Raw genomic sequence first — 144,179 nt, forward strand, 5'->3', positions numbered from 1 at the left:
ACAGAGGCGGCGAAGCAGCGGTCAACAAAGTGACTTGCGTCGGCGAGCGTCGCAGAATCGAATGCCCCGGCGTCCACACTGCAGGCTTTTTATCTTTCGGCGCGCGTGGTTCTTGAAACGTCGATTCACATGGAGAACATAGTAGATCCAAGAAGAGTATTCTGGACTGCTCACGTTAGATGGGAATGCTCTCCCTATCACAACAGATAACACATGCGGCACAGAAAGAAAGAATAGAACACGCGCTTCCCTTGGCGCAGAGATAACACAGACCGGCGCAGCCGGGCGGTAAAAGCAAAACACAAATAAACAAACCCAATGTATGGTTCGCGGCAATATTACGGAGCAAAAGTTTGGAACACTTTACCTATAGAAATAAAATCAGCTAATTACTTTGTATTTAAACTAAAAAGGCGCTACCTACCCAACATCGCATGAACCCCGGTTTCTTTTGTTATGTTCAATTTTTTGTTATTATTTGGTTTTCGTGCAGTGTTTTGAAGTCAGTATCTTTTCACTCACCTGTTTAATGTTTGGTGCTGTATTGTGTATTTATGTAATGAGCCTAAACTAGCTTCGGCGATTGGCCCAACAGTTTGTGTTATGTATTTTGTAAAACTTGTTGGTGAATAAAAAAAAGTGCGACGAGTCATCCTCGTCACTATCAACTGTCTTCAGCTGCCTGACTATGCTTCTTAATTTTAGCTGTAAACAAACGAAGATTGGTTTCAAATGAAAATATTTGGCAACCCACGGTGCGGAGGTTGAATATCTAAGAAGAAATTGTATAAGAATTGTTTGGGATAGGCATTTTGGTCGAACAGTGAACAGAAATTTTGGTAAAACCAGCACAAACACAGTTTGAAAAGGCTGCACTTAGTTACATCGTTTAAAGGAAGGAAAGGTTAAGATTTTGTATCCGCGTTTAATTCTTCACATCATGTGATTGAGTTTAACTGTCTATATCATGTGACTGACTGTGACCGCTTGACATCGTCAATAGAATTGCAGGTACACAGTAATTTATTTTGAGAACTGTGGAGTAAGAAAATTTTGTTATTCTCAGCAAGTACTGTGTATTTGTAAAATATTAGGATGTGTAATGATGTTGATAATTTTTACAAGGATCGATATGAATTTAAGTTGGCGCTTGCAGTGTAATAGTTTCTGATGTATTTAAACTTACGTATTCTGTCTTCTTAATGCATATTTTTTTGTTACTTTTTTGCTGTTGTGATGCCGAATTTGTTGAGCATATGAGCATATGCATAATTTGCTTTAGAAACCCGCATAGGACAATAATACGTAACTGATCTTGATTGATTGATTGTGGGGTTTAACGCGCCGACGCAACGCAGGTGATGAGGCGCGCCGTAGTGGAGGGCTCCGGATTAATTTTGACCAGCTGGGGATCTTTAACGTGCGCCGAAATCTCGTACACACGGGCGTTTTTGCTTTTCGCCTCCATCAGAAAAGCGGCCACCGCGGCCGGGAATGGAAGCGTAACGGATCTATTGTGTTGCATTCTGATTATTGTAAAGACTGTTCATGCGTACCGCTACAGCTTTCATCCACAGCGAAATAGCTGGGTCTTCATTTTGACGAGCACATGTCCTGGGTGCTTCACGTTGAATACATTATCAAACGCCTCAGAACCGTGTCCGCCCAGTTATATAAACTAAACTTTAGTTCCGCTCTTAACCTGCGGCGGCTGGTTTTTAAGGTCCTAGGGCAGTCTATTCTGCGATATGCAATTTCAGTCTATGGTTCCTGCACACAAACCAGAATACACAGAATCGAAAAGTTATTGGATCGAATATCTAGTAACATATTATATGGTACTGACCTCGAAACATTGAACAAAGGGGTAAAAACGTACATTGCCGGCGTGGATTCTTTTGTGGATCTGTATAATCAAGTAGTACTTCTGCGAAACTTCTTTTGTACTCTATATAAAAAAGTAGTAAAAAAGCCCAAGGTGCTACGCAAAACAGACCGTTACGAATTGCCTAGAATATATACCAACTATGGAAAACGGTGCAGAGAATACTACGTTCCTTTTTATTTCAATCAGTTGCCCGAGGACATAGAAAGGCTATGCTCAATTAATAAGGCGAAATCTCAAATTAAACATTGGTTAAATTATGTAAAGTAATAGAGTGTAGCTGACAGTGTGTTAGCCGCTAGAAGCAGTGTGATCTATTTCGAACAGCTCCTTCTGTCCATTCAGTAGTCTTATTTGTTTCATTAGTTTTTACTGCCTCATTCATTTATATTCTGTAAATCTTATCAACATGTGCGTGAATTTCAAAAATTGGAGATTTTGTGAACTTTCATGAGTGCGAATGTGGATAATGTTATAGTTATGTGTATACGGTGTTTTCGTTTTTTTGTCTTTGGAAAAAGAGTTACCTGTTGCATTGTTACCCATGAGCGAGCATCCTGTGTCTGCCGTGACCCGCCCAGAAGCGATTTGCGCTTCTGCGGGCACGAAATGTACAGTGAAATTTATCGTGAAATAAAGTTCTATGTATGTATGTATGTATGTATGTATGTATGTATGTATGTATGTATGTATGTATGTATGTATGTATGTATGTATGTATGTATGTATGTATGCATGTATGTATGCATGTATGTATGCATGTATGTATGTATGTATGTATGTATGTATGTACGTATGTATGTATGTATGTATGTATGTATGTATGCATGTATGTATGTATGTATGTATGAAAATAAAAATGTTTGAATGAAGCAATGCGTGAATGAATAAATGATGAATGGCAGCATCAAAGGCTCTTGTGACCAGGTTGCAACGATAAGAGCGTTCGGCAGTCTTTAGCTTCTGAGATATCTACCTGAATGCGCCGTTCGAAGGTGCGTGCCCAGTAATTACAAAAGAAACTGTCAAAAAACCCGATCAATCTGGCATGTTCGGGGTTATCATTACCGATAGGTCAAGTAGTTGCAAAAGCTGTTGTGCTCCGAAAATCCGGAAATTGTTGCCGGCCTTGAGTTACGCTGACAATACGAATTCCTTGTTTTGTTTTTGCTGCCAGAAATGTTTTTCAGCGTTCGTAAAAAAAACCACATATCTGGGAATGCTTGACACAATGGTCTCGGAAACTTGTATGGTGAACCAAGAGGACACGAAAGGTGGAAGAAAGGTGCCCTGCCATGACGACGGTACTTACGATAATAATTATCTGCAGCCTGTGGAATGTCCAAAAGCAAGACCACGTCTGCATTTCCTGGAGATTCTGCCATGGTTACTATACTATCTCAGCCTGTGTAAAATCAGGGCTATACCACACATATATTCCTAGAAGAAGGCGCGAATGTAACCGTTCACCTTAAGCAGAAAATACCTATAGCACTGAACGCCAATAAAGTATGGCTATTAAAATATATCGAAAAAGCTTATCCAGTAACGTCATATTAAAGGAAATTTTCTATGTCTCACTGGTTGCGACGTTGGCCCAAACACACTGAAGAAAACCCAACTTTCTCTTACGATGATGACGATCATGGGCGAAGTGAAAAATGGTCAAAACGCGAAGATTTCTTTGGTCGAAACCCAATGCCTTCAACGTCCAAAGTTCAAAATCTGAACTATTACGCTCAAAACGCGCTTCAGGAAAGCCAACTTACACCATAGGTTTGAACAAGGACACATCATGCGCCGCGCCTAAAGTAATAGATCCCATGGTCGTGATCGAACATGGGTCCCTTGCGTTATGAAGCCATCATGTTTACAATTCCGTGTTTCCGACACGGGTGAAGGAGTTAGGATTTTTTACATTTACGTTTACTGAGACTGCATGGGAGAAAGCTCCGCGTTTTATCCATCTTTCTCTTAAGTAAGTAGCTTTGATTTTTTTAATTCCTAGTGAACGAAGATATCGCATTCCTTCCCCCTTCCTCAAAAAAGCTGATGCAGCTGCGCCGTCGTAAGGTTTGCAGCGTCATCCAGGAGTCCTTGAATACATATCATTCTGCTGTTCGCTGACGAAAAATGTAGCGGAGGGCTGGTTTAACTTTGGCGTCACCTACCTGCACCCTCTAAGGGATTTATCGTAATAGGAAACATTAACACAGCGACAAAGGTAAACACAAGACGAAACACACGCGAGAACTTCGACTCAGTCTATGCAGCATAAACACGGAAAACGTCTATATGTACCATGGTAAGGGTACAAATAACAGCGAAAACAAACAAAATATTATAGCACACGTCACACCTGCTCCCATCAGAAAACCACATCACAGTGGCAGCCAAAATCACATGGCGAAAATGAACTTAGACGTGTATGCGGGTATCACCGCTTGTGCATGCACAACCTGCGACCCTCTAAAAAAACCGATTTCTTTTACGGACAGCGCAGAGGACTGTGAACTGACGCACCTTTCCTCTTCTCTGTCTATCATAAAGGCCTCAAACATTTCTCGTTCCGTTTGCAAGGAAGACCTGTACAAGATGCGCGTCTGCGAGAAGTCTGGAGTGCAACCCTTCCACCGGCAGCAATGATCAGCCAGGTGGGCATACCCCATTCGCGCGTTCACAGCCGCAGATGGGGGTTGTGAAAGTAGCAGGCGTATTGCAAGATCCCTTGTTGGCGGGCAGTCTTTATGGCCATGGAGGGTCCAAAAAATTACACTACCTTCCCGTAGGGAAACCCTGAGTAGTATGCAAAGCAGCCATGGGGTCCATTCAAGTGCCCATTAGTTTTCAGTTCGTCGTTTCCGTTATGTTGAGATACGTAGCTACAGTTATATATACAGTTTGGTTTCCATGATACCTACCACATTTTTTACTTACCAGAACTACGAAATGGGAAATTGCGTTGAGCCCATGGCTGTTTCGCATACTAATCAGGATTCCCTTACGGGGAGATGGTTTAATTTTATTAGATGCGACGGGGCTATGTCCCTCCCTTGTCATTGTTGCGCCGTCCAAGCCCCCACTGTGCATGCTCGGCTTGCGGAACGCCCGGTGGTGTCTTACCCTTTAAAGGGACACTGAAGTGATATGTAAACATTGCGGGGTTACTAGCGCAAATTGTAGTCCGGAGTCCCCAGGCCATGTTTTGACCACTCTGGGCGCGTTTACGCGATTTTTTTAGTACAAAATTAATTCGAAAATGCTGTCCTCCTCTCTTTACGCTCGCCCATTTTCTGTGGCGTATTCGTGTGACGTCGGGAGGAGCCGAGCTCGCAATTGGCTGCGCTACTGCACGGCTCCCCGGCCTTCAGACAGAGTCAGTCGGCCCAGCGTTTCGTCCGCCGGCCGCCCACGGGTCGTCGCAATTCGTTCGGGCAGTTGAAACGAAGCCAGGACACGTTTGTGAATGGAAGAATGTGCCTTTCTTTACTTGGTTAGTTTGTCTCCAAGTCAAGGTCGCTTCACACAAGCGCTGCACAAGCGCACATGCGACGCTTCGCTGACTGGTACGCCAGTAGGAAAATATAAGGCCTCTTGAAGGCGGGAGAAGAGTCAGCGAAGTCAATATAGGTACTAAGGAAATAAAATCAACTGATATTTTTACCGTACAGCGTAAAACTAGGGTTCGGGAAGCACTTTTTTGCGCTGGGCGAACAAGCACAGCGGCCAGCAGCACGACTACGCATCTGCGAACGCTTTTCCGTCTAAGAAATGCAATTGCTAGACGTGAGATATTATGGAAACTTGGGGGATGCTTACTGCACGAGCGCAAAACAACAAATAGTCACCTAAGCTGCTTGGAATGCTAAAACTAAATGACAGTGTAAACTGGTTATACATTATATACCTTACATTTCCAAGGTCGGCCGCGCTCGCCTGTGGCCGAGTGGTTTGGAGCGGTGTTTTTTTTGGGATGTTCTCCAACGAACCTTCCACAAAGATCTGCCACTAACACTAGATGGAATACGTTACCTTGACATAAAAGACGATGTCATACCATACGATGTTTTTTTCCTGCTCGGCCTTCACGCCATTTGGAGGAGCAGAATGGCAGTACGTAACAATGACGTGGACGCTATGCCTGTGGTAAATTATTTCATTGAAAATGTGTGTAAGCTTAGAGAAGTGCACGCAGCACAGGGGTGTGATGATGATGTAGCGAGAATCATGAACGATTTATGTGTGATGAAAGTGCACAAATGTTAACTGCCTGCTTAAAGTGTGGCAGGGTGTTATTACATCAACCTGTTGGTTGAGCATGTAACTTTTGTGTTATGCCAAGTGAGGCAATAAAGAAAAAAAAAGAGTGGTTTGGAGCGCTGGGTATGTCAGAGCAAGTGTTTTGCAAGTCACAAGTTCGAATCCCCGCGGGAACATGCTTCTTTTTTTTATAAGTTAACTTTTTCGTTTTCCGCCGATGTTTTCTATACTGAGTTCACCTTTTTTTTGGGGCCGCAACGTTCATTTCTCCACGTACTAGTTCACAAAACGCGCGCACGCTGGCACTGGCGCGCTAGCGAGTTCTCGTTAGCGTGCTGTTGCTATAAGCACCAACTGCTTGCGGGCAGTGGGCACAGGCCAGAATCAACAGACACTTGGCCTGGTGCGAACACGCTTTTTACGATACAGGCATGGGTGAGGCAAGCTCCAAATATAGGGGGAAAACGCATGGCATTTGAGCGTCTGCGGGGACGCGGAGGGCGTTCATGCACTGCGTAGGCCTCGGCTAGTGAATGCTACGATTCCAAGCCGTCCTGGGAGGCTTATCTTATGCATTTTACAGCCGGCAACATGGCAGAAGCGCGGTACGGTGATTACTGAGATATTGAGAATGCCCATCCAACAACGCCTTTGGTTGTGTTTTACAGAACCGAAACCGAAACCGAAACTTGTTTGATTGCTAACCTTTGGCATCGTCCAATCACGGTGCCCCCTCCTCCCAACGTCACAGCCTTAGTTGGTGCGGCCGCCGCAAACGGCGCATGGTAGTTTTTCGTTTTTCGCGCTTTGTAAAATAATTACCGATTTGTCAAGCGGATAAACGATGAAAAGTGTGCTAATTTGAGCCAGTCTACGCAGTGCAAGCAAAAACGGGAGCTTGACAAATTCACTTCAGTGTCCCTTTAATGGCTCCTGGAACGACTGTGTTACCGGTGTCTTCTTGGGCGGGCCCGAAATGACCCGAGCATGTGCAGTGGGGGTGTGGACGGCGCCACAACAAGGGAGGGACATAGCCCCGACCATGAGATGCTGGAGCGAAAGTGTTGCCGGTGTCTTCCTGGGCCGGCACGAGACGAGCGCGCTTCCCCTTAAAGGGCTCCCGGAGCGGCATTGTTGCCGGTGTCTCCCTGGGCCGGTGGATGGACGGACGACGGATGACGGAGCCTAGATCAAGAGATGCTTTACATAAAAAAGGGCCCATAACCGTCGAGGCCTGTTTCCAATTGCGGATGTACTTCATACACTCGCTATGCAGCTTTGCTTGAGCCACGTCCCTTGTCCCGCTTTGCCCCAAAACGAAAAAATAGGGCTAGGCAACAATACGATATACCAGTCCCCCAATACTGCAGGTGAAGAAAATTGTAGCGGTAACTTGCTATTTAAAATGGTAGATTGTTCCACAAAAATATTTAGAAAACAGTGCAACGTCTGATGCTGGTGCGCAATGCGGACAATCATGGAAAGCTGGAGCCCACAGTGCCAATCTACGCTTGGAAACGTGTGTGTGTTTACGTGCGAGCGTCGAAGCAGCACGACCGGCGCATCTCGTGGATCCCGCGCGCTAGGAAAGCTTCGCGGGATTGCCCTTGTGCGGAAGTATGCGCGGAGGCCTACCCAATTTTTTTTAACTGGCATGTGCACCAGCCCGGCGGGTTCTTTTTGCTTGCAGAGACAGCGGCTGACTACTACGCCGGACACCACCGCCCGCAAAGAGCGAGCCACGGATGGGAAACTGCTATGCTTGGGCTCTCTGCAAGGAACCCTATTCTTATGAGGCAATCTGCGGCACTGGTCTACCACCACACGTTCTGAGCCGTGGGAGCCACTGTGGACGGCGCCCGCTTTCACGCACGGGTCATGACGAGAGCACCGGTGACTCCAACTGAGGGCACCCAGTGCCGGCCTTGATTGCGCCGCCGCCGATACTTCAGAAAGGACGACCCGGTCTTCGACGAAGACCGTCCCAACACCGACCTGCACCCGTCAGGCATCAAGGGTTTTGAGCGGCAAATAAACCGCTTTGTTGTTGAACCACTGCTTCAGCGTATGCTCCTAGGTGGTAGCAGCAAAGCCGGACTGCTACAAACTACATCACATTTACCTAATACCATGTCTTAGTTTTTTACAGGTTCTCAGCTTGCTAAGTCCGAAGAATATATACTATAATACCTTGAACACTTCCAGAGACACCAGTTATGCCGACATTTCCTGAATTCGTCAACCTGTTTACCACACGTGGGCCAATATTTCCATTTGCTGGTACGGGAAAGATTTCTGTACGGGAAAGATTTCTGTACCGGATTTCTGTACGGGAAAGAGCAAGTATAAGAAGGCACCGATGTGTGGGTGCCAGAAATCATCATGATCACCGTCATCCTGGTTGTGTCCAATGCAGGACAATCACCTCTACCAAAGATCTCCAGCCTAGTCTCTCGAGTGCTAGCCGAGTTCATGCCTTCCAAAAAGATTTCCAAGCTCATCTCCCCATCCGGTGTTCTCCCGATCCCTATTGCCGCTATTGCCTACCGGCCGCCACTGTGTTAAACGTATAAAACACCCGTCGTCACTCACATGCATGACGTGACCTTTTGAAGCCCATTTCGTTCGCTTAGTTTGAGCCAGAATGTCTTCCAGCATAGTATGTTCCTTAATCCACGCGGTGGATCTATCTCCCAGCATGCCCCCCTTTACAAACCACGTTAGGCCGATCTACGTTTCCTTTCAAGTCGTTCGGTGAGACCCAAAGTTACTGCTCCGTACCTTAGTACTGGAAGAACCCATTAGAAAAAGATACCGAAAGAAAGTAAATAATAGGCTAGAAGTAAAAAAAAAGAACTGATGAGTTTTTTCCGGGAATAACACGCCACGAGCGCCAGGGCCAGCAAGGACTGCGAAGCAGTGGGATCCACGAAGAGTATGTCGTAGGGCGAGGTGACGGGTGGCGGAGCGAAGGAAGAGCAAGGAAGACGCAGAGGAGGCGGACGGAGTGGTTGGGTCGAAGCGGCAGGAGGCGTTGGAGTAGCATGCCGAGTTGCCGCCAAACGAACCGGCACTTGGGTTGGGCAGCCAGCCGGCATCGGATCGTCGGCACCTGCTGCAGCGTCAGCTGGTGCGGCACAACTGTATGATCCTGGTGAGCCTTCTGGAGAGACGGGGCCGTCAGAACCCTGGTTCAGGGAGCAGGGAACGCCCGAGTGGCCGCCGTGGCCGGGATCGGGAGGCAGACCAAGATAACCGCATCCGAAGCATGACGTGGAACCAGGGGGCAGCGGTCCGTCAGCGGTAGTAGTAGCGCAGTGTGCTGCAACAACCGCGTCCTGTCATGCCAAAGCTTTTCCCTCCAAAATCACCAAATCAACTTAGGAAAACAAATGGTTGATACACTTAGTGGTATTGTTGCCATGTGTTTCTATGAAACAAGAGGCGCATTTATTGAGACCATTTTAGAAGAGAAGCTTGAACAACAGTTTAGTTATCAATTCTTAGGACTGTGGGAGCAAATTGTGCTTTTGTTGGGCTATTATCTATTCTTTAGTTTTGCTAATATTTATTTTTTTGTCGGGATTGTCTACACAGTATTTTATGCCGTATGCGTTTAATCCTTTTGGTAATATAAAATGTTTATGTGCGAACGAGCCTTTTCTGATTCATTCTAAGTGCGGCGATACATGATACTGGGCTTACCATAATCCATTCTAACTTTTGGTGTGTCGTGTGGTATGCCTGAGTGGGTGGCGGGAAGAATAACTGGTAACCTTAAGGTGTAATTTTTGTTTATACATGTCGTGCAGAACCTTCACGTAGTAGATGTGGTCTGCTCCAGGCACTGAAAATTTACTAAATATTGGGCGTGTCTTCAAATTAAGGTAGCCGCCATGATAATCTAGATATATACGCAAACTTCTTTATTGCAAACCAAGAGCCTGTTTTAATTTGTTCTTGTTGTGGTTACCAACACGAAATTCGCGTGGAATAGTTTCGAATACAAACAGGCATTATATAGGTCTCGCTTTAATAACAGTGGAATAAAATGTCGCCTTCCGTGAATGTCAATGCTTTAAGAGAGTTCGGTGGACCGGCGAGCATTATGTGCATTCCATACAAGTTGTTCCTGAAACCAAACGCACAAAACATTTGTGCTGTCCCTTGATTTAACGTGGTACATTGAATACAACGGGTTCGTGTGTCGCTACTTTTATTGTGCATTTTAAATATTATGTAACTATTTTTTGTAGCACAAAATTTTATTTTGTTAACAAAAGCCAGTTCTCGTCACTACTGCGAATACACATTTACCACTGATTGAAGCTTATTTCTATGATCATACGAAGAATACATCTTTAATCAGTGTAGAGTACAAATTCTTGCGGGCACTTTATATTTAGGGTTCCACTTTAAAGGGATCCAACTGTAAGCATTGTGGAACGTATTCTAAACGATCTAATATGGGACTTATAATCAAGTTTATGTCATCTGGTTTTTCTTAGTAAGCGCCTCTGAAAATGGTTAGTTACTTGCCACACCCCGTATTTCATGTTTCTACAATTTGGCTTTTGTTTGGCTTTTACGTTATGTATCATTACACGTTACCCTAACAGTCCGTCAAGCACGTTTTTACACCACGTACACGTGCCGTCACCAGTAATTAAAACACGGTCTTGTAAATGAACTAGAATTTGTTCTTCTGTGAACCGCCTCGCTGCTTTGGGGATCTTTTAAAGAAGCTCTCCTTAGTAGAAAAAGCTTCCTGTTGCAGTTTATGAAGGCACCTGTACGTCCTGCTTCGTCTTTCCGTTGACGACGTTAGACAGCAAACGTTACGTTGCTGTCTAACGTCTTTACGTTGCTGTCAAAGAAGAATAATTTTTGATTTACAGTGTTCTGGATCAAATTCGATGGTTCGAAAAACAATCACGCCGAAAGATAAACGCTCGAAGAGCGGATGCCGCGGTATTCGATTTACCCACACCAGTCTGAGCTCGTCATTTCGTTCACTTCTGTTTCACCGCCTGTGTATTCTTTGAGTTCTTCAGGGAGCACAAGTTCACGCCGATAAAATTGTTTTTCCTTCAAGACAGCTGCGTCGTCTTTGGCTTCGTGACAATATGTTTGAAGTCGCCGTATGTCTTGCAAGAGACTTTTTGTGAGACATGTCTCGTAAAAGGCCTGCAGACACACGTGAGAACCATTCGTTTATTTTGTATCAGGTGGGTACATGCAAAATGACGAATACGTGGATTTGAATGCTGCGTACAACTTGCGTATTGATGTGCTTCATAATCTGAACGGAATCAAGGACGCCTTCTCGGAGTCAGCTCGATTTCAAGACCCTGCATAGGCTTTAAAATGATGTCGGTGGTAAGCACAAGCTCGTCCATTGGAATTTTAGAGGTGACTTCGAAGCGGCGTAAAACGTAGGTCATGAATATCTTGGCTTGTAATATTGAAAACTTTTGACCTGAAAGAATATAAAAAAACAATGAAAAACAGCCCTTTCTTGGTCGACCGGACGCATTGTCACAATGTCTTTCTTGGTCGACCGGACGCATTGTCTTGGTCAACCGGACGCATTGTCACATATAGCTTACGAGAGTAATCGCCGTTTGCTTAAGATCTTCTGCAGTGCAGGCTCCCTCTTTTTTCGTGTCATATAACTTACAATAATTTCGCATAGTAGTCACCGTATTTATGGCCTCCCGATGTTTCATTTAGACCTAGTTTTAATGAAACACTGAGCAGCCTAAATTTTAAGGATTAACACTTTTCTCATATGCAATGAACAATTCCTCAACAAACTGGTAATATTATATACACGCTATCAGAACTGCACACTCAAGTGCCAGGAAAGCAATTTACATTTCCGTTTCCGGGAGACATTGGCCGAGTAGCGTGGCTCAAATCTGCGGTACGCATTTAGGCCACAGCAGCGCTTCTCAGTAAGACCGGATAATTCAGTCAGCTGTGCTTTTGTTCTTTGTTTAGTATTGGTTCCCAACCAATGCTGTCTTCATATCTGCGTGTTACGGTAGCCAAGCTAACGACACCGCTTACCGAGACAGTTTCTTGGGCCGCAAGAGAAGGCGGCAAAAGCGTAGTTGGGGGTACTTTTCGTCTCCAGAAATCTCTCTGGTTTGAAAGCATCAGGGTTTTCGAAGAACCTCGGGTTTCTCTGGAGAAAGTAGATAGCCACGAAGCCCACGGTGCCACGGGGAATGGTGTACTTCCCTACGAAAAATGGAAGATATTTCGTAAGTCTTTAGTGAAGTATCGTTCATTGCATCCTTACCATCAATCCATTCATCAACTTTCTGCTTCTTAAATTGCACTAAATAATGCTCTGAATTCCACAAAAAAAATAGGTTCTTAAACTCCTCCGACTCCCTCCGTGTGAACCACTTTCGCGTCGTCATTTTCTAAATTAGGGCTCCTATGTTCCCTGCGGAATTCAGAAATTCGGGTTGACGGGGCCAAGATTTTCCCGTTAAGGTACAAATACGTTACGCCAGGTATTTTCGAAGCAAAACTTTAGGTGTATCAACTCGAAGCTATTGTGGTATTTAAAAAAAACAGTATGTTAGAAGCGTAATCGTTCTTCAACAAATCGTGCATAAGGTTTCTATAAATGTTGAGTATCCTTCATTGGAACCGGCGAGAACTAGACACCTTCGAGGCAAAGGCCTCCGCCCTTGAAGGTCGAGTCCCCCGATCTTCATTTATTCAAAAAGGGTCCCCACCACCGCTTCCTCGCGCTCTTCCGTGGAGCGAAAAGCCAACATATAACTGTAATATACGTTTTATGCCATGAGGCATACAATCGCATTTAGAAAAAGAGCAGACTATCGTTATGGATGATTCTAGAGGCAAGGCATCCACAACCTTCAAGTACCCCACGTACGGCACCAAATGTGCAGCCCTCCATTTCTAAAGAAATATAAAATGGTGGAGTTAATATAATTGATCGCTACAAAGCGTGGATAAAGTCGAACGTAATTTAGAAAAACGAAACAAGAATACCGAAAGGAGCAAAATAGGAAATATGAAAGTGATATTAACAAATTCATAAACAAAAATTCTGTACATATAAATCCTCCAAAAAACAAAAATTTCGCCCATGTTCCCGCGATGGAACCCTGGTGTGATGCGACGCATCGGGGGTTCAGTTGGTGTTTCCGTTGGGTTGATTCTCTAAATCGCGTGAAACGTGTTGTGAACGCGTATGATGCATTTCCATCACATGCGGGTGTTCCTAAACGCGGGACGATGGGCGTAATTGTTGTGTCACACCACTCGCTGAAGGGACCGTCGCTTCCATCACGTCTTCATCGGAAGAATCAAGTCAAGCACGAAGTAGTCAAGCAAGGTCACGTCAAGTGCGACAGCGAGCGCTTGACTGAACCGCCGCAGCGCGATACCCGCTTTATATTCACAGCGCTTGAAGGAGAGGAGACAATGGAGGAGAGTCGCGCATGCGCGCACTTGCGCGCGCCGGAGCAGTTGTTAATGCAGCGTGACGCAGCGAAGCGCGCCAGCTGTGGTATGCTAATGAGACGGAGTGAGAGTGTTGCACAGAGCTGTGGGAGAGAAGAACGGAGGAGGGATACGGACGGACGGCGCGACGACGATGCAGGAGGGACATGGCTCAGAGCAAGAGATGCGTCGCATCTAATAAAAATAAAGGAGCAGCGAAAGTAGTGACAAGAAAAATTATACCATCTCCCCGAAGAGAACTATGTGGTGATGCAAAGCAGAATTGTTGGCGTCCATTCAGCTCATTGGACGGTGCAGCGTGTCTTAACCGAAGCAGCAACTGAGGAAGCGGCGCGCGGACCGGGTTTATTATGTAGAGCACATGGAGTGGAGAGGAGGAGATGAGAGACGAGACGCGCATGCGCACTTATCACGCAGCTGGCGTGTTGCCGTTATGTTCAGTGATCTGGTGTTTAGTAGCGCCAGAGGGACTCCCACGCCCGGGTCTTCATCGGTGGCGAAGGCACGCAAGTACTGTTGTGTTACGGTGAGTAGGCGGTGGTGCTCGAGGCGCCGAAACTCGTCCATCATGTTTTTGTCGGTGTTGTCGTCTCTGTGGAAGAATCGGTAGTCTTCGGCAGCGTTGGTGAGGTAAAGGTTGTTGGTGCACCGGCTGAGAGCAACGTACACGCCTTCGTCTTCGCAGCTTTGTCTTCTCCTTCTTCTTCTTCAGCGGTTCCCCTACCGGAAGATGACGACAGTGGTTGAACGCGAAGCTATCTCGTGATGGATTCTTTGGTTGGCCAGTCTCTAGGGGCATCCTGCCAGAATCATCATCAGATGCGCTGCGGACGGAGCACGGACGCGGGACATCCCCCCGAGCAAGAGACGCTAACATCCTCCTTTAAAGGTTTCAGTTCGTCGTTTCCGTTGACGTTCAGCTTCGCGTGCCTTCGTTGTATCAGTAGCTTCTTGACGTAGTTTGAATGAGTCGAGGACATAAGGCGCGTTCGTAGCACTTGCTCCTGTCTCGGTTTTCTAGCGCAGTGGGAAGAGCGCCGCGTACCTCCCTTTGCGGGCAGAGAGTCGTGGGATCGAAACCGGGTGCCGCTAACTATTTCTTTTTTTATAGTGTAGGGGGAGAGGTGCGGACAACCGACGGACGCCGGACATAGCACCGACCAAGAGATGCTTTGCATCTAAAACGTGAATAAAAAAATCTCGTGAACAGACTAACCTTGTAACGCCCAGTATTTGCACAGAAATGAATAATTGCGCGAATATAGATAATTGACTAAACTGAATCTTAAAAAGAAAAAAATACAAAACCTAGAACGAAATTATAACAGTGAACTTACGAATTCAAAAATATGAGTTCTATACATTTCCCGCGCAAAGCGAAGAAAATAATAAAAAGCGATGTCCAAAATTAGCGACGGAAGCAAGAATAAAAAAAATCATGAAAACTGAACAAAGTATAATGCCATGCCTTTACGCAAAATATGTATAATTGGCGGAGTTAAAAAGTGTAATTAATCGTTATATTAGTGTGAACGGAGACGATTGGTCGTACGGAATCTTTAAAGAGCCAAACGCAGGAAATATTTATTTATAAAAGCTAGCTTACAAAATAAAACAAAATCCGCATTCATACGCCTCCTCCAAAAAAGGAAGACAAAAAGAAAAAAAGCACTGGAAAGAACTACAGAAACACGTACAAAAATATCGTGAGAACAACCAACCGTGTAAATCCTTGCCTTTGCATAGAAGTGCATATTTTGCGTGATAAGATGTTTCATATATTCAATATAACGTAAATGGAGCTAATTAATTGAATGAAGTTGATAGTAGAAGAGACAACAAAAAAAATTACCAATTTTTTAACTGATCTTACAAAATAAAAAAAATAGCGGAGTTAGAACATGTAATTGTTGAGTTTATATGGAACCACCAATGTAGCTGCGCCATCTGCCTGCGAAAGTATACAGGGAAAAATCATTCTCAATTGCAAACAGATAAAAATAATAAGTAGCACCTTCCACGATAATTATATGCTACGATACATCGTGTAGTTTTTACAGACTATGATTTGCTATTCTTAACTGCCGCGCAAATGCACTATTTAGTTCACAAAGCGCTTAATAAAACCTCGCAAATACTAAATGGCACTGCATTGAAATGGACGACGGTGTCTGAATGCGTCACCGTTGGTTTGTGTCGGACTTGCATGCTTACCATTTTCTAAGCCTGCCTTAAAAAGCCGCGGCAGCAAATCTATCGTAACATGCATACAAATCAGAAACAATCCTAATATTGCATTTTTGCGACAGATACTTATGCGAGTCGCCACTCTTGTAAATAATGTTCGGTGAGGAAGACAGGGGTTTTTCAAGGGCGCCGCGTGTAAATACACATCGACAAATCTAAAAGAATCAATATAAGGACGCGAAACCGCACTAAAGAGCGCCAGAACCAAGTGCGCTTCGCTCGTATGATTCCTGCTTAACCTGTGTACTTGCGCGCCTCTTATTATTAAGTTAACCATAACAAATTTGTCGGTTATTGTTTTGTACCTGTCATTTTAAACCTGGTTGCTCGACCCAATTTGACTGCACGGAGCGAAAACGCGCGTTTCCTCGCTTGCGCCAAGCTGCCCCCGACTAGTTGATACATAGGTGGCGAGCGCCGCGGTGCGGTGGAAGACGCGGCCACATTCCCTTTTCAACTTACGCTCTCTCCGGCCGATTGGCACGGCCGGAGCAAAACGCGTGCGGGATGATCGCGGAGGCCATGCCTGGAGACGAGTGGCCTCACGCAGCGGCTGTAGCCCGGACAGCAATGACTGAGTGATGTGCATGGACTGACAGCCCTATCTCTTATTTTTATCCTGTCTTTATGACTTTCTCTATGTCTCTTTCTATCATCTCTCTGCCCTTATACTTCCCTTCCCCCGCACTGGGTTGTATGCAGGTGAGCTCAATGCCGAGCTCAAAATATCCCCAGTTCACTTCCTTTACTTTTCCTTTCACACACACCACAACCGACTTCTTCATCAACTTGGAAAGGACCTTCTTGCGTCTACTCTGCTCACTCATCCGCCTAAAAACTGTACCAGCTATCTGCTTTTCTGGAGGGGGAAAAGTGGTGTGGCAACCGACAATCGCGGTAGCCCTTGCAACACCGACGACGTGGATGTAGGTACTTACCCTACCGGGCACCGCACAAAGGCAGCGGTAATGTTGGCAAGACCCGTGGGACACTAGCTGAGCGTGACGGGAATTGAGACAATGGCAAGGGATAGGCAGTCTACTTGCTGGGACTCTGACGAACCGACACTAGGAAATGTTCCTCAGGCGACTGGAGGCCGTCCTTGTAACCACGGTTTGCGGTGAAAACCCCTAACCACAGTATATGTATTGTAACCGAGAAATTGAAGTCTAAGGTGGCATGAATTCTGTTAGCGATTACCTGCAGACGCCTGACAGTAAAGTGTAGGCCTTTAAATTTTAACGCTCCTCATTTCACCTTTCTCATGGATTGCAATGATGTGCGCGTTCTTCTAAGATTCCGGTACACTCGAGGTCATTAGGCATTGCGTATACAGGTTTGCCCGTTTTCCAGTACAATTCAAGAGGTCTGCTGTTATCGGATCCTCCCCAGGTGCTTTGACCCTTGCATTCGTTTCAAAGCCTTCTTTACTTCTGTCGTTACTGGTGGGATGTCTACGTCCTCTGAACTACTTCCTCGTTCGGTATTATCCTGGATGTCGAGGCTACTGTGCAGATCTCTATAGAACTCTTCGGCTACTGCTGACATTGCCTGGATGTCTTTAAGTGCATCCATGTGATTTCTCCCCATGCTTAGACGACTCTTCCCTGCTTTCAGGCGGCCTCCGTTCTTTGCAGCATCTCAACCACCTCCCTATTATAGTTCCGTATGTCCGCTGCCTCACGCTTATTAACTTCAGAAGCTCTGCTAGTTCTATTTTGTCAGCTGGAGTGAAGACTCATTATTTGCTGTTTCCTAATTAAATTGTTCGTCTCCTGGGAAAGTTTACCAGTATCCTGTCTTGCAATCGTACCTCCGACTTCTACTGGACACCCGGTGATAATGCGAGTAAGATTGTCGGCCGCTTCCTATTACGTAAACTGTGCCTCATCGGTTACAGTTGAATATCGGTTCTCCAGGGCGTTCCTGAATTCTTCAACTTCCCGTGTTACTGTGAGCTCAATTATCGGGTTCTGTCGTACTAGCTTGTTACAGTTCCTCTTCAAATCTAGCCTAAGTATTGATTTACGTGCCCACAATTTTATCATTTTACTTTTGAACGCGTAAACGTAGCCCTCCTTATCCAATAGGTGTGCAAACAGAGAATCGAAATGCGCGAAATACTTCATGAACGCTACATGAAAAACGTAATCTTGAACATTGGCGTGCTATGTAGATGAATTTTAGGTCTGCGTCTTGTTTTTTGCGTCCTTTTAGTGAAAGACATGTGTAGAAATTGGCACAGGCAGCAAATGAACAACTAAAAGGCCGTACCGATTGCAATGTCTGTCGTTAGCTTACGGCTTATAATTGGCACCGGGGGATACAGTCGGAGAGTTTCCTGCGAAAGAGAGAGAAAAGGGTGCAGAATGGTAAGTAAGCACTTTTAAATTAGGAAAGGATGCGTTTTAAGGGCTTGTTGGTACATCATATCGTTCAAAAACAGAACGGAAGATGGGACTAAGGAAGGAACAGACTACACAAGCGCTGACTTTCAACTACAGTAATTCGGCCAGTTGGGTAGCGATTCGCAGACCACGATGAAACCGCTGATATCCCCTTAAAGGTGGGGCTTCACCGAAATAGGCAGCATGGAGGCAGTCCATGAAGAAAGTTATTTGGTTCCACGCGTCAGAACGCAAAACATTTGATACCGCCTGAATGCTTCTCCCTCGTCGGCACCCTAGCCCCTTCCAAAGGGCACGGAATGCGGTTGTGCCGTATCTTACGTCCTGAGGCGTGGAACAAACTTAAGTGCTTGGTTTTAAATGAGTGGGGATGTGTTGCGTTTTTCGATTCCAATGAACGGAAAAGAATGACTGCGACAAATGAAAATTCTCCGTAATTGAATTTGCATTGAATGACGGCAACTATGGCGCAACACTATAGGTTGCAATTTCTGGGCCTGCTGTCAGATCATTCACAAGGGCTGCATTTATATATCGCACACCCTTTCGAAGTGCGGCTCCTGGAAATGATCCTATCTTCTTGCGGTGATATTACGGATAACACGCAAAAAGTGCGCGAGGTTAACGTGCACGCTTTCCCGCTACATGTTACTCCCGAGGATGGTGAAAAGCAAGGTCAGCGCTATGGCGGTACAGTAAGTCACCTTTAGTACACACTCCATGTACGTGAGTTCCTTCAGCTCGTCGTTCGTAACGGGCTTGTACCAGTCCTCTCCGCAGACCAAGTCGATTTCTTCGTGCACCTTAGCCTGAATTTCTGGATGGAGGCCGAGCAGGTGGAGAGCGTGCGCGATGTTGTTTGCAGTCGGGTCGAATCCCTGCGAATGGCGCATGATGAACATCAAGGCCGTCTTATCATGGGGCATTTTAGACAGGCTCGTCGGAAAAGCTCAGACTGAGCATGAAGCGGAATGGCAAAGTTCCGGCTTCCGGCATCACGGGGATCCCCAAATTACGTGATTCCTCGCGCTTTGCGGCGGAGGCGATAGCGGTATTTTCTCTGCCGTGCAGCGCCCTGCGCTCCTGCCGTGGAGCAGGCGCTTCACAGGAATGGTCACGGCGCCTCCTCAAACGTAACTGTTTGACCTGAGTGCCGACAGGCTGGCACGGCTGCGCGGGTGAATGGAGCCCTTCTTTTGTATTGAGCCGGCCACAACAACAAAAATGAGTACGTTGGTTTAGAGCATTGCACGGTCACGGGCTTACCCGAAATCCAGGGTAAGCCCACACCCCGACTTTTGTGTGAGTCGTGTGAACACAATTCCACACGATTCGCATCGAGTGTTCCGCACGGCAGCTCCCTACTCTGCCGCCCAACCAAGTCTAAAATCACAACAGGAATACCACAAAAACCTAGCAATAATTCCTGTTGTAGGACAAAAAACATTGTTGTGACAACAGAAGTCCTGTTGTTACGACACACATTTCTGTCGTAACAAAAAAGTCACTGTCAACGACAAACATTCCTGTAATCACAACAGAACTGACAATTACGCTACTCTTCCCAATGGAAAATACCAATCAAATCATGTGCAACTACAGGTGGAACATCAGGATCACGACAAGACATAAATTCGGCACGACTGAGCATCAAAATCGGGACACGAATACGACACGCGGCAGTACACCAGAAGCGCGAAACAAGAATACGACAAGACAACAGGACGACACGGGAAAATACAACAAACTACAGAAATTATTCTTGCCGCCTTTTTTTACTCCAAAAGCACACTTTTAGATGCGCTTCTTCCGCTCGGTCCGCGGGGCTAAACAATATACAAGCGGCAGTACACGGCAGTGCCCGGATGGGCCACTCTAATAATTACACGAATGGGTAAAACGTTGCTACCGTTAACTCGCCATAATTAGGTAGTTCACCATGAATTTGTTCACCATTAGGAAATCCCACCTGCTTTTAAGTCATGGGCTTTTCCCGGAGGCGTGACATTATGGAAAATGGCTGCAAGCGGTGCTGTATTGGAATTATTCCGAACAAATTGTAACAAGATGACGTGCGGAAAGGACTGATTACTCTGGGAAATATTGTGAGACAGTTCGAAAGAGTAACCATCTGTCGCACTTTCACATAAACTAGCTGGAGTACACGGTGACGTCGTGGGGGGCCACTATAATATTGATGCTAATGGGTATAATACGTGTTCAGTTATTTCTTACGTTTCATAAGTAGGTAGTTCACCGTGAAGTGCTACACAATTCAGAAGTCCCACCTGCTGTCAATGAATCGGCTCCTACCAGAGACGTGTGGTAATTTAAAAGCCTGTAGCTCCCGTTTTACTGGAACCCTCCCGAAAGAAATTGCACCAAGATGGCGAAGATGTATGGATATGAGTATAAGTATGAATATGAACCAACTCGCCGAACAACACTCTTTGATGTAGCGTTGAAACGACTACTTACCATGAGCTACAGAAAAGAAACCAGGGCAACACGAAGAGGGACTACAAACAGCGCTTGCTTGTAGTACCTCCTCTTGTTGTCCCTGCTCTGTTTTCGCGCTGTGAAGCCCATTAATTACCAACTAGCCGGAACCCTCACGCTTTTAAACTACTCACCAATCACAGTATGTATTAACGATATTTATCTGCAGCTATAAACCTAAGTTCCATACTGACTGACTTCCTCAGTGAAGCATCAAGGTCCAGCCATAGCTGCTAGACTTGAAATTTGACTAGCTAGACTTGAGACTTGAAATTTTGTGGTTATATTGTGAGACCCAGTGACTACACTCCCAGTACTTTGGGTTATGTTACCAGCGCTTCTTCGTAATCACCCACTATCATCAGTGCTAGCCCCGATGGGCTCGGCATCATGACCTGTAAAATATCATCATCACCGCTTGGTCTTTTTTCCTTGGCCCGAGTGTTGCAATACACGGCCACGCCAACCGTCGTCTCTCAAGTTTTGGCACGTGCGTCTTGACCCCTCGTCCTTCATCTCTGAGACGTACACTCCGAGAAACGTACCCTCGTCCTCCATCTCTGAGACGTGAGACGTGTGAGACCCCTCGTCCTCCATCCTTGTGAGACGTACACGTCGTACATTGAAGATGTTGTGGCCCTGTGCCGAAAGGCCAACAAAAACATGACGGAGGCTGAACGCGTGCGCCACATCTTGAAAAGGATCGGCCAGTTCTCCTTTAATGCCCTGGCCCTTCAGAAGCCGACTACCGTTTCGGATGTGAGGACAACGTGCCAACGCCTGGACGACCTTCAGTCGATCCGGTACCCTGGCCCGGAACAGCGGCGATTAGGACCTCCGAGCTCTAATACGCGAACTGATTCGGGAAGAACTTGACGGCCGCACCTCTGTGCACGTTTCTTCTACCAGCCCCTACTCGGCTACACGTAATCTGCGAGAGATCATTAGAAAGGAGCTTGCCGCGTCAACTCACGAAAACATTCCCGCCGATCTTACCCCTCCCCCATTCACGCCATCCTATTCCGATGTGGCTGGGAGGCCGCCTCTGTCCGTGGCACGCGTCCCCGCCCAATCAGTTCCTGGCTATGTGGCAGCGGTCAACCCTGGTCCCTGCGCCACAGCCTTACTATCCAGCGTGGTGACCGCAGCGCCCTCAGCGCTCTTTCAACCGGCCGGTGTGTTTCTACTGCGGAATTCGGGTGCACATTTCGCGGTTCTGTAGGAGGCGTTTGATCGATGAGCGACGTGGCTACGACACGTACGAACATGACCGACCAAACCTTCGTTACGGCTACCGCCAGAGGGTTTACCCATCTCCGCTACGGCGGTCTTCTCCTCCTGCCACTTCCGAGTCCCCAACAAATTCTCGTGCATCGGGACGTCGTTCCCCATCACCATTTCCACGATCTGTATCTCCGCTTCGCCCTGTCATGCATGACACCACCCACCTCTCAGAAAACTAAGTCATGTAGTTTTTGGAGGGGAAACTGCATCTATCGGGACGTTAACAACTCCCCCATAACACCCATGGAACTTGTTAGTATCAGTTGAAGGTAACGATATAGGAGCTTTGGTGGACACTGGACCAAGTATTTCTATTTTTCGAGATGACCTTTGTGAGAGACTACGAAAGGTAAGAACCCCATACAGTGGCCATTTATTACGTGGTGCGAACGACACGTCCATCCTAACTTCTGCCTTCTGCACGGTACGCGTTTCTATCGATGGGCTGTGTCATCACATTTGGTGTGTGGTGATCTCGGAGTGCCCCTATAAGCTTATTCTTGGTTGGGACTTTCTTTCGTCGACTTCCGCTATTATTCGTTGCCGCACTCCTGCTATTAGCATCACAGACACTCATCACTCAGTTGTCCCAGAAACAAGTACATGTCTGGTGCTACATACCGATCACGGTGTGCCCGCCCGCCGAGAGCACATTCTTTCAGTTTCCGCAGACAAAATCGTTGACGGCGATGTGCTGGCCATCCCATGCGGCGGCCTCCTTTCACGAGGTCTTGCTGTAGACGCTTGTCTGGTACTATTTTCCCGAAGGCGCGCCTTTATCCCTGTACGTAATACGACTTCTGAAGCGGTTCTGCTCCCACAGGACTGCGCGATTGCTTCTGTTTCTGCCGATGATGTGTCCATCCTTCCGTCTGGTACTCCTTCCCCTGCCAGTGGGCCTTCCACGACCGCTTCCTCGAAGTCGTCTTTTGCGGTCACCATCGGTCCGGACCTTACCCCATCAAAGCAATTCTCAGTACTGGAACTTTAACACAAGCATCGTGCCTCGTTCGACACGCATTCAACGTTTCTTCCACGCACCCCTGCAGCTACGCCTCGCTTAAAAACTGATAGATCAACTATTTTTCACCGCCGCCCGTACCGAGTCTCCCCTTCAGAACGGCAACTAATTGAGGAGAACGTGAACGACATGCTGAGCGCAACGTTATTCGGCCCTCGTCCAGTCCTTTGTCTTCCCCAGTCGCCCTGGTGGAGAAAACAACTCCCGCCTACCCTCGCGGGAACCCCTGTGTAGATGCGACGCATAGAGGGTTCACGTTGCAGCGTTGGACAGCGGAGGAACGGCGCTGGAACGATGAAGCGGAGCGGGGCAGGCACCGCGTTTTATAGCGCGCATAACGGTAAGGGGACGCGCCGGCGCCCATGCGTCGGCTATGACGCAACACAATCCAACACAATCCACTTGAATCCACTCCAATCCAAATCCAATCCAATGCAATCCAAGCCAATCCAAGCCAAGCCAAGCCAATCCATTCGAATCCAATCCAATGCCCCTCGCGAGAGAGGGGCATCGGAGAGGGGAGGGGGTGAGCGGCGGAGAGCGGCGGAGAGCGCAGCTCGCGCGGCGAGGAGAACGGGGGAGGGGCGGACGACAACAACGCCGAGGACGCTGCATGGACAAGGCGAGTGAATGAGATGCAGTAGCATCTAAAAGATGGTTCCGTGCGTTTTTGTGTAGATTATCGGGCCCTCACAAAATAACCCGAAAGGATGTGTATTTTATGCCCGGTATCGACGACGCCCTTGACTGCCTTCAAGGAGCCGAATACTTTTCCAGCCTTGACTTGCGTTCTGGCTACTGGCAGATACCGACGTACGAGTCCGACAAGGCAAAGACAGCGTTTGCTACTCCCGACGGCCTACATGAATTTAATGTCATGCCGTTCGGCTTGTGCAATGCCCCGGCAACTTTTGAGCGGATGATGGACTCAGGGCTCAGAGGACTGAGAAGACCTGTTTCTGCTGTCTTGACGATGTCGTTGTATTTTCCTCGATATTTCCTGAGCATCTCCAACGCTGGGACGAAGTGCTTACGTGCATCCCCAATGCTGGACTTCAGCTCAACTAAAAAAATGTCGTTTTGCGACCAAAACTATCAAGGTACTCAGCCATGTCGTTAGCAAGGACGGGATAGGACCCGACCCCGACGAAATCGCTGCCGTTGTCAGATTTCCGCGTCCATGCCAACAAAAACATCTACGTAGTTTTCTCGGGTTGGCCTCGTATTTCCGCCGCTTTGTCCGGAACTTTGCCACCATTGCGGGCTCCCTCAACCAGCTCCTACTGTCCGGCACAGCTTACGTTTGGTCGAATGAGTCCTAACAAGCCTTTGAGGCATTGAAAGCCGCCCTAACGTATAGCCCGGTACTCTGCCACTTTGATGAAAGCAAGCCCGCTATCCTCCACACAGACGCAAGTGGCCACGGAATCGTCGCTGTTCTTCAACGTGATGCTCAGCTCCGGGAGAGGGTCGTTTCCTATGCTAGTCGTTCGTTGACACCGGCCGAGAAGAATTACTTCATTACAGAACAGGAGTGCCTTGCAATCCTTTGGGCTGCTCAAATATTCCGTCCTTACCTCCATGGCCGTCACTTTACAGTGGTCACAGATCACCACGCACTATGCTGGCTATCCTCCATAAAAAACGTCTGGGCGCCTTGGTCGTTGGGTTCTCCGCCTCCAACAATACGATTTTTCCGTGACATATAAGTCCGGACAGAAGCATACGGACGCAGACGCTCTGTCTCGTTGCCCATTGTCTTCTCCGTCGACTGCTCTCCGGGAAAGCCTCGACCACGATGTTCCTTCGGCACCCATCACATAGCACTGCTGGACACGGTGACTTGCCCTCGCTACAGCGGGCAGACGCATACTGCCGCCCCATCATGGACTACCTCGACGGTCGTGTGCCACCTCCGACTAGCCGTGCACGTCGTCAACTTGCCAAGTTTCAACTCCTCGATGGTGTCTTTACCGCCAAAATTACCATCCTAATGGCAACAAATGGGTCCCTGTAGTACCTGGTCCACTTCGACGTCGTATCCTCGAAGAATATCACGATGCGGCAACCGATGGGCACCTTGGTTTTGCAAAAACATACGAGCAATTCGTAGCCGCTACTTTTGGCCTGGCCTCTCTACAGCTGTGGCCAAGTACGTCCGCTCGTGCACCCCTTTCCAGCACCGCAAACGTTCGACTACTCCTCCGACCGGACTACTGCGGCCTCTTCCTTGTCCTTCGGCTCCCTTTGAGAGCGTGGGCATCAACTTGTTTGGACCGCTACCTGCGACCCAATGTGGATATCGATGGAAAGTTACCGCTGTAGATCATTTGACTAGATACGCCGAAACTGCGCCCATTCGCTCTGGCACCACCGCGGAAGTGTCAGCCTTCATCCAGCACAACATTATGTTGCGCCATGGAGCTTCACAGGTTCTTCTGAGCACCGTGGCAGGGTTTTTCTCTAAACCGTTGTTGAAGAGCTTCTGCGTGCTTCGAGCACGGTGCACAAAACAACGTCCAGCTATCATCCCCCGATGAACGGTCTGACCGAGCGATTTCATCGAACACTGTCGGACATGCTCTCTATGTACATTAGTCCTGATCATCGCAACTGGAACGTTATCCTATCCTTTGTAACATTCGCTTACAACTCCGCAAAGCAAAAGACTACCGGTTATTCACCATTCTTTCTCGTCTTTGGCCGCTTCCCATCGCTTACTTTCGAATCCAGTTTTTTCTAAGCTGCTGTCGCCTGTGATGCACCATCTCATGAGCAGTACGTTTCACGGCTCGCCCACTGCCGAGGCCTCGCGCGACGTCGAACGGAAATTCAGCAGCACGAACGGAAAACCCGCTACGACGTGAACCATCGCTCTGTGCGGTTCCGGCCCGGGGATGAAGTATTGCTATGGACACCCGTTCACGTCCCCGGACTGTGCGAGAAGTTCCTCCACCGTTTTCTTGGCCCAAACCAAATCTTAGAAGAGACTTCACCTGTCAATTATCGCAACACGCCTACACACCCCCGTCGTCGTGGTACTGAAATCGTTCATGTATCCCGGCTGAAGCCATTCAACCGCCGTACCACCGACTGACCCGCGACCACGAGGCCGCTTCCGCTCGCTGAGGGGAAATTATGTGAGACCCAGTGACTGCGCTCCCAGTAATTTGGGTTATTGTTGTTGTTGTTGTTGTTCCTAGAATTGTTACCAGCACTTCTTCGTAATCACCCACTATCATCAGTGCTAGCCCCGATGAGCTCGGCATCATCATCACCTGTAAATATTCATCATCGCCGCTTGGTCTTTTTTTCCTCGGCCCGAGTGTTATAATAAACGGCCACGCCAACCGTCGTCTCTCAATACTCGTGTCATGGCGTACGGGCTCACCAAGGCAGATTTTTTCCAATTGAACTGCTAGCCGAGTAAACAAGAGAAATGACCTTTTCGTGAATTTGTGATAATCTCCCAAACCCACTCACATATCGAAGTGATATTTGCTGATATCTGTGGCCTTTAGAATATTTTAAAATCTTGGGCCATCTCCACTAAGGTGAAACCTGGCCAGGGGCAAAGCACGCAGTGTATACCCGTATTGAAAGATTGTAAGTCTGTCTCTTGCCAAGAAGCGCGCTGATTTGGCGCTGGAGAAGTCCGGGTGGCAGGAGCAAGCACTCGATTGCTGAAGCGTGGGCGCCCTGTCTTGCATTGAACCGGATTTAAACAATTCCAGGAGTGACAGGCTGCCCCTAATTTGTCTTCGTGTCAAACGCCGCTCCATGCAAAGATGTATGCTTTACAGGGAAAAACCTGGCGCTTGGCACGAATGTTGAGACCGAATTAAACAAATTTTTGTTATTAATGCAATTAAATTCTGATTATTCCTGTATTTTGATCTAGTTTAGGTCATGCTAGTTTATTTTGAACCGGTTTTATCTATTACACACGTGTTGTTCGACCATCGTTTGACAAGTTTGTTTACCGTGACAACATGAGACGACGACAGGAGACGCCGACAGCTTGAGCCTCTGAGGTGCTTCACCACTAAAAGTTGTTTTCAGGTTTCGGCCTAACCAACACTATTGGGCGATACTGCATTTCGGAAAAAATAGGACGTTCTTGGAGATTCACCACTAAATGTTTCACTGATTGTAATATCCCTGTGGTTTTTGCCAACTGATAGTAATACAAATATTACTCATACCCACATCGCAAGAGTTTAAAATAGCTCTGCAAAACGAATTTCGGTTTCTAAACGTGCCCAATGAGGTCGGTGTAGAGAGGCTAAATTATAATAAAAAAACGACAACCCGGAAATTAGCAGAACCTTTTGGAGAAGCAGCCGGTAGGGAACAAACTGAAAAACCAACTGAGAAAACAAAGGAAATGATTGCCAAACGAAAGAATGTGAAAGTGTTAAGTAGGGCGGACCGGATTTTTCGTGAACTTATGATTTTCTGTAATTATTATTCATACATATTTTTTTTGTATTTTGTGTCATGCGTTCATGTGAAATCGAAGCATGTTACCCCGTACTTGTAGACATTTTTCATCAACTTACCCTGTGCTATTGCTAAGCTGATTGTACAATGACTGTTCGCAATGTATTAGACATTACAATCTGTACTAATCCGGTTACGTATGTTACATGGCATTATTTTGTTTCTAAACTTCGTAGTTTTCGAGTCTTTTTTTACTTATTAGATTTTCTTATTGACTGTTTATCTGTCAGCCGCCGATATATTTCAGTGCCGCCTCTTTTTTCCCTCTCAGTTTGCTAGTACGAGGGCTTCGGCTGTTCATGGACACGGTAATAATGATTGATTGATTGATAAGATTGATACATTGATTTTTTATTGATTGATTGATTGTTGGATTCTTATTTTACAAATCCACGAAACCAATTCTCAGGATTTCGCCCTGCGATGCCGGTAAAAGGGCGAAAGGAATTTTTTGAAATGACGCACCCGATGAGCCAAAGTAACTTAAGAGGTGATGGCAGTGCCTATTCAAACTGCTGCTAAAAACGGCTGCAGACTTTATGAGTACATTGTGAGCATGGTGTGGTAGCTGAATACTGCTGAAAATGTTAAGCGTTAGTTCACTAAGCGAGTGAAAAACGTGAAATAATTTTTCAGATCTTATTTTTTTATTCCAGGCCATTTAGAATATTGACCTGGTTTTTCTATGTAGGTAACTAACTCGGGTATCTAAACACTGTTCGACAACATTTTTCCGTAACACCCACCAAATAGGCACAACAAGGATTTGAGGAAAAGTGCGTCTTTTACGCATTCCTGAATAACTATATAGCCCGTTGATATATCCAATTGGTTTTTGATTGGTAATGCCGCCCATACAGTTGTCAAAAAAACAATTTCAGGATCTTGTTTTAACACGGGTATAAAAAGTCCTACGGGATTTTTTCAGTTACACCCGTCGGGACCCGGAATTCAGTTTCCCGCGTTTGCATAGCGCTCGCTATCAGTTGTGACTTCCTCCAACGATACGTATCCCGTAGGAGCCCGAGTTATTGTCATAGAACTATGTCTGATGAGTACCGTTAATTGCTGCTGAGAGAGATAATACTTAGCAGGGGTAAGTACTCGCTTGAAGGCACCAACTTGGTACTATTTGTTTTGGGAGGGTTCCAAAACCACACGAGTCCTAGGCGTTTGCCGTTAGCAAACGCTTCCTGTAGGAGCCAATGCATTGACAGCAGACGGCACTTCCTAATTGTGGCCAACCTCTGAACGAACACCTAATTATGAGAACTAAGAAATAACTGAACGAGTGCTGTACATATTAGCGTCATTAGTTTAATGGCCCATGCGGGCGTGGCCAGGTACAACATCTACTTTATTATAAAACTGCCCCTGATGAGTATCCTTCATACCCACTGAGATAACACTTCCCAGGTGTAAGTGGTCGTTTTCGGCCCACCATCTACGGACAAATCTTTTCGGGAGTGTTTGTACAAAACACAAGTTCCAGCCATTTCCCATTACCACACGCCTCCGGCAGAAGCCCATGTGTTGCAAGCAGGCGGGACTTTCTAATTGTGTACAATTCACGGTGAACTACCCAATTATTGCAACTAAGAAATAACTGAAGTGTTATATTCATTAGTGCCATTAGTGTACTGGCCCATCAGGGCCTCGCCGGGTGCCACCTCTAGTTTGTTATTACACTATGACTGCAAGCCTGGTGATGTAGAGCATTTGGGATTTCAACCTATAAAAATTGCCAGTGATGGCATAAGCCTTGCTTTAAAAAACATAATTTACTGATGCCTTCGTGAGAGAGTCTTTCCCCGAAAAATGTGAAATGCCAGGGTGGAAGTTATTTTCAAAGGAGGAGAAAAAAGTGCTGGTCCTATTACGACCCGAATATCCATTATGCCTATTTTTTTCGAAGCGCTTGAAAAGATACTATATAAACGCATTGTGGTGTTTTGTGAAAAACATTCTATTTTTAACTCCAATGCCAAGCAGTTTCAGAAACTTGTGTGCCTGGTTGCGCGCGCCCGCCTCCTCGTTCAGGGTGGTGCCATTGTTTGACGGAGCTGATGCCGCCAAAACTGGTTTGCTCTCGACGCCGCCGCCATGTTCATGCCCAGCTAGCGCGCCGGCCGGTGCTGGTAGTAGGAAGTTGCTGCCTGCGAGCGTAGTTCGCCGGTTGTCGTCGGCACAAAATGCCCTGCTCCTGCATCCCGCAGTGCAGTAGCCACTCCAGGAATGGTTGGTGAATGTTTCAATTCACAGGGGATCCGAAAAGAAGAATTCTATGAACTGCAAGAATCAAGCGGCACAAGTGGCAACCAACGAACACCTCGTGCGTATGCAGTGTGAGTACCGCAGCGCTTCCTGGGAATACTTTTTTTTCCGGGTGAATTGTATTAGTGAGAGTGGTGATCGAAGTATATTGCGGGTAATCTTTTGTGATATATATATTACGCTAATTAGCAGCAGTAACGTCAAACTGTTAAAAAAAGCATCTCCACCATCTCTGTCACGCTATCAAAAGCTATGTGCGTGTCTGTGTTATTTGTGATGCAGTGTTTTGCGTATTTGTAAGGGTTTTTCAGCTTTTAGGTGCTACGAAAAAATCAATACGAGTCGTTTCTTTCGAGCTCCCAGACGGGGCAGCTCAACTAGGAGAAATCTGTGCTGAAGGGAGTGCCCACAGTTTACCAGACAGTGTTCTGGCACACCATAGTATAAAAAATGCCCATTCACGTTTATTGGACATTTCTCGCATTTGCGGAATAGCTTGCAAATCATAATGGTGCGGTTTTAAATGTCGCAGTTACAGTAAAGTTCGTAACAACACATTCGGAAAATAGTTAGGAACTTATGAAGCACAGCGACGTTGCGTGCGAACACTGATGATATCTCGCGAAGGAAACAAATTTACGACCTTACATGAACGCGCAGGCTTAATTTGAAGAGGACAGCTTCGAGCGAAACAGGGCGGACTGTTGAGAAAAGCTAAAGACAAATGCCGTGCCTACAGTGTTTTCCTTCAGACGTAAGTTATTACTTCCTTTTTCCCGCGTGCTATACACAAAATTTAGCATTATTCGCCACTGCGTTCTTATGACTTCATTGTGTGGCCGTCTACGCATGCAGTGCTTTTTTGTGTTTATAGCGGCGCTTACAATTACAATACAGTTTAACCGTAAGTGTGCATTAAAAAAGCAGGTCGCACTTTGTTTTGTTTCTAGATGTTAGAGTTGTGGTGGCGGAACTTTGCCATTTGTTTTTGCGTTTGAATATAACGAACGTAAGCGTATAGCCGGTATTCAATTGCGTGGAATGCATTCAGGCAACTGTGCGACTGCGCCGCCATATCTGTGGCCAAGGGTCTGTTGCCGAAGCGACGCTGTGCGCCCGGCCCCCTGATCAGGCACCCCTCTTCTCCTCCATGCCTTCATGGCAGCAGGCAGCCGGCCGCGAGTGACCTTGGGTTCCCGTGCACGGCGTGTGCGAATGATAAGGTAGTCGTTTGTGCCACGATATTGTTGGTTACGCGAAAAGTCATGATTCCGCTCATGAGTGTGACAACCTTATCTGCAATTCAACCCCAGCCTCCGCGCACACCTACGAGCGAGTGCGAGTCGGTCGTGGCACAAAGGTTGCAACGTGAGCGCAGTGGTGCGTTTGACAGCAGGAACTGCATCATTACCAAACTGTTGCCCTCTGAACGCAAAGTAATACCTCGACGCTAAGTGCTGTTGAGTGCAGCACAGTACGATCTACCTATCGCCAAACGCGTATGAAGTAACAGCCGCAGATCGGCTGATTGCCAGCCGCCGCGCTCTCACGTCAGACGTGAGTTGTTTTGCTGGGCGCGAAACATTTAGCGCACGAGAAGCCAGCGCTGAATTGGTGTATGCGTGAACCATTTCTCCAACGAAATTATTCGGTTTTTGTACTCAACTACGTATGAGAGGGCACCTACCAAACATAAAGTCAATAAAGTCGTGGATGCGGTGCGCGTGCACTTGTGTCGACATCCGCGGCGGCAGCCAAATGCAGTGTCGGACTTAAGCTGCCGTTCGCACCCGCGGTTTCATCCTCCGTGGATTCGAAGTGCTCTAGGGTGGGTAGAGCGCCACCACTTAATGTGAGTGAGAATAATATTATATCTGTTCACGCCACTACCGATAATCGGGCTGAAACGCAGCAGACGATGTGCGCTGGTAGTTTTTTTTCCTTCCAGATGCGGGCGCAAAGCGCATGCGCTCGCACGGTGGTCACCGACATGGCGGTTTTCAGTGTTGCCAGGCTCAGAAATCGCCCGTTAAAAGTTTCATTGAATACCGCCTATAGAAGTGATTTTTTTTTTTTGCGCGGTGTCGGCTGTGGCATTGGATCACACCTCTCTGGGGGGAGAGAGAGGGGCGGCGTTCTTACGCTGTTTTTGCGTCTGTAAACTAGGCAAAAGGTCGCCGGGAACGAAAAAGCTTGTGAATATGCCCGAAAATGACGTGTCGTCTCTCTGCAGAGAACTACAGGCGTTTTAAATGCGCAAGAAAGGTAGCATCTGGGTCCTCAGACATGGAAGTGTAAAGGCATTAAGAAAGCCCGTCGCGGCATCCCTAATGCAATTTAAGGGATGCAGTTTGATGCTCTCCCTAGGTTTTGCAGCTTTGCCTCGTCACAGGAACGCACCAAAGAAAAGGACTGGGACCACTCTGGTATCAGCCCTAGATGGAGATCAGCACGACGTAACCAGTGATGCCATGCAGCTGCGATCGACGCAATGCCATCGCCGGGCAGCCTTGAGCTGCCTGAAGGACAGAATTGCGGCTTACATGAAGCCAGCTCAATTGCACCAGTAGCGGACGAAACAAATCTGCAAGGCTCAGCAAGTGGAATTAAAGCTCGGGTGTCTGACCTGGAGTCTGCTATAACACTTGCGCACAAATAAATAAGCAGCTGGCAGACCTGACACGGAAATACTGCGAACTTGAAGAATTCCATACCCAGGCAAACTCAACGATCCAAGGCCTCCGAAAAAAGGTTTAAGAAGCTCGAAGGTACCACAGAAACCTTTGGAAAGAACATGAAATTTCTGAACGAGGACCAAATACAGGCACTGTCGCGCGACAGCAACAAAGGGAGTACTTGGTCTCCGCAAACTGTGAAGCAAGCGCTTCAAATTAAATTTTCATGCGGGACGTCCGGCTATGAAAACTTAAGAAAACTCGGGTACCCGCTGCCAGCTAACAGGACTCTTGCGCGTCGACTGCAGGGACTCACGTTTCTGCCTGGGATACTCACCGACGTGGTAGACCTGCTGAAAACGAAAGCAGAAGGCAATGAAGACATTGCAAAGGACTGTGTATTTTTACTAGACGAGATGGAGATCTCCCAGGGCTATGAGCTCGATCGAGCTGAAGATGTTGTTTTTGGGGGAACAACACTGCCTGAAAATCCAGAAGAACCGGCTCGCCATGCCCTCGTGTTCATGGTAGGGGGCCTTAACCAGCGGTGGAAGCAGTTATCAATTTATTCGAAGCTACGTAGATGGCCCCATCCTGAAGGACTACGTAATGAATATTGTGCGACTTTGTGCAGATATATCCCTGAGGATACGCGTTGTCACTTCAGATATGGGTCCCTACAACAGGGCTATGTGGCGCGAGTTTGGATTTTCTAGCCACAGAAACTCTAACACCATATGCTCGATACCTCACCCTTGTCTAGAAGACATGGAACTCTTCTGCACTGCAGACGCTGCGCACGTACTTAAGAACATCCGAGGCTAAATTCTGTCGTTTTCACCATCGGGGATGCAACCAAGCGTCAACATGGCCTACCCTCAAATAAAGTACAACTTGAGCACGTGCGTGCAGTGGTACGGTTTGACGAGGACCGGGAACTAAAAGTCGCACCTAAGCTATGGGAAATCCACGTGTCGAACGGGCATTTTACAAAGATGAAGGTGGGAGTCGCTGTTTAGTTTTTTAGAGAAACTCCTGCCACAATTTGGTATTGGATAAAGCATAAGAAACTAGACCCGAAGGCTGAAACCACAGCGTGGTATCTTGAGCTCGTCTTTAAATGGCATACGTTAATGTCATCGCGACACCTGTCAGTTGCCTTGAGTCTTGAACACATGAACAAGTATAACGCAGCCATAGAAATTCTGCGCTTGGCGTCTTAGACCATTCTAGGAACGAACATGGGGAGCACGTCCCAGTGGAAGCCCTCAAAGGCGGGTTTCTTAATAGCCGCAGAAGTCATCATTCGCCTGCAGGATTTCCTTCTAAGAAGCGAAGGTTACAAGTTCTTCCTGACAAGCAGACTGCTCCAGGACTGTCTGGAAAATCTCTTTTCGGTTATACGTCTTAGGAAGCCAGTTCCAAGCGCCTATGACATGAAGTGTGCGTTGAAGCTTGTGTCTGTCAACCAGTTTTTGTTAACACCGTCAACGACTAGCTACGACGTTGATGACTCGCAGTACCTGATCGACATGTTGTCGACAGGTATGCAAGAACAGGGGGCAGCCCAAACTGAACCCATCGACGACTCGGAGATCACGTTTGTTGAAAGGCGAACATCTGCTGAGTGTGAGATTTTGTTCCACTTCGGTGGGAATTTCTCATTAAAGGGATCCTCAAATCTATCGGCCACTCTGAGAAGTGCAAGCCTGCATTGCTGGCCTCAAGCGGCAGCGAGCATGCGTACTTGACGACCATTAAGGAATACGTCAGTGACGGGAGAGCAACCTTCACTAACCAAGCGATGCAGTTATGCTCGTGCTCAAAGCATGCGAGGAGCATTATATATTATCAACACCTGGTCGCAAAGCGTTTTTACCATGAAATCACCCTTGAAGGCTGTGACCGCATACCTGACCAAGATGCTTCGGGGGGACGTAACAGGATCCTGCCAGGAACACAGAGAAACTGTGGTAAGCTCCTCCTGTCTAACTACGCGAGACTAGGGCTGCGTGTGCACCTGAGTCAGGTCACGGTAAAGGGACTCGACGGGCATGCAAGCAAGGCGTGTTTTGGAGGGTCCCTAAAGTACTAAGGCATATCGCTAGAATTCACGCACTTCCGTTTTATTTGTGTTGCTCTTTTATGTTGCTTTCATTTGTGTGTTTATTATTATTTTGCCGTGCTTGCCGCGTTTTTGCATTTTGTCTGTACAAAGTATTCACTTTCGTTTATCTACTTGTCTAGGTGAGCTGCAAAGTAATATTTTGTAAATATTACTTTGCAAAGTAATATTTTGATTTAATTTGTTAAAGTTATTTCACCGCTTCTTTCTCCAGTTTCTGGTCATTGGTCTGAGGTCTCGGAACGGTTTGTGTCAACTGACACTTGCTGACAATAAAAACCTGCACTGCAATCGAAGCGTTGTGACCGCAATAACGTATCCCTTCGTCACTAACTAACCATGTTCTTAACTTTTTATGCAACATGAATTTTGAGGGGTGCATAATAAACTGTTCACAATCAATACATGTTCACCGCGCAACTGTGGCCGAAGAACAGCAATGCTAGTAGCGTAGAAATTTTCTCACTCCTCTATATTAACGCTTGCGTTAAACGCGTTATTTCGGGCTGTGAAAGAAAATAACCGAGAGCCGTACAAGTGAATTTCTGCAGTGACATATGTAAAAAAAAACACGCCACGCTGACCAGCGATTTTAACGCGTTTTAAAAGGTGAATTTCAGGTGACAGTGTTCCATAATAGCGTGGGACAGCTAACCTTGAAGTATTGTTTAATTGTACGCCTCGAAAAATATTACCTACTTCACTGTAAGGCCGCCTTAGTGCCTTTTTTGCAGTGTTATCGTCCGCACAGAGGCGCATTGCTTCCGACATACCACTCGACACACGCTCGCCTCACGGAGTGGGCATGAGCATGGCGGCCGCCGTAGCAGACTACGCGGTTGTCTCCACCCTGAACGGGGGGGGGGGGGGGGGGGGGGGGTTCGCGCGCGCATCCAGGCACCCTACCAGAAACAACAGCTCGACAAGAACTGCCATGCTTAAACAAAGAGTTCGCCCTGGAATCGCTTGAACGTAACGAACTCACTCTGTGAGCTTTTGTAGATTCTTATAACGCACTTGATTATATAAACATTAAGATTTTACTAACGAAACTAAGTCATTATGCATTTAGGGGAACGTTTAACGTATAATTGAATAATACTTGGCTTCTCTCTTTCAGAAAGTTGTAATAAAGAAGGTATCTGACAAGAGGCCCACTTTTACCGTTGTACCGCAAGGCAGTATATGCGGCCCTGTGCTGTTTATACGTTTTGTCAATGATATTGTTTGTATATACTAACATACAACTTTTGTCACTTGCGCTGACGACACAAGCCTATTCTATACAGCACCTGATGTTTCGCACCAGCAACAACAGGCTACAGAGAGCTTGCATTGATTTAATGCCTGTTCGGCCCTAAATTCCAGGGACATAAATGTCGACAAAACCAAAGCAGTACTTTTTAGTTCAAAAATAATTTTCCACTCACTCATGGCGTTACACTCAAGCTTTGTTCCTAAGCTATTAAAATAGTACCTGTAGTAAAGAGCCTCCGTTTAATTTCTCAGGGGCACTTGTCAGGAGATCAGGATGTGGCAGAAAATAGATTGTCAAAATTCTAGTTATGTTATCAAGTTTAAGTTGTTTGGTTCCACAGCAAAATAAAAGATTGAGCGTTAACGCTCGTTTTCTTCCGTGCATGAATTTTTGCCCCTTAGTCTGGGGACCAGCAAAGTTTTCAAACATAAATGGACGCCATTTAAATCTGAAACGTGCTGTCAGAAATACTGTAAATGCAGAATTTTATTATCATACTCAGCTCATCTTTGATGCTTTTCGTGTAACCTGTGTGACTCCATTGTACAAAACTGTTTTACTGCAGCAATACAACAGCGACGAGAAGCACGAAATTTCTTTTTACACGAATTATCCGGATGGGAAACTAAATAACGTATCTACAATAGACCCACAGGTTTCACTTCGTTCATTCCAAAGGCATGTAGAAACTATGGCCGCAAGACGTCATCTAATATCCTGCCCAATGTATAAACAACTTGTCTGAAATGAGCCGTGTCAATCCTATGTTGTCTTCCATGAAGCTGCAAGTTATCTTTTCTCGTTTCTGTGTCGCGTAATGCTGTCGGGGTGACTATTTTGTGCCTTTTATTTGTGATGCCCACTGCTCTCATGCTAATATGTTTCTTTCAGCGCAGAAAACCAAGCCAACAATCTGTAGGGTGCGCCTACTCTAGTCAAGCCTTCTTCATTGCTTTTTGTTCGCGCTCCAAACTTCAGCACGATATTGAATAAAATGGCTGTGATTACCAAAGAAATACTAAAAAATAACAAACCTTTCCCAGATGACATTTTATGGCCCCAGAGACCAAAAAAAAAACCGGAATTTCAACGCGAACACCTGTTCCCAATATATATGATAAAGGAAAAATAAATTACATTGGAACGAAAATGTGGAATGGCCTCATATTGTTATAAAATAGCACTAAATTTTGTTTTGCGTTAAAAAGCGCATCGGAGAAAATGAACCTGTACCTTTCCAATAATGTATAATTCCTCAACTGTAAATGCAGCTTTTATTTAAATGTCTTCTTGGTTACTCCCCTCAATGTGTTTGATTTTGCGGGAACTTAAGTGGTTTTTACCTTTTGGGGTGTTAACATAATACTATGTGAGTCACGTACATTTAGTTTATGTCCTATAACCTGAGCCGGCATTTGGGTATTTACAAATTGCATGGACCAACTACCAGGAGCTTTGCAAGGGCCCCCCATGATTCTGACACAAATTTTTTCTCTGCCCCAATGCGCGAAACAAAATAATTGAACCAAATTGAAAACAACGCCCATTTGCAATATATCTGTGTTACCCAGTGGTTGGCAAGACAAAGCTTTTACCACTTTTTTTCTACATGTCTAACACCTATCGAAAGTACTTAACGTAAAAATTGCGAAAACTACGTCATTTCTGCGATAACACATTCAACGCCCACACAGCGCACGAGATACGGTGCACGAGGTACAGTGCACGAGATAGCTTACCCCAATAAGCATAGCCATGCACTCGTCGCGGACTTCGGTCTCGGTCAACGTCCCCTCGTCGACCCACATTCGCAAGAGGATTTCGAGAAATACATTACTCGAAATGGGATCTCTTACGCCATTCTTGTAGTCGGCCAGTCTCTTTTTCAGTATCTGCAAATATATTACCCACTGTTAGAAACATGTATGTACAGCATAAAGACAATCGTCATTATGCTGAGTCTTTTTTAGGAAAGCATTTATTCTGGCTCTAAAACAACAAAACTTTTTACCTGATAGACACAAGTGGAAAGTTTGTGGACTTGCCCTTTACAGCATGCAGAGCGACTGAGGCGCACTGCAGTTGTAAGAAGGTTGCATTGTGAAGACCTCTTTACACATGTCGCACCAGCCGTCAGCAAAAAACATTGACCGATTTTTAAAGTTTCCCGTCACGGCGCATACCAATGCACGACTGCCGATTAGCTCATTTCCGTCATCGTCGTGCCCAAGCGCCAGCGCAGGGGTAATGAAATGTTCCCCCTTCATTCTCCTGATTCGCGGACCCTCGCACTTCTGGCGACTGGATTTCTCTCGGGGCACGCCGGGCAATGTCTTTCCTGCCGCGACATAGCCGCTGGAATTAGGCCTTTCAGCTGTTGAAGGAAGTTGCGGGAAAGCTCTCGGCGCGGGACGCTCAGGCGTTTCCCAGAAGCTAAACCTTGCGACTGTGATCGCCCCTGATCCCAGCCCGTCCATTACACAACTCGTGCAGTCTACACAGTCGCTTAGGTGATTGATAACGGAGGGGATGATTTTTAGATGCGAAGCATCTCATTCTCGGGGCTGTGTCCATCCCTCCCTTGTTGTTGTCCGCCGTCCGCACTCTACTGCGCATGCGCGTCTCTCCAGACCCGTAAGCGTTTGGCCTGACGTCAGCGCAGTACACTACAAAATTAAATAGTTAAGCGGCGCCCGGTCTCGATCCCACGACTCTCTGGCCGCAACGGGACGTACGTGGCGCTCTTCCCACTGCGCTACAAACCGAGACGGGAGCATGTGCTGCGAACGCGCCTTATGTCATTCACTCATTCAAACTACGTCAAGAAGCTACTGATACAACGAAGGCACGCGAAGCTGAACGTCAATGAAAAAGACGAACTGAAAATTTTAGAGGAGGATGTTGAATTTGCCGTGGGAAAGCTGGGGCGGGAAGCGCCACGCGCATTGCAGCTGAACCAGAGAAGAGGACGAAGACTGCGGGCAGCGGGGTAAGAGCGTGAGCACGCAATAAAAAAGGAAGAGAACTAGGAGGTGTTCGATCAGGTAACGCGGGTGCAGTTGGAGCAGTGGGAGCACAGGCTGACCAGCTTCCAGCTCGAGGATCAGGAGTATCTGATCTCCCGGGCGAGGGCTGCTGGGGAGCCTGAAGGCGGCCTGGACTGAGGCCACCACCCACTCTCCTTCCCCCCTCCCCTTTCCCTTAAAAAAAATTCTCCAGCATTTCCCCGAGGGGAAGAATGTGAAAGTGCGAATGCACTAGTTGAATTTGCGCGGTTCGGTAATGTTCGCGAAAGAGAGATCACACACACACACACACAACTACAAAGAAAGAAAGATGCATTTATTCACAGACACCTATTTGTGTTGTCGTTGTACTTGATTGCTAGAGCGGATCTCAGCTTTGAAATTTCGTGTCAGTACTCCTTTAAGCGGGTGCATTAGCCCTTCTCACGCCCGATTCTTGGCCAATCCCCCACGTGGGTATGTGCCATGTCAGCGGCCAGGCAGCGCGCGCCCATCTCCCCCGTTGCCAAGGAAGACGAGGAGATTCCTGGCCAATCCCCACGTGGGTATGTGCCATGTCAGCGGCCAGGCAGCGCGCGCCCATCTCCCCCCGTTGCCAAGGAAGACGAGGAGCGCGCGCCCCCGCAGCTGTTGCTATGCGGACGGCGGCGGACGCTTCAGGCTCGCTTAAGAAGTGCATTCGCACTTAAAATAAATGTTATTCCTCCTCCCTATCATCCATTACCCCGAAGGTTCGCGAATAGCCACCACAAGAACGTAGTGGTTTTGTATGCGTATCGGAGCATCATTCTGTCTACTTCTCCATTGCATGGGATGTGAATGGAATTGTTGAAGGGGCTCTTTTCTGACAGCGCTTTCCCTCACGCCTATTTCAATGGTTTCTGCGTTTTGTCTTAATGAGGAGACATGCAAGGACTACACATCAATGCTTTAAAAGCAAACTGGAAAAAAAAATTTAATTTTTCAATACCTTGTTTCCGTATAGCCTGCCTAAGAGACAACACGGTGCAAAGTATGGGAGATGAACTGCGCGCATGGAGGTCGTAAACCACTGGCAAAAATCAACACTTTTAGAAACATAATTGAGAAGAGCGTGGCCATTACCGCCAGAATGAACTGACGATGCATCTGGCCAGCAACCGGCTAGCCGGCAGGTACAAACCTAGGCGGAACAACCTCGTGCGCGCGACAGCCCTAGGATAAGCGCATGAAGATATCCTCAGCCTGTCTTGATCGCTCAATCACGCAAGTGACTTTCCGCCCTGCCGGAAAGTCTTTTCCGACTCAGGGCGGCTTTCGCGATTCGCCGGATGGTTCAGCCTCGTCTGCTAAAGGCCTCTTCTTAGCCTTTTTGACTGATTAATGAGAAATTTTAGGGGGCTATGAGTCATGTCCCAGTTTTTTTGGTGCTACGTGATGTACGCTGAAAAATAAATTTCTCCAAAGCATACTTTCAGTGCAGTTCGCCTTTCAGACACCGTTTCTTTTAGTTATTCATGGTTAGTCACACCGTGTGCAACGGCGAGATGAACGAAAACCGCACGTACGCTGCCTGCATAGAAAAGAAGCCAAGCACAGTACCTTTTTCCCGAGGCTCATCGCGAACGCACAGCCTACGACGCCTGTGCCCGCTTCATTAAAGTGGCTGCTCATGACGCCATTTTTAGTTTTATTGGAGCCCTTCTAAAGCATCCGTGAGTGAGCGACCTCGTTCAAGCAAGCACACCTAAAGCTGCATGTAGGTACCGCATCGCAGTCACGTAGCGTATTCTATACAAAATCACGTTACTTAAGCTTGCCAATCGATGAGCAAGCTGAATTGCAGGGAAAATAGGCACAACTTAATAGAACGTCCTTGGCGAGAATCTCGGGATAACTCCATCACGTAATAATTAATGCTTCAGGAGAGCTTACAGTGTCAAGGAACGCCTTTGCTTTTTCCACGTTCCTCTTCATTTCCTTGCACTCCCTGGTGAAGGCGTAGATGCTGTCAAACCAGTAGTGGAATTTGGCAGCGCGTTTCGTGACGGCGTCCGACAGTCTGTGACGATAAAAAAAACCTAGGTCAGTCAGAAAGGCTTGTCGACTAACGATTGTTCTGGGATAAACTAAAAATAGCAGTTCGCTTACGCATCGTGAATCTTGAGGTATCCTACTCGCTCAATTTCTTCGTCAAAGTCGACACCCATCGTGGTTTCTGCATAGCATTAAAGTGGAAAATAACAAGAAAGCCCAATTGTGTATCAGACACCGTTCCGGAAAACATTGAGCTAGTGTTGTGATTCCTTCTTATTGTCTAGCCCTACCGTTATCTGGCAAAACTCAGCTGCGTCCGTGCGTGTACCCGGTTACTGTCATCAGCCACAACACAGCTACAAAGAAAAAAAACATTTGCAGATGGATGTTCATTGAAGGACCTTCCAGTCATGGTACTTAAAGGGTGTCCTAAGTAGGGTCCTTAACGTTTCGAATTTACGCACCCAATCACCGCAGTACTATCCGGGAAACGTCCCCTCCAAAAATATTTGAAAAGTGTTAAATATTGGCGAAGATACTATTCACTAAAAAGTGCAAGCTATAAGACCTTGGGATTTCGCTCTTTCCTCACCCTTCAAAGCTCTTTGAATGCTACGTGCTTACCATCTCAGAGCAAGACCCCTCCGGGATACGTGCAGCCCTTGGCTTTGGGCGGCGATACGTCACGCCTTTCTTTGCAGCCAACACGCATCGTCCGCCTACAAGTGGTTGAACGCGGGCACCGCCGGTCGCATTGCTCGTCGCGTCCGTCGGGACAGCCGTAGAGTTTCATACAATTTAAACCAGAGGGGAATCTGGCGCTAGCGTCTATGCGGCGCACATCAAGACCACCTGTGTCGTCATGGGCCACCATTACACCATGCGCTCGCCTTACTTCCATTGTTGGATTTGATCGAAACGCTTAAATGGCCGTAAATTCAAAGGTAGAACCACAGAAAAGGAAACAAAGAGTGCTTTGTTGCCGAAAAAACGTGGTTTTAAAGCTAAGTGAACAGGAAGTCAAGCGGTTTAATATGAGTCTGTCTGTCTTGGCATATGAATGCATAGTGAAGAACGGAAACCTCAAAGAGGGCTCCAGAATGCAAATTACGTTCCAAGCCGAAGCCAGCCGCGGTGATCTTCCCATAACCCACCGCGTCGACTCGGATTCCCTGGCACATTCCTCTCTATTATATTTACTAAGAAACTCTAGGGTGCTAGCGTGTGCACATAAATTTTAGAGTGGGGCAACTGTGCGTTTTGGTTCTGAATTTGGGGCTCTTACAAAAACACGCTCGCTCGCTATAATGTTCGAAGATTTCTAACGAACAACCGCCGGCCCGCTTGTGTTCCTTACGCGCGGCGCTCTTGGTGCGAATAGGTGGCCGATTTCGCGTGGAGAAGGTTTAGGTGCCGCAGCAGTTCTTCTGACGCCGCTTCGCCAAGCAGCGCTGACGACCATGCACAACGCAATTTTTCACCAAACAATCGTCCCCTTTCACGCATGTGGCAGTTGATCTCGCCGACAATTCCGTTCTGGCAGGCGGGAAGTTCAGCTGCCATGGCGTATGTCGGTACGTGCGCACATCGCCCACCGTGCACGAAGATGCTTGCGTCAGTCACGGGAAGAGCATTTCCAGATGCAGAAGACGCCTCATGGTTTTCAGCGCCCGCATCTTATCCATATCTTTCAAACAACGCGCAGCATCTACAAACACAGCTAAGCTCGTGCGACGGATGGTGTAGACCTAAAAGCATCCTACCAAAATACGCTGGGCTGGAAAGTCGCTCAGACCTTGTTTAGACGGTCATCCCAACCACCCAAACCACCGGCGTTCTCCAAGAACCGCAAAGCGACCAAAAGCAGCGCCATATTCTTCATAAGGACTATCAACTGGGCAAGTTGGTAGTGGTTCTTGATGCGAAGAGAACCAAAACGGCGGAATCGAACAAGGTGGGAGGCAAGACAGCGCTGTGCCTACATATCGTTCTCCTGTACGTTGAAATTTCAGTTGCTAGTGAGCGCTCGTCCTGCCTCCCATGTTGTCCAAGTCCACCGTTCTTGCGATATTTGAATTGAGCCGCATAGAACGGCAGTCGCACCTACGAGTGCTCTGACACACCTCCTACTCCCACCTCACGAGAGAGCGGTGAGTGAACCTCAGCATTGTTTCGGGCCTACGAGTTCGAGTTCGTAATAGCACCACTCACGGTGAGCCCCGCTCACCACTCGCGACTGCCAGTGCACCCGTCACTCCGCGGGTCGTGATCCCCGCTCGCTGGTCACTCGCGTGATAAGAACCGCTCGCAACTCACGAGTGGCGAGTGCACTCGCGCTACTGGCGTGATGTTCGGGACTTACCGCATTGAGCAGGCTCGCACTCGCTGTTGGCTGTTCCTGGCAGGAGCCGCTCGCTTTGGTGGTTGATGATGGCGCTATGTATACCCGTGCAGCCGTCGACAGGCATAACTGGAGTAACGCTTTACCCACTTACCGTCTCCTACTGCTTTGGTGTATGTAATTTAGTCTCAACTGCCGCATTTCTTTCAAGTTTAAGGTGGCGCTTAAGCCCTCCACATTCGCTTAAACAGTCTTCGTTATGAACTTTTCAGATATTCTACGCTAAAGTCAAATGGGATGCTTCAGCTAAGCTTGTGGACGATTGCACGTACAGCCACTAGTTAAAGGCGCGATTGCGTTTAGCTTCGGTAGTGGGTCGCGACTGTGCTCCGAATATGAAGCACCGTGAATACGACTTAGATGGACACCTGACGCCATAATGCTTCTACTGTTTCCTTTCATGACTCATGGAGGGACTGCTGCGCGCATTAACGCCGAATGATGTTTCGGGCTCGTAGCGTTCTGTGTGGGAATTGGTGTTGGTAACGTCGTCGCAACCAAGCTATTGCACTTTACTACTGCTGTGCGCTTCCATGGAAGCATTAGGAAGCACCGCGGTAGGGTATAAGGGACGTAGCCAGAGGGGGGGGGGGGGGGGGGGGGGGGGGTTGAACGCTCTACGATTTTTTTTTTTCCAAGACAGCGCGGAAGCCAAGACTCAGTGTTCATCGCGGCAATAGTCCTCGCTTCGGAAAACCCCCAACTCTCTTCGAAAAAATGTTCTGACTGCCACCCTGGTCGTAGTTGTGTACATAATTGACTGGCTTGCTACAGCTAACAAATATAGGCGCAAATTGTTAGTGCCCGTACAGTTTTCAAAAGTCGTCGCAGATTTTCACGGATTCGCGTATCAGGATGGCGAAAGGGTTCGGATTGGCGAATTGCGTATTGTGGAAGAAGTAACCCATTTTCGAGGCCTTGGCGTATTAAACGCATACCACTATTTGTCATTACTCGTTTCGGCGGCGCTCTGTTATGATAGTTATCGTTCACGCGGACCTGGCGTCACACGTCTTACTACGACAGTTTCGGTGCTTGTCTTGAGGCGTGAAATTTTGTGCTTTGCCTGTTTGACCCGCCATAAATCTTCATCGCGTGTGTTTTATTGCAGAATTCACCAAAAAATATCGAGTTTTGTTATGTTGCATGTAGGGGGCTTTCATTTATATCTGCCCATGTGCGTAAAGAATTTGCAGGAAACTAACTAGCTCGCTTTCACGAGGACCTGCGCAGTATTTGTCATTATGACACACCGACTGCACCGCTTCGTTTAGTTTCCTGGCTCCCGCTGAAGTTTGCGTATGCATTCGTGCAGATGGACAAGAATCGTACGTTATGTCTGAGTTTTAATACGGCTTATCGAATCGTGGAGTAGGAATCGCTACTCTGGTGTGCAGTTTCATAAATAAAATTTCATATCTTCATATAGGAAAAGGTAAAATGCGTGCTGCTCACACTGATATATTATCATTGACTGTCATTTACCATCAAGGTTGTGAAATTGCATGTCCAATTTATTATTGGGACCCACGCTTTCGCTTTTTCCTTTTGTAGCGTAAGCTACACTGGCCGACTTTCAGCAGTTTCGCGTGGATCTTGAAGGGCTGTGCTCCGGAAGCGCCAGGAGCATTGTATTTGATTGGATTTGGATTGGATTGGATTAAAATAAATTGGAATAAATTTGGGCACTGCGCCGCATCGAGAACGGGTCGCTTACCACTGTTGTATTTACAGGCTGTACTGCTCATGGGCTTCAGCTCGTGGGCTCCCGCTTAATGGCAGCAATGCCGATCAGGACCAGCTTCGCTCCAGTCGACATCGTTCTGCGCACAGCTACGTTTGGACGGAAACAGTTCTCTCGTCTGGCTACGGGGATCGTCAACTGATATCGTCACCGCCGCCGGTTATAAGCGCCCTTCTACAACTTTTTTTCCTTTGGGCACGACGCCGAAATGAGAATGGGTCACTTACCACTGCTGTATTTACAGGTTAGTTACCTTGAGTGTGCTGTTCGTGTGAAGAGCGACAATCGTTTTTTGGTTGCGGTGTCGTGCCCAGCGACATTGTTAGATTCTGTGAAGCGAGCATGCTGCCTTCCGGCACGCCCGTTTCATGCTCTGTTTGAACTATAGCTCATTGTTTGTGGCGATATCGAGACTAACCCTGGGCCTACTCTGGGCGCCACAGTTGGGCAGGCCAGAATACTTAGTGAAATGACAAGTGTTTGGGAAAGGCAAGATGTGGCTGACCAGCAGATTAAGCAATTGACGGAAAGAGTTACTGCCTTGGAAACTGCAAATGCTGCAGTTGATTCCACTGTAGTCGATTCTGTGCCTAATGAGTCGTTGCGCAATATAATTGATAGGCTACAGTCTATAACGATGAGATGTGATAACGCGGAAAACAGGCAACGGCATGACAATCTGACCTTTTTTGGTATAGATGACGAACATAAAGAAGAGTGGGCAACATCCGAGCAAAAAATAATAACTTTCTGTTCTGAAAAACTTAGCATCTCCCTAACAAATGACCACTTTGAACGGGTGCATAGACTGGGAAAGTACAACACGGATAAGCAGCGGCCAATTATTGCTAAAATGAGTTCCTTTAAAGACAAACAAAAAGTTCTTTCTGCCGCGCATAAACTAAAAAGGGTACTGGCTTTTCAATTGGTGATGACTTCTCGCCATCTACACGTTATTGCAGGAAAAAATTAATTGAATACGCCAAACGCTGAAAGAAGCCGATAAATTTGTCAGTTGACAAACTGCGCATTGACACGAGACCTACATGTATGATCACGCAACTGATTAAGTTATATTTCATAAAAAATAGTAAAGAAAGCATGCACACGCAACCGAACCTATACGTTCAGACTACTTGAACAAGTAACCATTCATGCAGTTATGCTTTACTAACATACGCAGCTTTATACCCAAACGTGATCAACTTTGCTTGTTCTTAGAAGATAGTAACACTGACATTTTAGCAATAACAGAGGCTTGTCTTCATTCCGATATACTCGATCACGAGCTTCTCCCCGATAACAGCACCTATAACATATTTAGGCATGACCGCGATAACAAAAAAGGTGGTGGCGTTCTACTAGCTATTAAAAAAACACTCTCATTCTTTTGTGTCAATAAAGAGTCCGCTGTTGAAATTGTATGGACCGCATGCATCACATCAGCAACAAAAATATTGATAGGAGTGTGTTATCGCCCTCCCGACTCGGATAACTTGTTTGTAGAAGAGCTGCGCAAAAGCATTGATTCAGCAATTCAGCAATGCTATCCTGATAATATATACTAGCTCGGCGACTTTAATTTTCCCCTGATGGATTGGTCCCTCCTAACTTCTACCTGCCACGAAGCAATAGAATTTGTAAGTCTAACCCTATATTATAACCTGTTTCAAGTTATCAAGGAACCGACTCAGGGTACAAACATTTTAGACTTAATTATAACTAACGCTCCCGAGACTGTTAGTGCTATTCTGCACATAGATCGTTTCAGTGACCATAAGCTACTTCAAATAACACTTAACCTCCCAACCCACGTATTACATAGTACTGTTAAAAAAATTAAGGACTGCAATAAAGGTAATTACGAAGGTATGAATGACGAACTGGAAGTTTTTTACGATCAGGTTTTTCTTCCATCTTTCCCGTACCTCTCAGTCAACGAAAACTGGGTACTCTTCAGAAACACAATCATTACATTGGTTGATAAACATATTCCCCTAATTTCTATTTCTAACGACAATAAAAACCCCTGGTTTAACAAAACACTTAAGTCCCACATATAAAAGAAGCGGCGGCTCTACAAATTTGCAAAGCGCACTTAGAGCCCTTCAGATTGGGAAAAATACAAGGATTCCTAAAAGAGTACTGCTCCGAAATAAGCACAGCGAAATCTAAATATATTACGCATGACTTGCATCCATGTTAAATACTAATCCGAAAAAATTGTGGCAAGTAATTTCCCCTCACAAAGCTACCAATTCTGTCAGTATACCAGATGTTAACCATATGCCTCTATCAGATGTAGATAGCGCTTCAGTGTAGAACTCATTTTTTTCATCTGTGTTCACATGCGAAGATCATTCCAAAGTGCCCGAAGTTCGCGAGTTTGATTATACATTCATGGAACCTATTGTCGTCAGCGCTAAAGGGATTGCATATCCTATTGGAAAACTTACATTATCAACTTCTTCAGGCATTGATAACATAAATTATAAGGTACTCAAGAAGACGTCATCCTTCTCAAGTAAAATTCTGTAGCATATCTTCACGCAATCTTTATCAACAGGACAACTGCCGGCTGATTGGAAAATTGGTAAAGTACTTCCCTTATTTAAAAGTGGCAATAGATATTTAGAAGAAAATTATCGCCCCGTATCACGAACATGCATTTGATGCAAGATGCTTGTGCATATAGTTCTTTCGCAAATTTATTGTCATTTAGACACCAATAACTTCTTTTTTGAGAATAAGCATAGATTTGGGCGAGGTTTTTATTGCGACACGCAGTTATTCGAATTTACCACTGATCTTCACTTGAATATGGATAATAATTTACAAACTGACGGCATTTTTCTGCACTTTTCTAAAGCATTTGACCGCGTACCTCATTCCCGTCTGATTTCAAAATTAACAGAACTTCGTTCAGATTCGCTAACGTTATCGTGGATCCGTAACTTTTTGTCTTTTCGACAGCATTTCACTCTGGTTAATAACTCTTCCTCTCCAATTTCCGACGTCACCTCCGGAGTGCCTCAGGGTCGCGTCTTGGGGCCACTACTTTTTCTAACCTACATTAATGATCTTCAAACAAATATTTCTTCGTCAATACGACTTTTTGCTGATGATTGCATTCTATACCGTTCTATAACGAGTACCGATGACCACATTGCTCTGCAGAAAGACCTTAATCTCAATAACAACTGGTGTGGTACATAGCAAATGACTTTAAATTTATCTAAATGTAAAGTAATATCCTTTGGTCGAAAAACATTAACTTTTGCATTTGATTACTATATAAATAATCCCAATGTGTCACGGTCATCTTCGCATAAATACCTCGGCGTCCATCTCACCTCTAATCTTACTTGGGCGGCACATGTAACCGGCATATCCGGAAACGCGTCAAGAACACTAGGCTACTTACGTCGAAACCTAAATCTCGAAACAGCATCTAGCTATATGGCGCACAGTTGCTCTCCTGTCTTTGCTTCATAAATATATTCACGCATCCAGGCCACCACCCTTCCCACTAACAGCACCATTGCGCATGTCTAAACGACTACACAATCAGTGAAGCAATACACGCATCTTTGGAAAAACAAAATCATGGAATTTTTCGGCTTCGCCTCGTGCCATAGCACTCTGGAATGACCTACCCGACGTCATTGTCAATTTAACTAATCGAGCAATTTGTGCGAGCAATTAATGATACATGTATCTGAATAGCATTGTATAACCTCCTTCAATTCTGTTTTTGTTCATGGTGTTTTTTTTTGTGACTGTCGAATTCTTGTTGTTGCCTGAAACCCCGCCTGGTCATCTGTGCATTGCTTTGTAATGTATTGGTTTGTATTGCTTTGTCATGTCACAGAAGTTTCATCAACTAGCATTCTTTCCTATGTACCCGCCTTACTCCATGCTCCCTAAGAGACCCTGTAAGCTGTTTTTAAATATATAAATAACTAAATAAATAAATAAATATTCCAATCCAGTTGGAGTACGGGGTGTTAAGAATTGGGTCTGCACATTCGCCGGTGCGCGCATTCCAGAGGAGTGACGTCATAGCCGCGGCAGACGCACTGGCTCCGTCGCGTGCCCAGCTGTGCGCCTCCGTTGCGCAGTAGCCAAGTCGGACGCTGCGCTGCAGCCGCTTCATAGCCGTTTCGCGTGGCTCCTAGAGAGCTGTGCTGCGCATGCGCGAGGACCAGTGACTGGACTGGACTTGACTGGATTGGATTGGATTGAAAATCGTTTTATCAGCAGTAAGCATGATAATCAGCGAATCCTAGAGAACCAGAAACCTAAGAATAACCAGCTGAACCTTAACTCACGCTGTGTATATCCTGGCGTAGCCGAGCTAAGCCACTGCTAATTTTTTCACTCTGTCCGTGCACGGTGCTCAACAAGCTAGTTACGAAAGCGAAATTTTTTGCGCTGTTTTGCTTTCATTTTTCACGTTGTGGTTAGCCCAAAAGCTGTAGTCCTCGCCATTTCGCTACGCCAAACCACGCTGAAAAATTCCCCGCATTTCCCCGAGGGGAAGAATGTGAAAGTGCGAATGCACGAGTTGAATTTGCGCGGTTCGGTAATGTTCGCGAAAGAGAGATCACACACACACACAACTACAAAGAAAGAAAGATGCATTTATTCACAGACACCTATTTGTGTTGTCGTTGTACTTGATTGCTAGAGCGGATCTCAGCTTTGAAATTTCGTGTCAGTACTCCTTTAAGCAGGTGCATTAGCCCTTCTCCCGCACGATTCCTGGCCAATCCCCCACGTGGGTATGTGCCAAGCACAGACACCTATTTGTGTTGTCGTTGTACTTGATTGCTAGAGCGGTTCTCAGCTTTGAAATTTCGTGTCAGTACTCCTTTAAGCGGGTGCATTAGCCCTTCTCACGCCCGATTCCTGACCAATCCACCACGTGGGTATGTGCCTGTCAGCGGCCAGGCAGCGCGCGCCCATCTCCCCCCGTTGCCAAGGAAGACGAGGAGATTCCTGGCCAATCCCCCATGTGGGTATGCTATGCGGACATCGCCGGTGGACGTAGGTTCAGGGTCGCTTAAGAAGTGCATTCGCACTTAACTGGCCAATCCCCCACGTGGGTATGTTATGCGGACATCGCCGGTGGACGCAGGTTCAGGGTCGCTTAAGAAGTGCATTCGCACTTAACTGGCCAATCCCCCACGTGGGTACGTTATGCGGACATCGCCGGTGGACGCAGGTTCAGGGTCGCTTAAGAAGTGCATTCGCACTTAACTGGCCAATCCCCCACGTGGGTATGTTATGCGGACATCGCCGGTGGACGCAGGTTCAGGGTAGCTTAAGAAGTGCATTCGCACTTAACTGGCCAATCCCCCACGTGGGTATTTTATGCGGACATCGCCGGTGGACGCAGGTTCAGGGTCGCTTAAGAAGTGCATTCGCACTTAACTGGCCAATCCCCCACGTGGGTATGTTATGCGGACATCGCCGGTGGACGCAGGTTCAGGGTCGCTTAAGAAGTGCATTCGCACTTAACTGGCCAATCCCCCACGTGGGTATGTTATGCGGACATCGCCGGTGGACGCAGGTTCAGGGTCGCTTAAGAAGTGCATTCGCACTTAACTGGCCAATCCCCCACGTGGGTATGTTATGCGGACATCGCCGGTGGACGCAGGTTTAGGGTCGCTTAAGAAGTGCATTGCACTTAAAAGGTCTTCTCAGCCTAGTGTTTCACGCATTTTGCGCCCCACCTGCACAGTCACGGACAAATGAAATTTGAGCGCGAAAATATTAAACAGCACACGCAAGATAGAGAAATACTGTTAGTTCAGGCCAAATAATGGCGCGGTATTGGTATATTAAGTGCGAATGCACTTCTTAAGCGAGCCTGAAGCGTCCGCCGCCGTCCGCATAGCAACAGCTGCGGGTGCGCGCGCTCCTCGTCTTCCTTGGCAACGAGGGGAGATGGGCGCGCGCTGCCTGGCCGCTGACATGGCACATACCCACGTGGGGGATTGGCCAGGTATCTCCTCGTCTTCCTTGGCAACGGGGGGAGATGGGCGCGCGCTGCCTGGCCGCTGACATGGCACATACCCACGTCGGGGATTGGCCAGGAATCGGGCGTGAGAAGGGCTAATGCACCCGCTTAAAGGAGTACTGACACGAAATTTCAAAGCTGAGATCCGCTCTAGCAATCAAGTACAACGACAACACAAATAGGTGTCTGTGAATAAATGCATCTTTCTTTCTTTGTAGTTGTGTGTGTGAGTGAGTGAAAAACTTTATTAGACGAGAGGCCATGGGGCCCTGGGGGGGTAAGGATGAGGGGAAAAGGGGAAGGTAACAACTCTCACAATGAACACAGTTGCAGTCTTGGCGTCCTAATCACAAAATGAACACATAATAGTCAGTCAGTGGCACTAAAATGCACAGCTCACACTTAAATGTACAGTTCACACTGTAGACAACGCGGTTCACACTGAAAACAGTGCACGCTGCAGTCAGTTCACATTGTAGGTAGAACGGGGAAGTCTACCAGGCCGTTACACTAATTTGTAGAGTCCGTTTTCAAGGGCGTACTCGGTGATTGCTTCTAGTGTGGTGGGATCGTCGCGGACCCGACTAACATGTTCCTGTTCAGTCACAGGGGCGGGACCTAGAGTTAAAAGCTGGTGGCGATTACGGTCGAATGATGGACAAAGCCAAATTAAGTGATAAAGATTTGGTGTGCCTTCACGACTACAGTGGGGGCATCGGCGCAATTCGGATCCTGCTGGAGCTGTCCATTTATAAATAATGTGGGGGGTGTACGCTGCATTCGCATACACTTTATTGGCGAATACTTCCCCGGGACGCGAGAAGCGCTTGAGAGGGGCAAGGATGCCAACAGGAGTTTCTGCCTGTAAGCGCTTGCAGCTTTCCTTTTTGAGGTGACGAAGCTGGAGTTGCCAGTCTGCCTGGAGAGGGGGGACGGGCGTGGCGGGCACCGTGGGAGGTGATCTCTCTTTCGCGAACATTACCGAACCGCGCAAATTCAACTCGTGCATTGGCACTTTCACATTCTTCCCCTCGGGGAAATGCGGGGAATTTTTTTGGAAAGCCACGATTCAATTTTTTTTTAAACTAAGCCACGAGTCAATTCGACTTGCATGGGAAGAAATCGCGCTCTTTGTGTGTTTAGGTACAAATTTTTGTGTTTGCGTTTCATTTGTCTATGGCAGCACATCGTCGAGCGAATGCCGATGGAGTACAGACTAGCGGAGAGATATTCACCGCTACCGCTGCGGATATACGTCATTCCGCCGTGCACGGTGTGGGGTGGCGAATTGTTCGCTTTCCCGGCAATCGGATAGCATAATTTTTATGAGTGAGTGAGTGAGTGAGTGAGTGAGTAAGTGAGTGAGTGAGTGAGTGAGTGAGTGAGTGAGTGAGTGAGTGAGTGAGTGAGTGAGTGAGTGAGTGTGTGTGTGTGTGTGTGTGTGTGCGTGTGTGTGTGTGCGCGCGCGTGTGCGCGTGTGCGTGTGCGCGTGTGCGTGAGTGCGCGTGTGCGTGAGTGCGCGTGTGCGTGAGTGCGCGTGTGCGTGTGCGTGTGTGCATGTGCGTGTGTGTGTGTGTGCTAGTGTGAGTGTGTGAGTGTGTGAGTGTGTGAGTGTGTGAGTGTGAGTGTGAGTGTGCGTGCGTGTGTGCGTGTGCGCGTGTTCGTGCTTGTGCGTGTGCGTGAGAGCGTGTGCGTGAGAGCGTGTGTGTGTGTGCGTGAGTGAGGGAGTGAGTGAGTGAGTGAGTGAGCTAGTAAAAAGCGAGGGAAAGAGTAAGTGGGTGAAAGTGTGAAAAGGTGAGTGAGTGAGTGAGTGAGTGAGTGAGTGAGTGAGTGAGTGAGTGAGTGAGTGAGTGAGTGAGTGAGTGAGTGAGTGAGTGAGTGAGTGAGTGAGAAGGTGAGTGAGTGAGTGAGGGAATGAGTGATTGAGTGAGTAAAAAAGCGAGGTACTAGGAAAGTACTCAATGTTCCGGCGTTTGGAATGGAAGAGAGTTTGAAACTGCTCAGTATGGCGAGCTTAGTAGCGGACGTCACTTGTTAGTGCGCTCCACGCGACGAGTTTAGTAGTCCCTGCTTGCTAATTTTATTAGTTGGCTCCTTGTTAGACAGGAGAATATTATTCATAATGATTATACTGTCGCATTTCGCTTTCTTATCAAATTTGTAACCCTTCGCATTACACGCCGTTTTATTTCTTGCGCGAGCGCCCTCTGAAGACACGCGACCGAATCATCATTTTTATTGCTTCACTAAGCGCGAATACGTATTTGCGGTACTCATAAATATTTTTTCCCGCTACGTTGCCGTTTCGAGGGCGTGTTGGTAATTTTACTGGGTGCATCTGTATGCAGCTTACAAACTGGGAACACTGGATTTCGCTGATGAATGCAGTAAAAACAATTTCATTGAGTGTGGCATCATGCGAATTTTTGTAATGTTGCGGGAACCCTGGAAAGCCCCAACGCTGCTGTACTTTTGCGTTTCTAATGATTTTACATAAATTCCAATGTAATTTCTACGTTTTTTGACACGTTCAAGACTGATTTGTGGCTATTATCTCGCTTTTGCAGTGCACGCGGCCAGGCGATAAAATATGTAACGAAATTTCTCTTTCCAATGTTTACCACACCCTTTTATTGAACCTACTATGTGTCGCACAATGACACGAGGAGTTTTTTTTTCGCAATTATCGGGCTGACTGGAAAACTCCGATGTGCGCCTGGGAACGAGAAACGCCTTATTTAAGTTCTGCTTCTAGCGACGAACCCTCCTCGCTTGCGTGGCAGGTGGACGCCATGAACCGTTGACCTGCCAGCTTCCCGTGACTCGAGACCTCGCTGACTTCTGCGGCTGGTCCTATTACACAAAGTGCCCGCCCGTGTGGTTTCAGAGCGCCGTCGTGTAAATATATGCATTTTGCCAGAGATGGAGCGGGAATACGATTACATGTATTCTTTCCAAAAGAGAGCCCTTTTACTGCGAAGCGCTATACCTCTAACCAGCCAAGGAACGTTTCGCGTCCACGTCAGCAGAAAACTCCCAGGTAACTACTACTGGCTACACACATAAACATCGTACTCGACTACTGGCTACTGGCTACACACAGGCTAGACAAACCTTGCCCCAGCTAAGAAGCACTTCATCGCATGAGAAGACATTCGTGCAACCAAGGAAACCTCACGTGAAGCTTTGCCGACACTTGGTTGCGCGAGCTGGCTAAGAGACTTTATAACTGGGCCAGAAGCCTAGGGCTTGTGGTGGTAAAGGGGTCGGGAGGCGACGCCACCACGCTGGCGCCTCTTGACGGCTGCAGAAGCCCAGCGCTTCAATTAGAAACACGCCTATAGTGTAAATGCTACACAAAGCTTCCCCCTCTGCCATCTGTGTGACCGCCCCCTCACTCTTTTATATCCTTCAAAATGAAAGAAAAAAATGGCACAGCTTGCACTAGAGGTATAAGGCCGGAGAAACACCGAGTCGGAAGGACTAAATCCTGCGAAACCCCACTACGACGTGCAAGGTTGCACGTCGCAGGCACTAGCGACCGCCACAGTAGGGCATCCAGCGCCACCTCTCCCGTAAATCGAGGGTGACCTCTGGCAGGTTCTTGTCGACGTCCTGTTGAATTATTCGACTGTAAGCACCAGCACTCCCGGCATTGGGGAGCGTGCAGACTACCATTAGGCCAGCCGCAACCGGAGTTAGCAAGGAGTGTAAAACCTGTGAGAGCAATGGGGAAAGCTTCTTAGAAGCTGCGGCATCTGAGAGCACAGGTTACTGTTTTCTGCTGTCAAGCATTCGTCACGCGCTTTGCAAACCCAGTCTGTTTAGAATAGCCGAGAATCTACTGAGGGGCCGAGAGATCTCCACTTAGCTGCAGTCTCAGCCGAGCTGCTTTTAAGAGTCGCTTTCGCTGATGCGGGCCCGGTCGCTTCATCCACATCATCCACAGTACCCGCAACCTTGTGCACGATGGACAATTTTACGCACTCTTGCCTGGCTCCATGAAGCAGCTGAACACTTCAAGACGAAAGATGATGTGCCCCTCCGTCTCACGACAGCGATGGTTGAACTCGAAGCTTTCTCGTGATGGATTCCTTCGACGGACAATCCCACACTGCGGGTATGTGGTACACTGGAGGTACACACCACCTTTCTAGAATACCCGCAGCAACTCTTGAGTATACACTCCGTAGTCCTAACGTTTGGGTTGGGGGCCTACGGTGTGAATCGGTACCTGTTGCTTGGCGTACCGTGAGCACTGTTTTGAGTGGATGCCGGTTAGATGTGCTAGACCACAACATGTGACATTATGCCTACCATCCTAAACTTCCAAATGCGACGTTAGGTTTACCGCCTATGCGTAGCAGCCTTCCGGCACGCAGAGCAACGCTATTTTCATCGTTGATGGGGCTGATAGGACTTGAGGTGTTAACCTCACAACATCACGTTAGGCCTATTTTGGTCGCGCTGCCGTACGCCTGCGACACCCTCCTCCCTCTGCTGCTCATCTCCCTCTAGCGGAAGGGGCCTAACGGAGCCGCCTCCAAGGTTCGAAGGAAAGCGTTTTGATTTCTGTACGCTTGACCTCGATCATCGTCAGAGAATGTTCTCTTTTCTGCTGTGCGTTTTCGCGTACGGACCTTATCAGTGAGGGGCTGAAAGCATTGCTTAAAGATTTATGCATCTGCAGTGAAAGCGTCGTTGACAGAGCTGCACCCTATTTTTCGCGAAGCGCTCCTTGAAGACAGATATTTATTTATTTATTCATTATTTTATTTATTTATTTTTAATATTTATTTATTTATTTATTTATTTATTTATTTATTTATTTATTTATTTATTTATTTATTTATTAAAAACATTCAGCAGGCCGGAAGGGCATAGCGTGGTAACGATATCAAATATGAAGTAATGCAAACAGCAAAAGCAGAAAGAATGAAATGAAATATAAAACACTGGTTGTCAGGCACAACCAAACATGGAAAACTAAATATTTACTTGTAATAAAACAAGAGAGTTAAGAAAATTTCCGGATGTGCTGTTCCAATCATTAATTGTGCAGGGGAAAAAGACAATCTAAATAAATTGGTAGCAGCCAACTTTGCGGTTAAGGACAGAGAATGGGAAGGGCGAGTACGGGCAGTAGCAAGGGTTTTCAAGAAGGTACTCCAGCCCAAATCAGATTGTCGGTGAGAAAATAAGTACAACAATTTAAGGGAGAGAAACTTTCTTTTAAACTCCAGTGTTTAACTTGCCTTGCCAGCACCAGCTCGGGAACAGAATTTGTGCGAACAAATAGAAATAAATAAATTCGAATCCCCTCTAACAAGTCAATATTCTTTGTAGTGTAAGGGTGTCAAACAACGGAAACATAATACAGGTCAGGCCTAATTATAGTTGTGTACGAAAGTAATTTAGTATTACCTGGAGCGTCACTAAGCTTTTGCCGAAGTAAGCACAATTGACGAAAGGCACAGGAAAAGACATGAGTAACGTGCGACTTTCAGCTTAGAGGTTTTATTGTAGTTATTCGCAAATATGTATATTCCTGAACTTAGTTTAAGGTATTTTATGACACAGAGTACAAAAAGTTGTGTGGATTCCATCGCGTGCAGATGCGAAGTGACAGGACTTGTTCCAGGGCTCCAGTAGAGGATGTCAATAATTGAGGAGTTTAGAGCTTCATGGTAACTAATAAAGTAATTAATTATAAGTAACGAACTCATGAGCAAAATTTGAATTTAGAAGGGTTGTTTAATGACGGACGTGATCTCAGGAAATCAGTAAATCAGAAAATGTAAGAGGCCAAGAACGCTACCCTGAGGGACTCCGGAGGTGACAGGAAGAGCACTAGAAATAAAATGGTTGTTTCTCACTCTAAGACTTCTCCAAATATATTATTGTTAGACGGGCTTCACGTTACGAGCTAAGAGCAATTTTGGCTTGCAAAACGGCCGTAGTTGCCAATTCAAGCGTAATATTATCAGTGTTTCAGATTGTTCGATATCGACGCATCGGTGTATTCGTCGTCCTGTCTATTGGTCATTGTACGCTATGTCGCACCAACCATTCGTATTAATTCGTTTTGTTCAGCTTATCTTTCTTTCTATAACCGGTATCTAGAAAAAATATTATACCAACGGATCTTATTCAGCCTTCCTTAACACCAGATTTACATATTTAAAGCGGAGCCGTTTAATCTCTCTTCTGACCGTGCGAACCATCCACAAGACATTCCACTCGGCGAGTGTAAGGGAGAAAATATTAAGCCAAGAAGTTTGAAGGAAATTGGGTAGGAGGCAATGAGCCCTCGAGCATGCGTTAGGAGTGCGCGCCTCAACACAAAAACGCTTCCCGTGGTCGGAATCGAACCTGTGTACCTCCCGGTTTGAAACCGGCCTCTATTAGATAGCGCTATCATCATTTTCGGGGCGTTGGCTTCGACCTTTGGCTTAGTTTAAGTGGCGATTGGTTTCGGATATTCGCAATTCCGATTTTCGACTTTGAGCGGGCGGCTTTCATACTTTGATTAAACTCATTTTGCACGGAGAAAGCTTCGTTTTTTTTTAACATCTTTCTCTTAAGCAAGGGCAGCTCTAAGAAAAGCTAAGTTTAAGCTAGTGAAGCCAAACCAGCTCTGCTGCGTCCTCAGTGTTGCCATCTCAATTGCGAAGGCGGCCAATTTTTAACACGAAAGTGTTTTATGCCGTGATCCACCAAGACGTGACTAATGTCATATCCATCACGGAAATGACATCGCCACAAAAACGCGGCTGCTCCAGGATTCGGGCCGGGTTCTCCGTCGCCGCAACGGGATGTGCCAGGCGCTTTACCGAGTCTGCTACGAGCTGAAGCGGTGACAGCCTGTTTTTTTATATTGAAGAAGCGGTGACAACCGTATGAACACGCCACATATCTTTCCTATAACCACCTCTATTTCGATGGTGCTGCCGTCTAAAAGAGGTTAAGCGAAGTAGTGCATCACCATGCTAATGAGTGCCGACAGGTGGCGCCAACTGAGCTCCTCGCAACGCAACCGTCTGCCCTACAGTCCACGGAGCAGGGATGCAGTGGTCGCACATTTGGGAAAGCGACGTGCCAGCAGGTTGTCGCTCGCTAAGCACACCCACAAGGCAGTCCCGCAAATCATGCTCCTTCGATGCAGCGGACCTTGAGTTAACCAAACGATTCGGTGGCAACTTGTTCGGTTTCGTTCGCATGGTTTGCAAGCGCGTGTGGTTTCATTTGGGTCTACGCAAAGCTCCGGCGCGTGCAATCCCGTGTCTAATGTTGACTGTGCCATGCTGGCGAAATATAAATAGCGGTGGGCAAGTTCATAACGATGCAATATAAACATTCAAATGAACCAGTGAAGGCACATCTGACTTTCGTGTGTTACCGATTCCTATGAAAGAGGGATCAACCACATTTTTTTAGTGAGGATTCGCAGTGCTGTTAATTGTATTCATCCTCTTTATCAGTTTACCCGTTCTGCTGTGCATCAATTTTATTTTCCTACAACTACGACTTTTTCGAAATCCCGTACACTGTTGATATTACCGTTCCAATTGTGTAAACGTGCTGAGTTTGTGTGTTCTTTCCGTCTCTGCGTGCTAGATCATTGCAGTTGTCTTATGTAGGGCGTATGCGCGCTCAAGGTGCACACGACAGCATTGTACCTCGCACCGCCTATCGAATCGGATAGTCGTTTGCACCGCACAGAGAGAAGTGTGTCGTTATCTGCCTAAAGTATATATTTTGCTGCTTTAGTCATGTCGGACAGGGACCACGTGAGCACGCGCGTTTGCTCACATTTGCTCATGTTTCTCATCGTCTCATATAACCACAATCTGTGCCAAAGCATCGAAATCATTAGGATACCTACGCCGAAACTTGCGTAACGCACCTACTTACATCCGCAAGAAGAGAGAATAAACTTTAATTAATCCAGAAAATGCTTGAGAGAGGCGCCCTCATTCCAGGATGCCTTGAGCTCGGGCCGCGTCGACAGCCCTTTCGATCAGGCGCAGCTGATCTTCGAGGCCGGAGCTGGCCAAGGCTCTCTCCGAAAGCTCTGTGGAAAGGTGGATGTTAGGGGGGTCTAGGGTGGACTTGTCGCAGCCGCCCACTACGTGTCTGAGAGTCCCGGGCTCTCCACAGAAGCGGCAAAGGGGAGAAACGTGTGTCCGGTCAAAGAGGTGTAGTCTGGTGGAATGCAAATTAGACTGTTTAACTTTCATTCGTACATAATTAGAGCTTGCTTTATCTGTATGGTCATCACATCAAGCTTATTGAGTCAATTCAAATAATAAAATCAATTCAAAATAGAGCTGCGCGCTTAATTTCCCAGAATTTCGACCACCATGCTAGTATTACTCAAATTAAAATAGATATGTCAATTCAGCCGTTAGGATCCCGCCGCTCAATTGCTCTTCCCTGCCTTCTGCACAAAGGCATAAATTCAGCTACTCCATCCCCATTGCCCCTGGAAGCACCTGTACGCAGGTGAGCATGGCTCAATAATCAAATCAGGTTCAAGCAAACACTTGCAACAACACGTTCATTCACCTTATCTGCCTTGGTGCGTGCTATTTCATTATGGAATGATCTTCCAAACGCCATCGCCTGCTTATTGAACGTGATGCATTTCATGAGCTGCTCTCCAGCTATTTTCCGTGGCTCTTATTCACAGGTTTTAATCTTGTTGTAATGTTGCCAAACTTTCTTTCTTCTTTTCGTTGTTTAAAATTCATATTGTAGTCTACTTTAATTGTATTGACACTTCCTCAAAATTGTATAATGATGTTGTCACATATTATTGCTTTATGCCATTTCGCGTTGCTACTGTTCTACTTTTCGATTCACCGAATACCAAGATGTTCATAATACCCTGCGTTACCAAATTTATGATCCTTCGTTGTTGTTTTCCTTCTTTACCCCAATGGAATTCCAATGTACTGCGCTGGATATTTTTGTTCTATTTTTGTTGCCCCCCTCACCGAATGCTGTCCCGAGCCCGTGACGTAACGTGAAATAAATAAATAAATAAATAAAGAAGTTTAGTGCGACGCGACTTACCAAGTACCGCACCGAGGGTCGCCGCCCGGACGACAGGCATCACGTCGAAGAACCCACCGGCCATGCTGGCCAATTTTTTCATCAGCCGCTCTCCTCTCTTGTTAAAAATGGGGACGTAGCCATCGAGAATGCGGAAGTGGTAGCCCGGCCTTACGATCTTCCGACGGGATTTCCAGGCCTCGCCGCTTCTGTAAGACAAATGCGACAGCACATGGGCTCAGTAGATAAATTTACGTGGTACTCGCACGCGCATCTCGTTACACACAAATATTACAGTTATCTTTTCTGGTAAGCAGGAATGCTGGTAAAATCGTGTGTGTCGCGACAGTACACTTCACTACAACAGGATAAACAATTTCTGTGTGGTGTGGCGCTTCACGTTAAGCGTGCCGCGGCGAAAGCTTTTTTTATTCGCTAACTAACCCGAATACTTCAGACAAGCTCAAAAGCCATGCTCCCATTCGCACCATATATTAGACCGAAGCCCGCTTTGAGGCTCATAGCTACGCCATAGGTGCTATTCCAACGGTTGTGTGTTTGCAAGAAAAATTCTACTTAGCGTAAGCTCAATTTTGTTGTCGCCAACTTGACATCGTAGTAGCAAAAAGCAAACACTGAAGTGCCGAATACGTAGGCATAAATCTGCCTCATTGAAACTGAGTTTTTATCTTTTGTTTTAAAGGAAGAAATTCATTAGAAATAGGAACAACTTCATCGGCGTCCATAAAGAGTAAACCCCTCAACTCGCTGACAGTAGAAGATGCATAGATATAGATGAATTTTCACCACCGTAGCTACAAGCTTCCCGTTACTTATATCCACATTTTCAAGATGATTACGATTACAGTGCGAAAGCAAGAACATAAATCTGAAAAGCACCTTTTTTAGGTTGTCCTCTAAATAGAAACCATATTTACAAAGTAACCACACAGACTAAAAGCAAACTAACTTCGGTTGGCCATGTAGTGAGACGAACGGACAACCAGCGGACAATTAGAGTAACAGAGTAGATACAGGAGATGGTTTTAGAAGAAAGGGAAGGCCATTAACCTGTATAGGTAAGAAATAAAGAAATTCGCTGGTAAACTGTCAAGCAGTGCAGGACAGGCGCGGTTGGAGGTCAATAGGAGAGGCCTTAGTACTGCCGTAGATCTGAATACTTTGGTGTTGGCAATGATGATGAGGGGGAGTAGGAGAAGGAGGAGGATATGCAGTTACAAGCAAACTTCTTAGTCTTGTGCAGATTGCCAGGTGTTATTGGCCAACTCAGCCTAGCGAAACCATACGCTCCTTTCTGCTTTTCGCGTAGACGGGCTTGCCAAAAATGAAAATTGCGAGGTAATAACAAGCTGCTTCCGAGGTTCTACGCATACGTGTTTACAGAATGAACGCTCGGGGGAGATGGGTATTAATGCGCTGGCGGGCACACACTTATTTATCATGCCAAGCAAACCGATAAAAGTCTTAGGCAAAGTATGTGTGATTGGTTACTCGGTCCGTGCACTGGGCCCATTGCTTTGAGGGGCGTGAATGATGTGAGCTGCGTGAATAAATGGTGATGGGTATTGAAAATATCATGCAAATGTTAAGGCTGCTCCACTCAATGTGCGATCTGTCAACTGTGGAGCTGTGATTGGCCAGAGGAGCTTTGGCGCCTTTCCTTGACTAGTTTCAGTATCATCCTGGCGTTGATAGCGAAATTAGTCAAGAGGGGGCGCCTGAGCCCCTCGAAACGGTAGAAAAAAAGTGGAGTGAGTTTTTTATATTGATTTAATTTTTAACATAAATTGATCATTGTTTTCTTTTGAAAATTACTTGAACCTGATTGCGGCTGGGCAATCGCACCCTCCACGGCAACGGCGCAGTGCAAAGATCAGCTGCCCCACTTTGCTCTTAGAATACGTGTGCCTCTCTGGCGCAGAAGGATTGACATCGGCTTCGTAATTCCAGGGACCCACGTTCGACCGCGTCCAGAGGAAGGGATGATATTTTCAAAGCCCTTGTAGGCAGAATGTTTGCTCGCTTCACTGCAAATCTGGTCGTAAGAGGATAGTCGTCTGCCGCCTCAGGCACGTGAGCCGTTCGCCGCTCTTTGCTACCAGTACCCTCACGCCCTTCCAATCCCTGCATGCCTCACTCCTCTATTCATGAATTGGATGGAGGTTTGTTCAGAGCAATTCGAGTTTCCTACTTTCGCAGTGTTCGCACGCCTGCTCCTGGGACAGCTCGCACCCTTTTTCTTATCTGTCTTTTTCTTAATTTACCTGGAAGAGTTTTGTTATTTTTGTGATTGCTTTCGCATCGCCTTACTGAGCCATTTTGAACGGGTCGTTTTTAGGGACGAAGGCCCTTAGTTTCAGGGCTGTCGGACCGATGTCCCCGGTGATGACCAAGTTATTTGTTCTGCTCCCCCCCCCCCCCCCAAAAAAAAAAAAAAACTAAAAATGGTGTGCAAGATGGCTAACAAAACAAGAGATGCTAAACAAACAGAATCTGGCGTTAAGCACACGAGCACGTTTGTCTCAAGCTGCTCCGGGATAGTTTATAGGACACCTATGCCGTGCGGGAAGGCTTACATAGGCGAATCTGGACGCTGCGTTAACTCAGAGAACATAAAAATATGTGCAAGAAAGTTTCAGCACCAGGGCACGTAGCTGCCCACTGCGCCGGACATGGGTGCTCTGCGCAATTTGAATGCACGACGATCCTCTTTAAATCTACTGACACGCTCACACGCCAGATACGGGAATCCCATGCAATTCGAAAAGAATCAGACTGTATCAGTTCGCCATCAATTGCATTGTCGACCGCAGAGATGGAACTACTCGACAGTTCGTAGGCAAACGCATGCCCAATGACAAATATTGAATATTTTTTCATCGAGGTTCATTAACCCTTCCGCTCACGTCATCTGAATTTTTCTTTATAAATTGTGTTTGTTGTGAATAATAAATTAGTTGGTAGTGTGCGTTTCACGTGTGTGTGTGTAATTATTCGTCCTCGTCCAACCTAACGTCAGCAATGTTCCGAGTGTCGACGTCTCCCATCGTCGTCGTCATCATCGCGTGCAGAAACCGTACTATTACGACACCGGGTCACTAATGCGCACTAACAGAAAAGTATATAATGGATAAAACTGGATCAAAATAAACTAACGTGATTTAAAGATTGGTGTAACGCTCTTTATCTGCTACCGCAATCGTCAAGCACAAGCAGAAGCTGTTTGTAGACGGGTTATAATTTGTATGACACTCAGGTACCCACTAGCTCTCGACGCTAGGCCTGATCGGTTCGGTCGAAGCAAGAAAGGACATTCTTCACTGTTGTCGGGCCATCGTTTATGCCCGAAAAGGAGTCGCTGCGCCTTGACATGTGGGTTATAATAAATTCTCTTTACCCCCCCCCCCCCTATACATGTGAACTTTGTTTGCATTGATTTCAGAGTAGCTTAATTGTTTCATCACCACAGAGAATTGTTGGGCAAAGTGTAGGCTGCCCGGGGTACTTGGAAACTGATTGTTCTTTGTGTGTGTTTTTCGGGCAGCGCTGTTACCACTAGTCGCTGCGTGCTGATATGTGGTTTCATAATAAATTCTCTTCTCACTATTGTTTCACCACCATAGAGAATTGTTGTGCAAAGTGTAGGCTGCCCGGAGTACTTGGAAACTGATTGCTTTTTGTGTATGTTTTTCGGGCAGCGCTGTTACCACTAGTCGCTGCGTGCTGATAAGTGGTTTTATAATAAATTCTCTTCTCGCGCATCTGCTACCGCAATCGTCAAGCACAAGCAGAAGCTGTTTGTAGACGGGTTATAATTTGTATGACACTCAGGTACCCACCAGCTCTCGACGCTAGGCCTGATCGGTTCGGTCGAAGCAAGAAAGGACATTCTTCACTGGTGTCGGTCCATCGTTTATCCCCGGAAAGGAGCCCGCGGGCAGCGCTGTTATCACTAGTCGCTGCGCCCTGATATGTGGACTATAATAAATTCTCTTTACCCCCCGCGGGCATTGCCCTCCGCTCGCGTTCACCCCTGCCACTATCCCAAAGTGAGGAAGATGTGGCATGCGAATTTCTAAAATCCGGTTGAACGCAAGAGAGGGCGCCACAGCCCAGCAAGCGCGCGATTGCTCCTCTCACCAGCGCTTCTCCGGCGCCCAATCGGCGTGCGCAATGTTGCAAGAAAGAGGCGTGCACTGTTAAAATACACTTATATTCTATATGCTGCGCCTTTCGACCGGTTTCGGGTTAGCCGAGATAGCCAGGGATTTTTTTTTTTCGCTTACTATAATAAAAACCAATCCAAGGAGCATCCTCAACCAACTTAACGCGGGCACGGTTGGTTCATTACATATATTTGCCTCAAATGTACCTGCAGTTTTTTTTTCGCTGAATAATGGGGCATCTTCTGTGTTACATTTGATGTTCTCTGTCGGTTTTCTTGTAAACATTGTATAACGTTGCTTTTGCTGGCTTCTTTCGTTCTTTATTTCTTTTCTCTTTTTTTTCTTTTTTTTCCCATCACCATTGCTGATGATCGCCTTTTGTAGTCATTGTATAACGCTGTTCTTTTTTGGGAATCTTTTTTTTTCTCTCTCTCTCTCTTTCTCTTTTTTACTGCTCTCGTCAACCCTGTGCAATTCCGACCGCAGGGGCAGTAGGCCGTCGTCAGGCAGAGTACATCTGCCTTTTTCCTCTGTAGCCCAGGCTACTCCTGTCTGAATAAAACTTCAACTTCAACATCTATGACCAGTGCTAGCGGTTCCAGGAATTTCGAACAGTTCTGCGTCTTGTTCAGGTATTCTTCTAACCTTTGTGCGGAATACGAAATCGAAGGAGAATTGGCGCCTTTTTGAAGCCTTGTTTCGGTGCGTGACGCCACGTCAGGGCGGTGGCTACATACCTGGACAACGCACGAGCTACTACGACAAGCCGGGCACATGAACTGCGTCGCCCCTTAAATATCAATGCCGGCGAAGTTACAGCAATGAAGCGATGCCGCAGAGTTGGCGCAACGTCAAGAGCCGTTGGCAAAGCGCTACAGTATAAGTTGAGAGAACCGTTACTTTAAACTCCTAGCAATACGTTATGACGACAGAGCAATCGGTTCTCATGATCCTTAGCTAGAGCACCGCCAAGTTTCTAAGATCATTGGACGCACCTCAGTTGGAAATGCATTGTGATTAAAGAAAAAAGTCGGTTGGAACCTAAAGACAATATGCGCCAGCCGATCTTTCGACACCCATTCGATTCCCTCTAAAATGCTGGCATCATCCATTGAAAATAAAGCGAAACACCAACCGGCGTTTATTTTGCCGGGCGTTGCAGACAGCTCTCGGCATTGCTTATAAATAACACATTGAACGTAAACTGAATCGTGGGTTTAACCTGACCTGTCTGCCTGCGCAGGTATTACTTTCCCAAATGTTCGCTTTTTTCCACCAAATACTTAAAAAACCTGGTTTTCTGGCGTCTCGCATGTGATGCACGTGTGAAGATTATCTGGCAACAAATCACGGGCTGGTTGTTACACTTCTATATATTGTGTACAATTTTTCGTCGGAAAGGCGGTGCATACATGTTTACGCGATACTTTTGGGACGATTTATAATCGAGGGGCTGAAATGTAATAAGACACTATTACTTCAGTGCGAACCTGCTACGGAAAAGTAACTGCTCTCCTGACAATCTATTCTTTTCCGCTTATCCGTGTTATTGCGTATTGTCTAGTAAAAATATCGCCAAACAAAAATAAGGACGCCGTACTCGTGTGGAAGGCATTCTAACTCAAATGAAGCGAAGAAAATTGGCATGGGCGGGTCACTTCATGTGTATGAAAGACAACAGGTGGACCACCATAGAGGGGTGACCTACGAACTTTTGGGGGAAATGGTGGGCTCAGCTAGTACTTGATAGGCGGGACCGGAAATCATTGGGATAGGTCTTCTTCCTGACGTGGACACAACCATGCTGCTGCTGACGATGCTGATTGGGTTGATTCAGTGCTCCGAAGTAACTTTTCCTCAAGATTTTATTCCTGGTAGTGTTCAGCACACCCTGGGAAGGCCCGTCTTGGCAGAATAATGAACAGATGGAAATAATCGGCGCGATAAGTTTTAGTACACGCACACATCGTGAGAAAGAAAGAATTACTCACAGGGTCAACATGCCTCCTCCAACCCAAGGCTCCATCATGGCGTAAAAGAAGGACCGGTCCACGTTCTCCGCGTTGGTGAGCACGCTCTGCGCACACAACAAATATCGGCATTGTTCGTCAGTAGAGGTTGGCATCTCGAAATTCAAAGGTTTCGCGCGATTTTGCTGTCAGTTGAAACTGTGCTCTGTTCTTGACCCACATCGTGGAGAAAGCAAACGCGATGCGGGGTGACGAGTGCGAGCAGTGCACTACTGCGTTTTAGCTACACACGCGCTGTCTGTCCGGTACCTTCTATCGCTTCACTGTCGCCGTAACTGGCTTCAATGCACTGTCGTGTGCAGTGTAAGGGAGGCCAAGGGGTTCCCTGTAATCTTGAAATGTTCGTTGCGGGGATTGAGAAGCAACCAACTATGTCACAAACTTTGTCTTTCACAAAATAATCACTACAGGTAAATACTGTAAGACGCGAAGCTGTTTTAAATTCAGAGCAGTTCTTTAACTCACGATGTCACCCGGCGTTGTAGGCGTGCCTCGGCGTCCGCAACAGCCGTTCCAGGTTCGCCCTCTCCCCCACTCCTCCTCTCCCGCATCACGCTACCCTCCTCGCTCTCAACAACAGGTCCGCACCCCTCCCCCTACACTATATCAAAAAATAATACTTACCGGCGCCTGGTTTCGATCCCACGACCCTGCGGGCGGAACGCAAGGTACAGGGTGCTCTACCCACTGCGCCACAAAGCCGACACAGAATGGAAGGCTACGAACGCGCCTTATATCCTTGACTCATTCAAACTACGTCAAGAAGCTGCTGATACAACGCATTCACTACCTGTGGGCGGAATGCGAGGTACATGGTGCTCTACCCACTGCGCCACAAAGCCGACACAGAATGGAAGGCTACGAACGCGCCTTATATCCTTGACTCATTCAAACTACGTCAAGAAGCTGCTGATACAACGCATTCACTACCACCAACTCCCCAAACACTAAACGTTAACGCAATACACCCACCCCCTATGCGACGCATTTACTCGAGTCCCCCTCGCGGGGAGATGGGCCCTTTTTGGTTGAGGCTTCATTTAGACGATATGTGGAGTGCATAGCCTAAGCGGGAGAAGTGCAAGGGCCAAGCACACATGCAGACATTTAAAGGGATGCTTGAACGAGGCGCTTGCTTGGGCAAACATTTTCCAATCTGTTAAATCTGGTGGCAACGTGTATTCTTATCAACGTTGCCGAGCAAACAGAAACATTAAGCATATTTCATGCAAGCCATCAATTCAAAGGTGATATTTGGATTGTTCTTTTAATCAAAAACACCATACTGCTTGATTCTTACAATACCAAATTTTTACAAAAGCGTTCGCGGCGCCTTCTCGAGGCAGCGTTTTATGTTCAAAAGTAACGAAATATTCCTCTACATGCCGCCAGCAGTGGTACACGGCAGTAATTAATTTACGTGATTGGAATCGATCCGCTGGCGTTGGGGAGTTCTATATATGTTGGCCTTGCTATTAGAAAACGCCAGGGAGCTTTGCTTTTAACGTCAGCGTTCACGAAGTGCGGTCAGTACAGCTGGGCTTGTGTTTTTGCTTCACAAAAACCGCACCCACTATATAAAGTTTCTCTGTGTGCTCTCACATAAACATGAAATTTCGCAATTTTAATGGGGGAAACAGTAACGTGACATCCGTTTTCCCGGTTGTGCAGACTGGGCATTTCCGGTGCGATGCACAAATTTTTCGTAATCGTGTTGATGGGCCCTTCTTTGCACCAAACTGTCGTAAAAGGAACTAAAGCACCCTGATTTCACCATAGGATAGGCAGGGTGACCTATAAGCGATCATTTTATTCAATCAATATATCCCAGAAAATGGAATTGCTGGGGATCTCACCCCTCAATGTAAGCGTAAAAAGCAGCGAGGCTACCCTCTAGGCCACAGAGGCCGAACATAAATCTCGTATCGGCAGTTTAGTGAGGTTGAGGGAGAATGCAATGCTATACTCTAAATGGCGCAAGGCGTAACAGGAGTGCCCGCCTGCGCTGACTCGTAAACAGAATTTCGCATAGTGAGCACAATAACAGGAGAGTTGGGCAACGTACGGCATCATCCCGAAATTTTTTTCTACAAGCACACCTTTACTACAAAATTCTCGTCGAGCGTTTTCGCCTTCTCGGTAAATTTTAACTTCATCTGACCGCAGCTGCGCCTTCTCCTTGAGAATGAATCACGTGACTCGCCGGGCCGGGCTCTGCCCACGGCCGCGTGGGCCGCTCCCGCGTTCCCCGACAGACGCCTTCGCCTCTATCGATCTCCAGAAAATGGAGTACGCTTCTGCTGAATGATTGCTGTGACACCCTTACTGGGCAAAGATGGCAGGCAAAAAATTTGATTTGATTGATTGATTGTAGGGTTTAACGCGCCGACGCAACGCAGGCGATGAGGCGCGCCGTAGTGGAGGGCTCCGGATTAATTTTGACCACCTGGGGATCTTTATCGTGCGCCGAAATCTCGTACACACGGGCGTTTTTGCTTTTCGCCTCCATCAGAAAAGCGGCCGCCGCGGCCGGGAATCGAACCCGCGACCTCGTGCTCAGCAGCGCAACGCCTTAGCCACTGAGCCACCGCGGCGGGTCCAAAAAAAAAAAAAAATTTCTGAGAGATGGTGTGTCTAAACTTCATCAAATGAAGAAACCATCAACCTCTTTACCGCACCTAAGCGCACACTCAGCTCGTAGCAAGAAATAAAACCTGAATACTTTTATTCAGTGTGTTCATTTCCTTTTGACGTAATATTGCTCATAGAAACATGGTATCAGAAAAAGCACAAAGTTTGGAAACAACTTGGTTACACAATGCATTACCTTAACAGTCGAACTAAAAAGGAGGCGGCTCCTGCTAATGACTACAAACGATTTAAAATGCGACTTAGTTGATAAATTTTGTCGAAATAATGATGACTATGAAATATTAACAGTTAGTTGCACACAATACGTTTTCTCTGTTTTATATCATCCACCTTGCGGCAGTATTCCTCAATTGCTTCCTTTTTCGAATAACTTCTGAAGATGGGTAAACAATAATTCCTTCAAACTTTTGTTGGGTGGTGACGTAAACATTAACATGCTAAACGAAGCGTTCAGCATGTTAATCTTAATTTCCTTAACTATCAAAACCACAAAGACAAAAGCAATTATTGTTAGGGCAAAAAATGAGAACTACAGTATGGATGGTGACATTTTTATTGGTATATTGAAAATAGAGATTGCATCTTAGTTCGGGGAAACACCACAATTACGAACATTATATGGCTTCAACGATTACACAAGTAAGCGGTGCGTGCCATTTGAAATGTTGCCCATCACGCACATACCGCACTTTTTTTAATCTCTGGGCGTCCGCGAAATTCACCATTTGTACAACGACACGTTGCTGGGCAATATCAAATGGGAATTAAAAAAATAACAATTTCATTGCTCGGCGATCCAAATTTACTCTGAATTGCTTTAGCTACCCAATATGACATTCTAAAATATACCAGCTTCCTTTCCCGTGAACTAACTGTGGAAAACAGTGGCCCCGATTTTTATTACCATCATAAATCACCAGGTTTTTGTATAACCGAACTTCTTTTGTTGTCAACTTTTTCAGTAATTTATATAAAACGGTTTTATTGGACATTCCGCGATTGTTTTGAGTGTCTCATTAAATTTTTTTTTTAATACAGAGCGTCCGTTTGGTTGTGTGGCTGTGATTATGGGTTTTCCTTGTTACCAGCGATAACCTGATCATCTTGGATGCTGCTGCTAAACGTTTTGTACATTCTTTGTCATGTACCTTGAGTTTCATTTCGTAGCTTACAAAAACATTTCTGCTTTCCCAAAGATGTAGTCTCAAATTAGGGGCGCAGACCCCGTCAAGCCTGTATGAATATCTTTTTGTGCGTGCTCCTGGCATTTGTACCCATGAGTTAAAAATAAGGATGATTGATTGATTGATTGATTGATTGATTGATTGATTGATTGATTGATTGATTGATTGATTGATTGATTGATTGATTGATTGATTGATTGATTGATTGATTGATCCTCAGCTGGTGCCTTCGCGCATGCACTCTCCGCAGCTGGTTCGTGCTTGACCACGTGACTCCCTGCGTGAAGCGAGCTTGGGCAAGAATGCGCGACGGCTGTGCCGTCTTTCCTGATCATTGAACGAGAGCTAGAGGCTTAGAGCCATCGTGGGGAAGCGGCCTCTGACTAACCAGCCAATATCGCTCGCCGAGCCGTTCCGCTCGGAAAACGCCGGAAGCGGGTCTACAACTGTACAAAAGGCAGGCTTTGGAGAGATAGTATAATTATTACAGCTAAATGAAAGGTTAACGGAAACGGTGAGCGTGCAGACTGAGCGGACTCTGCCATAGAACTGTATATTTATATATATATATATATATATATATATATATATATATATATATATATATATATATATATGAATCTAGAGAAAGACAAAACTCACAAAGCGCGCAGAAATAGTATAAGTAAAGAGTCGGATACACAGAAAGAGCAACAAACAAGGTTTACTTACGTAGCGGCAACGGGACTTGCCTTCATCTGAGTAGAGTTACATGATTTTGCTGTCACAAACATTTGGAACACATTTCTTATATAGCTTTCCAGAAAACTGTGAGAAGGAGCGGAAGATGTTTCGGAAAACGGAGAGTATGCATGCAGTCGGGCTACCCGTATGTTACAACAAAAACAACAAAAACAAATGGGGGGAGGGAGCGAGAGACAGAGAAGGGTCATGTTAACAAAGCAGCGTTCAAGGTTGCACCGTGACGGGGCAACCTATGCGGCGTGGGCTGGAAGTTCAGACAATGCGGGAAACGGGACAATCGTGGTTTCAAAAGAAAGGTCAGGTAGTCAGGTACAGTCAGGTATTCAGTGGCTGGGGAGTCTGTTTTTTTATTTTTTATTATTTTTTATTATTAATTACGTGAAAAAAAAAGAAACAAAACTACGCGCCCAGAGTGGCGACCGAACCCACGCCTTTCGATTAGATCTCGAATGCCTTACCAATTCGGCTATCTGTAACGAATAATGTGACGTCACTAACAGTAAAAAATAGTCTAAACTATTTTTCCTAACTAACTATAACTATAGTCTAACTATAGTCTAAAAATTTTTCCCTATGCCTTCTTTGGCGTTGTAGACTGCCGGCATTTTTTTCTGTATTTCCTTACGAGCCCCTGATTTCCAAACTCTATTATCGCCCGAAAGCTTTGCGAGGGCCTCGGTTCTGGCAGCCTTTTATGCCAAGGTAGTATAAGAGGGTTTCCCGCCAGTTACCCGCTTATGACAGGCTGTAGACGTCGCGTTACGCCCCTGGGGTTGAAAAGAAGGTCCCCTTCTCCCCGTGTAGTCTGAGTGGCGGTGGCTACCACCCTCAAGCGTCAGATAAGGTTGTAGTAAATATAAATACCCCAGAAAGTGAAGGAGAACATAGTCGCCCAGATAGCCGAATTGGTAAGGCATTCGAGATCTAATCCAAAGGCGTGGGTTCGGTCCCCACTCTGGGCGCGTGTATTTCTTCCTTTCTTTCTCAGGTAATTATTAATAAAAAGATAATGTAACGTCACTAACGGTAAAAAATATTCTAACCATTCCCCTATGCCTTCTTTGGCGTTGTAGACTGCCTGCATTTCTTTCTGTATTTCCTAACGAGCCCCTCATTTCCAAACACTATATATATATATATATATATATATATATATATATATATATATATATATATATATATTTATATATATATAAATATATAAATATATATATATACATATATATATATCGAATCAGAATATTAAATGAGAGGCTCGTTGAAAATAAGACAGATATAAGAATTGGCAGTCAAGAAGACCTCGGAAAGCAAAGGGGAGGATGTAGTAGCTCAAGATAAAGAATTTGGAAAATAAGAAAGTGGAGAAAAAATGCCCGCCAGGTGGGATCAGAACCCACGACCTCCAGAATACCGGTCTGGTGCGACACTGACATATATATATATATATATATATATATACCCATATTTCAAAGAACTAGAGCGGTGAGAGAGTTGGAATTTTTCATTTGGGGAGAAATGCGCTTGCTTTTTCCGGGAAAGATTTGGAAAAGTGTTTCTTCTCGGTTCTCTTCCGGTTCTCTCCCGGCAGGCGAAAAGCCTCCTTCACTATCTTTGCCCTGCAAAGGTTGCACGGCCTAGATTTCTTGGTGCTTCATCCAATTCGTTCGTGCTTTTTACCTTTCCAAGACGCAATCAAGTTACATGATTTTAATTGGTAAGCTCAGTATAACAATCGAAAGCCGATCGAATATGTTCGCTATATTTTGGAAGAATTTTGATTAGTGGTTCCACCCTGCGCTAGCTTGCGGCCATTGCCGATTCTGGTAGCTCGAGAAAGGCAAGAAATCTTGGATTGCTTGATTTGCCTTCCTAATTCACCTCAACGGTTTCCGGGGTACAAGCCGCCAAGAATGGGTAGGGTCCGTAGAATGCAACAGTGACATCTTGGTCTTCAATAGACTTGAACACGCCCTGCAGGTACTTGAATGACTCTGTGCAAAGAAACAAGGCAAAAAAATCACTCAAAGTTAGGGCTGTACGCTTAAAAACAGCATCGAACGCGAGAAAAAGACTTCAGTGCACACTGTACAAGCTATTGCTGCAGGCCTTCCTCTATGCGTGTGCTCTGTTTCGTTCAGGCGCTGCTGCTGATGACCAAAATATTGCTTTACCGTGTGCAGCCATAAAAATCGCCGGATCATCAGTGGGCAAGGGAAATGTACAGGGCGCTGCTGTCAATTTCGAGGTGTTCTCGACTTCAGGCTTTTCATCTTCAGCAGCACCCGGTACAATACCGAGACCGCAAGGGGACTCTATCAGTGCCACGGCGCAAGCGCTGGGAGCAGAACTTTGGCCTTGCATCTCTTTTCTCTCGCTTAGGTTTTTAAAGTTCCGTGTTTTGTTGCAACAATTGATTTGTAGCTGTTCCGCTGTGTCCGCGCAAGTTCTAGAGCAGCGGTTCTCAACCATGAGTGTGTCGGGGACCCCTTCCAAGCTTGCAAAAGGGATAGGGGACCCTATGATGAACTATGTTGATCCGTGTCATAATTTCCAAGAATTTGCACTCGCAGCTAAAGACCAACATACTTATTAATGCCCGCGTTTATGCTGACTTTTTATGCTGATGTGTGTGGTATCGTCAAACAACTTGCTCTTGCAGCTAATAACCCAAGCACATAAAGCTACCTTTTGTGTGTCTGGCTTTTCCGCAGAGCTGGCGTGTCGTAAAAAAAGACAACGTTAAACCATGGGCCACGCTATACTAGCTACGCCAAAAACTAAACGTCCTGTAGCGAAGCCACCTTTCTGCGTTTCCAGCAAGGTTTAGCAAAAAGGAAAAAAATGAATGGGATAGGGGGAATTTGAAAAGTTTCGGGGAGGGTTTCACGGACCCCTGAAATGCCCCCGCGGACCCCTTGGCGTCCGCGGACCCCCATTTGAGAACCACTGTTCTAGAGTATTGCTCGCGAATGCCTTCCCGTCGGTGGTCTGCTTCTTTACGGGGACATAGAGGAAAGCATTCTTCGAAGACATTTTGGATGGGCAAGAAGGCACTCAATCAAACGTTTTCGATATCAGATATCCCTCTCAGATATCCAAAGGACCAATCATTACTTTTGGGAGTGTGTGACCCCAGAACAGACGACGTTTCCTAGAACACTTGAGGAATAAAAACTTTTCATTCACTCGCCGCTCCCTACGCCTAGTCGCGCGCGGTTGTACAGGCTGCACACGTATATGCGCATGAAGGTATGATATGCGGTCACGTGAGACGCGGGGTGAAGAAAGAGAGGACGATTTTTATCCATCGTTTGAGTCCCCCTAAACCGAACATGACAGGTACAATCCTTCCCCTGTGGGCGATAAAGCATTCCTAACAGGTCCATTTGTGATCATGAGTTGTCCACCGCTTTAAACTGTTGTTTTTGGCGTCAGGTCTATAGAAAGCACCCCAACGTGGAGCCAGTAGAGCGTAAAACCACAAATGGTTGAAGGCTTCCCCACTGACGATCGAAGCATCATGGGAGGAGCGGTTGCGCCGTCAGCAGCAAAGAGAATGATGAAAAGAAGAAAGGAAACGCACTGTACCAGCGATGCGCGGTTTTGCATTTTGCGATTTCTCAGCAAATACTCATCGCTTCAACAAAACTTCTGAAAGCTATTATTACTAATTGCTTTATTTATTGTAGTGTACATTCTCATATCGGTGGATGGTATTTCAGGGCCTTTATTGCCAGTAGCATATTGAATAGGGCGGAGAAAGTAATAAACCTTGTGGTGCTTTTACAACTTAATGTATGCATTATCATGGAAACATGGCTACATTACATTATTCTGGGCTTTTAAATTCCGCCTCCGGTTATCAACTGTTTAGACATGATAGGTGTTCCTGGGAACGTGGTTTGGCAGTTGTAGCCAGACGTGGTATCGATTTAGGCGTCGAGGAAGAATTAACTAATCATGAAAGATTGTTTCTGAAAATATCCCTTGGCGAGCGCGAGTTCCTTTTCTGTGTTGTTTATCGACCTTCTGATGCTGATGGGTTTTTTTAGGTAGAAGTTTTATGAATATTTGCAAAATTTCACCGGCAACAATATGGTCGTGACACGTGAATGTGAACTGCCTGGCATAAATTAACAGCACATGTGGTGCGGAGAATATGTTTAAGCGAATTGTCTAATGAAAACAATGTTTTCACTAAAGCTCAATCTAGATAGAAAATGCAATATCAGATGAAAACTTGTCTTGTTTTGTTGGATTGCGGTAAGGGAGAAGAAAGAAGCATTGAAAACAACTATACACAAGAAATTTCCAGCTCGAACGATGCAGCAAGCACAGACTACCTTCATCTACACCGTGGAATAAGTAAAAGTGACGTAGAAACTTTATCAAGGAAGTTCTGCAAAGTCGTTGACGACTGTCTTAAAGTGTTGTTCCAAAAAATGATGACGGTCATGATCAGTATTTTAATGGCACAAGGCAAGTGTGAGCCAACAGCGCCAAGAGATAGTTACTTACCGTCATTTATTCAAAGCGGTATTTATGCCAAAATCCCTTACCAGGAAGGCATAAAACGAAAGAAAACTTTAGATAGCTGATAGCTGGTGTACAAACCCACCTTGTGGTTATGCGCGATAAGAAACTATGCGTTAAAATTTGACTTCCGAGAGATTTAAATATTTTAAAAGGCACTTAACGGAGAGGACATAAAACGTATATGGATGTAGCAGAATGTGTTGTCTCTGTAGCTGTGGAAGTGTGTTCGTCGCGATGCGTCAGCTGCCTTCCATTGGGTGAGGACACGGACGATGCATAGGTCATGTCTCCACACCTGCAACACAAGAGTCTTGAAGAACCAGTAAGCAGGTGTTGGTGTATGAAATGAGTGTGGCCTATCCGGCGCCTTGCTAAGTCTACATCCTTGCGTCGATTGTGATAGCCGGTTGTGTATTGTACCGATGCGGCTTTATTAGGTATATTTATTCTCCGTCTTTTCCCTCCAGTCTTCTTGCCATGTTTTACGACGGTTTTGTCTGACATGTGGTTTCAGTTCGGTGCAGGGTATGTCACTGTATTCGTGAGTGCAGCACCAGCACACATTTGATCTGCGGTCTCATTCCCGGCGATTGTACAGTGTCATCCCACAGTGACAATCCCATAATCACATTGTCGAGGTATATACTGGTATAATTGAGATTTACGACGTGTTTTTGTATGATTTGGTGGGTAATAATGCACGCACCACACTTAGAAAGCTCGTATAAATGACGGCCTTGAGTATACGTTGTTTAACAATACGACCTGCAAAGAGAAAATTCTGTGCGCTTCCGCTGTAAAATTCTGGTACACAAATTTATGATTCTGGTTGTGTGAAAGTTGGGACCGTATGCAGCACAGGACACGATTAGAGTAGTTTTTGGCTGGTCAATGTAAACTTGCTCGAACCAATATTTTTCGCGCCACAAAGCGCTGCATAATTGCCTTCCTTGACCCTCGGTATTCTGCAATCTTTACAACTGAGAGGTCACACAACATAGGGTCGTGCTATCATGTCGTTAAGAGTTCGGCAAAGTTTCTTTTACAGGTGTCTTGTTGAGCCAACAATTTCAGACACCCCCTTTCTTACCCTGTGTAAGACCGCAGCACTGATGAATGGGAAATATGGGAAATGAGCTTTCGAAGATTACCCGAAGTTTCCGATTATGGTTATACATTCGTAGAAACAATTACCTTCAGTGACGAAGGGATTGCTAATTGAATTGGGAAACCTAAGCTATCAACTTCTTCATGCATTAACAGCAGAAATTCTAAGCTGGTGAGAAATAGGTCATCCTCCTGAAGTAAAATCCTATACCATATCCCCACGCAATCTTTATCGACTTCCGGCTGATTGAAAAGTAGGCAATCTAGATCCCTTATTCAAAAGTGGCAACAAAAACTCAGCAGTAAATTATCGCCACATATCTCGAACATGCTTTTGCTGCAAGATGCTTGAGCATGTAATTTCTTTGCACATTTATGGCCGTTTGGAAAGTAACAACTACTTTTTCGAGAATAAACATGGATTAAGAAGAGGCTTTTCATGTGACACCCAGTTATCCGAATTCTCCACTGAAGTTCACTTTATTATGAATAATATTCTGCAAACTGACTGCATTTTTTCTTACTTTTCTGAAAGCATTCGACCGCGTACCTTATTAACATCTGATTTCAAGATAACAGAACTTTTGTTCTATTCGCTAACATTTTACGAACTCTTTCTCTCCAATTTTTGACGTTACCTGTGGTATGCCTCAGTGTACCGTCCTGATTTATTGATTATGAGGTTTTACGGGCCGACACAGCACAGACGATGGCACGCGCCGTAGTGGACGGCTTCAGATTAATTTAGAGCACCTGGGGATCTTTAGCATGCACCGAAATCTCGAAAACATGGGCGTTTTTTCTTTTCACCTCTATAACAAAAGCGGCCACAGCGGCTGGAAATCGAAACCACGTCCTTGTGCTCAGCAGTACAACGCCATAGCCACTGAGCATACCCACCGGTAGGGAAGCGTCCTGGGGCCACTGCTTTTTCTAATCTGCATTAATGATCTCCCAACAAATGTTTCTACTGCAATACGGCTTTTCGCTGAGGATTGCATTATATACCGTACTATACTAGCACTGATGACCACCTTGTTCTTCACGCAGACAATAATCTCATTGACAACTGGCGTGTGGTGCATGGCAAATTATCTTAAAATTATCGGCATGTAACGTAATAGTCTTCAGTCTTCAAACAAGAACTGCTGCATTTGATTACTTCCTTAATAACTGTTACGTATTACGGTCATCTTCGTATAAATAACTCCACTTAGTGCGAGCTAAGCGTTAGAACGGAGACCGTATCAGCTACCTGCAGGGGACGTCACCTTGTGTCCTCTCTAGCAACATTTAGAGATATCTGTCGTCCCCCGAAGAAACGTTTTCCGCAGGCCGGAGCTTGACCAGGGGTCCGACGGCCACCGATTTAGGCTTCTACCCTTCACCTTAAAACTGCTGGTAACGCTTCCGAAGCTCCTCCCTGACCACTGCTCGGATGGTCTCGCGCAATGTATAGGAGCTTACAGTTGCGGCACCGATTGTCTCCGAGATCAGCGCTTTGACAGGGGGGTCGTACTGCCTCGTTCGAATTTCGAGTCTTCTTCAATACGGCAGCCTCAGGCGTGAATTCAGCCACCGTTTAGGGCGGTTGCGGACAAGGCAGGCAAAGAGTTCTTGCTTCACTCCTCGAATTAGAAACCTGAGCGTCTTTTCTTCAGTCATTTCGGGGTCCCCGTGGCGAATTAGTTGCTTCATCTCCTCAACGAAGTTCACGACCCCCTCGTTGGGGTGCCGAGTACTTCTCATCCCAATGTATGGTTCGCGGCATTACCCCCCCCCCCCTCCAACGCGTTGGAGGGGGGGGGGGGTGTAAGTACATGGTACCCCAACGCCCCAAACCCAATGTATGGTTCGCGGCATTCCCCCTCCCTCTACGCGTCATGATCGACCACCTGGAAGGACGCAATGTCGCCGTGCCTAGGGCCTTCAAACGAAACTTACCAGCACAGCCTCAAAAACTCCGTCCTCCTGAAGAAAAATTTCAGCCCCTTCTTGTCATCCCCGCAGATCTTCGTGAAGAAATTTTGAAAGCGTGCCACGACGATTCGTCTTCCGGACATCTTGGCACAGCGCGCACAATTGGGAAAATCAAGGCGAGGTACTACTGGCCCCGCCTTACATCCGACGTCACACACTACGTCCGGAGCTCCCGTGACTGCCAGCGACGAAAAACGCCGCCGACGAGACCCGCCGGACTTCTGCAGCCGATCGCCGTCCCGTCGAGGCCTTTCCAGCAGATTGGAATGGATCTTTTGGGCCCGTTCCCTACGTCACGATCGGATCGTCGTAGCGACAGACTACATGACGCGCTACGAAGAGACCGCTGCTCTTCCGAGGGGGACTGCCCAAGAAGTGGCAAAGTTCTTCATAAGTCAAGTTGTGCTGCGACATGGAGCCCCGGAAGTTCTAATCACGGACCACGGAACGGACTTTACGGCCGAGCTGATGCAAGGAATCATGTGCTACAGCAACACGGATCCCCGAAGAACGTCGGCCTACCACCCCCAAACGAACGGACTAACAGAATGTTTGAACAAGACGATTGCGGATATGCTGTCCATGTACGTCGATGTTGAACAAAAGACGTTGGACGAAAGGCTCCCATATGTCACGTTTGCGTACAACACGGCTATCCAAGAAACTACGCAGATGACACCGTTCGAACTTGTCTACGAAAGGCGGCCGACTACGATGCTTGACGCCATGCTGCCGCACGTAGAAGACAACGACCTCAACGCCGACGTCCAAGGATAGCTTCAGCGTGCGGAGGAGGCCCGCAAGCTCGCTCGAGTTCGTACAACGGACCAGCAGCTGGTGGATGCCGGCAGCTACAACCTCCGACGGCGAGACTCCGAGTACCACCCAGGGGATCGTGTGTGGGTTTGGACTCCCATCCGATGACGAGGACTGAGTGAGAAGCTTCTACGACGGTATTTCGGACCCTACCAGATTCTACGACGTGTTGGCCAACTTACCTACGAAGATATCCCCGATGGTGATTACGGCGCATCACGACGACGCACGCGACCTGAAGTCGTGCAAGTGGTTCGCTTAAAACATTTCGACGCACGATGACGGGCTTTTATTTTTTATGTTTTCGGAGTGTCGCTTATGTTAGCATCGGGTCGAATCACTCTTAGGGGGGGGGGGGGGGTGGATAATGCCTCGAACAATACATTGGGTTTCTTTATTTATGTGGGTGTGTTCAAAGAAGGACAGCCAAAGTGGTGCGATGACCTTGTTTTGTTTGAGATGGAACTTTAATATTGTGTAGAACATTGTACCTTCACCATGGAACAGGCATTAGTTTAGTCAGAAACACGATCGTTGATTTAATAAAAAAATATTTAGAACGCGATCGGGTCTGGCTACTTTTCACATTGCTTGTTGTGGCAACTTTTAGGACCCGTAAAACGAAGCGAAATTTTTTCTAAATTTTCCTAATCATTGAAAATAAGTATTTGCAAACTTTCCTGCTGAATTCGTGAAAATTAATTTTGCAAAATGTTTATTTTTTGAGAAAACCTTTCTCAAACTTAGTGGCGAGAGCGATGTCATTCAAATGTGGCACTTCTAAACAATTTTTTTTTTACACATCGCCCTAAAGGCTAAGCTGTCTTGTTTTTTACATGTTTAATAGGGGCTGCTGAACACCTCATACGCTTCTCAATGCTACACAAAGAACATTTATCAAAATACGGCTGCGTGAATTGCGACAAAAAAAGAAAATTTAGAAAAGAAGGTCCACTTTTGACATCATTTAAAAAAAATCATGTTTCTCAATTTTCGCAATATTTACACAGAATGGCACTAAATGCCCCAGTATTCTGCAAACCTAAACATTTGTTGCATTATTTTTGTTCCAACTTGGAAAACTTACGTCACATTCAACACATGTTTTAATGTCCGATCAACAGTTGAGTAGCAGTTCGAAGTGAAAAAAGACAAATAATTGGTACTGTTTTTAAATTTTAGAAATAATAAAGCTCCTGATTTAAAGAAAACTGATCATAGTATTCATATTTACCCATTGTTCAACTTGTTAGTTGCGGTAGGCATTAAAATAATTGCGACGTTTCTGAGCTTGTTTCTCCCACCAGAGTAAGGGTACCATTTTATTTTTTTATCGCCTTGCCCTAGCTTTGTCATAAACCCGTATGTTTGATTTCTGACCCTGCTTAATCGCACATTATTGGTAATTTATCCCTTTTTTAAGCTAGTAACCTCGCTGCTGGCACTGAGAATATTCGACATTCGATCGTCAAATTCATATTTGTATTTCCGTTCCACCTGGTACATGCGAAGCGCTAACTGCAAAACACACTTCGCCTTCCCAACTGTCCATCTTACAGGCTCTCGGGGATAATAAATAGATGTGCTTCTTAGACATTTTGTTTCTAGCTGTTGGAACGTTTTGTTTGTAGCTGTTGGAAAACTTTTATCCCACTACAAAATCTGCCAACCTTTACTTTGGACACTTCAATGTTAAGGGGAACGTGCAGCTTTCTAGTTCCAAAGATCTTCAAAGATCCGACAAACAGTGGTCAGAAGCTTTGCTTGTGCTGTAGGAATTACTTCCCGACGAAGGTAGAGGATACCATTGACCGCAGAGGCAAAAAAGTGTGTTTACGTGCGTTGCGAGGTTGAGAAAGACTGACTCCTTGCGGGAGCACAGTCTTTATTCGGCACATCCATACTTTGGGTTGGTCGAAATCAAGCGACTTCTTGAAGAGCATGCATCAATATGCGCTTTAATAATGTGTATAAATAACGGTGGTGCCACCCAATTTAAGAACAAATATCAGTTCCTCGAGGTGCACAGAAGTGAATGTCGGGTCACTGGGGTGACAAAGTGGCTTTTCTCTGAACCGGACATGACAAAAGTGCGTACGACCCGTGGAGAGCCTAGTAAAGCATCAAGCTGCTGTGCATATTTTGCGTTGACCTTCAAGCGAAGCCACACAAACACGAAACAGTTGGTGGACAGCATCCTGAAAAAGTGAATTTCGTCGTGCTATATCTTCGCGATGGCGATATCGCCACATTTGAGGAGAACAAAAAAGAGAAAATCAAAAATGTTCCGCCGGTACTCGGCATCCCGTATCCTCCAGGAAATGGTGAACTCAAACAAAATAAATTGAAGGTACACAACATCGAACTCGGACTAGGCAGCAACATCGAACTAGGCGGCGACGGTTTTCACCTCTGCGTGCGACTCTTTGAAGGGCCTTGGAACTAGAAAGCTGCACCTTCCCCTTAACCTTGAAGTGTCCAAAGTTGAAATTGGCAGATTTTGTAGTGGGATAAAAGTTTATCGTTCCAACCGCTAAAAACAAAATGTTCAACAAGCATATCTATTTATTATCCCCGGAAGCCTCAAAGACGGACAGTTGGGAAGACGAAGTTGTTTTGGAGTTAGCGCTTCGCATGATACCAGGAAGAACGGAAACACATTTGACTATGAAGATTGCATGTCAAATATTCTCAGTGGCAGCAGTAACATTACGCGCGTAAAAAAGGGGGTAAATTACCAATAATCTGCAATTAGATAGGGTCAGAAATCAAACATATCGGTTTATGACACAGCTAAGGCAAGGCGACAAAGAAATAAAATGGTAGCCTTACTCTGGTGGGAGAGACAAGCTCAGAAACCTCGTAATTATCTTAATGCCTACCGCAACTAACAAGTTGAACAATGGGTGAATATGAATACTATGATCAGTTTTCTTTATATCAGGCGCTTTATTTTTCTTAAATGTAAGAAACAGCCATTATTATGTCTTTTTTCACTGCGAACTGCTACTCAACTGTTGATCGGACATTAAAAAATGTGTTGAATGTTACCTAAGTTTTCCAAGTTAGAACAAAAATAATTCAACAAATGTTTAGCTCTCTAGAATACTAATGAATTGAGTGCCATTATGTGTAAATATCGGAACAATTCAGAAACATGTTTTTTTTAAATGACGTCGGAAGGTGGACCTTTTTCCCGAATTTTTATTTTTATCGCATTTCACGCAGCGTTATTTTGATAAATTTTTTTTGTGGAGCATTGAGAAGCGTATGAGGTGTTCAACAGCCCCTCGTAAACACGTAAAGAAACTAGACAGCTTAGCCTTAAGGGCAATGTGTAAAAAACATTTTGTTTAGAAGTGCTACTTTTGAACGACGTTGCTCTCGCTACAAAGTTTGAGGAAGATTTTCTCAAAAAATATAAATTTTGCAAATTTGATTTTTACGAATTGAGCAGGAAAGTTTGCAAATATTTGTTTAAAAAATTAGGAAAATATGGTAAAAAGTTTCGCTTCGTTTTACGGCTCCCCAAAGTTGCCGCACCAAGCAATGTGGAAAGTAGGCAGGCCCGATCGCGTTCTAAATATTTTTTTATTCAATCAAAGATGGTGTTTCTCACTAAACTAATGCCAGTTCCATGGTAAAGGTCGGCCGCCGCGGCCGCTTTTCTGATGAAGGCGAAAAGCAAAAACGCCGGTGTGTTCGAGATTTCGGCGGACTTTAAAGATCCCCAGGTGGTCAAAATTAATCAGGAGCCCTCCACTACGGCGCGCCTCATCGTCTGCGTTGCGTCGGCGCGTTAAACCCTACCATCAATCAATCAATCCATGGTAAAGGTACATTGTTATACACAATAATTAAGTTTCATCTAAAAAAAAATGGTCATGGCCCCACTTTGGCTGTCCTTATCTGAACCCACCCATGTTTTTGCTTTTATCCCCCGGCTGCGCTTGTCTGTGTTATCTGTGTGCCAAGGGAAGCGCGTGTTCCATTCATTTTTTCTATGCCGCATGTGTTATCTCTTCTGATAGGGAGAGCGTGAACAGCCTAGAATAATCTTCTTTGTTCTGGATGTAAATCGGGAGACGCCGCGGCATTCGACTCTCGACTACGCACGTCACCTTCTTGACTGCTGTCTCGCCGCCCGTGTATTCTTTGAGTTGTTAGGGGAGCACAAGTTCGCTCCAATAAACTTCTTTTCCTTGAAGAAAACTGCGTCGTCTTTGACTTCGTGACAATATAATGGCCGACACTAAAGCGACCATCACTTCAAAATTTGACGTGCTATCATAGCCTCTAACCCCGGAAGTTTGTCCGGCTTAGAAAGACAGCAGTAAGAACTTCACTTCCGTAGGATGGCCTTGTTATGAACACCGGCCGCATGCGTTCTAGATTAACCGGAAATAATAAATGACGTAGGTATAGGGACCCGAAAGCTGGAGTTGAATCGGTGACTTTCGACCTACGTGCGCACAAGAGAAATGCAAAGTAATCGGAGCAGGGCAGCGAAAAGCGTTTGTTACACGCTGTGCGATCATTTTGTGCAAGAAGTCGGTACATTTTGAGCACGTTTGCATGGAGTGCTAGCACGCCTCGTTATTCTGGAATGCTTTACAAAACCTTATACAATGACCTGCCCTTTTCACCAAAAGACATACGATTTCTTTAAATACCAAGAGACAACAGCGTGTCATATGTCCTTATCATTACTCTAGGCTTGCATACCATTTGGAAATCAAGGATGACGGTGCGCCATGCTGACCCCCACGCCCTCACTATGAGCAAACACGTTTGCTCGTTGAAGTGTACATGTTGCAGCGGCCTGACCTGTAGTGGTTACCTGTTCTGGAAGAGCCATGTACGTTTACAGAAATTTTATGTTTTTTCACCAGCCGAAATCCGGTACAGATGTACCGGAGATCTACCCGTCAGATGTGCTGTGTAAGATCAAAAAAGGTAATAAAAAAACAGCAATTTCTACCCGCTCGAAACAGTCTGTATTTGAAGAAGCGCGCGTAGATGTGTGAAATTACGGAGAAAAATAAAGGAAGGTTACACACACTAACGCGTAAGACTTGAAAGTAGCGAAGCAGCACCCAACATGCAACATTCGCGACCATCGCGAAGTCCACGATTGCAGCCAATGTGCTTCTTATTCACGGCCGCAACGACCTTTACTCCATAATTGTGGCTGTTAGTGTGAGCTTCTTTTATTTTTTTTAAGCTTTAATAATTCGACATCACCATGGAGGGGCGTACGCTATAACGTGTCTTTCTGGTTCCGAGCAAATGTTGCCACCCTTACCGCGAACGCTGGAGTTTTTTGCCAATCTTGGCCAATCTGCCTAAGTGGGCATCCTTGGCTTGACAAACGTGCGAAGGGGACAGTGGGCGGTCGTGGCGGGCCACGCACGTACGAGCGCTAAGTATTTTCTTTTTTTTTTTTGATTTCGTGAACAGGCGGGCAGACGCCGCGAGCTCCGCGCACATGTGCGCGTGGTGGGCTGTTTCTTAGTATTTTAAACAGCGGACACTAAATACTATGATTTGCTAAACCGCTCGCTGTTAAAATCATTCATCCCTCTGTCTAATGACGACGATGGTTGAACGCGATCCTTTCTTCGTGCGAAATCGAATTGCGCGCGATCAAAGTCAATGCCGCTGCTATCAATACTCCGAAGGGCGTGCGGGTCAAAGTCAAAGTTCCGCGAGTCAATCTCCAAGCTCACACGACAAACAGGGACTTCCTCACGAGAAAGCCCCGCGTTCAACCATCGTCGTCGTTATGCGGAGGGGTGCATGATTTCTTTGTTCTGTCCCTGGCGTTTATGCGGAGAAGTGCTGCCGAACGCCGCGTATTACGAACAAACCCGCTACCGCATCAAGGGCGGCTGCAACTCTCGCAGTTTATGCCCCCCCCCCCCAAGATTATTGTAACATTCTGCCACACGTTGCACGTCCATGGGGTATACCATGGTAACATACCCAACGTACATTATCTGATCCTATCACAAGCGTTGTGTTCGATCTTTGCACTTTGATATGTCCCGCAACGATGTAGTATGTAGACACCTAGTTTGGAATTTTCAAGCTTTATAAGTTCGAGAGGGAAGTCAGTATAATAACGATATAAAACGATAATTTCTTATTCGATAATTGATAATGTGCGGACCCCAGTTACACCTAAGATGTTACGTGCCCCGTGTAGTTGAGGTATGCGTACAATAATGGACCACCACGGGATCCTAATGTGCGCCTACATCTCCACCCGTGGCATTTGCGCTTCCTGTCTGTGGAAGACTACCACCCCAGCCATAGATCGAATCCGCTATCTTGTTCTGAAAAGCCACAACGCCCGAGCCACTGACCCACCGAGGCGTGTGAAACGAAAAGTTCGAGGTTGGTAATATGGCCGACCTAGTCCATTAATTTTTGACACAAGAATATAATTTAGGAATAATAGCAAGAAATATTCCCTGCCATTGGATATTTGAAAGCACCAGCCTACCGGCGAAGCAAATGACACAGTCAATGAGCAAACACCGTCCCATATAAACAGGCAGCGGTCAAGTAAAAAAGTCAATGAAAGACGCACAAGTGGCAAAGTTTGTTGTTCCAATTTTTAGATATTTCCCAATTTTTAAAAACTCCTAGATGGCAGATGAGCTGTGATGAGACTGTAGGAAACGCGTGCCAAACAAAGGTAGCGAGTTAAAGTTTTCTCGCACGGTATTCACCAAAAGCATTGTCCGCCCGTTTTGGTGCGGAAGCGTACTTACTGACTTTAATTCCGAGGCCTGGGTCCATAGCGGCCATCTGCTTGTACATGTCGATGAGCAGTGAGAACGAGTGCTTCGGCTTGAGCTTGGGCACTTCGCGAAGGTACCACCACATGCGCAGCCAATCGTACAACGTCTGGCTCAGTTCAACGAAAATGACCGCGGTGATCGCGGACGCGATGGCGATCACCGTCCAGTAAAAAAAGGCCGCGGTCCAGTCAAACTGCGTGAATGCTGTTGATGCGCTTATCATCTCTGACAACAGTCTTTAGCGCGTCCCGGTGCAATCTGGCGGTGGTGGATGCGCTTCCGATCCTTTTTTGGTGCCGTTGGCCAGAAATCGTTCGCAATGGCACGTGCTCACCTCTTTTGGGAGAGCGCGACCGAGGGCTCGTGCGCTCGGTATCTTTAATCCGCACGTGCAGCAGAGGTGTAGGAGCAGGGCAGCGCTGGCACGAGGCAGCGAAGCGGAGGGGGGATTCTCGGTAACCTTTTTAGAGGGTGATGAACACTTTCTAGGGCTGGCTGCTTTAGCTGCGCTGTGAGGGAAGCCAAAGGCCGCCGGGTAAGAGGAGAGCGTTCGTGTCATACTGCTATAGAGGGTGAGATTTGCATTGATCCCTTTCACGACCTAAAGAAAGACACATGCGCACAAAAGGTCGCAAATAGCTTCGGGCTAAGCCGCTGTTTTCGCAGGCGGCTTCCTTATCCCGTTCCTAGTTTACTAAAAGTCGTTACAAACTTAACGCCGGGTGTCTGAATGGGAGCTGAGAACGCACTCTCACCGGTGCCAAACCATTCCCTTTCCTGGCGACCTTCTTACGAGATTTAGACTTCGCACCGTGCAGAATATGTCGTGATGGCCGATGCTTCGCGGAAGCTTCACCGGCCAGGAATGTGTTAAAGAATCCAAGTTTACGTTTCTCGCACTCTATTGGCGGATTAGCATGACTTGACTTCTTATCGATACCAGCCTGCTTTACATGCAAACTCAGGCCCAAGGTCGTTTGAAATTATTGGATCCACTAAAGTGTAGTTTCGTTCATTGGTTTCTCTGCTGTTTTTATTCCAGGCTTGTCGGTGAAGAATGGGTGATAATGCGTAGGGCTTGTTGAGGCAGCCTTATTAACGATCTGATCTGTATATTCTAGCTACCGTGCGGCGAGGAAATGCAATAATATAGGCGACTGTGAACGGAAGCGCGATGCACGGTTCTTGGGGTTTGCAAGTTGAAGCATGGTCTAGCTGTAATAAACAGCCTGATACCTAAAAAAAGTTCTTTGTAATACAGATTAAATGCTCCTGAATTTTCAAGGAACAACAGACTACCACCCTTCCCCCAATTAGTGGTACGACGAGGTTTTATTTTTTTACCTGAAATAGAAAGAAAAGAAATGGAGAAAAGTTTTCTTTAGGGAGAACTGAAAAGCATAAAGCAGGGCTTGAGCTATTTTATAAGCACCTTATAAAGAAAACACCGTCGTCTTAGAGACAACAAGTCACCCTGGAGAATTTCAGGAAGGTACACATATTTGAATGGGAGTTAAAAACGGTGATATTGTTTTGATACCGTATGCAGTGTGATGTCGTTAAGCAGAGAGAAAGATCATTTATATAAATTAACAAAAGCAATAGGCCGAACATCGGCCTTTGTGGAACGTCTGTATTTGCTGAGACAGATGGATATTTTGTGGTAGCAATTCAAACTACTTCATGCCTGTCGAGTAGAAAACTGTGTGAAAAACGTGTGGCAGGAGCTGTGATGCCATTGCGCTGAAGATTGGTGCGAAGAATGTCGGCGTCAATGGAGTCGAATTCTTCCGAAAAATCCATGAAAATAGCAGCAACAAAGTCACCACCGTCAACGAAGAAATGTTTGTCGGTTGGGCAAGCAGTTGCAATCTTGCAGATTTGCCTGCGCATAAACCAAATTGGTAAGGCGTATACAATTTGAATTTTTAGTGCGCAATCACTTTGGTGGCCGCTACTGTGGTTTTGCGGTGGCGATAGCGACGACGACGGCATTGTAACCAAGGTAGTGAAGACAGAAATAAAACGGCGGAGGAAAGTGTAGCGAAAGTGTGAGGGGAAGGGCAGTATGGTGAGCCCGCACTAGACGCTCGTACGAGCACCTGGCGAAGGTGTGAGGGAGGAGGGATGCGGCACTCGGTGCTACGGCATCATCTCACTAACTGCATCCCACCCCGCTATTCCTCCATGCGTAGCTCTTTCGAACCACGTGACAATTGCGCGGGAGGTTCAAACACAATACCCAACAACACGCTCGTCAGCGGCGGCGACGCACCGCGAGATCCCAGCATACTACCGCTACGAATTGCAAAGCATGCTTTCCGCACTGGACAAACAGAGTAGAACCATGGGCAGGAAATATAATATCCATAAAACCAAAGTAATTATCAATAACCTCGGGACAACACACCGGTTTAAGATATGTGGCGAGGCAGTGGAAGTGGTAAGCGAATATATCTACTTAGGCCAAGTTGTGATCCCGGATCACAACCATGAAGCAGACATAATTAGTAGGATAAGAATGGGGTGGAGTGCATACGGCAGGAATTCTGAGATAATGAATGGCAGCCTACCATTTTCCCTGAAGAAAAAAGTGCATGGTCTTCTTCTTGACTTTGATGTTGCCTTATCTATATTGTTCTGATCTGAGTTGTACTACCCCCCGCTTCCCCCCCCCCAACTGTAATGCCTCAGGCGCTGTGGGTACTGTGTAAATAAATAAATAAATGACAGCTGCATCTTACCGGTACTCACCTACGGGGCAGAAACTTAAAGGCTCAATATGAGGGTTCAACTTAAATTGAGAACGACTCAGCGGGCGATGGAGCGGAAGATGATAGGTGTAACATTAGGGACACGAAGAGAGCGGAGTGGGTAAAGGAACAAACGCTTGTTAAGGACATATTAGTAGAAATTAAGAAGAAGAAATGGACGTGGGCAGGGCATGTGATGCGAAGGCAAGATAACCGTTGGTCATTAAGGGTAACAGAGTGGTTCCCTAGAGAAGGCAAGCGTTGCAGGGGGCGGCAGAAAGTTAGATGGGCAGATGAGATCAAGACGTTTGCAGGGATAAACTGGTCACAGTTGGCACAGGACCGGGGTAATTGGAGAATAATGGGAGAGGCCTTTGCTCTGCAGTGGGCGTAGATGGGCTGGTTATGATGATGATGATGACCACCACCGGAGGCGGGGTACTCTTATAAGCACTTCAATCGAGATCTGAAAGACATCCAAGGGCTCCGATACCTCCTGTATGCAGACGACATTACTTTAATGGGTCACGCAGGGGTCGCTAGGACAGATTCAGGATACACCACAAGAGGCACTACAGGATGCACTTCAAACGGCAGCTGCAAGAATCGGTCTGTTGTGCAGCCCTGAAAAGTCTAACCTCTTGCCAGTACATCACCCAAGATGGCATCCACCCCCGATACATCTAAACATCGGCCAACAACCCCTGCCAACAGCGAAGGAGACAAAAATTTTAGGTTTACACATACACACGAACGGAAAAGGGGGTGCTGCGGTAGCTGACGTAATAAGACAAGAGAACCAGCCCTCCAAGTCAGCAGACGAATTGCCAACAGACATATTGGCCTCAAAGAAACCGATCTACTACAACTTCATGACGCTCTCATCACGTCACGTATCAGGCACGCCATACCGTATTGCACGCTAACCAAGAAACACCACGAGAAGCTTAATGCGCTGCTAAAAAAATTCACCAAGCTCGCCATGGGAGTCCCTATGAGCACCTTAAACACGCAAATCGAGAAAACCGGACTCTACGTAACATGCGAAAGCATCGTAGCAGCACACAAGCACACCCAACCGCAGACTGCAAACAGACACTCTTTTACCGAAGCGCGAAGTCAGAAAAGCAGCCGCAGTAGCGGAGCCCACGTCACGGAGACACCTCTCAAACGCGCGAGTTCAGCCGCCTAAACTTGGGAAGAAACAAAATGCAAAATAGTTTTCAGCAGTGTTGTTAGACCTCTGGAGGTGACTAGTTTCCCAAATATTGATAAAATTCAAGAACAGGGTTTGTGCATTTCATTTCTAAACGTCGCATTTTTAGCTAAAGCCCAGCGCACAGTATTTTTGCGTGAATTTATATTTTTATAGACAAGCGATAATTTACAGATACGTTTACAAATATGTGACCAATATTACCTGTCACATACAACTTGGTCACTCCCTCAGATGTGGAGTTACGGCTGTTAGAGTGAGCGAAAATCTAGCGCCTTGACCGTGTTAACGACAAAAGCTTGATGTGGGCGAGTTGGTACATTCTGCTAAAAAAATTAATCGGCGCTAAAACAGGGACGAAGAAGAAACACGTAACACACAACACGTTGCCGAACTTCCAACTAGAATTTATTGAAAAAGATGCTGCTTATATACCCAAAACTAAAATACTAAAAGCATTGTGACGAAAAAATGCATCACATTTCTAAAAACGCTACTTCTTTATGTCAGTGATATGGACGGAGTACTAATGCAGTTAGCCCTGCCTGCCTGATAAAAAGAGCTTCCATAATTTCGCGCTCAAGCTTACCTCTTGCTTTCCGCAAAACATTTTTCCTATCTGGCAGGGGGCTACACTTGCAATTTTTGCAGTGCTCAGATAGGTTGCCACCAGCTTTATTTGCAACTGTCCAGTTGTGCTCCTTTTCCCTCTCATTGAAGCACCTTCCAGTCTGCCCTATGTACACTTTTTTGCAACTCAGGGGAATTTCATTTTTATACACCATTGCTGCAGTCTGTGTAGCGAACAGCGTGGTTTTTAGCACAGGGTTCGGATTTTTTCTTCGAAGTTTTGCTCATCATAGGGCAAACCTTTGACAGCTTTTCCGGGGCACTGAAAACGATATTTACCCCGTATCTTTGCGCCATTTTCTTTAAATTGTGCGACACTCTGTGTAAATATGGTATGACGTGCACCTTCTTCCTTTTCGGCCGGTCTAGTTCGTCTGGGCTATCTGGGAAAAGCTGTCAAAGGTTTGCCCTATGATGAGCAAAACTTCGAAGAAAAAATCCGAACCCTGTGCTAAAAACCACGCTGTTCGCTACACAGACTGCAGCAATGGTGTATAAAAATGAAATTCCCCTGAGTTGCAAAAAAGTGTACATAGGGCAGACTGGAAGGCGCTTCAGTGAGAGGGCAAAGGAGCACAACTGGACAGTTGCAAATAAAGCTGGTGGCAACCTATCTGAGCACTGCAAAAGTTGCAAGTGTAGCCCCCTGCTAGATAGGACAAAGGTTTTGCGGAAAGCAAGAGGTAAGCTTGAGCGCGAAATTATGGAAGCTCTTTTTATCAGGCAGGCAGGGGCTAACGGCGTTAGTACTCCGTCCATATCACTGACATAAAGAAGTAGCGTTTTTAGAAATGTGATGCATTTTTTCGTCACAATGCTTTTAGTATTTTAGTTTTGGGTATATAAGCAGCATCTTTTTCAATAAATTCTAGTTGGAAGTTTGGCACTGTGTTGTGTGTTACGTGTTTCTTCTTCGTCCCTGTTTAAGCGCCGATTATTTTTTTTAGCAAGGAAAAGACATTTTAAAAATGTCTTTTTTTTTCAGATAGAACGCAAAGCTTGTTTTGAACTGTTTATCGCTGTGGTGCAGTTTTTGGTTTCAAACACCTGCACGTTGCCATGCGAAAACTCCCAATTTTGGAAAAATTGCAGTAGCCGGAAACCACGTGTCAGCCGCGCCGCACATTAGCATTTTTTTTTTCTCCTAAAGTACGCACGGTAGATTAAAACGAATTGCCCTTTTAGGCTATCTCCTAGATTGCTCGTAAAAGTATGAAAAATCAAAAGAAATCCGTGTGGCAAGCAACTTGTTCTCTTGTGGAATCAGCCTGCATATTGTGGAAATGAAGAGCGTTACACCATTTGGCACTTTCGCTATAATATTCCTATTTTGAACGTTTTTTTGGAGGGATTTTTTTCTTTATTCCCCAATTTTGGAAGGAGATGTGTAAGGTGCATTTTTCTGATTTTGTCCCATGTTGTTTGTCAAACAGTCATTTTTCATTTCTTTCTTAATTTCTGGATGTTCAAATTTATGTGCGTCCAATAATCTGTCACTGCCCTATCATAATGATTACAGGATTGCACGATTTCACGATTACCCGATTACAGTATCTGGAGTTTTGTAGAAATACAGGGTGTAAGACGGTCCTGTGCATGGATGTACAGTTAAACGTGGACGTAGCGAGTTGATAAACATTCGCAATTTTTCGTTTCATGCAGGTTTTCGTGGTAAGCAGGTTTCCAGTTGGAGGGCCCGGTAAATGAAGCAGAAACTGAATAATGCTAGGTATCATGAATAGTGAACTCTCCCTTCGAATATTTATTTCACAGTGAAAAAATGGGTGTTTTGCGCCTTCTGCTTTCACACCCAGATATTTCAGCACACGGCGCTCCAAGAAAACGAGGCCACTTACCCCTGTGTTCGCAAACGTAACATAAGTATCAAATATTGGCTTTTGAAACTCTTCGGTGCCTTAACTAGTTTGAAGGACAAAACGTATGCTGACAGGGCGCCTTCTCGCGAATTTGATGTTCTTTGCCGCACACAAACTTGTTGGGAGGGTGCCAGCTGGGATACTGTACCGGACGACAAAGTTGATGTTTCGTGCCGGCGGAGACGGCTCCTGCAATTGCGAGCTCGTCTTCAAAAGACAAAACTTTTCGTTTTCTGTCAGCAGAACTCATCACCAACGAACCTATATACACCTCAGAAAGCAGTGGAGACGCGCGACTAGAAACCGATAGACGGGCTCCTAATCGACACCACACCTAATGGACACCACAATCCCACTGGAAAGGCACGGTAGTTTGCGGTGCGTGCAAAGTTCGCTAAATTAGTGCATATCTCCAGCCGCTTTTTTTAGAAAAAGTGAAAGAAACAACGGCTCATCAGCGTAGCGAATTCTTTGCGTCAAGGTTATCCGTAGCCATGCCTTTCTTACGCTGAGGTCGCAAACACATGGGTTTCAATAGGGCTGGCCATAGGGAATCGAAAAATTGCGCCCACCTCCCCGCGAGGGGCACCCTGTGTAGATGCGACGCATCGTGGGGTTCACTTGGTGTTTCCGTTGGATTGATTCTGAAATCGCGTGAAACGTGTCGGGAACGCGTATGATTATCATGTTTTATGATTATTATAATGTTTTATTGGCCAATCTTGGTCAATCTCTCAATGTGTTATGCTTGGGGCTTCGCTGTCGCAACGACCTTTACTCCACCGTTGTCGCTGTAAGTGGGAGCTTCTTTTCTTTTATTGCAAGTATTAATCATTGCCCCATCATGCGTTGTATTAGTAGCATCTTGACGTAGTTTGAATGAGTCAAGGATATAAGGCGCGTTCGTAGCATTTCATTTTGTCTCGGTTTTGTGGCGCAGTGGGAAGAGCACCATGTACCTCGCGTTCCTCCCACTGGGTCGTGGGATCGGAACCGGGCGCCGCTAACTTATTTTTTATAGTGTAGGGGGAGGGGTGTGGACGGACAACAACGCCGTATGGAGGGACACGGCGAGTGCATGAGATGCAGTCGCATCTCAAACTTTGCTAAGTTCAGGAATTCATTACGGAGAGGTTCGTTGCATCCAGGTTTAAGTGTACTCGGAAAAGAATCTACGCAATAAATGGCTGTCGTTTTTTTTTTTTTTTTTTTTTTGCACTTTCGTCGGAATCTTTCACGTCTCTCTTCGCGTCGGTGAAACGTTGTTTTCAACCAGCAGGGAAGTAAAACAACAGTATTTCTTAATACGAGCCTTACGTAAATAGGGACCTGGAAACGCGTACTTTCGCTCCCGCTTTCTCAACTTGATATCTCTCGCGACCGCACGTCGTGGACGTGGGCAGTGATGTTCCGTGCGGGGAATATTCCCTCTTTCGGGGAATTTTCGGCTGAATTTTCGCCAGAAGGGAAAAAGGGAATCTTTGTTAGATGTAGGGAATTTTAGGGGTCACCAGAATAAAAAGGAAAAAAAAATATTATAAGTACACCAAACCTCGCATCAATACGTATTTTGTTTTAAGTTCTCTTAACGCTTCGTCGGATTTGTGTTCAAGCATCCGAAGTCGTGTTCCTGCAAGACAAAAGCATCCAGGGACTCCTCTAATGCGGTTCATGAAGAAAGAGGAAGAATAAAAAAAACAGTATTCAATGAGAAAAAGCTAGTAAAGCGTGAAGCGCGGAGGCTGAAGAGGGCTGAAGCCTGTTTGCATGTATTCCTGCGCAATATACAACAAAGTATTTCGGGGGCGCCGTAGTCCGTGCGCTGTCAACAAGAGATGGCGCCAGCAGTCCCGGGCTAAGTTAAAATTACCTCAATTACCCAACAATGTCTCGTTCATCATACGGGAAGCTTTAACTTAGAGCTTTAAAATGCGGCAAAAGCATGCTGTTTGGTACAGAACCATAAATGTATAGTCAAATGCTGTGGAGGGGTAGAAGTAGCTAAATTTATTGCCCGATGAAACTCTAATACTCGAACGGTGTCTTCACCCGCAAGGCTACGTAAAGAAGACATAAGTGGCACTGGCTAACGCCCAAAACCGAACAGGAATTCACGTAGAGGTCTATTCGCTGCAAAATGAGAATGAAGGGAAATTTGCAGGAAATGTCAGAGAACCCTGCGGGGAAAAATTGCTAAAATTGAGAATTTTTGAACCTACAAATGGGAATTTTTCTACAGAGTGCGGAACATCACTGCATGTTGGAAGACAAAATGAAAGCTCCACGAGTTTCCTTCAACATTGCTGAGAAAGGGCTCCAGTTGACTAGCCGAACCACTTGTCCTTCACGTCGTTCACCTAAATTATTGTCGCCCGTTGATTAGGGATTACCACCTAGCTGGAACCCACACGTTGTAAAGAGGACGGCTGCGCTTCTTCTGGTGAACAGAAGTGAAACGAGGCCAATAAGAGGGGCGTTGTGATACATATTAGCCCGTATCGTTCTCGCGATTATGCGATCAGAGACTAAGGTCAGCTTAGCTGACTTAAAAATGACCCGAAATTCTTCCGGGGAATTTATTTCGCGACACGTGAATTGCTCGAAAAAGAAAGATCTCTGCTAACTCCTGAAATTTTTCTCTCACATGCATCCTGGGCAAATGTTGCGATGAAAAAGGTGAATATGACATGAGTGCTATATCTCCCCTTACGTGTCTGTATTACGCGAATTTCGCAGCCAGGCCTTGACACTTTCGCTGCTTGGCGTGATCGATGGAAAATGTACATGAAGACGAAGTGCTTCCATGTGCAGTTTTCAAAAAAAAAGAAAGCTAGTAACTACACTCTAAGAAAAAAAGGTAGAAAAAGGGGGGAAATCGAGGGTTTTCTCCCCCGGACCAGCGAGCTTCTCCCTTTAGCTAATTGCACGTAGCGCCCTCTGTACGGCCTCTACGAAACACCGAAACGGGGAAAAAAATATTCTCCCCTGTCGTCTGCAATCTGGTGTCGGCGCCGACGCCGAAAACGAAACCGTTCATCGTTGCACTGTGGCTTTCGCCGACCGGGCGCATACGACGACTATGAGCAACACCTCCCCTGTGGTGTGCTGCTTGCTTGTTTTCTCGCTGTCTTTTTTTAATAATATTACCATGTGCCCACCACGCTAACGCGCGGCCCACCAGCCGTGTCTTTGAAGCACATTCTGTGGGCACAGCTGTATGCTTGCTTTCGGCGACTCGCCTGCACCCTGTTCAACGTTACCACTGCATTTGTAGACGTTTTATACTGACGCCCACGAGTAAAAGAGGTCAGCGATGATAGCAAACCGCCCCTTTTTTCGTCAACGATTACGGGCCGCAGCACATTGACACATCAGCTACCAACAACAAAAGGCCCCCTTTCGGTAACATCTTGGCTGAATGGTTGCCAGACCAGCAGTGCGCTCTACGCTAAAAGAGCGCAGGCGAGGCAAACATACCTGGCGTACTGTCTCGTGGAACGTTTTTTCTTCTTTGAGCTATTTTACTGCTTCGTACAAAAACTCACATTAATAAAAGTTTGCAATTGCACGGGTTACATTTTATGAAATAACAAAACCCACCTAAGGCTCACGGACTGCCGTGGGTTATCCAAACAAGCAACAAGTTCATTGCTGCTACCTGTATTCTCGGCGATCAGGGTTATAAATACTTTGGGGCCGTTTCAATGTTTATTTATGGCTTGTAGTCAGTGTTGTACACGTTCCTCCAAAATAGGAACGAAAGGTCGTTTCTAGTTCCTTGCCAATTTTGAAACGAGTTCCCATTACAAGTTCCTTTATTGCGAAAGGAACGCTTTCCAGTTCCACTTCGAAAATTGGAACGTGTCGTTACATTAACGTTACAATTAGGTTTTTTAATTTAAAATAGAGGGTCGGATAACCCTGGGTCGAAATTAAGTGAGATATTTAAAACTCACCCTGAACTACGTATATTAAAAGACTTTATCTGGAGATAAAGGTCATCAAAAGAAACGCTCCTAGGCGAATTTTTTTCAGGGAGCACCGGACAAACTCCAGACGGCTCGAGGATATTTCGGTGCAGGATATTTCGGTGCGGAAATTTCGGTGTCCAAATTTCGGCGACCAAATTATCCGATGCTTACCTGTTTGCGACAGCCATTATATTTTTATTTCCGCTTAACGTGGGTTATGGACAACAATCTGGAACAGTGAATTTATTTTTTTGATTGATGCCATGTTCGATCTTTGCCAGGTATTTTTAAAAATTCTACATTTATATATTTTTGTTTAAGACCTCTTCCTGGGGACACCTGTTATGCTGCCGATGGAATTCTTTTGCACACGTTTTTTTTTTTCATTTATGAGAGGTTGTTAATTTATATTCGCTCTTTTTTAGCTAAGACAAATACAGGTGTTTACGATGGTTTACCGCCTTTTTTGTATTTTTTTGAATCACACCCTCAAATTACATAAATTACACGCACACTCTCAATATCCAAAAAGTAACAAACATTAGCTAGCCCATCAGAATGAAGAAAACCTTATGAAGAGTATTACGTAGGCTGGGCTGCCTTGCTAAAATGAATTCGCGAACACTGGTCTAGGATATTGTCGGGGAGGAAAAACGGGCCTTTTGGAAAACAGCTGCAGGTTCTAATGTCGTAAATGCTGATTAAGCGCGTACCGGTTGTGCATACAAAATCCAGCCATTGTGTTCGGGACAACCAACCTTCGTTTAATGTTTGCAAGCCTACATTTACCACATTTTAATTCTTTGTTCTAGCGCCCCCCCCCTCCCATCTCCCGCCTGTACGCTCGAATATCGACCAGATTTCTTTTTCAGCCATATTATTTTCGGTTTCCCCTGAAAATCCTACTGGCGTGGTGGAGTTCAAGGTCTCCGAAGCGTCACCGCAGTGATTTTTTATTTTTTATTTAGAACATACTGCTAGCCTCTTAGTGGAGGCTTTTGCAGGAATAAGGTGATACAATCAGAACAATTACATAGCACACTTCGCGTTTAAAACAAAGAAAAAGCTTTACATTCACCATGGGCGCACGAAACCTCTATAATGTGACACAAAAAGCCACCAAAAAAAGCCGCTGAGAACACAATGGCCACTATCGTTTGCTGGCTACGCCCTTCCGCGCGTCGCGGTCATATCGACGGCGCCCCCACTCCAGGAATCGCTCTTTCTGCGCCTTCAGTCGCCCCCTTGTGAATTAACTCATCAAGTCGCGTATATCATGGACACACCAGGTATACACCGCTTCCTCCCATTATAAGGAGCAAAACAAAAATGAATAGGCTAGTGTGACGAGAGCGGCAGCAGTCGCCTCCAAGTTTTCGAAGTCCAGTGGACGCAATGGTGAAGCACAAGTGAAACCCCCCTCTCTCTCTACTCAGGGGGATGATTGCCGGCGGGGCTCAGTTTTCCCTCCCCTAAGCAACGCCACCGTAGTGCGATGGTTGGTTTGCTAGTATTAAGTAGAACTGACACCGAATGCAACGAAGGCGAGATTGATTGAGCGATTAATTAAAACAAAATGCACACGCACCTAATCGACCTCGTTTTTCTGTTGTTGTTTTTTTGCGGAAGTTTTCCTAGGGGGGGGGGGGGGAAGGAGGAATAGACTAAAAGCAGCAGCGTCTTGCACCGTTGGGTGAAGTTAAAGGAAAGCACTTTGGTAACACTTAAAGTATTAGGGTTGTTCACATGAATGTTAAAATAACAGAAAAATGGTTGAACTGATCCACATTAACAACGTTAATTTTTACCACCTGCTACAGAAATTGGGTTTCACGTGGCAATGCTCCGCCAGGGTTTAGCGTTCGTTTCCACGAACGGCGGCGAAGCCCAAGTCTCGAACGTAAAATCATATCAAGTCACAAAATTACAATATTAAAGCTAAAATGTTCAAATAATGCCTGGGACATCCCCTCACTCAAAATGTCTGGGCCAAGACGTCGTGCACCAAAATATCCGTGCACAGAAATGTCCACACCGAAACGTGCTGGACCGAAATGTCCGGATCCCGTTTAGCAGTCCGTCCGTTTCGTTGGCTACGTTGTTACCGGGTTTACCGGGACCAGTCTGCTCCTGAGCGCGCGGAAGGGCGAGTAGGAAAGGTGCGGAGGCACGGACATGGCGAAGGCACGCCCGCGGAACTAATCCCCCTACCGCGACGAATGCCCAAGTGCCCAGCTGGGTCCCGGTCAACCCAGTAACAACGCATACGACAGAACGGACGGACTGCTGAAATTCTCTTTTCTTTCCCCGCCAGGGAACAATTCTATCGGTCAGACGTGCATTCTGGCCTCCCCAGACAAAGGATGAAGGGTGAAAAGCATTCTCGCGGCTACGCTATTCACCCGTCGAACGCCGCGCAAGCAACCAGCATGAAAGCAAACACCAGCTGCGGCCTGCTGCGTGGTTATTCTTCTGCCTTTGACCTTCGAGGAAGCATGTACGGCTGAAGGGGGGGCGAATTTACCATCTGTCTTATAGGAAGAGAAACGCAGTAGCGCTTTGTGGATTTTTGTACTCGAGCCTTGGCATCAAAAACAGGTAAATCCTAGCGATGTAACGGCAGGAACGCCGTTCCTGCCGTTCCTTCAAAAACGTAACGAGTTACCGTTACAGTTCCACCGACCCTTAATGGAACGGTGGCGTTCCTCCGTTCCTCGAAAAAAGAACTAGTTCCAGGAACGCCGTTCCTTGTAACGCCGTTCCGTACAACACTGCTTGTGGTCATGCGGACATGTCAAAAGTGGTGTATACGTGTATTATGCTTGCGATGTTGTGTGTTCGTGTATTGTGCGTTGGCAGTGCCTTTAAAGGGGTCCTGAAATACCTTCCGCCGATGCATGGATGTACATGTACCCAAATAAAGCAATGTATTTGCAATCTCCTCCCGCAAGAATTTTGTTAAAGCGATGAGTATTAGCTGAGAAATCGTAAATCAAAAACCACGCATTATCGTCGCTGCGCGTTTCCTCCTCCTTTCGACTTACTCTCCGCTGTTGACGGCGCGCGAGCTTTGCCTCCCATGATGCTGCGCTCCGCAGCGGTGACGTACTTCCGCTATTGCGATGCTACGTCGTCTGCTACGGGCAAGCTTTGTTGACACCATGAATCCCGCACTTCGCTTAAGGCTGGAAAACCGAACGAAAAATCTGGCCGCATGTGTGCGGCGGCCTGGCCTTACCCTTTCGCGGTGTTCGTTGGTGCAGTTGCTATCGGTGGCACGTGACTTTTTATCGGCGGCGAACTCGCAGTCGTACGGGGAAGATCGTGCGCTCGTTCCCTTTGATGCACCGACACTGTTTATCCAAAAAGTGCCGTATCAGATGTGGCCCCGCTGGTGCCGGGTCTTATTTTGCGGGGGTCGTAATTCCTGCCGGCGGCATGTGAAAAAGACATTTTAAATAGATACAGAACCCGTGCACAAAACCCTTCAATCATGTGACCAGTTCAGCTTGGGGCGACGCGTGGTGGAGAGCGGCAACGTTGGCAAAGCATACTCCACCGCGGCTCTGAGCTTTCTAGCGCTGGAGCGAGCGCCACTTCTTTGAGAATCTCAAACATCGGTTGCCTTGACAACGAGGTACAAACCACTGTAGAACTCAGTTACAGTTGCGTGTTCCCGGTTCAGCTCGGGGCCCCACCTCGCGACATGTGGGCTCTGCAGGCGTACCACCCACTCCCATCGGGATGTGCGAAATGCGTTTGACATTACAGGAGGCGATGGTGTGTGTGTGTTGTGGACGTCTTTGTTTCGCGATGCAATGCGACGTTGTGCTTCTGCGGGTGGATAGTGCTCCCCATGGTCTGGGTTATCTTTCTCGAGCGACGTACGACTCAACTTCGCATGGGGTATGTGCAGTGTGCGTGGCTAAAAGCCATCTCGGCTTGTGCGCCGGAGTTAAGTGACTTGCTGTTCGTCCCCGCAAACCGCGCGCGAGGTGAGTGCCGAAGTTACGACGGGCAGGAGGAGGCAACCCATCGTCTTTCAATCGCGGTTCAGACTTGCAACGCATGTTGTGACGTTGTGTTCGTTCGAAACCCATCTCTGGATTGTTTTGAAGTAGAATAAAATGTATGCGTCAAACCCGGGCATTCGGCTCAGGGCGTTCTCTGCGATTGCACGAAAGAAGTGCCACGGGGCTTCAACGCTTTCTTTACGGAACGTACTCAGGTAAGGGAATATCCATGTCGTGTTATGGCCGTGCTGCATTTAATACAAACGGTTAAACGTTTGTTTACACTTGTTTCGTTTGTCGTAAAATGTCCAAGCACTCCGGCACTCCGCCGGCAGATCAGCCGGCGAGCCGACGCTGAGCAGACGACTCATCTCTTTGCCGGAAGTGCGTGAAAAAGCCGCCCAATAGCAGGATGTCTAGCTCATGACGAACATCTGGGAATCGATGATGTAGACATGTGAAGATGGCGGCGTCCCAAAACACGAAGGAAAGGGTTAGAAAAAAGCGACAAACTTTGCAACAAAAGTGTGAGCTTTCCGCTGCGCGTAAAAGAGTAATACTTGGCACAGATGACGTTGACGACCCAATCTAACGATTGCGCTAGTTCATTTAGTGTGCTCAAAACGCCTTTCAAGGCCCCTTTAATGAAGTGTATGTCGCTGTGTTGTGCTATTTCTTCCCAATATGTCCCCGCCCACATGCGGACTCCGTGATGTTGGCTATAATAATATACGTTATCCATAAAGGGAACCATGGAAACGCCTTGATGTAAGTGCCCACTGATGGTGATCCTTAGTAGCTGCCCCTCCCCGCCCCCTACTGTTTTTTGCGTCATCTATCGGTCATTTAAAAACGTTTACGATTGCTTTACTTCGAGCACACAAGAGGGCGAGCATTGTAATCTCCTCACTCGGACGGATGCGACAGCGACGGATACGTTTTTCGTGTTGCCTGCATTGCCTTTGCGCTTAGATTTACAATTGCAGACGATCCGCGTTTTGATGCATCGGTTGTAGCAAGGTAAAGCGACTAACAACAACTGGTTGTTCTCAAACGGCCGCACTGGATGCTTGTGATCTCTTGTGCGGTGAACCGGCGGGGTTACGAGCCTCTCGGAAATAAATGCGGTATTTTGAAAACAATCGGTATGACTTCTACTGTGTTTACGGCTGCGCGTTCGCTCTGACCGCGTAGGCGGGGCGCGTAGCGAGACAATTGCAAGAAGTCGCGCATATACGTTTGGCGACATCGCGTGGTAACCACAGTTCTGGTGCTCGGTAGGTAATTTCTTGGTTATTTTAGCGCATTTTAAGCGCACACAACCACGGTAACCTACGTATTTGTACTTCCTCGATCCTCAAACCGATCAGCTCGCTAGGCCTTTCTCGCATGACAAGCCTTGTTTGGGTGACGCTGCCAGGGGAGGAACGCTCCTTCATTAGCTCACGAAAGGGGGAAATCTTCCTCCACTCCTAGGGGGAGAAACGCGCTCCTCCCGCTTAAAGGGAGATTCTTTCTACTTCTTAGGGAGCAATATATGATACATTCCTGTTTCACCCTCAAGGGAGAAACTACCACACCCTTTTTTCTTAGAGTGTACATGCACCTTAAATCAAATTACTTTGCAAACCTGTGTGAAGGTTAGCTATCTTTGTGTCGTTTTTTCTTTAACTTTCAACTGGTCTGTGCACGTAGACACAGTTGCGGTGACAGCGTCCAGCCTGTTGTACACAGGGCGTCCAACGTTAAGTTGACAGGGTTTTTTTTTTCTTTAATTACCCGCTCAGCCGTACGAGAAGACCTCTTCTGCTGTAAGGTTACGCAACCAGGGGGACACAGACTGAGGTGGTATATATTGATGTCGGTGGCTTAATTAACTAAAACTGCATAATTAACTTTTTAGTGATTGTAGTACACAGGCATGTTTGTATTGAAAAGTTACGCGCAATCGTGTTTCTACAGAGGTTTATTTGGCAGAATCCTTCGAGCGCGTCTGTAATTCGAAATATTGAAGTGCGAAGTTTACCTGCCGTTTGCGTGATCAGGCATGCAAGGCGGTAGCAGTCGGCCCAAAACTCCTCCCTTTTGTGGCGTGCCTGCTGCGTACGGCGTCAAGTTTGAAGAAGGGGATAGGCAAACGCGATAACTGCCACTCTTAAACCTCTAACGATACAGACAATAAAAAGCAGACTAAACCACACAGACGGAAATCTGCCCCCCGTCTGCGCAAAGTGAATGGGTCACGAGCTTGATCATTAATTTTGTACAGCTGAGTATTTGTTGGTCTGCAGAGAGCATGTCAAGTTGGCCTTACACCTTTTTTCTTAACCCCTTTCATGAAATGGACTCGAGTCATTTCCTCGTTGGTAAGCTTACGAAATAGGTCAGCTTACCACCGAGGAGGTTCGTATTACGCGAACGTGACACTACGTGCTACTTTGTGCCACTTCTCGCATTGAGGCTGCTTTGCTAGCAAGGGACACCATCCACACCAAGGCCGCCGTGTCACGTCCTATCTTATTTGCGCTGACCCCACGGCTTGCGCAGATAACTAAGCGCACGTAATCCTCCGGAATATATTAAACACACTTGTTTTTTCTGGCATCTGTTCGATAGTAAGGAAGTGGTTACAGGGTAGCAAGTTAGCGCTAACAACCTTGGCGTATTTCCTGAAGTACTCAAGGCATCTGCTGTTTTAGCCAAAGTATTTTATTCGCGTCCTCAGCGCTTAAAAAAAACCGCTGGGCAGAAGGCCACCACTCACTTTTCCTCTTTCACCAAGCTTCTCTACTTCAGTTATCGGTCCTTCGTCGATGTTTAATGTGTTAAGCACATTCCGCAGATCACATTGGGTCAGGCTGTTTAGGCGTAAATGCTTACTCGGCGAGTCTGATGCGGATTCAGTGCTAGCGAAATGGTTTTGTAGAAGGGCCTATTGACTGAAAGTGTGCCGTAACTCGTCTAGCTGCCCGCAATCCTTCTAATACGAAGCTGAGGTAGCCAAAGTTGAAAATCTTGAGGGCATCACGAAGATAAACATTTTGTCACGAAGATAAACCTTACGAAGATAAACCTTACCAACTTGTGAAAGCCAGCAGAAATGGGTGTTGCCGATATAATTCCACCATACGTATCAATATTCAACCGACTTGAACAGGTCCTGCAGGTACAATTTTTCTTTTTTTTTAGGCATCCCTCAGAAGGACGATAAAGGCGGGCATCGCCAGCCGGGACCCGGCCCCGTTACAGGTTATAGAGTATCACACAAAGGATACAGATCCGAGCAACCTGCTCGCTGAAAAACGAGATATGAAGTTCAACATAACAACAGAAATTCAACGTTACAGAAGAGTAAAACTCCTAACAAAGGCTCATATATTTTAAAAAATGAAGCCCGACACTCTACAACGTATCGATTGATTGATTGTAGGGTTTTAACGCGCCGACGCAACGCAGGCGATGAGGCGCGCCGTAGTGGAGGGCTCCGGATTAATTCTGACCACCTGGGGATCTTTAACGTGCGCCGAAATCTCGTACACACGGGCGTGCCTGCTTTTCGCCTCCATCAGAAAAGCGGCCGCCGTGGCCGGGAATCGAACCCGCGACCTCGTGCTCAGCAGCGCAACGCCTTATCCACGGAGCCACCATGGCGGGTACAACGTATCGATGTACATAGATGAAGCGTTTCAGGGGTGTGTCTATCCGTGTAACCGAAAATTATAACGAACATTAGGTAAGCATACACCACACGCAAGGTCATCTGGCGTGCAGTGTACAGAAGGGGATAGACATGTATTTCTAACATTGGGCTCAGTGAGATTGTTGACACCATGAGTACTTTGCCAAGTTGCATATTCAAACATACAATACAATGATCTCGTCGTCAGAAAAATAGCAAAGAAAGAATAGTTCACAAAAAACAACACCTAACAGTGTTGTTTTACTGTACTGCTCACCATACTGACTCCAGTACAGTCAGTACTGGACGATGTACCAGTACTGACTAGACATTTTCTGCGTTCGCTTTCGAAGGAGGAAACGGTCTCTGGAGAGAGAGAGAAAGAGAGATGACTTTATTTGATGCCCGAGATGGGTTCTAAAGGGTAGACGATTTGGACGGTCTCCCTCCCTCATCCGTCAGCCAGGATTCCTTGGATCCTCGCGGCGGCTTCGGCCATCCGGACTGCTGTCAGTTGTGCCTCCGGTGTGGAGCTGAGCAGAACAGTCTCCCATTGTTCTGCAGTCTTAATTTTGTAGCTTCTAAGTGTACCTACGTCGGATTTGCTATTATAGCCATTCGTATTTTTTTGGAGCTTATGACAGGACCATATCATGTGGTGTAGGTCGGCTCTGCTGTTGCATAAAGTGCAGGGGTTTGAATAAAGGTCTGGGTAGCAGCGGTTGAGGGAAACAGGGCTCGGAAAAGTGTTCGTCTGCAACCGTCGCCACGTGACTGCCTCTTTCCTGGAAAGAGTGTGGTGGGCCGGTGGATATTTGCATCTTGATAACCTGTAGTGATTTATTATATCCCTGTATGTGACTAATCTGTCTTTGTGAGATCTCGTAACGTGTGCTTGTTCTTGGCTTTCCTGCGACGTCTTGTGTGGGGATGATGGTGGTTGTGGTGGCGTCGTAGGCAACACAGCTCGGTTGACCAGAGCTCGAGCGGTTGCGTGGGCCAGTTCATTCCCGTGTAGGCCGCAGTGGGCCGGAGTCCATATCAAAAGAATTTTTCTCTGGTTAGGGGTCTTCTTTAACAACGAGGCTGCTGCAGGGGAGATCCTGCCTTTCGAGAAGTTAAGAATGGCGGACTTCGAATCGCTTATGATTGTGGTTGCGCGGGTAGAATTTATAGCCAGGGCTATGGCCATTTCCTCTCCCTGAGTGGGATGTTTGGCCGGCGTGGATGCTGACGTCACCGTGACGCCGTCATTGCTGACGACTGCAATTGCCATGGCGTTGAGACAAGAGCCACCGTTGTAGTAGTCGGCTGCGTCAACGTAGACAATCTCCCGTGGCTCACAATGGGTTCGGAAACATTTGTCAAGGGCTTGTACTCTAGCTAGTCTTCTTTCCACATTTAGCTCTGGATGCATATTCCTTGGTAGTGGCGGGATGCGAATGTATTTTCGCCATTCGTGTGGAGGTCAACTTCATTTGGGAGGGAACTTCCACTTCGGATTCCTAGTGACTGCAGAATGTGTCTTCCTGTTTTGCTTTTAGATAGCCGTTCTAATTGGGCTGTTTGTTGCGCTTCAATTAGTTCTTCAATCGAGTTACTGATGCCTAGTGCTTCGAAGCGTTTGTTGGGTGTGGTAATAGGTAATCCCATTGCTTGTTTATAAACTTGCTTAATTAAGCCATTAATTTTTACTTTCTCGTCATTTTTGAGCTGTAGGAAAGGAATGCTGTAGGTGATTTTACTAATTACGAAGGTCTGTACGAGCCGTATGAGCGTGTTTTCCTTCGTACCTCTATTCTTGTTTGCCACTCTGGAGATGAGTCGCATGGTGAGCTGAGTGCTCTTCTCGAGATGAAGGATTGTCTCTTTGTTGTGACCATTCGATTGCAGTCGTAGGCCGAGGATTCTAATGGTGTTGACAACTGGGATCTTCTGGTTGTTGGCGTAGACGCAGATGTCGGGATTCGATGGGTCTCTCTTCCGTCCCCTACTGGTAGGCTGGTAGATGAGCAACTTGGATTTTTGAGGAGAACAGTCCAGTCCTCGTTCTCGAACATAATTTTGCACTATGTCTACTGCCTTTTGTAGGGTGTCTTGAATGTGCCCATCGCTGCCGCCGCCGATCCACAGAGTAATGTCGTCGGCGTACAGACTGTGGTGAAGGCCTTTGATGTTGCTTAATCTCTCAGGCAGGCCTAAGAGTGAGGCATTGAAAAGAAATGGGGAGAACACAGACCCTTGAGGTGTACCCCTACCACCCAGGGCAAAGTCACCCGACTCAAGGTTGCCTACGGAAAGGGAAGCAGTCCTGTTTGTAAGGACTCTCGGATGTAATTGTATACTCGCTTCGCCGGGGCTATCTTGGCTAGCCCGTCTAGTATCGCTTCGTGTCTGACGCTATCGAAAGCCTTGGTGAGGTCAAGACCTAAGATTGCCCTTGTGTCCAAAGGAGAAAGTTTGTCGCCGTCGATTATTTGATGTTTGATTTGTAGCATAATATCCTGGGTAGAAAGCTTCGCTCTGAACCCTATCATAGTGTGCGGATATAAGTCATTGTCGTCCATGTAGTTGCTGATACGGTTAAGAACGACGTGTGCGAGGAGCTTGCCAATACAAGATGTTAAAGAGATTGGTCTTAAGTTGTCAATGTGAAGCTTTTTCCCAGGTTTAGGTATCATGACTATTTTTGCAGTCTTCCAGATTTTTGGAAGGCTGCATCTCAACCAGCACTCATTCATGAATTTAGCTAGCGCAGTGAGGGAAGGCTCGTCGAGGTTTCTAAGCGTCTTGTTGGATATGCCATTGGGTCCCGGTGTCGACTTCGTCCGCAGCTTTTGAACAACCGCACGGAGTTCCTCGACGGTGATTGGTCGGTCAAGTAAGGTGTTCTCTGGTCCGGAGTAGTCCGGGAGCTTTACGGGGGGATTGGAGCCGACGTACTTGTCTTTGATTATTTGTATGAGCTCGGCATTTGTCCGGTTATGCACGTGGAGAATTCGGTTTAAATTCAATTGCTGCACGGTTTTACCCGACTCAGGATTCATAAGGCATCGCAGAATGTTCCATGTTTTGGGGAGCCCGATCTGGATGTCCATGCATTCACACGTTTCATGCCATTGCTGGCGCGAGAGTAGATTAGCATGTTCTTGAATTTCGCAGTTTAATCTAGCTATTCGTCTTCTCAGGGTGCGGTTGTGTTTTTGCTTCTTAAGCCGTTTCTCTAATCCCTGTTTGGCTTCCCACATGTGAAGTAGGCGGGAATCAGCTGTCGCAAAACCCGCCTCCTCTGGTATGGTTTTCGTAGATTTCTCGACGTGCGCCTTCAGCTGTGCTGACCATGTGTCGATGTCGGTTATGTCCGGCATACCACCGTCGTGGTCACACTCAGCAAGTCTCAGGGTTCTGAAGTCGTCCCATTCGACAACCTTGATTTTGTGCCCTTTGGGTTTAGCTGGGCCAGCACTTATTTGGATAGATATAATGAGGTGGTCGCTCCCCAGATTTTCCTGGGTGTTATTCCAGGCGACCTGAGGTGCGTACTTGGTAAAAGCGAGATCCGGAGTGGTGTCCATGCTGATGCTGTTGCCGTACCGCGTGGGGTGAGCGGGATCAGTTATGAGAGAGAGTCTTTCTTGCTGAGTGGTTTCCCAGAGTTGTTTGCCCTTGGGTGTGTCTCTGGCGTATCCCCAAGCCGTACACGGGGCGTTAAAATCACCCACTATGAGTAGGGGTTGCCTTTTTGCGATGTCTATTGCCTTCCGGAAAAGAGTTGAAAAATTGTGCTTTTTTCGGGGGTTACTGTAGACGTTTAGTACAAAAAGGCTATTTTCCTTTTGTCTCCTTCTCGTGGGAAAATTATCTATGAGCACGTGCTCAATCAGTGTGATTCCGATGTCGTGTTGTATTACAGGAGCGTTTCTCCTGGTCAGCGTGCAGACTGCGGGTTTGTCCTTGCTCTCATCACCCGCATTTGAATAGAAAGCTTTATAATTGAGTAATTTGGCTAAGCATCCAACTTCCTGCAGTGCAATGACATCAGGCGTTTCAGCGACGGAAAGGTTCGCGATGTGCTGCTGAATGTTGCCTCTCTTGCGACGATATCCCCTGCATTTCCATTGCCATACGGTGTAGCACTCAATAATGTTGGTGCTGTTGTCGTTATTCCTATCCATGTCGAGACTTGTGGTTCCTACTGACGCTTTAACTGTTTATGGGCTTTCGACTGATGACGGGCGAGCGTAGGGTTTGTGCGTCTTTATGGGGCCGATACTTGCGCTCGACTGTGCAGGTAGCGATATGTTGGCTACTAGTCCTTCTAGCGCTATAACCCGACTCGATAGACCGTCAATTTGAGTGTTTAGCGTCTGTGTTAAGTTCGATGCCATAGCTTCAAATCTACTGCTTAGGTCATTGCTTAATTTCTCGCCAAGGCTCGTGCCAAAAGTTTCAAGGGCATGCTTAAGATTTTCTTCAACTCTCGCTTCTAGCGCTTCCAAGCTGTGTCCGCTGTGCGGTTCCTTGCTTTTGTTTCTTTTTTTTTGGCAGAGGCGGGTTTTGGTTTGGTGATTCAATGGCAACTTCCATTTCTGTGAATTCTTCTTTAGTGTTTGACTGGCCGACGGCATCTGCTGCGGTTTGTCTGCTAGTATAGGCCGGTTGTTGGCGCTCCTCATTTTTTTCGTGGGCTTCCGGTGCGCTAGTGGCGTTTATTCTTTTGAGACTACAGATCTCTTGCTTGAGCTTAGCATTCTCTCTAGTGACTTGCTCTAATACCTGTTTGATTCTAAAAAGCTCCTGCCTTAAAAGCGTGCTTTCAGAAACGCTGATACTATCGTGTTCGTCCTTTTGGGTTGCATTTGGTTTCTCATTTCTGTTGTGTTGGGAGACTGTTTCTGCCCAGCTTACCCTATTTTCACCGCTGTTTCCACTGACGTTGTCGCTGTCGCATTGGTTTCCCTGATGGAGCTTGGCCGAGGATGGTGATGGTGACCTGGTAGCGCGAACAGTCTCTGCCCTCCGAGGATTCTGGGAGGTAGACCGCGACGCAGGCCTCTTCATTTCTCGACCACCCCTCCGTGTTTTTGATCGGGAACGGTGCCGCGCTCTGTCGTCCACATGTGCCGAGTTGCTAGAATGTCTCCGAGACGTGCTTCGGGAAGGTCTTGACTGCGTCGTAGAGGACCGCCGCTGGGTTTCGCGGTCCCACTCCAGCGCCTTGCGTCGCAAAATGTAGGGCTCACAGAACAGCTTGGGACAGCCCTTGCTGGCTGTCAAGTGGTCCCCTTTGCACAGGGCACAACACGGGCTGCACGGGTGTCCTGGTTGGGGATTCTGCTCACCGCAAGACTGGCAGCTGCGAATGTTCAGATTCGGGCACACGTCGTATCGATGACCCATGGTCTGGCAACCGCTGCAGAATGGCACTGTCTTTTTATAGAGGTAGCACTTGACTTCTACTCCCTTGTAGTAGACGTAGAACGGCACTTTGTGCCCCAGGAAAGTGATCACGACCGTCCCGGTGGTGCCGAGGCGCCGGCATGAGAGAAACTCGAACCCCGGGAAGTATAGATCGTCTAAGACTTGTTCCATCGTGTAGTGGTTGGGTATTCCGTGGATCACCCCTTTGGCAGAGTCGTATGGGGCGAGCCCGTAGAGATTGATCGGGTATATTCGGCCCCCAATGGTCAGTTCTCGGATTCTGTTAAGGGCTCGGGCAGCTTGCTGATGAGGCGCGCTCACGGTTAGAATGTTCTGGGTTTCTTCTACTCTAATCCGCATGTAGGCTTCTCGCCAGGTGAGTCCTGCTTCTCGCAAAATCGCTTCGGATAGTTGGGCGGGGCCAAGCTTGGAGAGCGCGAGGCCTTCCTTGGGTCTGATAACAAGTTTATAGTCGTCTTTCGGTAGTGGTGGTGGCTTAGGCTTCTTGTTATTAACGCTTGGCTTAAGTGCCGGACGAGCAGGGGTGAGGCATAGGGTGTTAGTGCCACTCACCTTAGCTTTACGTCTCTGAGCCCGCCCGACGTGCAAGATCCAGCCTTCGTCGTTGTTGCTTTCGGTTGGGTCTCCTTCATCACTGGGACCGCACTGCATGGTGTCTTCATCGCTTGGTTGTTCAGGCTGATCACTTTGGGGCTGATCCGATGACATGACCGAGCTTGCCATCGTCGCTCGGCGCGCACTCGTACTAGGCCTGAAGTTAGGCCCAGCGCGGCGCCACCGCTTCAAAAAGAAAACCGGCCGTGAAAACAGAAGAGGTGCCCTCACGGACGAATTCTTGGTTTGCACAGGTTCCTGATGACTTCAGGCACACGATACAGATGTTTTCTCGCGGAAACACTGAAGGAGTTTACTACTGGAAGGTCGATTTCCAGCAGAAAGCATTGCAAACGTGGCCGTACCTCGTCGTCTTCTTCCTCCTCGTCTTTATGTCACTGCTATTCAATATTTTTGTGGCTTGATAAAGAATGGTCCATTTAAAATATAGTGCGAATTGTAAACGGTGGAATTAGGGGCTCCCGTATTGGGAGTGTGCTAGATTTTGCGGTGAGTACGTTGTGCGGGTGGTTTTATGAATCCGTTGTAAGAGTTTGAAGTAACTTATTTCGCCAGTTTTATGCATGTTATTATTTTGCAAAGAGCGGGTCTGTCCTTTACTTTTGGTTGCTTCCCTGATAGGCCTCTTCACACATGCTAACCGTTTTTTTCTGCAAAAATAATGAAGCTATTGTATTTATAGGCTGTCGTGGTTCCCCATAATAATACGCCATGACTCAGTCTGGAATTGAAAAGAGAATAGTGGAATATTTGTTTTAGCGAGGTGGTTGTCTATTGTTGAGTTCCGTATATGCTTCCCGTTACTCGTGACAACTCCGCTTCACGTTTGTCGCCATGAAACGACCATGAAAGCTCCTCGGGAAACCAAACACGAAGAAATTTTTGTTCAACCACTTTTTGAGTAAGTTACCTTCATACGTTGCTTTAATAGGCCTGGTATGTCGTTTACTTTCTGGCTTAAATATGATGCGGTTATGGTTATTAATATTAAGGCTTAAGTGATTTGTTTCTAACCACTGCAACAACCTCATGGGGTACGCGTTAACGAGATTTTAGTGTGTATTCTGCAGTTTGTCAAGTAAAAATACCTTTGTATCGTCGGCGTACATTATCAATTCGGAAGAATCAGGAATATCTAGGAAATAAATGGCTCGGGGAAATAAAACATACGAACTAGCATGAAAATGCTTTTTGCATATGAAAAGGCAATCCCACGAGGCTAAGGGGGAAATAAAGGTGTTTTAAAGCAAACCTTCCTAGCTATACGCCTCGAGCGTTGCCTGTAGGGGAGCGACTGAAATCCCCCTAGCGGGCCGCGTCGAAAGCAGTCCCGAGAGTTCCAGGCCCACTCAGCACTGTCGCCGTTGCTTTTGAGGCATGTTCACGATTGATATTTATGTGCAACAGTCACTCTGTTAGCAGGTATGGTGTATTTAAGAGGGTGAAAATGATTCTGCCGCGATCTTAGTGTGGTAGGTTCGGTCCGCATAAGCGCCAGGTGTGTGTCACAGGCCCGCGTCGCGAAACCGCATATGCATTGAGCTGATTGTAATTCCACTGCGCTGAAATTTACTAACAGTAACTCCGTGAGCAGCGTTACTTCGGATGCTCATGCTACGGCTACACACTACGATGTGAATCGGTTTCGTGTGCTTATACAATCTAGCGCAGCACGCATACCTGACACCACGCCATTTACGTTTAATACCTCAGATATTGATCACTACCCAGAAGAGCCAATGTGGCATAAATTTCACGGACATTCTACGCAATCAATACAATGTATAATGCCAAATTACATGCGGGAGTCAGCACAAAGAATTTACGGCTGAGTCGTCTTGTCGCGAGGTGAGCCCTCGCAAACAGTCATCTGCTACGTATATCTTCCGCTTATGTCCACGTCCGTGACTAAACGCTTCTTCAAAACGTCGTCATATGACACAGGGAGCCTGAAGAATCTAGTACAGAAGTGAAATCAGGGGCCTTTTTAGATACCACCCTTTTCCAACGGCCCCTTTTATCGCTTGGGTTAACTTACTGTATACCTCAAAAAATGTGTCCTCCGACGGATCAGTTGTTCGTTAAAGTCAACACACAATACATAAGTGGCCGCGCAGCTTGTATGTGTGATTACTAAAACGGCTATTCCTTGATTTCGCTCTGCACTTGTACACAACGATAGTTTAGCACCCCCATCCACCCCCCCCCCTCGCCTGTCTTCGAAAATGGTGCATATCGCATCTAATTTGTGCAGTGAGTTCTACCTGCTAAAGTTATGGCGAACAACTCTAACATTTAGAAGTTGTTATGGGATTCTGCATTTGCGTACGAGCTGTTATATCGCTTCCGGACTTGGCAGACCATTTAGTTTTCCATGGTTTCATTTACTCTCCTTGGTCTTTCCTATCAGGCAGGAGAGGGCCCATATTTAACGACCCCCACACCTGGAATATACTTAACATGTTCGCGCGACCTCTATTCGTATAAAAGGCACAAGGTATTGTTAGGTGTTGGATAATCACATCCCTGAATCACATTTTTCTACGACATATATATGCGAAACAAAGCGGTATTCGTTGTCTGCGCTGGAAAACAAAACGAACCTCTCACTGTGTCAATATCTGCTCTAAACGAGGCGAAAATAGAATTCACTTGCGCCTGACATATTCGGAGGTGACAGTGGTGATATGCTGCTGCTGTCGCCGACACCCGTAAGAGCGGCGAAGAAGCGCGCAGTACCGCGTCCCCGATAACTCTTTTAGGCGTTCGAGCACTCTATCAGGGCGCATCTGTTTTTTGGAGTTTTTTGGCTTACAGACATGGTCGAAATACGTACTTTCTAGCGCGGAAAGGCAAAAAGGAGCGAAAGAGAACCAAAACACTGCATCAGCTCTGATCAGCTGCACAGCGGCATCCCGTATGCGCCGCTGAGAAGCGGCGGCAAGCGGCTCAACAATTGCGAAGCTCGAGGCGTATACCAGCCAACGGTTCTTTCGTGGCGTGGGGAACAACAAACTCCCAACACGTAGGAGGCGGCGGCGGGGTGAGGGACGGGGGGGGGGGGGGGGGGTGAGCGGTTTCACTCACGGAGCACACTAAAGATGGCGCTGCGAATTTACCCAGCGTTCCCCGCGCGGAAGTTCCTGCTCGCCGGCGGCGGCATCGGCGGTACGGCTTTGTAGTCTGCTTAGCGACGGTTGTTTTGGGCCTGTTTTGGTGCAGCTTCGCGTCCATTGCGCGGTTCCTTCGCACAGCTTTCTAACTTGTTCGACACCACCTCCAAGGTGACCCGCACCCGACAGAATTAGTTGGTCGTACCGCAAACATACGTTAAGGATTTGTTTGCAGGGAGGGGAAACAAAATGTACAAACCACATACAGACATCTGGCTGCTAGAGAAACGCTACCTTTTGCGCACTGCTTGCCACAGATGGGACTCCGTTTTCTAAATTTGTGATTACCAATTCGGTTGTGCTTTAAGAGGTATTACAAAAGGCGAAGGTAGCAAGTGGTTCTGATAAATAGCGATTATAAAAGTGCCCTCAGCTTTCTCCCAATTCTCAAAGTTACTAAACTAACTACAGTGTAGACCGCTTATAACGTATGTCGCGGGAGCCGCAAAAATCCGCACTATAAGCGGTACCGCACTATAACCAAAACACGCGCGAATTCAACCACATTGCCACCTATCTCTCAAGTAAACCTATATTTATCATCACTCAAACGCACAGCACTTAAAAACGAAGGCACGGTCTATATTTCGTATTATTTTTAACATCAGCCGCTGCTGCAGGGCAAAAGCGCGGTCTCACAAACGGCGAGCGCGGCTTTAACTTCCGTTGTGTTTGTTTTGAAAGACCATGGCTGCGTTTTTAGCTATGAACAGGTGCCGCAAAACGTGATAAGAACGCCAGCATTTTTTTTTTAACCCCACCTTGTGTTCACGATGCCGAAGGCGGCTGCTTATCAGCGCACCGTACTGGTGGTGGAAATCTTCGGCTTCGCGCGGCTCGAATGTTCGAAAGGGAAAGAGCGGTGGCTTATCTGCACAACGTTCTAAAGCGTGAACCGCGTGGTAGATTTGGCATCGCGAAAACGTGCAGTGCACGCCAGCGCGGATACAACTGGCGTGGTGTGGGCGGCGCGGTAAGAGGCGGCAACATGGCGTCGGCAGTGGCCGTGAAGCGGTGCAGGCAGTTCCAGTAAGTTCCGGCGACCGCTTCTAACCGCTCGCTGAAATGCCGCACGGGGCGCAAGCGAAGATGCTCATGCAAGAAAAGAGCTAATAATGTGGGCGAAAAGTGGAATATAAACTGCCATCCACGCTGCTTGTGAAAGCGCCCATCAAAAAATACCGCGGTGGTAAGCCTAAACATCTCTGGCGCGGCACGGCCGGACTGGAGCAGCGGCGAGCGCGCACTTTCATACGGCCTGCGCACCCAAGAAGGAACCAATACAGCAGATTCTTTACAGTGGGGGCGCTTCGAACCAACCCTCTGCCCTTCCAACCCGCCTTTCTGTTAGTCGACGCATCGCCTCTCGCAGAGCAGCTATGTGTTTTTGACAGTGCGCTTCGCTGCCGGCGGGCCGCTCAGCCCGACCGGAGCGTGAATAGCAGAATCACGTTTAGCTAAGCGATAACCCTATCTCCCTCGACGGGAAATCGTTCGCGTCACTGGTCGTGCCCTGTGCGTGTGAACCAAGACATAATCCGAAAGGAAAAATAAAAAAATAAGAAATGATATTTCAGTCACGGAAAGTGCCGTGTTTATTTGCCTGTCTCACCATTTTCATATAATACAGTCGCTGATAAGATATGAAGACCTCGCATATTTTTCGTCATGCGCCCCGCGTTGAAATGTTTCTTTCAAATGTTTGATTCGGCGCTTCCGAATGATAATGTTAGGCTGTTTGACCCTAATAGACCGAAAATTCAGAAGGGGGTAAGGAATCAACTATTTTAAGAACGCCCATGTAAATTAACACTGGCAGGTATCACCTGTAGCCACGGCAGGGCTAGGGCAGCGGCAAATCCGCGCGCACCGCTCCTCTACCCCGCCCGTGCTGTGGGTCAACTGGCGAGGGTTGGTCCGAAGCGCCACGAACTAGCGGCGGTGAAAGGTGGGAACTATACCCGAAGCGCAGGCCGTATGAAACTGCGCGCCCGCCGCTCCTCCAGCCCGGCCGTGGGCGCGGCTAGCCGGCTCGGAGCGCTTCGAATCCCCTGCCATTAGGTACGCGTCTCCCAATTGGTGCAAGTCGTCAGGCTCCTCCCACTGCCACGCGAAGAAGCCACCGCGAGCGCGGAATCGTCGATACGAGCACGAAAAAAAAAAAAAAAAAAAACGCGCAACGCCGATGTGCACGATTCGTGCGCGAAAACAGGCCATGCGGTTCACGATTAATAAAATCAACTTGCCGCGCGCGGATGGGGAGTCTGTCGCTATCTTCCGAGGTGCATCACGCAAGGTCAGTTGGGGTTATCAGGTACGCACGAACTAAAGGGTGCCTATTTTTTTTTCTTTGGGTGTCTACGTTAGAGGAGGGCAAGGGGTGCACGCTGCGTCAGATGGCCGATTTCATCCTTTCTTTTTTCTTTTGCTACCCTAAAACGATGCCTCAGCTGCGCCGGTCGATCAGCAGACCCGCCGAAAAACCGCACTATAAACGGTATTGTGCTTCAGCCAACCGCATCTTAAGCGGTATGCTTATGCATTGAGTTCTATGGGAGGCAAACCGGTGGTCGCAAAAACCCGCGTTATATCCGGTCCCGCACTATAAGCGGTTACGTTATAAATGGTCTACACGTAGTTTAAATCGGTACAAATGAAAATCACTGAGCTCACATGCCGAATTGTTTCTGTGTCTGCGCAGTTGTCGCCCGGTAGTGTAGCCGCAAGCCAGCACATCAAGATGGCTAGGTTCCACTGTCTCACCCTTTGAAAGACGCCCCTCAGCGTTTTCTTTCTTCCGACGCCCGGCGGGGCTACAACTGCCGCGTCCGCCGCTCTAGCCCGGCCGTGGCCGACGCTGCTGTTGCGTTCGGAAAGCCGCCCCCGCGAATTCCAGGTAACGGGTGGCAGAGTCGCTGGTTTTACTCTTTGTAGAGCTACTTGTGCGAATTCAAGTGACGTCGCATGGCCATTGTTGTGGGTGTCATTTAAACTTTTGCTTTCCAACCACCTACAAAGCGTGGATCGGAGCCCATTTTTTTACATTTCGCGCGCTTTTCTGTACAGATGCTGCTCCTTTCCAAAATACCAGTTGGTCAGCCGACTGAGCTAATGTTTGTGATTCTTTAGGTTTGCTAACTGAACAGCTGTAGTTTGACCTTAGTTGTACATAGATAGTCTAGGCCATTCTGTAACACATTCGTAAAAAAAGTACTTTGCCACCTGCCAGTTAAACCTGTCGTACTTGTAAAAACAAAAAAATGAACTGATGATTACTATACTCCCTAAGGCGAAATTTGTGCGCAAGCGCCGCGATGGCTCGGTGGCTAAGGCGTTGCGCTGCTGAGCACGAGGTCGCTGGTTCGATTTCCGGCCGCGACGGCCGCTCCTCGGAGGCAAAAAGCGCGAACGCCTGTTTGTGGGAGATTTAGGCGCATGATAAAGATGCTCAGGTGGTAAAAATTTATCCGGAGCCCTCCAGTACAGGGCGCCTCATCGCCTGCGGTGCGTCGGCGCGTTAAAACCTCAATCAATCAATAAAATGTGAGTGCAGCAGGAACTGCAGTCGTCTCCGTCGCGGCGCATATCTGCTGCGTTTAGGAAGTGCTCCCGTGATCTGCGAGCGCACGGCGGCGTGCGCTACTGGGCTGTTATTTGCGCTGACCGCCAAAGTGCTTGAAACTAATAGTGAATCTGGCTGGATTCACGCGAAATGAACCATTCATATTTAGTTTTTGGTCTCACGATTGCGTGCAGCCAAACGCCCGAGCGCTTTGAGTGCTCAAAATGTAAAAAATGTAGTACCTGGCGATGTATTTCACAGATATCACGGCACCCCGCAGTTTATAAGGCTGCCACCTCCCCGGTGAGCCCTCGTTGGCCCATCTAGCCGATTTGCTTTTCTTTGCACATTGTCTTGTTGCACGGTCCGACTTTTTCGGGAGCATCACTGTGTCACCCCAACGCCATGAGTAGGATTTTCCCGCGTAAGGCCTTGATTGCTTTCGCACTAACACAGTGGTACTTTGTACCACGATGAGAGCCGCCGACATTCTAAGACTGAATAACGGGTGTAATAATGTGCGGCTATGCTGACGCGAAGCTACGTACAATCATGGACAAATAAAATGTGAACACGAAAATATAATGCTGAAGAATGGGGAGTTAGGCTAGTTGGTGAAATTCCATTTTGAAACCTTCAGAGAGCCCAACTGCGATAAACGCAACACGAACAATGGGAACGCTGGACGAGCGCTTATCCCTCTGGCGAAAAAAAAAAACGCTCGTCACTGTAGCCGCCGGTGCTGCTTATTGCGCCGCCTTCATTTGAAATTGAGCAGCGGTGGACGCAGGCGACAAGTAATAGCGCCTAATTAAGCGCACAAGACGAGCGCTTAAGCGCTCGTCCTGTTTTATTTGTTCGTGTCACGTTTTGTTTTTTCAGTGTTGGGCTTTCTGAAGGTATCAAAACGAAAATATAAACCACAACACCGAAAATTACAAAAATACATATAATTTTTTTTTTAAATGGAGGTCAAATGAGGAAGCACTATTCGTATATATTTGGAAAGCCACATTTCCCTACTTGTTTACCGTAATTAAACGATGCGTAGATATGACTGGTATGAAAAGAAATCCCGCTGTTCGTGTGTTCAGGTTTATATTTTCGTGTTCGCATTTTATTTGTGCATGACTGTACCTGTGCGACGGGGCCGTCTCTTCGTACTTACGATCATTTGACAGTGCGCCTCTCTGTACGTTCCTAAATGTAACGATGCGGTTGCTGATCGTAACATGGCAATACACTCGGGTGCCGAGAGACCTGCTATGCATGTTTAAACAAGCACATTTGCACGAACGGCCGCCAACGGCAGTGAGTGCTTGGACAAGCGGTTTTTCTTCAGCTGTTCTGACAGAAGCACACACCTGCCGCATCATAAGCACAATCGGTGGCTCTTCGAGCACGGTGTTTCGTGACAGGTAATTCGCGTGGCGTGCACGTTGCACTTGCGTTTTGTTGTGTTTCTGGTTTTTAATACAGTCAAGTCTGCATACAAAGAAACGGAGAGAAAGAAATCGTCGGCAAGCCTGACAGAAGCCTTCAGTCCCGGAACGGTTGACGCGAGGGTACATGTGTACACATCCTGAACAATACACGGACAACTTAAAAGACTGATTGGGAAGCAAATTACTTTACGCATGTGCACACACAGCAAAAGGAAAATAAAAAATATACAGCTGTAGATCGAAAATGATAGCGCCGATTGGCGCTTTTAAATTTTTTCAACAGTTTTGATACCAGTTTCATTAATAAGTTCCCTTTGTAGGAGAGCAAAGAAAAAAAGTTCACACATGTTAAGAAATAAATAGGTGGAGGGACCACTGAAGTGCACTAAGTTTGGCATTCTACTATTAGGGCTTTAAATCTGTCATTCGATGCATTCTTTGTAAAATTTATCCGTGTTCCAATCATGTTTAAAAGGAACGAAAATTTACAGTGTCACGTAGCCAAGGATGACACAGGTTTCTTCAAAGAACAAAACTTTATTCGACCGAACTTGTGCTCCTCTAGGGACTTGAAGAATACACAAACGGTGAAGGAACAGTCAAAACCGTCTCGTGCACAGACTGGTGTCGACAAATCCAGTGCCGTGGCGTTCGCCCTGAAAGCATACACCTTTGCGTGTTGTTGTTTACAGAATGGTGGAACTAGATTCAGAACACTGGTAATCCGCGACGAACAGACTAGGTTTTGGTGACGACTGAGTGATGCACACTCCCTATCAAATAAGCAGCCTGTGCGGCATAAAAAAGAAAGAGAACGGAAGCAGCACTTCGCTTCGAAAACAGATAAGACAGCCGGGTGAGGTCAGGCGCTGGCGAAAAAGTCCAAATGTTGTGGGCTAACGTACGATATAAAAAAAAAACCCCGGATAGCTCCGCTGGAGAAAGCCCCACCAGACGTACGCTAGCCCAAGCGAATACAGAGACTCACGCTCTGGTTCGAGTACTCACGCACGTTAACGACTTCGGCAATCAAAGTCGAGGCTTTATTGCCTGGCAAGCGCAGGTACTATCGGTCACAAAGGTAAGCGGACCAAGGCGCAGGCAGCCGGAGGGGCTGCAGGAGTAAATTTAGGGCCACTCTTAGCACTCGCGGCGTGAGCCCGCAGATCTTGCTTCCGCCGAGAGGGCTTTGACTGACGATTGACTTCGCCCTCACTTTCGCGTGGACGCTTGACATGCTTGATAAATTTCAAGTTCAGCGTTCGGTTGCTCGGCTGGTGACGTTCGCGACAGAGGGAATCGTGTATCGCCTTTAATCGAGCACATGGCGTTTTCGCTGAGTACGGGAGGGCCGCAGGGCAACCAACAGTAGCGCTCTGAAGGAACGAAGACCCGTTCTGCTTTACAGAGCGATGTAGACAAGAATGGCACGTGAGCGTAGCAACAGCTCATAAAAAAAGAAAGTCCTAGGGCCTCCGTATTTTGATATGACGGCGTATATTTTCCCTGAAAAGTGTCTTCCTAGTGATATGTATGTGTTTAAATGAGATGCTGGCTTTAAGGGAATTGGTTTAAGCTTGGTTTTTTGTAAGAACGCTTCCCCTCATGAAGAGTTGTACACCCAAGCATGTCGATTTACGGAGGGAGTATGATTTCAGAAAGCGGCTCTAAGTCTTGTTTGTTAAAGCTATCCTAAAACATATTCTATAAATATTAGCCACTAACACGACTATATCATTACACCAAGTTTAACTTAGTTTGCAACAATACATAGTTCTCAGTTAAGTTCTAAATATCGCGGAATTGTAGTCGGTGGTAAATACCTGGACTTTTACCGGGGAGAGAAACAGACAGCGCCGAGTTTGTCCGTGTCAGCACGAATAAAACTCTAGTACGTCCAAGTTTTATTGAGCTGATTAACTAGGATGTATGTTAAATCACTAATTACCAACAATCGAATTTTGTTTTGCGCACTTCTTGGACTACACCCTGGTCAAAGCAGTTTGTCGATCAGGTTGAGGCTCGGCAACACAGATTCGCTGGGCAACCTTCTTCACGGTATAGAAGAGAACTGCATTTTTTGCTTGCGATTTACGCCCGCCTAGTGCTGCATATTAGTGCCGGTCACCTGCGTCCGCCACTGCTCGATTTTATGCAAGGCGGCGCTATACGCAAAACCTGCGGCTACAGTAAAGACCTCTTCCTTTTTCCACCAGAGCGATACGTTATAGAGGTGGCACGGTTTGCGGTGGGCTCTGCTGCGCTGTCGAAATTGCTTTTCAGCACCGTTTTTGGCGCTGGGTCTAATATTCCTTAATGCGGGTGCTTTGAATACTGCCTAAATTGGATTCTATGATATATAGTCAGGTGTGAATTTTTTTACCGTCATGCCGTCAGTAGGAGATGATCAGGAAGTCGTATCGGTAACCAGTAGCAACGTTGCTGAAAGTGCATTCACGGAAGTGGATAACAACGGCATTCAGTGGCATGAAAGACTATTCAGTGGGATGAAAAGTTGCCGTCAACCTCCGCAAATGGCTATCTATTGACAGCAGACGGCAAACCCCCAATATTTAGCTCGTCACTGTGAACTATTAACGGCACGGAAATGCCTGTCGGCGTAATAACAGAGTCGTCTTTTCGGCTAATTGTCATGTAATTGGTTCCAGGACAGTTTTTATATAAAAACAAGGATTAGAGCCGTTTCCTACAAACACACTCCCTCTGCAGACGGACATGCTTAACTGTGAAACACTTAATGTGAGAAAGCAATCTTACAAAAAACCAAACTCAAGTCAATCTATTTAAAGGTGGCTTCACTTTTGACACTTAGCACTGCTGGGAAGGCACTTCTTGGTCGAAGTATTCACCGTTATATCAAAATACAAAGGCCCTACGATGGTTTTTCTTTATTTTTTATAGGTGGTGCTACGCTCACGTGATGTGTACTCAGAGATGATGCGCTGGATAGACTTAGACATCCTCGCTGTAAAACAGAACGGGTCTTTGTTCCTTCCCAGTGCCGATTTTCGACTCCCTGCAGCCGTCCGCTACTGCGCGATAACGCCATGTGCTCGATTAACGGCAATGCACGATTCCCTTCGTCGCGAACGGCATCAGCTGCTCGGCCGAACGCTGCACTAGAATTTTATCCGGCATGACATGCACCTGTTGAAAGTGTGGGTGAAAGTTTGCCTCACTTGGAGCCCTATCGGCGTGACCGTGCGGAGTGCGATAACAGCGCCGCGGTGCTGCCCTGATGCCGCTCCGGCTTCCTGCGCCGTGGTACGTTTACAATTTTGGCCGATAGTACGTATCATACAGTGCTACTGTATCTGGCAGGGATTACTGCTCTTTAAGCTCGCTGAAGCTGCGGTGACCCAGGCTCCAATATCTTTCAGGGCAGTGGCTTGAAGATAGGTTCCCGACGAGCGGTCCAGACGGAATCTCAGAGCAGTGTCCCGGCCATAGTTTCTTAGTAAGTACACTAGACAGGAAAGTGCGCATGGGAATCCATGTCGTCGTTGAGGGTTACAGGAATAGCGCAGGTGATCGCTTGGAGTGTGTATTATGTTCGTAAGCGTCTACTTGGGTTTGCTTTCCTAACATGAAGTGACATGTTTACGAGTTATCCGAAAGGGTCGAAACACCAAATTCATCCGTGTTCTTCGGTAGCCTAGGGGTCACGGTAGCTGTGAGCCGTGACAGAGGTAAGATAGCCGAGGCACGGTGTGTACGGTGGAAGAGCGCGTGGTCGCGCCCTATGTTGGCCATGCCTGCGTCGAATGAACGGTCGACTGCAGCTTTTCTTCCGCTCGTCCGCTGCTCTCTCGCGGGACACCAGTGGGCTCGAGTAACCCTCGTGAAGTTAGCTGTGTCTTCCTCGTGCGCGTGCAAATGTTTGCCAATAAGCTCCGGCCAATGCAAATAATCAGAGCCATTGAGCTACCACGTCAAGTTACCCCCTCGGCAAGGAAACTTTGTGAATTTCATTACTTCCCACTTAGTTAATTGTCTACTATAAGACTTCAACTTGAAGAATATTTAGTCCATATGAACCGTGTCCTGGTGGTCTGTTATCTCCCCTTTTCAGCAGGTACTTTGACCGTAAAGAGTGCTTGTAAAGAAACCGTAACCACTATATCACCGTAGCCACTATCACAGTGCTTGTAAAGAAACCGTGACCACTATCACAGGCAGAACTTTCCAAAAACGTCTTCTGAAAACTCTGAATGCGCGAATCTTTTCAGTACAATTGTTTGTCCAAGTTGTTTACGACAAATACATCGTGCAATATCTATAAAGTACACAGTCCGCGTGAGGTTGCTATTTTTCTCTATGCTATGCCGATTCAGTGAAAGCGTTTTACAGTGTCCAACTCATTGGTCGCAACGCCTTGAAGAAGCCAGTGCTTGCACAGACGTAGAACAGCGCCGCCATACTATTTCCGCCACAAGACCCATTAACGAAACGCTGCATCCTGCCGCATAAATGAGTACGTAGTCATGAAATGGCATGTCGAACACGATGACCCTGGCCAGTGCTTCATGTAGAGGTGGGAGCCGAGAGATGTTCACGAGTGCAAGGCCGGTCTCATGCACAGTCTGCAGTAGTCGCCGGTGCTGGTGCCTGCACGTGGGATACCAAGAGCGTATGAAGCCACGGAACACATAATGGTAGCGAGGTTTCGCCTGTTTACTTTAAAGTGGCGTGTATTACTTGAGGAATACAAAAGGACTAGGTTCTATACCCAGAAGGGCTGCACGTTACGCTATGCCGCTTAGGCGCCAGGAGCATAGAAACAAATTTCCGAGTGGTCCACTTGATACAATACGATAAATTGTGCAGGTATATGAAAATATTTGATGAGCAGAATGGCGTTTTCAGGAGCGTGCAACTGTAAATGAAATGCGCATACGAACAAGAAGTAGTTTCGGACGAACCAAAATCGGAGACATTGGATGTACACGGGATGGGATTTTGTAAAGGTTGGTGCTGTTGACCAGGAAAAGTCCTTTTTAAGTAAGAAACATCGGGTGATGGCCCTAACAAAACAGTTCAATGTCACTAGCGCGTGAACTTTGATTCGTTGAAACCAAAACAGTTGGTTTAGAAAATAAGTAGCTACCATGTTATTCAAGACTATTTTCTGAAGTTATTAAATTGTTGGTCACCAAGCGACGAAGATCTGTAATTACAACCATCCTCACTAACACACAATTGTCACATTTTTACCAGACCAAATACTCACGCTTCCGAAGACCTAAGTGATAGTAACAAATTAGTGACTGATGTTTTGCTGAAAAGGTTTGGCTATCAAGACGTCGCTTGAAGCGTGCGCCCGACTGCGCAGCATAATTATAAAGCAACGAACTCCCGCTTTGAGTACGGTACTTTATAAGACGCGACAATTGAGTTTCATTCAAGGAAATGAGGAAGGAAGGAGCAAGTCAATACATGAGTTCACCCCTTTTTTTACCCTTGCCATCTGAAAGGGTGGAAAACAAAGGATATATTATAAGTGCACATTTCCATACAATCAATTGCGTTAGGCGTAGAGAGGGGTGATTTATTCATTTTTATAGAAATTCCCATATACATACGAAAATGTAGAACAAGTCGCCTGACCACAACTTTTAGAGTGATGCCAAGACACGGAGAAAGATCTCTATATAAAGTTCCTTAAGCTGTGGGCAAAACTTCGCTGTGAGTAACACCTTGAAATCACAAAGAGCAACCATCTTGTCGTAAGATGAGAGGTAGTACCGCGAAATAATTCATGCCTTTAGAGTGGCGTACAGTAAAAGCTCGTTAATTCGAACTCCAAGGGGACGTCACCTCAGTTTGACTTAATGAAGCTTTGAACTAACGAAAGTGAAGCGCAAAATGTATACAATGCCATTGTAGAGGGTAGACCATGTGAGAAATCGAATGCTTGAGAACGACCGCATTCCAAACCTGCATTTTACTGTTGAAGGCTAAATCTATAACTTGTTTTTCTAACAAGACGGCCTTGGAATACGTGGAAGGCCTCCTTTCCACATACTCAGAAAGTGAAGATGAGACGAGTAGCATTCCATCCGGTCATTACTTTCCAGTGCTTCGGTGCTTTGTCCGCCACCTCCTCGAGGTCACTGGCAAGCTCGGCTGCAGGTTCTACGCTTCTGACCACACACATGACGCCATCCGGTCACCACTCCCCACACCCTGAAAACGTAACCAAAGCTAGGTAATCCTCAAGGAAACTTCTTACAAAGCGACCACTGTGAAGGTTTAGATTGCTTTTAGCGGATTTAACTTCTCGCTCTGTTTTTCCCTCCTTTCCGGATGCGGCAAAACTTCGTGTGTAGGCAGCGGTGCCGTTTCTCTGGCGCGCGCCAGGCCGCAAGCTGCCGGCGCGGAGGAGCGTAGTTCGAATTGTCCGTTGCGGAGGCCCTTACATACGCATCCTTGGGGACTTGGGTGGACCAAAATCGTACAGCTGGAATTGTCCATAAATTCGTATTATTAAAGTTCTTATTAATCAGGTTTCACTGTACAAACACTTTTGTATCAATGGTCTTCTAAGGCTTTCGCGCTTCCTTTTTACAAAGGCACAACAGGAACCTTGCCATTCCCTACGGCGAATAGTGGACGGAACCCGTCGATTACAGCGAGGAGGATGAGAAATTCACATGATACTCAGTCGATCTAGGTTTATTCCCTCAACTTCCATGTTACTGCCCCTTAACAATTAACCGTATAGATGACATACATTTTTCATTCATTCTCAAAATTCTTTTCACAATAAAACTCAGGCTATTTTTACGGCACCCAAACCAATGAAGCCATGTAAAAGGAAAACGGCGGAAAAGGACGGGATTTGGCGGAACCTTTCCCGAGCACTCTTGTGTCTCGGTATAGATGACTTCCGCAATTTCCTGATGCCGCCAAAAGGAACAGCAACTTAACAAACTTTGCCACTCCTGCTTACGAGATTTCAGTGAAGTCCGAAAGCTTTCTCGCACAAAACTGCGTCAAACGTCCGTGAAAACATTCGCTAACAGTGCCTGTACTGTCGCTGAAAGTGCGTCTAGTCGATGGTCGGACCTTCAAGACCTAAGTAGCAAAAAAACAAAGAACCCATCGCCGATGATTTTTCGAGCAGTAAGATCCAAGAGGAAACCTGGCACAACAGAAGGAAATTCTCCGCCGCACCACGCGAGCCCTAATACCCCCGTGTGGTTCGAACCTCCTTGGTGACTTAAATCGCCGAGAGGAGGTTGCGCTGCGGAGAATACGCGTTGAGATGGCCCTTATGCCGTGTGTGACTGCCTCTTGGCCATCGCAGTACCGCAACCCATACGACTCTACCCGCCCATTCTGCGACTCCGCCGTACAGAATGTGAATGTTCATCATCTGCTGTGGAACTGCCCGGGACTGCATCAGATCCAATTACGGCACCTTCGTGCAACCGGCCTCCGCCCTGGCCGCCCTCCAGACATGCAGCGCTGGGTTCATGGACTATTTCATCGCAACTTCTGCAACACGGCAACATCGGCAACACGAAGCAAAACTTGTTCGTGTACCTGCGAATCGTGCACCGTTATGCCGCAGGCAAACGTTCGAATTAAAAAAAACGTAAATGCTCGATGAACGATGTGTAAATGTAGACCGATGCGTGGATTGCGAAAAAATGCATACTATTGTACTCTTTCATGATGGATGCGTGTATTATCTCATCTAGAATAGTTACTTTTTGGGGATTTTCAAGTGCCTAGTTTGACGCCATGGAATCCCGCGGTCAGCCACGCGCGGTGTGTTCAGATAGCTTGTCAGAGCTTTTCTGTCGACCAACCGCTCTATAGAGAATTGAATTAGTTTTTTGACAGGACGCCATCGGTACCACTAAAAAAAAATCCCCCCACCTCCCCGAAGGGGATCGTGCGGAAATGCGAATGCATTGGGTGCACCGATGAGTGCGGTGCAAGTAATTATTATTAATGGCGTGCTTATTGAAGAATCGCTATCAAGGCGCCAGGCGCGCGCTCCACTGCATTATATAGATTCCGAGCGCAGCGAGCAGAGAGAGGGTACGCGGAGAGGAGAGAGAGCCCGCCGAGCTCCGCCATGCGAGCGCCCTCACACGCCCGAGCGCGCTCCTCCTCTCCACTCACTCTCCGCTACTCCGCCCGAGCTCCGCGATGCGAGCGCCCTCACACGCCCGAGCGCGCTTCTCCTCTCCCCTTACCCTCCGCTACTCCCGCCCGAGCTACCACCTGCTCCGGTTGCTAGGCGCGCCACAGCTGTTGCTAGGGGCGAGGAGAAGCGCGGAGAGATAACACCTGCGGGCGCACGCCGACGGAGCACGACAACCCCCGACTAAGAAATTCATTCGCATTTAAAAGCAGATGAGGAGAAAGAGGAACTTGCCCGCGCTTTGAACGAGGAGGAAGTAGAGAAGAAGAAGAAGAAGGCGAGCTTGCTGGCGGCATCTCGTGTTCTCTCGCGCAAGGTACACCTGCGGGCGCACGCCGACGGAGCACGACAACCCCCGACTAAGAAATGCATTCGCATTTAAAACCTCTTGGTTTAAAAGGTTTTTGGGCTTTCAATATGAGAAACCTCGGCAAAAGAGAAAACAATTTTGTATCTAAGCTATGCGTCAGCCAAGCGAAGCAATTCGAAACATCACTATGCAGTAATTATGCAAGAAGACCATAATAAAAGTTCAACAACACCGAAGAGCATCTGTAACTAACCCTTTCAATTAGGCTGCGAACGTCGTTTAAAGTTACTCGGCGCGGTAGATGACGGACGTCGGCTCAAGACTGCATGGGAGGTCTTAGCTACTACTTTTATGCCATCTGCCGTTCGTCGCCCCTTAAGGCATAAAGTTGGACTAGTTGGTTATCTGACTTCGTCCGTGTCTATTTTTTGCTAGTAAAATGCGTCGCCCCTTCCACGCTTTCCGTCTGTCCCTCAATTTTCCTTCTACACATGCGGCTGCCCTGCTTGCTGGTGCTGCGGACTTTATCGGTGGTGTTACGATTCAGCGCGCCGCTACCCTGTTCGCACGTGCTGCAAGATTGGCGTACTGCACCTGGGTCTTGCGGAAAGCCTGCCTTTCTCGAAAACGGGTTGAAACAGGCCCCGCCAGTGACGACTAGAGCCGCGGCAGTTGCAAATACGAAACAATCTATTGTTCGTCTTGAGGCATGCAACTGTGAAGCGGGCGCATCAGCCGAGATCTCCTCCCGGCCCTCTCTCAGACTCAACGAACGCCGCTTCTACTGACCCTCACAAACTTTAGAAATCGGGTTTGTGTGTGCCTACTATATTCGCTAGGTGTGCAAAATAACTAGGAAAGCTGTTTGAACAATAGCGCTTCGGCGATAACTGCGTGGTTCTTCCAAGCGCTGAAGGCCATTCATTTGACAGCATCGGACCCTGTTATCGCTCTGTTCGAGGCCTGCTGTTACCTCACCCGGAAGAGTGCTGTTCCTGCATCTTCGATGTTTGTCTCTCGCCATGCAGTAAGCCAGTTAAGTTGGAATTCGGTTTCTTGCCGTCAACACCCAAGGCAGCAATTTTTGCGGGCCGCTCGACCACCAGACTACTCCACATGACAGAGGCGATGATGCGCCGTTCGGCGACACCCCGGCGAATGTAACAGCGGCTTCCTGTACACATGTTTGCGACGTGGTATTCAACCGACGTGGTATTTAAGTTGAACCCTCTTAGTGAGCCCCCAAGTTTCTGTACCGGTACTCACCTACGGGGCAGAAACTTGGAGGCTCACTAAGAGGGTTCAACTTAAATTGAGAACGACTCAACGGGCAATGGAGCGGAAAATGATAGGTGTAACATTAAGGGACAAGAAGAGAGCGGAGTGGGTCAGGGAGCAAACTGGTGTTAAAGACATATTAGTAAAAATTAAGAAAAAGAAATGGACGTGGGCAGGGCATGTAATGCGAAGGCAAGATAACCGCTGGTCATTAAGCGTAACAGAGTGGATCCCTAGAGAAGGCAAGCGTTGCAGGGGGCGGCAGAAAGTTAGATGGGCAGATGAGATCAAGAAGTTTGCGGGGATAAATTGGTCACAGTTGGCACAGGACCAAGGTAATTGGAGAATAATGGGAGAGGCCTTTGCCCTGCAGTGGGCGTAGATAGGCTGGTGATGATAATGATGATGATGATGATGATGATGATGATTCAATCAGTTAAGTTTAAGGTATTCCGTAGACTGGGTCTCCCTATGGTACAGTAGCTGTAAAAGACAAGATTCGCGCTATGGCCATGGGGGTGTTCCCCTCTCTCTCTGGCTTGTAAACACCTCTTCGCTTCCACGTTTTCTAGACCGTGAAATCGTGAAATCCAGAACGTGAAACCGCGAGGCATCCCCGACCTTCTGCTCTCAAAGGCTTCGGAAACCTTTTTCGCTGGTTTTCGAAGTGGGCGTCAAATTTATCGCGCCGACGTGCCACCACCCAGCTCATCAGTAAATCCAGTGGTCGTTCTGTCCCCGCTCTGTTATCCGGAATGTTCTGTGGTACGAGGGATGTTCACGCCGAAGACTGTATCAATCTACGAGTGTGTGAGCATTCGCAGTCATTCGTAACACACGATTACGCTTGCGAACATCGTTTTTTATGTAAAAGCTCCCACACGGGTGTGGTACGAAGCGCACGTAGCCGAACTCATTAGTTGGAACTCATTGGGCGAACGGGTCTGCCCTGATATGCGTGCAAAAAGGACTTAAAGCCGGCAACATGCCGCCGGTCTGCAATTTCAGGGCTGCCTGCAAAATCGTCACTTCAGGAGCAGGCGGTATCCCCTTGAGGTCGTCTCAAATACCACAAAGACCAGAAGCAGCAAGCTGTATGTGTTGATTTATTTTGATATGCTCTGTCATCTACTTTGAAAGGCCGTACGAGAGGTAAAATGCCGGATTCATGTTTTGGGGGGGTGTATGGAGCCCGCAAGGTGAAACTCCCCAAGCACTCGTTTTTTGCTGTTAAACTTTGATTATCACCTTTTTTCTACTTCCGTTGGATCTTTTGAAAACTGAAAACAAATACATAAGAAGAAAAAGCGTTCCCGTATTACGCAGAATTGTCGACCGTCGTAGAACACAAGGTGAAAGCTCCTTCCCGGGGTCTGACTACTAAACGCCGCCGTTTATGCGGGGAATATAGGTTCACTCACACTGAGAGAAACCCAGCGGTAACGCGGCGGTGGGTTCCGTGTCGTCCCTACTGCTGTTCGGTCCCACGAACATACGGTGCCCTGCCGCGGAAGAGTTTCCGCTGTTGCAACTTCGTCGTGAAAGTACGCTCCATGTATTCTGGCCTTCAGGCTGTACCACCGACCTCGTCAAGATTCTCCGTAACGCCCCCCGAGCTGGTGCTTTCAGCCGTGGAGAAGTAATGTTAAATATGGTATCAGCAGCAGGTGCAGAGGTAGCTAACATTGGTATATGGCTTCTGTATAGGCACGTGGATATGTGGTAGGAAACAACCGAAACGGAGATGAGCTAAGGCTGGCTGGTACTGCTTGAGCACGATAAGTGCAGAAGACCAGGCACGCGCTAAGGCGATGACAGTGCTCTTCTTTCAGTATCTACTAGGGGTGTGCGAATGCCGAATGGTAACTTTCGAATCGTATATCTAATTGAATTCGGAAAAAAAAACCTAATATCGAATCGAATATGGAATATCAATTTTGTTATTACAGGCCTCCATTTTTTATAGGTTTTCGTGGAAAGGCAGAAGCTACTTTATGTGTTCGGGAGACATGGCATTCTTTTTCAACCTGGCGAACACACTTTTCAACTCGCATTGGCGGTACTCCAGGAATCCGAAGCGGGCACGATACGCATTTGGAAAAAAAAAGAAAAAAAAAACAACTTGCACTTCAGTTGCTGTACTGCAATCACAGGCAACGACTATTCAGAGCTTCGTAACTCAGAAGCCAGCACTTTGCGGGCATGAACAACAGGACGCGAAAGCAATCATGGACCACGATAAGGCACTTCTTCGGAAGCACATAAGCAGCGTGGAGCGTGAATAATATGCAGCGGAAGAAAAGCTCGCGCTACAGTCGCTGTGGGCAAGCCTGCGCTATCTACTGGGGTCTAAAAAATAAGTGAAGACGCAGTAACCATACACCAACTGCATTAAAAACAGCCAGAACCGCTTTTCATTTTAAATTAACGGAAGCGCTGTCAAAACGGCGGCGGTCTTTATCGGAAGCTGCCCTAACATGTAAACAGTCGGTCGCACCATTAAAAATGGCGGCAAGAGTTGAAGGCGACGGCTCGAAAAAAAGATCTTCTCGACGCAATCCCAGAATACTCCGTGCAGCGGGGATAGAGTTTCTTAGTAAGTATACTAGAGAGGTAACTGCGCGCCATAAGCCATGTCGTCGTGGGGGTTCATGGGAAGACCCCCCTTTTTGGCTTGGGCTTGGCATGACAATTGGATTCTAAAGCGGTTTTTGGGATTTGCTTTCTTCACTATGCACTAACACGTTTACGAGCTACAAGGAAGCCGAAATCCTCCCGTTTCTGCGGTAGCCGTGTCCAGTGAAACAGCAGGCAATGCGTGATCGCACCTGGCGTTGCGCATGCCGCAGTTGAAGGACGTATGACTGAGCGGGTAATATGCCGCCGCGAAATTTGTAGCTGACAAAAAGAAGAAACAAAACGTCCTTCGACGAAGAGAAGATACGGCACATACGGGAGCTTTTATGCGTCGTATCTTGTCATCGTCCACGACTGTTGAACGCCATTTTTTCATTTTGCTTGTTAAACTAGCTTGCTGTCACGGTGAACCAGTTCACCACGAAGGCAACGTGTTCATAAGCACGCTCAAAAAACTTTCGAAGCTCTTCAAACAACTTATTATTTGAAATAATTGGTAAAATTAATAAAATCACTGTCTCTAAGGAGTTACCCCCCCCAAATATTAACATTGTTCGTAGCTACAACCTTGGCCTGCGGAATAGCAGGCACAACCGTTTCGGCAAAAATACGCTTTAGTTCTTTTTTCCTTAGTTTAGAAAAAAAGTCTGTTTTATTTTCTACTTACATAATTGCACACTATTCTTCGCATTTTTGTGGCACTTTGTTTAAATTTGCGGTCACTAAGACATTGCAATCGAAGCCACTGATGAAACTAAGGCGAGCGCGATGTATAATGGCGATCCATGACGACACAGACGACCTTGATATGAACCGCATAGACGCTAGCGCCAGATTCCTCTCTAGTGTATACTGTAAGAAACTCTATGGCAGCGGGATAAAATATACCGCCTCTGCAATGCGCGCTCGTCGAAAGCGTGATTAGGATGAAACTGGCCGAGTAGACGGTGTAGCAGCAGTGCGTTAGCGTGCGCCGACATTCGCAAAGCCAGGGAACGTTCGGAAACTCAAAGATTCAAAGAGTTTTATTTCCTCAGAAGTACGAGGAGGCAGGCTGGGACTAAAGGCTACAAAGCCTGACAGAGGCCCCAGCCCCCTTTGGTACAGTACAATGATGAGGCAAAATCAAACAAGCTAGAAATTCTAATGAGTTTTACAAAAATACAAGCAACATGTAGAGCACAAGACATTACAGAACAATATGGGAAAGGTACAGTAACGTGCATTAGAGTACAAAAGAGTAAAGTAAAACAAAATACAAGTGGACAATCAGAGTAGAACTATGATTGAGTTTTAAAGATAGACACAGCTACAAAACCTGTGCATTAAACAGGTCGAGACGACATCCACAGCTCTAGCCATTGAAGCAGATATTCTGATTTAAGAGGTATTCTTTCGCCTGTGTTTTAAATATGTTTCTACTGCATTTAAAATCAATGTGGTCTCCAACTTTGTTGAGTATGTCGGTGCGTTGAAACAGAGAAGACTGCCTGCCGTAGTTCGTTCGCAGTTTCGGTGTATGTATTTTGGCGCACCTAAGAGGGTATATACTGCTATTGTCGTTATGTTTGCCATGGAGATTTTCTTTGTGTATAGCTTGTAAAAGCTGCATATAATAAAGTTGGTCAGCCTTAAGCATACTATACTGAACACATAGTGGACCCGTTCTCAAGTCTGCATAGTGCCCTTGAAAATTGGCAAATAGGCGGAGAACTCTTTTCTGTAAGACGATCAGCCGTTTGTAATTTGTTTTGTTTGTTGTTCCCCACGCTAATATCCCGTAGCAAAGCCTAGAATAGACAAGAGTGTTATAAAGCTGTGTTTTCAACCAAAGCGGTATTAAGCATCTCAATCTGTAGAGAACGCCAATATTTTTTGAAATTTTATTGCCTAAGTGTTCTATATGAGGATGCCAAGATAATTCTTCATGAAACCATACTCCTAAGAACTTCTGTTCTTTGACTTGGTTGATCATATTGCCCCGATATTCAATATGAATGCCTTGATCTATCTTCTTATTAATTGGTCTAAAAATTATATAGGTAGTCTTCGATGCGGTTAGCTGTAAGTTGTTTTCGTGTAACCACTTTGACAACATTTCTAAATATCTAGTTACTTCATACTGGAGTTCTCTTATACTGCTGCCGGAGAAAAATATGTTCGTGTCATCTGCATACATGGCTATCTGGGGTGTACAAGGTATGTTTGGAATATCATTCACATATATTAAGAATAACAACGGTCCCAGCTTTGACCCTTGCGGAACACCCTGTTCTATTGCCAATAACTCTGATGAAATACCGTTAAATTCAACAAATTGCTCCCTATTACTTAAATAGCTCCTTAATAGGTCAGCCGCTATTCCGCGTATTCCTCATTTTTTTAGTTTTCTTAGCAATATTTCATGATTGATAGAGTCAAATGCGTTTTGTAGATCCACGAATAACCCGAGTGTAAATTTCTGTCCCTCTATAGTTTCTATTATACTGTCCTTAATATTAAGCAGAGCTTCCTGCGTTGACTTGTTTTTTTGAAAGCCGTACTGATACGGTGAAATGACCTTGTGTGTGTTGAAAAAGTTTGTTAGTCTATTATGTAGTACATCTTCAAATATTTTTGAAAAGACAGTCAACACAGAGATTGGCCTGTAACTGGACAACTGGTCATCGCCAGCACCTTTGTGAATTGACCTAACTCGTGCTACTTTCAATTTTTGAGGAAAAACTCCAGTAGATAATGTCAAATTAATAATAAACGGTAAAACTTCCCTAATTTCAGAAGCGATGTGTTTAACAGGAAGTAGTGCAATACCATCGATGCCAGATGCGACGTTGTTTTTGAGTTTAAGAATAAAAGTTTGCACCTCACTCGCGTTTGTCGGACTTAAAAAGATAGAGTTTGAAAGTTGTTACTGTTCCAGTATAGCACTACTTTTATCTTCATCGACCTCCGAAATGTAAGCCCCTGCTTTGATGAAATGCCTATTCATTGCGATTGCCATTTCGGCTGATTCTACCCGCCTACCGTTCAAGCGAGCAACATGCGACTGCGTGCTCTTCTTGCGGCCCGTTATCACATTCACTGTTTCCCATATCTTTTTTGAATCGTTACGTATATCCTCGAAGAGGCGCTCATAGTATCTGAGCTTGGCACTTCTCAGGTCGCTCTGTAGTTTGTTTCTATATTTTTTGAATTCTAGAAACAGGTTAGGGTCACGGGTTCGCACAAAAGTGATACATTGAGTTTTTCTTTTTAATTCGTTTAAGAAGTTGTTGATCTATCCAGGGCTTTCGCACTTTTCGGGAATTTCTTTGTTGTGCCACTGGTTGAAACACTAAGTCGTAGCACGCCAGTATGTACCTCAAAAATAGGCCATAAGCTTTGTTTGAGTCGTTTTGAGCGAAAACTTTCTTCTAGTCGAAAACTCTGACAAGGTCTCTTAATTGCTCCAGTCCCGAACTAGTTATTCTGCGCCGAAAATTTCTGTCACAAGTATTGCCGCTTACAGTAACCTTCGTGTTGGCAAAACAAAACACTGGTAAATGATCACTAAGATCAGCTGAAAGCACGCCAGCCTGAATCTCATCGATGTTGATATTAAAAAGACAGACATCTAGCAGGGTAGCACTACCAGAAGATACCCTAGTCGGTAGTTCTACGAGATTTGTGAATGCATGGCATGCCAGTACGTTTTTTATTTCCAGAGACCACTTATCTGTTGAACTCATGTCCATATTGATATCCCCCATAATAATACAAGAGTGGTTATTACTGCTACCAAACTGAATGAGTCGTTCAAGAAAAAGGCTAAAGCTTTGCCTGTCACCATTTGGTGGTCTATAGACCACAGACACTGTGGTCTTTCCCAAACGAATTGTTAAGCACTCAACATCGTTATTACTCCTAGAAAAGTCGTCAATGACGTATACGATATTGATTCTTTAAAGTAAATTGCAACTCCACCCCCCCTCCTGGCCTGTCTGAAAACGTGCTTAGATCGGTATCCACTAAAGAATGGAAACGCATCATTTTTAGTCAACCAAGTTTCCGAAAAGCACACCAGATCAAGTTCAGGTTTAATTGTTTCAAAGAAGATATTAATGTCATCTAGCTTGTTTCTCATGCTCCTGGCATTTATATGCATCAACGCTAGTTTAAGACAACCGGTAAACGCTTTGGAAAAACTGTCAATGTCATAATAAGATTTACCGCTTTCCATAAGTGTCGGAATGAGAGGGAATTTGTCAAGTTGCCTCTAATACTGCAGTCAGTACTTTTCCGTCCAGAGCCCAAAATGCCACTTTCCCGACATCTTTCGCGTTTTGTGCTTCTTTCGCTCTGTCCTCTTACATCGTTCAAAATTCGAAGCTATAGTCACTCCAGCAATAACACGGACATACTTGCAAAGATGGAAGCTTTTCTATGGCAGTTCGAAAATTCCCTACTATGAGCCTACTCACACATTGACAAGAAGATGCGTTCAGCCTCCACCGCGACTCGCCGGAGGTAAGTCGGGCAGTCGCTTGAGGAGAATGCATGGCGCGTGTCAATGTCCCCGCCGCTCTCGTAGTTGTGCTTCTTGCACACCCAGCAGGAGGGAGGCCTGGTGCAGCCTTCGTAGTGGTGGTCGTCGTCGCACCTGGAGCACTTTGAGTCTAATGAACTGCAGTATTTCTCCAGGTGGCCGTAGACTGAACAATTGCTGCAACGTGGGAGGAATGTGTTATCAAAGAAACGACACCGTGTCCACGAAATGTTCAGATGAGTTTTACCCAGCAGTGCATTATATGCTTTTTTCTTGATTTGCAGTATGACTGTCTTGCCATGTTTTCCTTTCCACGATGACTTGACCTTTAGATCCTCCTCCGAGCAGTCGAGATGGTTTTGCTTGATGAGACGTTGTGGGATGGAGTCGGTCTCGATGTCTTCTTCTATGCCGACTATTTTGATTTCTGGGAGCTTTTCCTTCGGGAATTTTGTCGTGAAGTGCTTTTTCAAGCTGTCATGTGTCTTGATAATTTCGTCAAGTCTGTCTTTTCCTGTTTTACAACTGGAAGAGATGACTACTTCTTCTCTTGACGGCCTGATATTAACATCCTTAAGGCCTACATCCGCGGGGTCAATGGTCTTCTTAATATCCTCAATTACCTTCACGGAAGGAAGGTTTGACTGCACTACAAGTGCAGTTTTCGTTTTCTCCCTTGTTGCAGGTTTGTCTGGCTCAGACTTTGGGAATTCTTTCTTGGGCCATATGGGAGCTCCTGGGATAATGGCATGCGCCTCCCTGAGACCCTTCACCTCCCCTTGTGCAACTTTAAGTTCTTGGTTTGCTTCAAGCGCAATCGTCTTTATTCTGGTGTATTCTGTAAGTAGAAAGTCCAAGTCTTTGCGGACTTCTTGTTCTTGGCACGTACTTGAAATCGACATCAAACACTTAAAGAATCTGCGATCGCTCTTCGCCAGCTTGGCCAGAAGAGAATCATCCTTGCCTGGATAATTTGTGAGTGCTTGTTGGAGGCTAGGGAAATCGTCTTCACAGTCTTCAGTGCTTTTACGCATTGTCGACTGTTGTACTGGGAAGCCGCATTCCGATGCAGAGCCATCTGTTGGGATTGCGTTTGTGAAGGGAAGTGTTCTTTCTTCTTTGTACCCCTTCACTTGTTCCAGTTTTTCTGTTTTGTCTGTGTCGGAACGAAGCACTTCTTTAGAAACATCTGCAGAGTCCGAAGCAGCATCTGACGGTTCTTCGCTCATTGTGCCTTCGCTTTTCCTTCTGTGAAGTTTTTTCCCCGTTTGATACGCGTTTTTCTTGCATTTTTCCTTCGTTCGTGTCATCGTTCATCGGGCTCACTCGGCCTAGTACTGATCGTTAGCAGGTTCCAAGTTTACAGCCAAAATTGGCGGTTCCTTTTTGTTGGGAACCTTGGTTTTAACATTGGTATGGCTACTGTTTTTGGTCCCGGAAATTTAAATCACGTTTTGAAACGTTTTTGGCAAAATCCGCTAAATTTGGGGCATTTGGGTTTTTCGGTCTATAACCACTGGGCTGCTGTCCTTATAAAATGACTGCCTACATATACGGGCCACGTTCTGACGTGGTTTGCACGGTTTTCTTCGTTCGATGTGCAATTTATACGAGCAGGGCCAGAACAGCAGTTGCATAGGTGTTGGGTAGAACTTTTTCGAGCTACATCAATGGGTTTTGAGGTGGAGTCACCTACATTCCGTCAATTGTTTTGAATTTCCACGGGATGACTTGGCGTTGAGAGACTGGGGTACTTTAGCAGGTTTCGGCCAGCTGACGAAAAGTGTCGTTTTGAGCTGGAGATTTTACTCACTGGAGCTGCCTTGGGTGACAGTGGTCCTCGGTGAACTGAAGATTTTCACGGCTCACAGGCATACAGGCAGTTCTGACTGTTTTTGTGACGCAAACATAGGCGAATGGTTCCGCGGTACAGTCCGTTTTGGTTTGGTTGATGGGTTTGTGCGGGCTTGTAGTCAATGATATTTCACTCGAGTGGCCTCCAGGTGTTGTTGAGGCTGGTATGTGATCAACTGTAGGGCATACACTTGAGAAAACCATAAAAAAAGCACTTTTTCTGGGTGCGTGGATGAGCGCGGGCCAGTGGCTTCGACTATGGTTGCCGAATGCGCACAATGCTTTGGCATCCGCGACGCGGGTATTCCATTTGATCTTCCTTTCTCGTTACGTGATCCGCACCGATGCGCTGGAGAGCAGTGAAACCCCTCGGAAATTCACGGAAGGTCTGTCACGACGCACTCGCGAACGCCCGAGCAGCCATTCGGGGTGCAGAAAGGTGCGGAAAGTTGCAGGAACGCGCGGCAATGCTTCTCCGCCGCCGCAAAGCCACAAAGTCCCCCGCTGCCCACTGTGCTCAGGCCGGCCGGAGGGGAAGGGATGGGATAATCACTGCATGCGTCAACCGTGAAGACTCCGATGAGGGCCGTCAGCAGTCCCCTCGACTATTCGAAAAACCGAATAGTAGATATTTGATTCAGGAAGAGCATTATTCCCGGAGACACTATTCGATTCGTATTCGAATATTCGAGTATTCGCACAACCCTAGTAGCTACAGTTTGTCTATATCTTTGCCTTCTCATATTCGTCAGTGTAAGAATAAATAAATTAATCATTAAATAAATAAAAAAATCAACTTGCTTTCCCATATCTTGTACCCTTCTGGTTTGACCAAGCAATTCTGCGCAGGTGGCCCCACTTACCTCACGGTGACTCAGTGGCTAAAGCATTGCGCTGCTGATCACGAGGTCGCGAGTTAGATTCCCGGCCACGGAGGCAGCTTTTCTGATGGAGGCGAACAGCAAAAACGCCCGTGTGTACGAGATTTGGGCGCACGTTATAAAGATCCCTGGGTGCATGGTCAAAATTAACCCGGAGCCCTCCACTACCGCACGCCAAATCGCAGGCGTTGCGTCGGTGCGTTAAACCCAACAATCAATCAATCAAACCCACTTACCTCATAGGAAACTTTCCGTGCGCTGGACACGTTGCAAAGTATGCCATGAAGGTATCTTCTGAGTTGGCAAAGCCCATGTGGGCTAATCTCCGCCGCGCCTTCTTTTTACAACCGCCCAGCCCGGCATGTGTCCTCTTGAGTATTTTTGGAAAGCAAGCCTGGCCATCAAAACAACTCTGACCGCAAGACTGCAAGACTTTACGTACTGATTGTATATATGAAACGTTAGATACAGTTTTTAGAATGGCATTTGCGATTTTAGGAGATGTGCATGGCAATATACGGCCGTCGTTCAGCAACGTTATAAAGTCCTCAATGTTTCTGATTTCAGCAGAATGGACGGGAACGCTACGAGACGCCGTGATCTCACTCTGGAGGTCGTTGAGGAGAACAAACATTCCAAGCAGAAAGGTGCCAAGCATAATTTTATTAGACTGCAGCCTGTATTCTGCTTCGGGAGGTGGACTCCGCCCTAGGAAGGAGCTTACAAAGTAAAGGATTATATCCGAAGCGCGGACAGCTGGTCCCCGAAATAAATGACCCCTGAGGCGAAATACTATACGGTATGAGGAAGCAATAAAAGGCAGGGCCGAACACAGGCCAAAATACCCCAGCCAAGTGTTGGAAAATGATGGAGGTACAGGGCGGGCAGGCAAGACAACCAAACATATGGGAATAGGTTGATACGCGGCGTGTGCATAGAAGAAACATCCGTTGTCATAATCGCTCGAGGTCTTCGAAGAGCCACAATTTATAGAGTTTGGGCCGAGGATCACATCTACAGTGCCGTCCAGAATAAGAGAACCGCTACCCCCCCTAACATCGCAACGTAAAATCATTGTATTATTCAAGGCTAGGTAGGCTTCGAGCATGACCGAAATTTCATCGTTTTGCATATCGTCACAGTGGTTACCGGGCTTATCAAATATGCCGTAATAGATTTCTTTGTGCTTAGGAAATATTTCCTCACTGGGAACGTGCTTTAGCTCAGTGGGATCTGTTGTTTGTAACACTTTGCGGTTCCTGCATCGTTTGTAGTCATCATGAGGAATGTTGATCTCGTGCTCACCTACAGTAACAACGTGACATATGTGCTTAGAAAGCTTGTCAAGTACCTCGGTGTGGTTCGTTACCGAAAAAATCCACCGGACGTTGGAGTGGTATATTTCAAATCGGACAACTTCTTGGAATAGGACTGGTGGCAGTGTTTCCGGTCTGGGAACAATCACCAGAGCTGGCCTACGAAAGTTGGAAAGCTGCGTGGTGTACCGGAGAAACAAACTGTAGCAATTGCTCGGTTGTAAACAGTTCCACAACGTCACTGGTAGGGCGAAATCTTGAAGAGCCCTCGTTAGTTCTTTGGAGTATTTGGGCACGGAAAGCACAGCCATACGACTTGAAGGCTCGTACATTGCTGAAATGGTGTCATGCATCAGGCGCGATAACTGATTCGATTGTTCTGACAGAAACAGAAAGCAAAACAGACATGCGGAACAAAATGGGTACAACTTTAGAACTTGCGCCATTTTGGGTAGGGACTTTATCAGCCCTCTACGTGCTTTAAGGTGTTAAGAAATGTAGAAAATTTGGTAATAGGGAAATTTGGCGGTTGATGAGTGCAAAGTGGTACCTTTACTTTGATGTCCACCGTCTATTCGTCGGCTTGTTTGCCAAGGTATTGCGGTTTTTTAAAAACTTCCCGTGAAGTGGTCTCGCGCGGACCCTTGGCCACCCAAAAAAGTCAGCGGTGCGTTCAGTCCGAACATGTTCAGATATTCCCTATTTTGCAACTGTATGAGCTAATAACTTTTGAAGCTAAAAGGATGGTTCGCCACTGAAAATGGCAAGTACGTCTACCCAAGTGGAGACCAAACACTCAAGGAACAAAAATTAACGTTCAGTGCGTTGTTCGTGAGTGCCGGTGAGTATTTCATCTAAGCCTAAGCATAAAACCAGCTCACGAAACGCTGGTCGCGGAACAGCAGAAGAAATTTGCCCTATTTGGAGAATGCTTGTGGATTCAGTAAAGTTATGCGATAAAATCAACGCCGCCACTTGCAGTCCAACATACCAATTTCGTTATAGTAGTGGGGATTTTTGGTAAAACATAAGACGGGAACGTTTTGGCTATTTCTCATAATCACAAGAATTGGTAAAAGATTCATAAATATTTTTCTACGATGACAACTGTGAAGGGGGAGAAAATTGAGAGCCTGAATTCCGCGTTTTCTCATTCGACTAATGCTATTTTCAAATGCAAAATTTCAAACCTCTTTAGCGAGGATGGGGCGCCCGACGACGCCTTGCAGCGCGGACGGAAAGTAGGCACTTTGTAACAAGACAAGTGAAAGGTTCTATTTACGCCACTCTGCAAACGTTCTATGTGTTTTTGATCGTGTGAGAGATTTCGAAGGGCCGCTGCACAGAGAGGTGTGTTTCTGATCGTGTGAGAGATTTGGAAGGGCCGCTGCACAGAGAGGTTGACAGAAATGATCGAAGCGCCAAAGCTGCCAAAGCTGCATTTTGTGTCAACCGTGACTAGTATAGGTGACGAACAACATTACAGCTTCAATACGTTTAATGGCATGACGCAGTTTTGGCGGAAGCGGGGAAACAGATAAGGGAGGGTATACGGACACACGATATCTCTCTCCTTCACAGTCATTTTTTCCGCCCAAGCAAAAAACACCAGGTAATGTTCCGAAGTGCTTGAAAATTGTTTAACACGCCCTTGGAATTTATTATTGTTTTATGTGTAGCCCAAAAAAACTTCAGAGCTTGAGTGGAAAGTGGAACATTGTATAATACGTTTCATTTATTCCTTTGCTGAAAACCCTAACCTACGGGCAAAGGTTGATCGACGTCGCAAACGACACACTCGCGCTGTTCAAGAACGAGAGAGAGTGGATGTAGGAAGTCATGTTCTTACTCTTCGATCAACGATTTCACGTCAAGACACTCAGCCCACAATTGCTGTACAAATTCTTTGGCGCCTTTTTTAAAAACACTGAGTTAAGTAAGTACTGGACACTCAGAGTTAGCGAACACGCAAACACGATCATTGTGCAAAGACGTGATTCAGCACAGGCAGGCAAACTATTGCGACTAAAGGCGCTAGCTATACCGAGACGTACCTTTCCACTTCCCATCACGGTTGCCCAGGCACCGGGACATGGCAAGTCTTATAAAGTAATACAGGCCTGCGACCAGAGATAAAGTAGTGCCTGTATCATGCAGGCACTTACCAAGGAAAGAATGAAAATCCTAGTGCCAAGGCCGATGGGCCTTGCTCTACCCTGCTCTGCCCTCACTACGTTTGAGTCTCCTCGACCCCGTTGCATTTTTAAACTTGGGGAACACTCAAGAAAGTGATTACGCCCCCCGTGTGCAACCGGGATTCCTACGAAATTACGTCACTCGTCTGCCAGCGACGCCATGGTCCCAGGCAGAATCATGACATATGCCCGAAAGCTAAAGCAGTGTGCACCACGTGTGATACAGTTCACATGAAAACTCTAAATGACTGTCCCGACAAAGGAAAGCGCTTCTGCGCCTACTGCAATGAAGATTGCTTCCTCGCCACGGACCCAAAACGTCCGAAACAAGAAGCCCTCGCCAGGCAAGCGGACACCATCATGAAAGCTTGGTCCCGCATCCGCTCCTGCGATTCGCGGCTAATGGGAACCAAATTGTGCCGTACGACCAGCCAGTGTTCTTCCACAAACTCATCACTTGCCGAGTCGGGGATATGAACAGAGACTACTGATGTCTCGCAGGAAGGAAGATACGCCTCTGATTGATTGATTGATTGTGGGGTTTAACGCGCCAACGCAACGCAGGCGATGAGGCGCGCCGTAGTGGAGGGCTCCGGATTAATTTTGACTACCTGGGGATCTTTATCGTGCGCCGAAATCTCGTACACACGGGCGTTTTTGCTTTTCGCCTCCATCAGAAAAGCGGCCGGCGCGGCCGGGAATCGAACCCGCGACCTCGTGCTCAGCAGCGCAACGCCTTAGCCACTGAGCCACCGCGGCGGGTAAGATACGCCTCTGCCGCTCGCAAACCAGACGTACTCGACATGCCCTTTCACATGAGCACGCGATACCAAGGGGAAATTGAGCAAGCATTCTGGCACAATAGCAAGACCAGGCTCAGCGGGAGTATGCGTCAACGCCTACAAATACAAATATCTGATCTTCAAAAGTCTCTCCGAACTCTAAAGCACGAGTTTGGAAGTCAATCCGAAGAACGCAAGAGCACCGCTTTGTGTTGCGGCGTAGAAAAGAAGAATTGCGGAAAGAGCAATTATCGCATCTCGGGGCACCAGCGACTGCAGTCACAACCTTTTGACAGCTGCACCGCCCCTTCCTAATCAGCAAACGCTTAAAGGACATTGAAGTGCGATGATAGTGTACCAAGCACCGCCACAGAACGAAGTGTTATTGCGACCGTATGCTTCGAGCAACATACTGCAGCAATACAAAATCAGCAATAGCCAGCAATGCAGCACTTTATGGAGAAACAACACCACAAAATGCAGCAATTTATGCAGCAGATACGTGGTTGCCACAGCTAGTTTCAACCACCGTAACTCTGTCCATGAGCACACCCGTCGATTTCATCCCTAGCCATTGGTCCCTCCCCCTCCGGCTTCAAAACAGTATGTCAATACCTCCGGATGTTCTCCATTGAAACTTCTTCAGCCTTGGGACTTGAGCCAATGAACTGAACATGCTCTTCGAGCATATTGGGTACCCTTCGCTCCTTGTACTGCAAGTGACATGGGGTACTAAACCGGGAACTAGAGGCTGCGATAATTATCCCCTTCATCGTGCATAACGGAAGACATGACAGCTCGGAAAGTTTGGTTCTGGACCAAGGCGCAGTGTTTGTCCAACGGGATGTACCGCACACACCACTTTACAAAGCAGCACCCTACACAGATTATCGGGAATTGGTAGTAGCCAGATGCAAACTGACACCGCGCAGGACAATCCTTGCCATATCGGTGTACATGCGCTCAGACACATGTGCGCGTAGACGATCAGAATTCGCGTGGCTACGGGAACGTCGTGCGCAATACCCCGTGGCGCGGTACTCATGTTTGGGGACTCGAATGCTCAACATAGTGATTGGGGATTTTTTCGGGTCCCAGTACATAGAAAAAAACTCAGCGATGAAACTGGGACTGCTGGCCTTGTACTGGACAGTGCTAGCGCTTACCAGACTCGGCATGGCCTCCATGCTGGCCAGCAGGGCACACTCCCTGGCTTAACATGGAGGACACCTGGCCTTATCCGTGAGTGGTAATGCGGGCTGGATACCATGGGTAGCAATCATTACCCAATTTGGTTCGAACTTGATGTTGGGGTCGCGAAAAAAACATGCGTGACAACTAACGGTTGGAATTGGAACGAATTCCCATTCATCCCCACCTAATCTTCACTTGAAACATAATATAGACGAACATTTGACCTGGGTTTTCGGGCAAGCGGCCGGCTCCGGAAATGAAACCACTCACGCTATGGCTAGCGCGCTACTCACCTCCAGCTCGCCGCCACTGAAACACGGGATCACTACCGTCCGTCCGCTCCAGGAGCCCGAATAACAGCGATACACTTGCTGAAGCAATGAGGATGCC

General features: G+C 46.6%; 1 protein-coding gene and 1 pseudogene across 2 annotated transcripts; one reads left to right on the forward strand and one right to left on the reverse strand.

Moving 5' to 3' along the window:
- Positions 1 to 11,355: 11,355 nt before the first annotated feature.
- LOC144173552 (cytochrome P450 4V2-like) lies at positions 11,356 to 86,841 on the reverse strand. Of its 2 annotated transcripts, none has more exons than XM_077701928.1 (11): positions 86,233 to 86,841; positions 72,893 to 73,005; positions 66,396 to 66,481; positions 60,239 to 60,426; positions 41,105 to 41,171; positions 40,889 to 41,015; positions 37,805 to 37,840; positions 19,014 to 19,187; positions 18,176 to 18,242; positions 12,218 to 12,391; positions 11,356 to 11,624 (listed from the first exon to the last, which is right to left on the reverse strand). In XM_077701928.1, exons 1-11 carry the CDS (start codon positions 86,483 to 86,485, stop codon positions 11,458 to 11,460), a joined length of 1,452 nt encoding a protein of 483 aa, XP_077558054.1. In that variant the 5' UTR covers positions 86,486 to 86,841; the 3' UTR covers positions 11,356 to 11,457. The 2 variants fall into 2 exon arrangements, with proteins under 2 accessions (XP_077558054.1, XP_077558053.1); XM_077701927.1 differs by having other exon boundaries at positions 37,688 to 37,840; positions 86,233 to 86,827.
- Positions 30,539 to 34,660, forward strand: LOC144173751 (uncharacterized; annotated as a pseudogene).
- Positions 86,842 to 144,179: the final 57,338 nt, after the last annotated feature.

This window comes from Haemaphysalis longicornis, unplaced genomic scaffold (genome assembly GCF_048455015.1).
Source record: "Haemaphysalis longicornis isolate Haplotype H1 unplaced genomic scaffold, Haemaphysalis longicornis Haplotype H1 scaffold_3, whole genome shotgun sequence".
Taxonomy (NCBI): domain Eukaryota; kingdom Metazoa; phylum Arthropoda; class Arachnida; order Ixodida; family Ixodidae; genus Haemaphysalis; species Haemaphysalis longicornis.

Bases quoted from the DNA above. Each gene is read 5' to 3' on its own strand.
- LOC144173552 (XM_077701927.1), bottom strand. From the start codon at position 86,485: ATGATAAGCGCATCAACAGCATTCACGCAGTTTGACTGGACCGCGGCC. The intron at 73,006-86,232 runs GTAAGTACGCTT...TTCTTTGCACAG, and splicing joins AGGCCTCGGAATTAAAGTCA to AGTCATTCAAGTACCTGCAG. The intron at 60,427-66,395 runs GTGAGTAATTCT...TTTGTCTTACAG, and splicing joins GGAGGAGGCATGTTGACCCT to AAGCGGCGAGGCCTGGAAAT.